Source organism: Pongo abelii, chromosome 16, assembly GCF_028885655.2.
Source record: "Pongo abelii isolate AG06213 chromosome 16, NHGRI_mPonAbe1-v2.0_pri, whole genome shotgun sequence".
Taxonomy (NCBI): Eukaryota; Metazoa; Chordata; class Mammalia; order Primates; family Hominidae; genus Pongo; species Pongo abelii.
The window spans coordinates 14422630-14566286 of record NC_072001.2 but is presented as its reverse complement, the minus strand read 5'-3'; the positions used below and the strand labels follow the sequence as shown (position 1 = coordinate 14566286).

General features: G+C 41.9%; 3 protein-coding genes, 1 long non-coding RNA gene and 1 other non-coding gene across 16 annotated transcripts; 4 read left to right on the top strand and 1 right to left on the bottom strand.

The window, feature by feature from the left end:
- Positions 1-13281: 13281 nt before the first annotated feature.
- LOC129050241 (uncharacterized) lies at positions 13282-17047 on the top strand. Its single transcript, XR_010137294.1, has 4 exons — positions 13282-13695; positions 14919-14966; positions 16476-16524; positions 16949-17047. It is a non-coding gene; the product is annotated as an uncharacterized LOC129050241 (long non-coding RNA).
- Positions 17048-25765: 8718 nt separating this feature from the next.
- LOC129050237 (golgin subfamily A member 8B-like) lies at positions 25766-34309 on the top strand. 10 transcript variants are annotated; one of them, XM_054531999.1, is made up of 16 exons: positions 25766-25924; positions 27609-27728; positions 28861-28941; positions 29787-29825; positions 30091-30138; positions 30223-30307; positions 30403-30509; positions 31507-31593; positions 31701-31808; positions 32014-32101; positions 32484-32740; positions 33000-33191; positions 33275-33375; positions 33460-33560; positions 33668-33823; positions 33910-34309. In XM_054531999.1, the coding sequence occupies exons 1-16, from the start codon at positions 25877-25879 to the stop codon at positions 34110-34112; spliced, it is 1821 nt and encodes a 606-aa protein (XP_054387974.1). In that variant the 5' UTR covers positions 25766-25876; the 3' UTR covers positions 34113-34309. The 10 variants fall into 10 exon arrangements, with proteins under 10 accessions (XP_054387974.1, XP_054387972.1, XP_063572420.1 ...); XM_054531997.1 differs by having other exon boundaries at positions 33886-34309; XM_063716350.1 differs by having other exon boundaries at positions 32997-33191; positions 33668-33820.
- Positions 34310-39913: 5604 nt separating this feature from the next.
- Positions 39914-126526, bottom strand: LOC129050240 (putative GED domain-containing protein DNM1P46). Its single transcript, XM_054532011.1, has 3 exons — positions 126437-126526; positions 40897-41101; positions 39914-40182 (listed from the first exon to the last, which is right to left on the bottom strand). The coding sequence occupies exons 1-3, from the start codon at positions 126524-126526 to the stop codon at positions 40082-40084; spliced, it is 396 nt and encodes a 131-aa protein (XP_054387986.1). The 3' UTR covers positions 39914-40081.
- On the top strand, positions 50991-51122 carry LOC129050609 (U8 small nucleolar RNA). The gene has a single exon (XR_008514288.1). It is a non-coding gene; the product is annotated as a U8 small nucleolar RNA (small nucleolar RNA).
- LOC129050238 (golgin subfamily A member 8M-like) lies at positions 108585-123208 on the top strand. Of its 3 annotated transcripts, none has more exons than XM_054532001.2 (20): positions 108585-109652; positions 111297-111416; positions 112318-112377; positions 112561-112641; positions 113496-113534; positions 113800-113847; positions 113936-114020; positions 114116-114225; positions 115263-115349; positions 115456-115563; positions 115759-115846; positions 116234-116499; positions 116755-116823; positions 118078-118153; positions 118585-118676; positions 118930-118992; positions 119243-119325; positions 119426-119526; positions 119627-119782; positions 119868-123208. In XM_054532001.2, the coding sequence occupies exons 1-20, from the start codon at positions 109605-109607 to the stop codon at positions 120041-120043; spliced, it is 1956 nt and encodes a 651-aa protein (XP_054387976.1). In that variant the 5' UTR covers positions 108585-109604; the 3' UTR covers positions 120044-123208. The 3 variants fall into 3 exon arrangements, with proteins under 3 accessions (XP_054387976.1, XP_054387975.1, XP_054387978.1); XM_054532000.2 differs by having other exon boundaries at positions 119243-119343; XM_054532003.2 differs by lacking the exon at positions 116755-116823 and having other exon boundaries at positions 109113-109652; positions 119243-119343.
- Positions 126527-143657: the final 17131 nt, after the last annotated feature.

Sequence of the window (143657 nt, the reverse complement as noted above, 5' to 3'; positions counted from 1 at the left end):
GAGGCCTTCTGTATGAGTGGCTACACTTTCTGATGACTAGCAGCCCTCTTATTGGCAACACTCACAAATTCTTGCTTAAAAGTTATCATTCTTTCAGGCAGTTATCAAGTCATTGCTTTCCTTGTTAAGGATGATTCAACGTTTCCAGGTAGGAGTTTATATCAGCCTCAGCGTCATCCCTTCGACAGACTCTCAGGAGCGTGTTCAGCTGGAGTTGAAAGACTCTATATCCCAATGATAAACAACAATTCCTATGAATAATTTCAGAAAATCATGTATATTTGTTGATTTATGGATAGATGAATGAATTATACACTTTTTACTAAACTAGTATGCCCTGTAGACCTTTTTTCCCTGCCTCAAACTATGGTCTACAGGTCACATGCAAATGAATTCTCAGAGGTACTTTCTTATCAAAGTGTGCTTGTGTTCCAAGACAAAACTGAGGGTCAGGCTGCTCATTTTCATGGCCCAATAACAAAATGCAGATGAACTGGAAGAGAAGGGAGTTTATTTCTGTAGCTGGTTACGGGGAGAAGACCTGGAAATTATCACCAGAACAACTCAAAAGTACAAAGTTTTCCAGAGATTATTTATCTGCCTTCTAAGCTATATGTCTACATGCCAGTGTGCATTCAACTAAAGATATAAGTAGTTAACTTCTTTTAATCTATAACTAAGATCTGAGTCCTGAACACCTTCCTCTGGAGCCTTTGTAAATTTACTTAATCTAAATGGGTCCACGTCCTGGGGTGACTACCCTTATCTTTTCTCCTGCTAAATCATGGAGATTTGGGGAGTTCTTTCAGACCACCAATAAACTTGTTTGTGGAGGCCTGGGGAGTTTCTTCAGACCCCCAATAAAACTTGTTTAATCCTAAACGGGTCCTGCTAAGATTTCCTTTGTTATCTTCTCATGCTTCAATGCCCAGGAAAGGCCTAGGAAAAACTCTTGCTGGGCTTTTGTTACCTCCAAGGCTTTGTATAAGAGCACTGGCTCTTTCAGCTTTTAATGTTTATCTTAACCATTTAGTCAGTGCTGAAACAGTTGTTATGGAGATCTGTATTAGTGAGACCTGGCTTGCCACACTTGGAACCTGTAGAAATTAGTCTCAGAGATGGTATTCTCATTCTTGTGAAATTCTGCCTCCCAGTCTGCCAGAGTTTGTCTATATGACTAATGGAATATGGCAGAAGTGATGGTAGGTCACTTTTGAGAATAGAATGTAAAGGACACAATAACTTCCATCTTGGTCTCTTAGCCTCTCTGTCTCTTGGATGACTCATTGGTCATACAGACTAACACTGGTAGAATGAGTCACTTTGGTGAGTCATCTAAGAGACAGAGAGGCTAAGCAACCAAGATGAGAGGCAAGTGACAGAGGAAGATCCTGACTCACTTTGGTGTGTCATCTAAGAGATAGAGAAGCTAAGTGACCAAGTTGTCCTACACAGAAACCCTACAAAAAAGTCCATGTGGCCAGGCACTAAGGTCTTCTGGCAATAATGAATGAGGTCTGAGGCCATCTGCCAACAACCAAATATGTAAGATATCTTATGTTTAAACATCTCCTCCAGCTCCATTCAATTTTTCAAATGATAAAGCTCAAGCTGACAGCTTACTTGTAACCATCTAAGAGATACTAAACCTGAAGCACCCTCCCAAGTCAAATCTAGATTTGACCTCAGAAACTGTGTGAGACAATAAATGTCTGTTGCTTTATACTATGAAGTTTTGGGATTGTTTGTTATGCAGCAATAGATAATTAATATAGGTTTCATTCTATATCTACTGAATGAGAATATCCAGAAAGTAGAGCCCAGGAATCTTCACTGTTAGCGGACACTCCAAAGGTGATGGCATCTTTGCATATTGAAATCGGAGAATCATGCTTTTAAGCTCCAAATAACAATCGACTTCTCCATTCTTCAGTAAGTCACTACTAAATATCCCTGATTCTTTAACATGTGACTAGTGTCAGTTTTTATTCAATACGTTCTGTTACAGTGCCTAAGGACTTCTTGAATTTTGTTTGTTGTAATGATATGCATTTCTTGATATAACTTTTGATAGTGGAACCATATTGAGTTGGTCAGATTGAGACATTTGTGGCCTAATGTGATTTTCAGAATGAAACCTGAAAGGATGATTACAACTGTTCACTCTGTATCTTTAAATCTAACCACCAAAATCAAAGAAAATTCACTTTATCATAATTACTTGGATGAATAGGAAATGCTCAGACTTCTTTCTCTCCAATCCATTTTCCTTTACCAAAGCATAGGACCCAACTTTCTAAGAGCAAAGAAAATATTTTCTTTTTTTTTTCAAAGCTAGCAAGCCATTAACATCCATCTCTGTAAAGTAATCCAAATGAATATTTCAAAAGTGACTTGTATAATTAGCAGAATTTCACAACAGTGTCAACATTCATCTGAGGACTGTCTGTAGGGGAGTCAGATGAGCCCGGGGTGGCAGTGGTAGGCAGAAGTGACTTGGCAGAGTCACCTTTGTTTCTCTGAATTGAGGCTGCTTTATTTCTGAATTGAACATGCCTTTTGTTCTTCATGAGACAGGAATTAATTAGAACCTATAAAGAGCTACTTTGTAAATTTGGACATTTTGAGGATAAATATTTTTATCATCACCTTGAGTTTACTCTTGAGTTACCACACCATAGAAGTTTAAAGTGTTACTTTATTACCCCATCCACTCATATCTGTCAGGGTTCACTTATGAAAGTAGAAATAATATAAGAATTAGAGAATACAGAGCTTATTACACAATCTTACACTTTTTTGAATGGCACTACAGAAGCGATTGTCCACAAAGATAAGTTGGAAGATCAGAGAAACGTCTCTTAACCAGCACTCCTGGGTGCCCTGGTATGGGTAAATAGGTAAAGCTTGCAGCCAGAATGAGACCACCAAGGGGAGCTGATGGGAAATCCCACAGAGGACTGGTAGCTCCAAGAACCTACTGCTTCTGTGAGTTCATGGCCCAGTGTCTGTGGTTGCCGTTGATCAAAAGTGTCCAAAAGTTAGAGAGAAAGCTGGATATGAAACAAGGAGAGGTAGAACAAGATGGAATCTGCCAGCATTTATCACCTGTCTGTCAACCACATCTGACCCAAATATCATCAGAGAATCATCTGCTGCCTCACTGTATCCTCCCCACAACTTCCCTTTTGACCAACTCAAACCCAGAACTACACAGGGAAAGAGATTCTTGGAAACACATTTTTCCATATAACCAAAATCACAATAGAATAATTTAATATCACCTCCTCCCCAATTAAATATGAAGTCATCCTGTTTATCACAAAATTTTTGACTTAAAATGTAAAGTAGATTTAACAACACCAACTTCAGGGTCAGGAGACTTGGACTAGAATTGTGTCTCCTTCCTAACTAACTTTATCCATTTAATTTCCTTACTTTTCTTTACTGGGCCTTGGTTTTCTCATTTTTGTAATAGCTGGTAGTGGGTAAAAGTATGGGGAACTGAGGAGTTTTAAAATAGCTTATATCCAAGATGCTTTATTATTTCTGACTAGACACTGTTTGTCATTTCTTTTAGCTCTAAAATTCTATGGTTCAAAAAGGCAATGCATATCTAATAAAGCTCTCTTTATTTTTAAATTACTTGCTTTCCATTAAGATCTGTTCTATTGCACTCAGGCAAGAGAAAAATAAAAAGCATCCAAATAAGAAGACAGAAAGTCAACCTAACTCTGTTTGCAGACTATATGATTCTATTCCTAGAAAACCCCATAGTCTCTGCCCCAAAACTCCTACATCTGATAACAACGTCAGCAAAGTTTCAGAATACAAAATCAATGTCCAAAAATCAGTAGCATTTCTATACACCAAAAATATCCAAATTTGAGAGCCAAATCAAGAATGCAATCCAGCCGGGTGCAGTGGCTCACACCTGTAATCCCAGCACTTTGGAAGGCCGAGGTGGGTGGATTGATCACGAGGTCAAGAGATCGAGACCATCCTGGCCAACATGGTGAAACTCCATCTTTACCAAAAATACAAAAATTAACTGGGCTTTGTGGCAGGTGCCTGTAGTCCCAGCTACTTGGGAGGCTGAGGCAGGAGAATCATTTGAACCCGGGAGGTAGAGGTTGCAGTGAGCCAATATTTTGCCACTGCACTCCAGCCTGGTGTCAGAGCAAGACTCAAAAAAAAAAAAATGGAATCCTATTCAAAATAGCCACAAAAATAATGAAATTTACCTAGGAATACAGCTAACCAGGGAGGTGAAAGATCCCTATAACGAGAATTGCAAAACACTACTGAAAAAAATCAGAGATGACACAAACAAATGGAAAAACATTTCATGGTCATGGATAGGAAGAATCAATATGATTCAAATGGCCATACTGCCCAAAGCAATTCATAGATTCAATGCTATACCTATCAAACAACCAATGACATTCTTCATAGAATTAGAAAAAAACTGTTTTAAAATTCATATGGAACCAAAAAAGAGACCAAATAGCCAAAGCAATACTAAGCAAAAAGAAAAAGTCTGGAGGCATTCCATTACCTGACTTCAAACTATACTACAAGGCTACAGTAAACAAAATAGCATGGTACTGGTAAAATAAATGAATAAATATAAAACAGACACATAGATCAGTGGAACAAAATAGAGAGTCCAGAAACAAAACTGCACACCTAAAACCATTTGATCTTCAACAAAGTTGACAAAAACAAGCCATGGAGAAAGGACACCCTATTCAATAAATGGTTCTGGGATAACTGGCTAACCATATGCAGAAGATCGAAGCTAGACTCCTTCCTTATACCATACACAAAAATAAACTCAAGGTGGATTAAAGCTGCAGTCCTCAAACTTTTTGTCACCAGGGCCTAGTTTTGTGGAAGAGAATTTTTCCATGGACAGCGAGAGGGGATGGTTTTGGGAAGAAAGAGTTCCACCTCAGATTATCAGGCATTAGAGTCTAATAAGGAGCATGCAATCTAGATCTCTTGCATGTGCAGTTTATAATAGGGTTCATGCTTCTGTAAGAACCCAGTGCCTCAGCTGATCTGACAGGAGGCAGAACTTAGGCGGTAATGCTTACTTGTCCTCTATTCATCTTTTGCTGTGTAGCCCGGTTCCTAACAGGTCACAGACCAGAACCAGTCCATGCCTGGGGGCTGGGACCCCTGGATTAAAGACTTAAATGCAAAACCTAAAACTATAAAAACCCTAGAAAATAACCTAGTAAATAGCATTCTGGACATAGGAGCTGGTAAAGATTTCATGACAAAGATACCAAAAGAAACTGCAGCAAAAACAAAAATTGACAAGTGGAACCTTATTAATCTAAAGAACTTCTGCACAGCAAAAGAAACAATCAACAGAGTAAACAGAGATGGGATGGGACAAACAGCCTACAGAATGGGAGTAACATTTGCAAACTATACATCCAACAAAGTTCTAATATCCAGAATCTGTAGGGAACTTAAGCAAATTAACAAGCCACCCCATTAAAAAGTGAGCAATGGATATGAACAAACATTTACCAAAAGAAAACATACAAGCATATGAAAAAACACCCATATCACTAATCGCTAGAGAAATGCAAATCAAAACCACAATGAGATATCATCTCACAGCAGTCAGAATGGCTATAATAAAAACTAAGAAAATAACACATGCTGGCAAGATTGTGGAGAAAAGGGAACACTTACATACTGCGTGTGGTAATGTAAATTAGTTTAGTCACTGTGGAAAGCAGTTTGGAGCGGCCTCAAAGAACTTAAAGCCGAACTACCATTTGACCCAGCAATCCCATTACTGGGTATATACCCAAAAGAATATAATTTGTTCTATCACAAAGGCACATGCACATGTATGTTCATTGCGCCACTATTCACAACAGCAGAGACATGGAATCAACCCACATTCCATCAATGGAAGACAGGATTAAAAAAAGTGGTACATATTCAGCATAGAATACTACACAGCCATAAAAAAGAATGAGATCATGTTCTTTGCAGCAAAATGGATGGAGCTAGATACTATGTTTATTACCTGGTGGTAATGGGTGATGAAATAATCTATACAAAAAATCCCCATGACAGGCAATGTACCTGTATAACAAATCTGCATGTGTACTCCTGAATCTAAATGTTAAAAAAAATCTGTTCTATTAAATGCTGTATAAATAACTCAATCTATCTTGAGTTATATACCTCAAGGCAAAGTTTGGTCTCTCATATTGTATCTTAAATGTACTGTTGGGTGCAGGGTCTAGAACTAGACACCTTAAAAAATTGGGTGTGACTCAGAAGTCTAGAGGAATATTCCACCAGTACACATTGTAATAAATCTGGGAACATTATTAAAATACTGATTCCTGAATTCTACCACCAGAGATGCATTTTTTGTGTAATTGATCAGCAGTGGAACTCTGGCATCATTACTTTGGTGTTTTTTTTTAAACTCCCCAGGCAATTTTAATGTACAGTCAGCATTGGGAGAAATACTAAATTAGATCATCTGACAGAAATCAAATATAAGACTAATTTTACATGTCCATAGTTATTTATAAAAAAAAACTTCTTTAGACTCAGGTTCTATGATTTCCATCTATGTAAGTGAAGGTCTAAGATTCTTGGGACAGAATATTCTTGCCAGTTTGCTTTTTCTATTTTAATTCACCAGAGTGGAATTCTTTAAAAAGAGATTTCATGCACAGAGGAATTAAGAGGACTCAGATTAATACTACGAATAAATTATGTACTTTTTTTAAACAGTAGAAATACAATTGTTTGCTACTCTTGCCTTCTATCAGTTGTGCTAATACCTTTTTTTCTTTTTCATTTATTACTATGTCATTATATTTGCACATCTATGCCTTGGATAACACTATTAAGTGGAAATCTCTTACTTTTTCTGTACCCTAAGTACATAATAATAATCTGTAGAGGATCTAGTATTAAGATGGGCATCATTTGCTACATTTTCTTTTTAGCCTCCTGTGCCCACAAAAACAGACTCCATGCCTCACAATACCTCATTTTATTTTAGCCAATTCTAGTTGCAAGGGTCTTGACCTTAATGTCTGTATCTTGTGTCTGGCCTCACTGGCCTTCTTGGTTTTAAGTAGCTGTACCATCTGTAACTAGTCTAACCTTAACACAGATTTTAATAATTCTTTAAAAATATATTTCTATTCAACCAATTAACTACACAGCAGTTTCCAAATTACTCTCCAAGGCATCTTGTAATTGAGAGTTTTAATTATAAGAAAATAATCACATATATTGCTTTTTCCATGTGTCATAACATCCTGACAACACTGAAGATGAGTATTACAAAGAAAGTGTCTCTTATGACTACTCTTTTTTGTCTCACACCTAGAAGGTTCACCTGGTTAGTACCTCTAATTCTATTTTATTCCTCTGAAAATCTGATTCTGTGTTGAGCCAATAATCCAGCCCAATAGAAGCATTTGGCAAAGTGAAATAGAGCAAGTAATTCGAATACTTATTATCTGTCAAGCTTGGGTCCAAGAATTTTATATATGTTATGCAATTTAATATTTAAAACCATCCTATAATGTAGATGCTATTATTATTATTATGTTTTTACAGATAAATAAACTGAGATTGAGGAAAAATCCAAGACAAATTAGAAAGTGGTGTAGCTACAACGTAAGCTGCATGCAATGTCCAAGTTATTAATCAGCTCATGCTACTGTTATTCCATCAATTCATCCATCCATCCATCTGTCCATCTGTCCATCCATCCATCCATCCATTCATCCATCCATCCATCCACAAAAAGATGCCCTGACCTGGAAGTAATGCTGTACATTCTACTAAAATGTTCTGTTTACCCCTTCCTAAAACTCTCTGTATGCCCTTTGCATATCCATTATTTATGCTTTTCCTGCTTTCCTCCATGCAATAAGAGGCCAAACCTGCCAGATTATCTCAAAGATTGTATTCTTGCTAGAGAGTCCTGCCGGATAGTCTTCTTAGATTTAGGCAATAAAAAGTACTGGCTGAAGATAGGACAAGGGAGGAAAGAAAGGTCCATGTATTTCTTTTCTTCTTATCTGCTCCTTTGGTGCTTTGTCTTTGGGGTAATTGTTAATTCTTCCAGAACAACTGCTTTTTCCTAGTGGCCCCCTCCTCTACAGTTCCAATTCTCAGCTGATGTCTGTTGCTTTGTGGATTTGTGTAGTTTAGACTAAACTGCATTATTTTAAAATTGGTAACATTTAAAAAATGTTTAAATTGCGTGAACTGATGCAAACATTTAGGAATCCTGGATTCTCTTGAAAAATAGCTTTGGCAATACAGAGTCCCACATTACCATATGGTGAAAAGCAACTGGTGCCATGTGGTTTGAGGCTGGGGTCTCTCCCTCTGCTCCACCTACTTTGCTGCCTGCCTGATACCTGTAATTATGTGAGATTGCTGTCTCTCCTCTTGTCTGTTGGACACTACTTGAATTATATAGTCAGAGGAACCACTGTTCTTTTCTAACATTTGGAAGCAAAATGAGAGAATGTGGTTGTTGGCATAGGAGAGTGTAGGCTAGAGACGCAAGCTCCCCAGTGAGGGAAATCTAGAAAGGTAAGAGACTGGACTTTGGAGATGTCAGATTAGGACAGGTGAAAAGCAGATTTCTAGGCTCCTAAAATAAGTTGGGAACAGGCCCAGAGCAACCTTGGACATGGTGTGTTGGGGTGCATTGGATGCTTTTGTTTTGAGAAGGAAAGTTGATGTGTTGAAGTCATGGAAAGCAAGATTGGCCAGAAAAGGCAGATGGTTAGAAGTCTTGAATTCAAGACAGGTGTGTGTTTCTATTTGGTGTGATTATTGATAGGAAGGCCTTAAGCAGGGAATAGTGTGCTCAGGATATTGCTTTAGAAATTTGTGTTGAATTCTGTTTGTGATGTGCTGATTAATACTTAGGTGGAGAAGTTTTGTGGATGGGAACATGACTGAGGTTGAACATATAGGAGGAAATACAGGCCAAAGGCATTTGTAAGCATTGTGAGGAAAACAAGCATAGGATGGAATATCAGGGCTGAAAGGTGCACACAGGGAGAAGGGAGCTCCATGAAGTATGGAGTCATGGGCAGAGTTTGAGTGAAGGTAGTCAGTAACCAGGTCTAGAAATCACTGAATTAGCTGGCTTGGAAAAAAAAAATCGAGATGAATATAAACTACTCCTTTAGAGATTTTGGCATTTAAAGTAGAAAAACAAGGTAATTGAAAAAAGTTAGGATTTTTAAAAATCTGCTTATATTTATATGTGTGTAAGAACAGATAGTATGGGAAGGGAGGGAGCAGAATGATGTGAATAAAGATGTTGTTCTGGGGGATATTATTCAAATTCTTTTTAAATTATTATTATTTTTTGAGATAGGGTCTCTGTCACCCAGGCTGGAGTGCAGTGGCATGATCATAGCTTACTGCAGCCTCAAATTCCTGGGCCCAAACGAGCCTTCTATTTCCACCTCCCGAGCACCTGAAATCAAATTCTTTTTCTAACTCATTTTTTAGTTATTAACATCAATAGATGCTTACTACATAAAACCATAAACTGAAATTAGGGAAAAGCACCAAATGTCTCCAGAGATAACAACTAAAATTAATTGAAATTAACATTTCAATATACGTTCTTCTTGTCTTTTCCTATGCATATTTCAGCATAATTGAAATTCTTTCTATTCCTTTGTGTATTCCATTTTTCATTTCAAAGTTTTTTGATACAGGAGAAATTATGCTGTGTTGGTATTTCAGTGGCCTGTTAATATTTCGTGGAATTGAGTTAACTGTTTTGCTATTTTTGCACATGCAGATTTTGTGTTTGTTTTTTTGGTTGCAAGGTTGAGATAGGTATCCTTATGCCTAAATTTGTGTTTACATCTTAGACTAGTTTCTTGGAATACAATTCTAGAAGTCAAGTTTCTGGAACAAACTATGAACAGTTAAGGTTCTTGACACCTGCTGCTAAACTGTCTCAAAGGTTCCTCTTAAGAGGAGATTTAAAAGATGGCTTGGCTGGGCATGGTGGCTCATGCCAGTAATCCCAGCACTTCGGGAGACCGAGGTGGGTGGATCACTTGAGATCAGAAGTTTGAGACCAGCCTGGCCAACATGGTGAAACCCTCTCTCTACTAAAAATATAAACAAATTAGCTGGGCGTGGTGATGTATGTCTGAAATCTCAGCTACTCAGGAGACTGAGGCACGAGAATCACTTGAACCTGGGAGGCAGAGTTTCTAGTGAGCAGAGATCACCCCTGTATACACCCACCTGGGTGACAGAGTGAGACTCTGTTTTAAAAAAGGAAATAAAAATTAAAGAAGTAAATAAATAAATGATGGCTTATTTCATAATAGTTATGACTTTGTAAAACTTTTAAGTCTGCTTTACCCAGAGTCTAGCTTTTAAATAAAATCTAGGATATAAAAGGCGGGAGCCTCTTGAATGGAATGTGGGGGCTTTTTCTCTCTCCCTGTAGGGTAGATATATTCTGTTTCTTGTCCCCCATTGAGTCAAGAATAATTTAACTTTTGGCATAAGAAACTGCTGAAGAAAAATAGGTTGAATAAGCTAATATTTTTCTTCTTTTTGCAGGATATAGAAGACTTAGATCACTACGAGATGAAAGCGGAGCCCATTAGTGGGAAAAAGTTGGAGGATGAAGGAATTGAAAAAGAAAATTTGGCAATATTAGAGAAATTAGGAAGACTGAAAGGCAAGACCATTTAAATGTGTAAGTGTGTATAAATAGCTAGAGCCTGGATTTTTGTTTAAGTAATTATAGTTAATACCAGGCAATTCATGAACATGCCAATCTCAGCTGCTCTCCTCCTCCATTCCTGCCTTAGTGGTAGATTCAGTCACATGTTTATTGGTTTTGCTACAGGGTCTTGCTCTGTCACCTGGGCTACAGTGTGGTGGCACAATCATAGTTCACTGAAGCCTTGATCTCCCAGGCTCCAGCGATCCTCCTGCCTCAGCCTCCCAAGTGTCTTGGACTATGGGCATGAGCCACCACACCAGGCTAATTTTTTAGATTTTTAGTAGAGATGGGGTCTCACTATGTTGACCATGCTGGTCTTGAACACCTGAGTTCATGCGATCCTCCTACCTCAGCCTGCCAAAGTGCTGGGATTACAGGCATGAGCCACCGTCCCTAGCCACGGTCATATGTTCTCTTGCCCAAGGTTATCTTTCGCATCTATGAATAGCCACTTTTTACCCTGTTCATCTGCTCTTCACATCCTGGAACCACCTGCTGATCCCTGTATATGCCCCTTTCCAGCCTGTTGATGCTGTTTTCTGCTTACCTTCCTTCTGTGGCATCTGTATATTCACGTTCATTCTCTCCTACAAAACACAACTCAAATTATTTCTCCTTCATGAAGCTGACTTTGGTCCATCCTGCTCTGACCAAATCAAAACTAATTCTTCTCTTTTGACTTAACATCTCTTTTATGTGAAGCGGCAGGATGTGAAAGGAACACTGAGTTTGGTGACAAACACACCTTTTTTGGTTTCATTTTGCTCAACTCTCAAATATGGATAGACAGTACATACCTTTTGGATGACTGCTGTGAAACATCAATGAGAATGATGTGTGTATATACATGAAATGCTCAGACAGAGGAGGGAAACGTCAGATGATTGTCTGAACACTTACTACTTCGTGCCTTGTATTAGAGCTATTTACCAACTCCACGAAAGCTGAGGACCAGTTACTTTGTCTTGGGCACAGGTTCTCCAAAACAGGGAATGAATTGTTAGGCAAGTAGATGCCAAGTGTTGAAACCAGATAGATTACTCTCCCTCCTTCAGTCTTAGTTATATATTAACTTAATTAGTAATTTTTCCTAGAGGAAAGAAATTTAGTCAATTTCTCATATCTTGATTATTTAAAAAACTGAATTGGTAGCATTTGAAGTAATGTTACTGTACTTGCCATGTCTTGTGATCGATTCCAGTTTGAGTTATCTTCAAAACAAGTTTAAATTATTGAACACTTTTGCATGACCGATACTATGCTAAGTACTTTATACTTTATGTATCCTCTCATTTAGTCTTCATAGCCACTGTGTGAAATAGGTGCTCTTCATATTTTAGAGATAGGAGAAACTTCTCATATTTTATAGATGGGAAATGAGGTCATGGTTACATATCTAGGAAGTAAGATCTTCGTAAACTTGATTTTTTTTCTTTTTCAAAGTATAGTGCAGTCTTTAAAACCTTTAGTTTCACATGACTAAAAAGTAGTTCCATTTCTACTTAGTCTTAGGATAAGATATCGATGTGTTTTCATCTTTAGAGAAGTCCCCACACTGAAAAACTGAAACCAGTTGCATGTAGGTACACGTGTTTCTCAGTGTGTCAATGTGTGAACTAGACCATCTGTGTAATATTCTTGCTTGTAGTCTTATGAATGGAAGTCTCTTTTAGTTAGTAATGTGTCACCTTGAGTGTCTTCTAGTATTTTCAAAAATTGCTGGGGTTTGGAATAGACTCATACTGAATTCTGTGCTATCATGGAGTCCATGGTGGTCTGAACATGTTGGCTAGAGTTTTTCAGATGATAAGAAATAGGAAATGAGCCAGACTTGTGTCTAGTTTTATATTCTCTTGAAACTTCATAATGCTTCATTTAATTGGACTTTTTTTTTTTTTTTACTTCTTGAAATGTTGAGTGTTGAAAATGTTTTTATAAGTCCATCGAAATTTTTTTGTCATTTTCTTGATAGGGTGAACTCTTGCATGATTTTTATCTTCTAGGAAAAAGTTCAAGCTTGAATAATATTGGTTGGAAAGTAAATAAGAGTAATATATTTCATTATACAGAGAATGATTGCCAAGTTGATTTTTATGACTTTTCCCCCAGTTTTGAAAGCAATATAATTAGCACTTATTGTAGCTGTAGTTATGTTATTACTTTTAAAATATGTTGGTGTAGTACACCTGTAGTATGAGCTACTATAGATGGTGGGAGGCTGAGGCAGGAAGATCTTTTGAGCTTGGAGAGGTCAAGGCTGCACATGAGCTGTGATTGCACCATTATATTCCACCCTGGGTGAGAGAGCGAGACACCCTGTCTCTTAAACAAAAAACAAAAAAGGGGGAGTGGGGGGTGGGAGTCATATTAGAAATCTATATATAGGACAATTGTGGAAAAATACCGATTTTTTAGTGATTTAACTTTTCATAGTTCCGTCCATGGCAAGTTGTTCTCCTTGAACCACTTGACTAATAATACAAGTTTAGGAAAGCATATTAAACTTCTTTTGAATTCTTGAGAAAATTATATATACATGTGACTGTTTTCCTTTAGAATGACTGCAAACTCTGAACCCCCTTATTAGATTAGACTTAGGCTATTATGATCTCTTTTGGACATTCATTCTAAAGGAGCTGGAAGCTATAGTGACCTCTATTTTTCCTGAGGATATAGAGCAGCTTCAGATATTCTCTTTCTTGAACTTACCGTAGGTGCTCTATTTTAGCTTTCAGATTGGTTCATTTTTGAGTTAGTTGAAAAAAAAATTATCTTTTTGTTTGAACTGTTTTTTGTTTTGTGATTCTTAGAGTTGACCCTGATAGTCCTTTGCACAGTGATCTTCAGATCTTAAAAGAAAAAGAAGACATGGAGATATTTTGCTTAACTTATCTTTTAAGGTAAGAAAATTGTTACAGGACTCTCTGTTTTTGTAATGGGGGTGTATATTTGTACAAGTGTTTTGGAAAACAATTTGATAAAGTGAAAGATACTCATACACTATGGTTCAGGAATCTTGTGGATATATACTCCACAAGAAATGAGTACATAGGCACCAGGAGATACCGGAATGTTCAGAGCAGCATCGTTTATCATAGCCCCAAACAGAAAATAACCGAAGTGTTCATTCCAAGAAAATGAAGAATTGTGGTATTCATAAAATGGCTTACAGCTATGTGGGAAAGACGGGCGAACCTTGAACACTGTGTTAAGCAAAAGAGACCAGACCCCCAAAACCTATTTTGTACAATTTTCTCTATATAGAGTTCAGCAACAGGGAAAACTAATGTTGGTTAGGGCATACATTCTTAGTGGAGGCAATATCGCCTGCAGTGGAGTGAAAATTGGTCCTTAGAGTGAAAGAAAATCTTACCTATTATAATGGTCTGCTGCCCTCCAAAGGGCCGTATAACATAAACCGACATAAAATATATCTGTGGTATTAAAATTCCATGGGGCATGGGGGTAGAATTAGGAATAAAATTTCTAAAAAGGCTTCTTAGGGGGACAAAAATGAAAAGAAAACGGAGAAACACTTATTTCTGGATTCATACTTGGGCAGTAAAACTATTAAGAACAAAGAGGTGATCACATAGAGGTTAGGGTAAGGAGTCCATCCAGGTGGGAGGTAGGGATGTGTGACCTGAAAGGGACATCTGTGGGGCTTCTTGGATACTGGCTGGAATATATTTCAGGAACAGGTTGGTGGTTACATGGGCAAATAATTTACAATAACTTGTTAAGGTATACCTTAAGGTATATTTTATGTAACTTTCTGAATGTATGTGTTATATTTAATAAAGTATTTTTAAGATACTAACAATAAAGGTTACAAAAGAATAACGATGGAATCTAGAAGAAATGTTAATGATCTAGAAGAAATGTTAACGGAATCTAGATAAGATGTAATGGTTTAAAATCTATGGCTATATGCGGTATTTTGATGAAAAAAACAGACATAAAAGAATACTTTCTTGTGCTTACTCTAAGGATGGTAGTAGTTTTCTAAAAGCTTCATACTTAGCTTTTTGTGTGTATGTTTTTGCTTGTGGATATATCTTATGATTGAACTTTCTTGATATGACCCGAATGTCAGTATTTTCTCTCACTTTTGTTATCATAGAAACTGTTGTGGTTGTCAACTGGGTTGTCTTCCTGAAGTATGAATCTGGTATGTATTGCCTGAATTTGCTAATGGCTACTTCTTTATGGATTCATATGGGTTAACGAATAAAGCACGCAGGCCTAAAACAAAAAAAAACACAAAAAAACTAGGAAGGTATCTTTCTTTTTTAAAACATTAAATCATACATCCATATGCCCCACACCAAACTTAAGAAATAGAACCTTTGGCTGGGTGTGGTGGCTCACGCCTGTAATCCCAGAACTTTGGGAGGCCAAGGCAGGCAGATCACCTGAGGTCAGGAGCTTGAGAGCAGCCTGGCCAACATGGTGAAACCCCGTCTCTACTAAAAATACAAAAATATTAGCCGGGCATGGTGGCAGGTGCCTGTAATGTAACCCCCGCTTCATGGGAGGCTGAGGTGGGAGAATCACTTGAACCCAGGAGGCAGGGGTTGCGGTGGGCCGAGATTGTGCCATTGCACTCCAGCCTTGGTGACGAGAGAAACTCCGTCTCAAAAAATATATATACACAAAAGAAATAAAACCTTATCAGTACCTGTAGCACCCTGTGTGCCCCTCCCTTGTCACATCCTCTTTGAGAGGTATCTTGAAGGGAATATGAAATCTTGGCCAGGCAACTGGAGGATTCGTGACTGCAGGTAGTGTTTTCATGATTTTTTCCTGCTTTAGCTAGAACGTTAGGGAAGGGACGATGTGGGAGGTAAATGGCTGAAGTTCTGTCGGATTTGTGTTTGTGGCCCACGGCTCCTGATACCAGAAAGAAGGGCCTTTTTCTGGGGTTGGAGTATTTCTTAAGAGTCCTGAGAAAAATGTGATTGCCTTGAGCTAACTGACCTTCTGAAGAGGACCTTAAACTGAATTTGCAAGTTATTAATATTGGGATTCACAGACTTTGGAGAATAGCAGGTATGACTTGGAAAGATGTACAGGAAGGAGCCGGAACAATATATATTTATAGGCTCTGATGTCCACAGTGACAACTTGAGCACCATGAATACTAAGCAAAATGGAACTGGAGATAAAGTATAACACAAAGATGGGATTGAGGGCAGGAGGGAATGCGACCTGGTCAGCAACTTGGGAAATCCAACTTGCTATGCTTTTAAGGAAGTTGTTTTCTGATGTTACAGGCAACATCGGAATTACTGAATTGAATTCTGAGGTAGTACTTTAAGGAAATGCGTTCTTCTGCCCCTATTCTTTGGAATACTTACTAAGTATACTTACTATTCCTATTCTTTGGAATACTTGGCTAAGTTCTTAGTTTTGGATATCATAAAAATTCAAAGTATTCTGTTCTAAGAGCCATTTCAAACAATTGACTAGAATTTCAGAGGAATTACATGAGAGTAATACCAATAGAGTTTTTAAGTTACACATAGTCCTATATCCCTAAAAAGTGTGTTCATGCTTGCACTTGCATGTTCTCTTCTCATGTTTACTGTGTGCTTACTTTCTTAGTAATGGCATGTAGAAATTGTTTAAGCAGGAATAATTCTCAAGATAATTTTGTGTGTTTCCTTTTTTCTTTAAGGTATGTATTGGGTGGAGGAGCATTATGTATTGAACTTCTGATGAAACAGGTGATTATTTTCTTATAATACTCAATTTTCACCTTCAATAGAGTGTTTTGATTACGTAAGTTAGGTTGTAAGTAGAAGGTTCTCTTAAAGAAATTGTAGTATTTTTTTTTCATAGCTCCTACTTTCAAGAATGAAAAAGGTAAACCAGTAAAATGAGATTGTACTTGGTGCTGAATCTATGTTAGAATAGGCATTAAGAGTGACCTTTATTTAAGGTTCTAATTTGCTCATGTAGGCCACTTGGAACATCAGTTTGTTGTTTTTGGTGAGATTCTGAAAATTGTCCAATTTTACTTTTTCCCCTTGACTCCAGACTTTTTAACACTGATGTGCTGCTGTTGAGGCATATGCCATTTTGTTAGGCCTTCCCAAGTGGGAATCAGGAATGCTGCTGTTTTCTAGAGATGTTTTCTTCTTTCTGTAGGGCTGAAGCAGTGCCTACTCGACAGAACCAGTCATCGTACAAAGAAATGCCACCTGACTCAAAGGCAAAGCCAGAGTGCAGCTTGGAGCAAAGAAGGTATTTTATTAAGAATTTTACATAAACCATAAGATATATTTTATATTACTTTGTGAGCCTTCTGCCTGTCTTGACTTAATTCTTTTTGAGAGAATTTGTTTCATTTTCCTTTGGTTTGTTTTCTTCTTGTTATACAGATGATCTATAGAAAATATAGAAGTATCATTTCTTTATTATTGCTTTTTTCTCCCCTCTGTGCCTATGATTACGAAGTCTTTTTATTTTTTGCTTTTTATTAACTCTTTCAATCCTCTTAATAACTTAAAAAGAGGGTATTACTAATATCTGCATCTTGTGGATGAGGTAACTGAAGGTAGGTAACTTGTCCAGGGTCACAGGTGGCAGAGCAAGGATTAAAACCAGACCGTCTGGCTGCCCAAGGCCTGAACAAGAGGAGCTGAGAGCCAGCCATGGGGGAGAAGGATGTTGGTCGGGCTGGTTTCCTGTTCAGTTACCATGAAACGCAGGCTTAACCTTAATTCTAGGACATTACCAAGAAAGCCTTCCAAAGCCGTAGGTTTTTTACCATGACCGTGACTTTTAGCAAGAATTTGTGGTTTAAAGGCAACATGGTGCTCTAAGAAGCTTCCGTTCACTCTTACGGAGGGACTGGTAGTTGAGCTAAATAGTGAAATCCTGGAGCACACAGCCTTTAGGGCAGCTTCTGACCTATTTCTATGGTCAGGAAAGACACCTGTCTTTCCCTGCTGCCTACAGCCTCCAGTTATTCACCTTCAGAATTCCCTAGTCTGTGATCACATTCAGATGAGAGATCTGTTTTGTTTTTTCCAGGGTAGGAGGAAGTGAGTCACCACCTATACTAAGCAGTCTAGTCTTGTGTGTATAAATGAGCAAGGTTGAGGAGCCAAATTTGAGAACCTTGTGTAATCCTGACATTCTCCAAGAGAATCCAAGAGAATGTCAGGATTACGTACGGTGGTAAAGTGGCCTCATGTTAGTTGTCTCCACAGCTCTCATCAGAAGCAGACACAGTTACTTTTTGCAGGAAAGCATCTCTAACTTAAGCCTGTAGGATTCCCAAAGACTAAAGGCAGGCAACTATGAATTCAGTGAAATCATAGCATTCAAGTATCAGAAACAATGAATAATATGTTTCCCAAAGACTGTAGGTTTTGGAATTATCAGATACAGAATACAGACTTCAAATATTAGAATTGTGAAAAAATAGTTACATGTGAAATAAATCTATTATATAAAAAAAGATGGACTCATAAAATTGAGCGAGCAGTAAGACCACCAGGAATGATGAGGAAGATCTGAAAGGAAAATGGATGAAATAGAACTTACAGAAATAAAATATATAGCTGGGTATGGTGGCTCACACCTGTAATCCCAGCACTTTTTGCAAGGCTGAGGCGGGAGGATGGCATGAGCCCAAGAGTAGCAGACAAGCCTGGGCAGCATGGTGAGAACTCATTTCTCCAAAAAATACCCCACCACCACCAAAACAAAAATAAATAAATAAAAAGAAAAAAGTTAGCTGTGTGTGGGGCACCTACCTGCCTATAGTCCCAGCTACTCAGGAGGCTGAGGTGGGAGGATCACTTGAGCCCAGGAGGCCAAGGCTGCAGGTGCGTGCCACTGCAGTCCAGCCTGGGTGACAGAGTGAGACTCTGTCTCAGAATAAAATGGAATAAGGAAATATACAATGGAATTGTTGAAATAAGAAACTGAGTGGGTGGATTAGACACCAGAAGAAAGGATTAATTGGTTAGACCATTATCTCCAAAAAGTAAGTCCGTATGTTACACAGACAGACATGAGGATAAATGATAGGGCAGAAGTTGGTGGGGTTGGTGGGGAGAGGGAGATCAGAATGAGGTCTAAAATATGTCTTAGTGGAATCCCGGGAGGAGATATTGGAAAGTGAGAGAAATGGAAGTTCTAAAGGTGACAGAAGGAAGTCCACATTAATCAGTCACAACAAATGTAAATGGACTAATGTTACCAGTTAGACAGATGGAATTAATAAAACAATATCCAGCTGTTTTAATCCATCTTATTGAAAATATGAGGATGTGAAAAGATTGAAAGTTTGTATAAAGGAGAGAGAGTGATAAAGATATGCCAGTATACATTAACCAAAAACAAGTGATGGAGCTTCAGTTTCAAACAAGATAGGATTTTGGAACACAAAGCGTTAGTAACAACTTGATGCTAAATGACTGTTAATTAGGATGTAGCAATTTTCATATTTTATTTACCTATCAAAATAGACTCAAAATACGGAGGAAAAACTGATATAACCACAGGGAGAAACTGACAGGTCTGCCATTTTATTTGGAGATTTCAACATACCCTGCTTACCATAAGTAAGTTACACAGAATGCCCATATATAGATTTGAATAACCCCTGAATGGACGTGATATAATGGACAAATATAGACCTCTGTACCCAATAATCAGATATTCTATATTCTTCTCAAGCATATGTGGACTGTGGGAGAAACATTAATTATATATTAATCCATTAAGCAAGTCAGAAGATTGAAAAATAATTCATACCATCCACACCATAAAACTTATAATTTAAATATGAAGCAATTAAGGTTAGAAGTTAATAATGAAGAGATTAACCAAAAGCTACATGAATTTGGAAGTTAAACACCCTTGTAATTCCTAGTTTAAAAAATCCAATGAAATTGTAGAATGCTTAGAATTGAACCATAGTTAAAATAGGAAACTTCTATCTACCCCTCTCTCGCCCTCTCCCTCCCTCCAAGGCCCAATTCTTATATTTCTGCTTGTTAATTTGCTATAGTTAATTCGGATATATACAAAGACTAAGAACAATTCCTTGAATATGGTGACAACCTGTACCTGGAATAGTCCAAATCCTAATTACCCTGATTCCTCCACCAACAGTTCCCAAACTGGTGTACTAGAAAGTCTTCCGAATGGTCTTTGGAAAAAAAAACAAAAAACATCGTGGCCATATAAATTCATTGTTCTGAGAGGTCCCGTTGAATTTACCAAGCATTTCCCAAATTGATTTATTCATCAATAACCCCAAGATGCTGGGATTACAGGTGTGAGCCACCATGCCCGGCCTTCCATAAGGCATGTAAAGGCACTTCCAAAGGTAGAATCAACAGACTTTCCAAAAGTCAGTGGCAAGATCTCTAGACTCAGACGTGCCTTCAAGTTCCAACCCCCAGCAACCCAAAGCCAATGAATTGTCCTCCCAGAATAGCATCAGATAGCAATTAGAACGTGGTTCTCGAATTCTCCAGATCAGCTCCAAAAACATATATACTATTAACGGGGAAATATTGTGAACTGAAGTCTTTAACAGATAACATTAATCAAAAACTTTTCTATGGGTAAACGATTATATATAAAATAGGTTTCTCACCAACAAAAGCCTCTATAAATTTCAGGCTGATGACAATTTAACTTATGTTTTAAATGCATAATTATGTCAAATAAATGCATCATCTACAAAGGCCTGAATACAATCTCTGAGTCTAAGGTGCCCCCATCTTCTCAATTTCACATTTGATTATATGTGTGTTTGAGAGAACATCACTCATTATTTGTTTTGGGAGTATTGTCAAATATTATCCAGTATTTCGGATATTATTGAAACTAGTTGATTGGAAGTCAATGGCACTGTTTCTACTAAAAGTAGGATCCTAATCAGTAGACAGAGACGTATAAGAATCGTCATTCTACATCGACAAAGTGTCAGTATCAGGCAGTGGCTTCAAAGCCAAAGTGGTGGTTGGATGTAAAGTGGAATTTTAATTGGTGAAGGAGGCAGATAGTGAGACATGCTGATTCAATAATAACGTGAAGTCCAGGAAAGCCTGTGGCTGTAAAGAATGTTGAGCCATAGAGTCCATGGGAGATAGGAAAGGGGGTCTCGAAATATTCAGGCTTGTAGAAGGGTAGAGTAAATATCTAAGGCAATTGTGATGGATACTGCTTGAAGTATTTGCTTTCGACTACCTTCTATCAGGCTGTCTACAAACTTGGAAGTTTCTTGAGGGAAAGAATGAAGTCTTTTACAGCTTCTGGCATGCCTCTGTGTACCCAACGCATCCTCAATAAATAATTGGTTACCCTACTTTGTCATACAATATAGGACATACTTAGCTGGACAGCACTATGTGATTTGATCGCACCTAACCTGTGAGTGGAGAATCACAGCGTTGAATCTGTTTAAAAACAACACTCCCTATTCCCTTTCACCTGCATAATATATTCGATTTGGTTTCTAGTAATGTTGGTTCTACCCATATGTTTTTAGGTAATAGTACCATCTGTGATGTGCCTAAGTAAAATTATACCAAGAATTCTATGGCGGCAAAGCTAATGCACTGCTCTTTGTTTTGATTAAGATTTTGGACGTTTGAAAATATAAATTCAGATATTGGACTGTGAGGGTTTTATTTTGGAGGTTGGAGGAGATTGAAATGTTGGGGTAAAACGGCTAGGCTCCTTTGGGACTTGTCTGTCGGGGTGGGGAGAATATACAAGTTAATCAAATCTTGTAAATTCTAACAGTGCTTAGCTTTGTGACTGTACAAAAACTGGCATTGTTTTTCATAGGTCTCATTGGAGAAATGTAAGCTGTGAGTTTAACATCCTGTTTACTGTGTTTTGGCCAGGATTTTGCAAGCTTTTGTGGAGAAAATTATATTGCTTTTTTTATCCTCTTTGTAACATATATGTATATCAGTATGTTTCCTTGTGTTTTACTACGGTAAAATTGTATCTTGCATATAGAGAAATAAGTCTATTAGGGTGAATTTAAAAAAATCTTTACTCTGAGGTGGCAGCCTTGTATAATGAACCATATGTTTAAGCCTTATAAATACATCACGCTAGAGCCCAGCATGGTGGCATGTGCCTGTAGTCTCAGCCACTTGGGAGGCTGAGACAGGAGGATCGCTTGAATCTAGGAGTTTTAGACCAGCCTGGGCTACATAATGAGATCCCATCTCAGTCAGTCAACCAATCAATCAGTTACACAAAAAAGATCAAGATCTTTCTTGCTCTTTTAGAATGTCTTTCCCAAACATTCTAACAAATGTCTCGGTGTCTAAAACAATGAAAAGGGTTCATGACAGAGTTACAGCAGTCATCAGAGAAAAATCCTGGGCAGATTGCAAATGTATACCAGTTGTGAATTTCTATGACTGCAATTGAAATCCAACATTATTTTTGTACGGTCTTCTTGGGTGTATCTGTGTTTAATAACTTGTTTTCAAATTTAGAGGACTGTAGCTATGGCTTCTTCTTAGAGACCTCGACCTTGAGGGGCTCACAGTTTAATGCAAGAGAGAACTGGAAACCAAGAATTAAATGCGGAGAGTGAGGTTCTGCAGTACAGGGTGTATACAGGGTGCAGAGAAGCACTGTGGCACCATGTTCTGGCCTCATCTTCTACTGCTCTAGACTTCCTGAAATGCCATTTCCTGACCCTACCTGGACCTTCCTCTGTAGGTGCCGTTCTATCTCCTTGTAAACCTTTTCTACACCTTAAGTGCCTGCGGAAGTTCTGTTTCTTCAGAAGCTTCTTGAAGCCTGCCTCTAGCTCATCCAAATAATTGTTTTGTCTACATCTCTGTTATTTCTTTATAAATAATTACAGCCAATTCTTATTATTTGCAGTAGTAATATTCTATAAAGTTGCCTGGAACACTGAGTTAACCAAATAGCAAACCCTCGTTTCCAGGGTAAATATGTACATAAATACATATGTCATGTAGGTTATCATCTTAATTCCTAAAAACAACTCATACTGGTAGATTGAATTTTCTTTATTTCTAAAAGAATAAAGGAAGTACAGAATTGCAAGCGATTTGTATGAGGCTGCTCCACTAACAGGTGCCAGTGTTATGATTCAGACCCCGTCCAACTGGCCCCAGAGCCACAGCTTCTTGCACTATCCTGCAGTGTCCTCTACTGTCGCTGTGCTCAGGTCATCTTTGTATGAGAGTTGAAACAAGCAGACCAAGGTCACTTTATTTGACCTTAGCTTGGGACATGTGCAAAGAGTGACAGAGTTTTCACTACTGTGTGTCTATCCAGGAGCCACCTTGAAAGTGCCACAAGTATTAATTTGGGGAGTACAAAGACATTTTAGCAAGTAAGCTAATTTGCAAATATGGGATACACAAATAATGAGGGTCAACTGTATTTGTAAGTGACTGCTAGGGTCTGTTTCATGATAATCCCTTCCCCCAAGAGTGTGGAATGTTTCTTTAGCTTCTTTGATCATTTACTTATTCATTCATGTATTTATTAAGTACTTACTATAAGCGAGACTCTGCTTTAATCTGTGTGAACAAGCTAGAGATTAAGGTCCTGCCCTGTGGATTTTATATTAGAGTAAGAAAGACAGATAGCTAAGTCTGGAGCTCAGGGGGCGAGGCCTAGGTTGGAATTATAGATTCACTTGGCCAGGGTGAAACCTGGTGTGCCCCCTCCTGCTTCACATGCACAGATATACTTCCAGAATATTTCTGTTCTATTCTTGTGTATAAAATCCTCCTTTTGAGCCTCTCTCCACTGATGCATGTCCACCTTTACTTTTGTTGATTTTGAGGCCACTTGCCCATGTAGCTGGCAGGATATTGAAGAAGAATCATACTGACCTGGCTCTGCTACCTACCAGCTGAGTTACTTTGGTCAAGCTCTTGGACTTCTGAGCCTGTTTCCTAATTTCAAAAGTGGTGATATGATGTGTTAGGCACTGGTGGGTTGCAAGGAAGAGGCACACATGTATTCCCTTTGTGATGAGGGCCGAATGTTAACTTGGATGGAAAGTCATCCAAGCAGCCATATTGTCTCTGGCCCTAGTACTTTCAAAACCTCACAGAACATTAATTTCACAGTATTTAGCATAGGACTTGAGCTCTGAAGACCTATAGTGTGGTTATTTGTTCATATGGCTGTTTTCCATACTAGACCATGAGCTCCATAAGGGCAGGATCTACGGTTTCATCTTTCTATCCTAGGCACTCAGTTGACTGCCTGATACATAGTAATAGAGGCATAAATGTTTCAAAAGTTGAGGAATTTTCAACACTTCCTGAAAGAATAGGAAAATATAAAGGCTTCTCAGAGAAGGTATTATTTAAGCTTTTATTTTTGAGATGATGTCTCAGTCTGTCACCCAAGATGGAGTGCAATGGCACGATCTCAGCTCACTGCAACCTCTGCCTCCCAGGTTCAAGCAATTATCCTACCTCAGCCTCCCGAGTAGCTGAGATGACAGGCCTCTGCCACCATGCCCAGCTATTTTTTGTATTTTTAGTAGAGACGGGGTTTCACCATGTTGAGCAGGCTAGTCTTGGAACTACTGACCTCAGGTGATCTGCCCACTTTCACCTCCCAAAGTGCTGGGATTATAGGCATGAGCCACCATGCCCAGCCTATTTATGCTGATTCTTTAAGGGTGAGTAGAAATTTTTTCCAAGTGACTAAAACCTTGAGACACTATTCCAAGCAGAGACCAGCAGGGTCAAAGACACAGGGATATAGAGATGTTGAAGTTTATCAAACACTGCTAGCTTTAAAAAACAGAAAAGAAATGATCAAAATCAAAAATTAAAATTAAAAATCACCTAAAAAAAATCTATTAATGGGTTTGGCCAAAGGTGACGTCACAATCAAGTTAACTATGACCATAGACACACAGTAATGGATGGAAGTTTTGGGGAAAAAACATAACATTCTCAGGTTGTTGGCAGAGTATCTGGAACAATTTAGAAATACAGACATTGAATTCTGGGAATAATTACGCTGTAGTGAAATCATTTCCTTCTCTGCATATGAAGCATGTATGTGTCGCACACTGTTCAAGGTGCTGAAAATCAGACTCTTCTCAAGGAGCCCATGAGCAATCAAGGGAGATGGATGGGTGAGCCACTGATTATCATGTGACAAGTGGGGTAATAGAGATATGACTAAAATGCTATCCAAACAAGAAGAAAGGAATTATTCATAACATATGGAGTGCTGGGGAAAGAGTTCTAAAATGAAGCTGGCCGGGTGTGATGGCTCACACTTCTACTGCCTGACCTCAGGTGATCCACCCACCTCGGGCTCCCAAAGTGCTGGGATTACAGGTGTGAGTCACCGCACCCAGCCCAAAAGCTTTGTGTTTTTACAGATATTAACCATCTTTCCTGTTTTAAAAAAAAAAGCTTAATAATAATGTAGGAGAATAAGAGAAACATTTTTCCAAAAAAGGAATCATTTTGATTATTTTATCTTATTGGAATGTTGGATAATATAGTCTGCTTCATTAATCATCAAGCATGCTATGGATTTCCCACTTTTGTAGGATCTGTATCTCAGTTCAGGTAATACTGGTAATTTTTGTACAGTATTTGAAGATGAAAGGTATAGGCCAAAATCATAGACCTTGCATAGAAGCTGGTTGATGAAGACAGCTCTGGAGGAACACATAGATACACACAGAGAGACACACACATATATATAAAGTGTACACACATATGTTTTTTAAAGTCTTAAAGGTTTTAAAGCAAAAGCCAGGCCCTCCCCTCTCTCAGAGTGGGTGGGGACAGTGGTTGCATGGGCAGCTTTCCTAATGAGCCACAGGTCCCTCTGGACACACTGCTGCCTGGCCACGCCCCCTTTCCACTTCATCTTTCTCATTGACCAATGGGCTTGGAGCATTAAGGCCACACCCCTATTCTGCATTCTACTGGGGCCCTGGTTACGCCTCCTCTGGCTCAGTTACGCAGCTGCCTGCTAGGTGACTGGAGGTGTTGATCGGTGCTCGCTGGGATTTCGCTGACGTGGCCCCAACCCCGCCTCCCTCCCCACCCCACAATGGCAGAAGAAACTCGACAGAGCAAATTAGCTGCAGCCAAGAAAAAGGTAAAGACGTACCAGGTCATGACTCCCCAACTCAGCCACAGATCCCCTCTGACGACAAGACCGCTGCCAGAGTCCATACTACTCCTGAGGCACACTGGACTTTGCCCCCCAACCCCAGCCCTTCTGGGCTCCCCTACAAAAGTCTTGTCAGTCAGCCCTGCCCCTTCAGCAAACAGCTCAGTCCCTGCCCTCGCCAATCACCCCAGGGTGACTTTGGACGGGTGACTCCTGGGGCTCCCCACTCCATTACTGGGCCCTCACCTCTTGCCACCCCAAGTTGGACCTCCCTGGGCTCTTTGGGCTCACGTCTCCAAGGACCTGGGCCCCCCAGGCCCTGCCCTCACCGCTTGTCCCTGGGTGACTTTGGGCTGGTGACTCCTGGGGCTCCCTGCTGCAGACTCTGCCCTCCCCTCCTGCTGCCTCAAGGTCGACCTCCCTGGGCTCTTTGTGCTGGCATCTCCAAGGACCTGGGTCACAACCCTGTGTTTCCCTCCCGCATCGTGGAGCGGCGACTCAGACATCGCGCTGATGTGGTCCCTCCCCCGCACTAGGAGGAGTGGAATGTAGTGATGTCACAGTCTGCCTACTAACTGTCATTACTGCAAGACTGGCCTTGGTCTTATGACCCAGTCCCCTAAACGTTGTCACACCGTTTCTGGTTCTTCTGGTCACAGCAGAAATTTCCAGCTGGAAGGGGAATGGAGACTATGGGACCCAGGAGCAAGAGGTTTCAGGCTGCCTGACTCCCTTAAAAGACATTGACAGTGGGAAAAGCCTACCTTCCCCCGTGAGCTCAAAACGTTGACAGTATCTCTGGGTGGCGATGGGAGAATGGCTTTGGTTTGGTTTTCTCCCAGGCTTCTACTTTCCAGAGAGATTTTAACATTTTTTTCTGAGTTCTCCACCTCATATTCTAATTCTCCATGGTTCTGGGACCAGACTGCCCTTCAGTCAGTGGTCTCTGAAGTGAGATTTGCTCATCTTCTGTGGAATAGATCTTGGGAAACTGAACTTGACAGCTTGAATCTTCCTCATATTATCTCAACCTTGGGTACTTTGAGTACCACAGGATAAATGTGGGACACCTTTCTGAAGCATCAGTTTCCTCTGATTCTCTTGAGATCAAGAGAAAAAACATGAATGTACTTAGGGATGGCAGTCCCATAGGTTTCTAAGAGTATACCAGACCTCTCTCTGAAATGAGGCTTGGTTTGTCCTCTTTCTGATAAATTCCCAGATTTCACTAAAAGGCTGCCTTCTGCCATGAGGACACATTGATATAAAAGTTTGGGAGGTACTGGGGCACTTCTTCCCACTAACAGACGTGTGAGGATGTACAACTCTAAACCACATGACATACAGCTCCTGCCTACTTAATGTATACTTTTCTACCTCTGCCTCTGGGTTTAGTCCCTGGCAGCTGCTGATTCTTGGCAAAACCCCAGAGCTTAGAGTCAGAAGACTGAGCTTCCAAGTTCCAGTATCACCTTTTTCTTTTTCTTTTTTCTTTTTTCTAGCCATGATATCAATCCCTCTCAGTCCCTAAATGATTGTGACACCTTATAGAGTTGTTGGTGTCATTAAATCAGATGGTATATAAGAGTCTTTTATAAAAACTATAAAGGAGGATGTGGCTGTAGGGGCTGATGTTTCTCATGAGTATTACTGCTCTTCTTTCCCACAGTTAAAAGAATATTGGCAGAGAAACAGCCCTGGTGTTCCAGCAGCAGCGAAGAGGAACAGGAAAGCAAATGGCAGTAGCCCTGAGACAGCCACTTCTGGTGGTTGCCACTCATCTGAGGCTGTGAGTCTCGCCTGGACAGGCTCCTGGGGACAGGGGGCCCAAGGGGCAGTAGAGGGCAGTTGTTAAGACTGTGGATGGACTGTTGGGTAGTGCTTAAGGATTCTGGATTTGGCCGGGCACGGTGGCTCACGCCTGTAATCCCAACACTTTGGGAGACCAAGGCAGGTGGATCCCAAGGTCAGGAGATCGAGACCATCCAGACTAACACGGTGAAAGCCCGTCTCTACTAAAAAATACCAAAAAATAAGCCAGGCGTGGTGGCGGGCGCCTGTAGTCCCAGCTTCTGCGGAGTCTGAGGGAGGAGAATGGCGTGAACCTAGGAGGCAGAGCTTGCAGTGAGCCGAGATCACGCCACTGCACTCCAGCCTGGAAGACAGAGACTCCGTTTCAAAAAAGAAAAGAATTCTGGGTTTGAATCCTGCCTCTCCGTCTGCTAGGGATATGATTTATGGCAAGTTGCTTGAGCTCTTTGGGCCTCTCTTTTCACATCTGTATAATAGAGGTGGTATTGTTGGACTTGTATTTGTGCAGTTTAAATGAGATTTATAATTGTTGATTTTATGTTAATCCCTAGTACATGGCCTGCTGTCAACACCCAGGACACCCAGGATATGGTCTTTGCTGTTTGAGTTTCCTCATCCCCAGTCTCAAGGGGAAGCCAGGACAATGAGAACAGTCACTTGCCATCAGGAGTCACTGAAAGGGCCCCAGGATGGGATGGTGGGGAGATAAGAACCATGAGAGAAGTTAGCATAAAGGAGTTATGGGACAAAGGGTCCAAGACAGGCAGAAAAGAAAATGTTGCCAGTTGATGGGGAAGAAAGAAAGTCGGAGGGCTCAGACAATGATTGGGACAGAACATCTCCGTGTGCACTCTCATGTCTTGTAGTCAGCAACAGGTATCCACGGGGAGGGCCCTACATCATCTGCTACCCTGAAGGATCTGGAGGTAGGAGGCTCTGGATGGAGGTGCAGTGACCCTGCAGGCCAGCCCTCCAACCTCCTCCCACCGCGGGGACTGGGTGCCCCTCTGCCAGCTGAGACAGCGCACACACACCCCAGCCCTAATGATTGTTCTCTCTACCTCTCCCCCAACTCCTCCTCCACCTCCTCCTCTCTGCATGCGCCTCAGAGCCCACGCCAAGAACAAGCAGCAGTCCTGGACTCGAGGTCCGTAAAAATCAGTCGACTGAATAACACCATCAAATCTTTGGTAAGAGTCCAGTGGGGTCCCCTGTTTCCACGCTGCCAATCCTAGGCTCCAGTTTCCCCTTGGGGCCCTGAAGAAGGGGGCTGGGGGCCCCTGGCACCAAGGGCAGATAGGGAGCTGGGGCACCCAGGACTCACCTGGAGGGACCCCAGGGCATGCAGCATGGCTCTTCTTTTGCTGCCCTCTTTGCCGACTCTCTCCTCTCCAGACGTCCCTACTCGAGTCCTTACTATACATGCCCTGGCATTGTTGCCTCTTGGGGAAGTGCTGGCCTGACTGGTTGTCAGGGGCCCTGTATTTCTGCCATGACTCAGTCCCTAATTTGATCTTTGATTCTGGACAAGCCACCTCTCCTTTTTGGGCTCATGTTTCCAGAGGAGGTAGTGAGTATCAAAGGTCTCTGTTAGCTCTGAGAGTCTGAGATTTAAAGGCCCCCTAGAATGGAAACCTCAGGGCCAAGGGCTCCTGTCTGTCCTTTTCATCCTATATCTGCTGTGAAGAACCGTACCTGGCCCGTATGTGCTCAGTAAATGTTTACTGAATGAACGCACTTTTCTAAATCACAAGCTGGCAGCAGGGGGAGCTTTTCTCAAACTCCATCTCTAGAGGTTTATGTTACTGTCTTCTCTAGAGATTCCTGATTCATACTTTGAGTTCTGTGGCTGTGGCTGAAAACCAACAAAGACCCAAATCCTCTGTCCTTGGGAGCTTAGGAACAGTTCCTGTTCCCATTGGGTCTGAGAACTTTGCCTTTATAATCCATTCCTGGCCCCTGCCTACCGCTTCCTGTCTGGGGAATAGAGTTGAGGGGGCCACCCTCCATCACCTTAATTTGACTCTCCCCACAGAAACAACAGAAGAAACAAGTGGAACATCAGCTGGAAGAAGTAACGTGATTTCTTTGTGTGCTCATGACGTGACTGCTGGGTTTGGGGGACACTCAGATGTAGAGGCCCCAGTCTCGTCTCGCCTACTCCCAGCCTGGGGAAGAAGGCTCACTCCTCAGATTCCACCCCATCCCCACAGGGCCCCTGATAACCTGGTCCCATGGGTGGGTCTGTCCTGGGGCATTGGTGGCATTCTGGGGGCATGTCTCTTGCTGTGCCATCTCTGCCTCTCCCTGGTAAGAGCTCTGTCTTCCTCGTCTTATAGGAAAAGGAAGCAAACAGTGAGAAACAGAAAGCCCAAAGGGAGCTAGAGGTGAGTGGAGGGTGTGAAGTTTCCTCCTGTCCTCCGGAGAGTGTTTCTTTCCATTTCAGCACTTGCTTGGCTTTTCTCCCAAAGGTTCAAATCCAGAGATTGAACATAGAGAACAAGAAACTAAATACGGACCTGCATCGCACGAAACGTTCTCTCAGATACTTTGAAGGTGAGAATCTGGGCACCCTGTCATCCTTCAACCTGGCACTTTGACAGGTCTGTAGGGGGAGTCCTTTGAGCACCATCTCAACTCTGTCATTACAGAAGAGTCCAGGGATCTGGCCGGCCGCCTGCAACGTTCATCACAGCGTACAGGAGAGTTAGAGCGGGCTCTCTGTGCTGTCGCCGCCACGCAGAAGAAGCCAGATGGGGTGAGTCCAACCACCTGCGCTGTCCCCTGGGAGCCCGGCTTCGCAGATGGAGGAGTGAGCCTAAAGGTCCCTTCTGCAGGATGGAGTGTCCTGCCCAGAAGGCAGCATGGCCATTTCTCACTGCTTTTGTGTATGGTTGTTAGAGGCAGCCTGAGGCTGAGTCAGCTGCTGTGGGTGAGTTGGGGGGCACGGTGGGGAGCGAGCACTGGATGCAGAGCTTGGAGGCCAAGTGGCTGTCCTGCCCTTACCTGGCCGTGGTCTTGGCCAAGTCCTAGGTGGGGTGTGGGGTATTGGGTACTTATACTGTGAAGGTACAGAAGGGTACCTTTAGTATGTTACCTTTTCTGTAGAGAGAGGAAACGTGTGTGTGTGTGTGTGTGTACACACTATGATAATATACATAAAACATGTCTGCAAGTGTCCATAAACAACTCAGAAGAGAGCAACGGGGTGGCTAGGAGATACTTCCCTTTTATACCTTCTGAGTTTTGGACTATGTGAATGTATCATCCTTTCAAAAAGTGAATAAAAGATTAATTTTTCCCTTCCTGACTCTGCCCCCACCCCAAGCAAGAAAAATGGGCTTAGAGAATCTGATAGACCTGGGTGTTCAAATCCTAGCTCTGCCTAAGTGATCTTAGGCAAGCACTTAACCTCAAATACTCCATGTTTTTTCATCTACCCAAGAGAGGTAATCATAGTAACTGTCTCCCATGGTGGTTGCGAGGATTCAATGGGATTGCTAGCGAGGTACCTGCTGAAGCTCTCCATAAAGGTTCCAACAGTGATAGTCATAACAATAGCAATATTATCTGACCTCTCTCCTCGTCCCTTCCAACTTCACTGAGTTTTTTTCAAAACCAGACCACGGGCTTGGAAATGCCTTGGTCTTTACTGGCCAAGCTGTATATTGGGTTTAGCCCTAGCCCTTTTAAGGGGCACTGTGTGGAATGGCCCAGGCTCCCCAGATCGAAACTTCTCACTCTTCACCATCCAGTTCTCGAGCCGCAGTAAAGCACTTATGAAGATGCAGTTAGAGCAGTCCATAAGGGAGCAGATACTGCTGAAACGACACGTGACACAGGTGAGGTTTTGCAGAGGGAGGGATGTGGAAGGAAGATGACCCCAAGTGGCCAGGAGCAGGTGAGGACCAGTGACAGCCTTTCCTAACTTCTGTGCCCATTCTTGCAGTTGAAGGAGTCACTTAAAGAAGTCCAGCTGGAGAGAGATCAATATGCACTACAAATAAAAGGAGAGAGGGCCCAGTGGCAGCAGAGGATGAGGAAAATGTCGCAGGAGGTGAGATCTGACCCTTCAGCCTCCCGCCCCCCCAACAACTTAGATAGGTCACTGGATCTTTCTGGGCATCTTTAAAATGGGAATAGTGCAGCCAGAGGTGGTCCTGGGTCTGGGCTTTGTGGAGGTGGGGGCAGAGAGGGAGATGGGAGCCTGTCCAGCCACCAGCCCCTCTCTCCAGGGCCCTTTCCCCCTGTGCTTTGGGCAGGTTTGCACATTGAAGGAGGCGAAGAAGCATGATACGCATCGGGTAGAAGAGCTGGAGAGGAGTTTGTCCAAACTCAAAAACCAGATGGGTAAGATGTGACTAGCATGACCTGGCAGCAGGACTGGCATCAGAGGGCTGTGGGGGTGGCTTAGAATGCCCCAGGAAGGTGGGTGGATGGCAGGGCTTTGAGGCAGAGGGAAAGAGGTCTGTGCCAGGAGACAAGTCTTGTCATCTCCATGAGCCTCAGTGTCCTAATGAGCAAAGAGGGCCCATTGTCAGCCACCCACAGTGCTCTCTATCTGAAAGTGGTTTGGAAGATTGGCTACCATCCGGGTGCGAGGAATCATTAGCAGTGAGGCCAAGTTTGGGGGGCCTGAGAGGAGCTGTGCGCCAAGAGGAGGGTGTTTTGTTGTTTTTTGTTTTTTTGTTTTGAGAATCCAGAGGCCCTTATGGTCTGCTTCCTTTCTCAGCTGAACCACTGCTCCCGGATCCCCCAGCAGTGCCCTCTGAGGTGGAGCTGCAAGACCTGAGGAAGGAGCTGGAGAGAGTGGCAGGAGAGCTCCAGGCTCAGGTGGAAAACAATCGGCGCATCAATCTCCTGAACCGTGGGCAAAAGGAGAGGCTTCGCGAGCAGGAGGAGAGGCTTCAGGAGCAGCAGGAGAGGCTTCGGGAACAGGAGAAGAGGCTTCAGCAGCTGGCCGAGCCACAGAGTGACTACAAGGAGCTGGTGGGTTGCCTCACCTGGGGAGCCTGCCCTCCTCCCTAGCCCTCCAGGCCTTTGTTTCCCCACCTGCAAAATGGGGCAGTGCAGCCCTCACATGAAATATTACCTTCAAAGGCACCCGTGAGCCAGAGCTTTGCTCTGGTGGCTGTGGGAGAGAGGAGAGTATTTTTCTAACCTGCCTCCACCCTTCCCGGTGCCATGGGAGGCAGACACCAAGTTCTGGGGTCTCCAGCTGCAGAACTTGCTTCTCTCTGTCCAGAAGAACGAGGACAAGAGCGCCCTGCAGTGGGAGCAGCAAGTAAAGGAGCTGCAGGAGAAGCTGGGCCAGGTGACGGAGACGGTCACCTCAGCCCAGAAGGAGCCAGAGGCAGCAGCCCCAGCCTCGGGGGCTGGGGGCGAGTCTGTGAGTGGGGAGACCCTCCGGGCCCTGCGGGAAGTCATGGAGAAGCTGGAGGTGAGTGAGTCCTAGCATGGGCCAAGAAGGGCAGGGGTGAGGCAGGTCGCTGCTGAGATGTGACCCCATAATTTTGGCTCCAGAGCGGCCTTATGGACCTCCTGGAGGAGAAGGCGGACCTGAGGGAACATGTGGAGAAACTGGAAGTTCGATTCATCCAGTACTGGAGAGAGAGATGCCATCAGTGAGTGGGAGACCAGGGCACGGCAGGGGGAGCTGCAGGGCTGTGGGAGAGGGGCCCCAGCGTCTGAGCCCTTTCCTCCCGCAGGAAAGTGCATCGCCTTCTAACAGAGCCAGGGGGCAGTGCCAAAGACGCAGCACCTGGAGGAGGACATCATCAGGCTGGCCCAGGACAAGGAGGAGGGGAAGGTAGGGTGTGCAACATCCCTGTGGGGGTAGGGGTGGGGGTGCGGGTGGGGGTGGGCATGAGGGTGAGTGCCAGCAGCGGCCTGACAGCTGAGCACCCCTCCCTTCAGGTGAAGCTGCTGGAGCTGCAGGAGATGGTGTTGCGGCTTGTGCCAACTATAACGAGGGGCACGGCAAATTCCTGGCCGCTGCCCGGAACCCTGCTGCTGAACCCGGTCCAGGAGCCCCAGCCCCCCAGGAGCTTGGGGCTGCCGACATGCATGGTGGTGAGTAGAGCCCCCAGGTGGGGTGAGCAGGCAGGAGCATGGGGGACTATCACTCCACTCAGATCCCCGCCTCCCTCTCTCCAAAGATCTTTGTGAGGTGAGCCTCACCAACAGCGTGGAGCCTGCACAAGGAGAAGCCAGGGAGGGTTCTTCCCAGGACAACCCTACTGCACAGCCAATCGTGCAGCTCCTTGGTGAGATGCAGGACCACCAAGAGCACCCAGGCTTGGGCAGAAACCCCTGTGTGCCATGCTTTTGCTGGGCTTGGCTGCCCAGAGGAAGGAGATAAATACCACCATCATCAAAGAGCTGCTCAAGACATTGTTAAAAATGAAACAAAGTTACGGGGTTAATCTCCTACACAATTCATGTACTTCATTTGAATGTTACAGCCACTCATGATTATTTGTGTTTCTAATTTATAGTTTAAGTTTATTTGTAGAAAATTAAAGGAGAGTGGGTCTCTGTGGCTCTCACTGATGTTCACTCTGGCATCCTTTAGCATTTTTCTTTTTTAATTTCATAATTGTAGGGCATTAGCATGCATATTGAGTTTGCCCTTACATGGTGGGAGTTCAAACACACAAAGACCCAGTCGTTGCACAAAACTCTTCTCGCTGGTTTGAAATAGGCTCCCATGCTTTTTTAATGTTATTGCAGTGTGCATATTCATTATAGAATTCAGATAAAATTTGCTTATGTTCTGCTATTGTGTTTGATCTCATCTTAATCACAGTGAGCTCTTCAAGAGCTCAATATGTGCTTTGCCCTCAAGTGTGCACTGTTTATTACTTTGTAATATGCCACTATGAGTACTGACATTTAGAGCTGTTTAAAGGCTGAGAACTGCAAACAGCCTTTCCTTCATTTTCTGTGTATTGGTGATGGGAGTAATAACCTTTTGGGGGAGCTTTTTAAATCTCACAGAAGAGGAAGGTGGCCTGCTCTGGCAGGTATGTGCAGGATAAAGTGTGTTTCATTTGTTCTGGTGCCAAGAATGAGCACTGTACTGTGGCAGTTCCCTTAGGATTTGTATATGCTCTGGGCTCGTGAAGATATTGCATCGTGAGCTGCAGCAGTTGTACTCTTTTCCAATGACCTAACAAGGGCTTATTTCTGAGGAATGAAAGGCTCCCATCATTGGCTGTGGATGTGGAAAACCTTTCCTAGCTTAGAGCATTTGTATCTATAATACATTTTAAAGTCAGAGTTCATGTTACCTGTTTTAATCACATGACTTCCTGTCCCAGTTCACAAAAGGGCGCTGGTTGGCATTCTTCTTAATGTATTTAGTAAAGATCATAAGAAATCCTTTAAGAGTTTAAATGTCCCTGGAACAGGCATACAGGCTCTGGTCAAGAATGAATTAGAGTGAAGGAAAGCTGTGTGACACCTGGCATTCCTCTCTGTTCATGGAGCTTCTTTGAGGCTTGAAGATTGATGTTACCATCTAGACGTCTCTGGCTAATACCTATTCTTCAACCACGTTGGTTACTCTGACATAGGAATTTACTTCTTTTCCTTGAGTGGAAAACACTTTAATAACAAACATTATTATAAACTAATAAATGTGAGAGTACTTAGTTGAAACAAAAAGGAATTTTAGTAGACAGTGTTATGTTATCTTTGAAAATCAAGGAGAAGTTTATGCAACTTAAAATGTTTACACACTGTGGTGCAATCTACCATTTGTGAATGTCAGTGTATTATCAGGAAACGTGTTTATACAATCGCAGAGTTGTAGTTCCTCACAAACTTCTTTATGAAGAGTGAAATATGTTTTTGTACCTCTCACTTTCAGTCAGGGACATATTTTGTGCAATATTTATGTGATTGTGCCTATGAGTGATGAATGAACGCATTTCAGTCATACATTGCCTAAATCATAACTTGATGATGCTTGGGAAAGAATCAACAGTTAAAACTTCATGAAGTTCTAATGTCTGTGTTCCAAAACACATCACATTATTAGGTTGTAGGGAGAGATGTATGTGTGCTCCCTGGGGTGGGGATTTTCTACTCACTAGACCATCTCCATTTTTAGCACTTGGCATCCTCATGATCCTTTTATAAATATGAGATGAACAGGAGAGCAGCAATATGATTTTGCCAATGGAATAACAGATTTGCTGGCATTCAATGAAAGAGGGCACATATTGGGTCCTTGTGACTTCAACTGACTCTTCCAAATTGTATGAATTTATCAATATATTAGATAAACCCAGTTTCAGAATGATAAAGAAAAAATATTAGACCAAATAATGTGGCTAATTAACAGTGGTATGATTTCTAGCCCGTGGGTTTAAAACTGTATCTTAAAGAGTCATTTTAAAATAATATAAATATTTAAAAATGTAACTGCTATCTTTATGTTATGAAATAAGTTAAAATATTTTAAAATATGAATACTGTAGTTTAAAAGAAAGAAATGGTGGGAAGGAAAAGTAGAGAAAGAAATGCCAATTCCAGTCCAAAGCTTTATTTGCCAAGTTTTCTTAGAAGGAATTTTACCAATGTATGAGCTCTTGTTAACAGAATGTGTAACGGAAATACTGAAAACTTTTGCCTAAAGTGGCATTATTGACTGCTGGCATGATGCTACTGTAATGTAATAAATTATTAAATTGTTGCAAAGTGCTGTTTTTGCCTTAAAATTTTATTTTGTGTGTCTTGAAAACTATAGTATTAAAGGTATTGATACTGTGCAAATACTGGGCATGCTTGGCATGAGATAATCTGTTTCATTTTCACGAAATTGTAGTATAACTATGCAAGTGTTTATTAAAAGAACACAAAATAAAAAAGGTATGGGATTTAAAAGTTATGGGGTGAAAAAGTTATCAGATAAAAATTGTAAAAATGTGGCAAAAAAGTAGAAAAAAGCTTTCTGAAAAGTTACCAAAAAAAAGTTATGAAAAAGAAGTTATGGAATTAAAAAAAAAAAAAGTCATGGGAAAAAGCAGACCACTGTCAGCAAAGCCTGGAGAAGTGGGGCTGGAGTCTCACTGCCACCATGTCCCTACCACCCCTTCCGAGTCACCCCTTTACAATTAGGGTAGCAAGACAAGACCTCTGTCTAATGGGGAAAGACAAACAGACCCTTTGCCACCTTGATCAGGGCTGAGTCCTTAAATTTCTGGATGGTGATGATTGTTATTTAAGAGCCAGAGGCTGGTGGAGGTGGTTTGTTTGGAGGAGGCCTGATGGCCCCCTTACTCTCACCATAGCAACTTTTCCCTCGGGGGGCTCCCTTCTTATTCAGAGAGGCAGGACAGTGGGGCTGTGGACCAGGCGAGGGCACCGGCTGCTGGGGTGGCCCCCCTTCCCCGGTGTACATATTGTGTCTGTGTAAGGTTTTGTATATTCCAGAGGGTAGGGCCACCCCTGTATCATACCTAGTGGAGGTTGGAGCTGGCACATGGGGAGGAGGTTCTAATAATTATTTGTGGCTGGGAAACTTATTTATTGCTAGCAAAGGACAGAGGAAGGAGGCGGGGATGGGGTCGTGGCTCCCTGGTCATGCGACTCCTGTTTATTTTGCTTTTTGTTTTGGAATAAACAGATTTAGCCATACTGCCCGGCCTGGTGTGTTCCCATTTCCCTCACTGGGTCCTGGAGTTTGTGCCACCAAATGAGGAGCCCTAGAGTGTCTTGAGTATGTCCAGCTAGGCTGTTAGGGACCTTCCAGGTGTGTTACCTGTATGCTGCCTAGTGGCACCTGGGGGATTCCATGGGGACTGCCATGTCACCTATGGGGCACAGTCCAGCCCTGACAGCCAACAGGCTCAGAAGCCTGATGTAGCGGTGGCTGGGAAGACAGGTACCAGCACCTAAGGGCACTGACTTCCACCCATCCAAGGCGTCTTCCCTTCCGTCCCCTTGCCTCCCTCCCCTGTCTGCACCTGATGGCCTGTTCTGTCTGTCCCTCCAGAGTGCTGGGCTGCCCCGCAGGCTCCCTTCAGGCTGAGTTCGTGGCCCTGCCCCCTGGTGGCCAGAGCCGGCTTCACAGGACAAGAGCCAGCTAAGTTCCAGGGGCTTTCCAGGAAGTGTCCCTTGGAAAGGCTATGGCCTTTTCACCCCTCCAAACAGCACCCTAAAAATGGCTTGGCCTTTCCCCTCCCCTGAGCTCCACAGAGAACACAGCCAGCAGAGGACACACTTCCCCATCATCCAGAAATGGGTTTGATTCTCAGCCAAGGGACAGTAGGACGGGTAGAGACTGTCAGGACACACAGCTGCCTTCACAGCACTCCCATGCTTGGTGGGGGGATGGGAGGGATGGCGGGGGCTGACTCTCCATAGGCCGGGCATGATAGGGAGGCTCACTGGAGGTGGTGCACTTCGGAGGGGCAATGTCAGGGGACAGCTTTCTCTTGTTGGGCCACAAAACTCCAAGAGGACAACACGGTGATGGATTCCCAGCACTAGAGGTGAGGCGGTTGGCCACGTGTAGGTGTAGAGGGGTGTGTGTGTGTGTGCGTGTGTGTGTATGGGTATTTACAGATATTTATAGAACAATGCAGGGGCATACCACAGAGGGGGGCACAAGTTTTCACAACGGTCACACCTGGATGTGTCAGCTCACCACTACAACAGACTAAGTCACAGATGAAGGGGGCTGGCTTTGGGGCTGGGGGAGCCACTGCCAAGTCACAGAACAGCCACCCAGGCAGGCTTGGAAAGGGAGGCCTCTGAGAAGAGGAGGGATCTGTTTAGAGGTCAAAGGGGGGCCTGGGGCTCTCAGGATGGGATGGACTTGCCTGACCTGATCGGCTGGCAGTTGGAGAGAAAGCAGAGAGAAAACAGGAGAGAGAAAAGCGAGCAGAGAGCTGGTGAGGCAAGTGCAGAGCACAGGTGTGCCACAGCAGCTGTGGGAGGGCCAGGGAGGGGAGGGCGCAGGTGCAGGTGTGGCAAGGTTCCTGGAAAAGAGGGGCTGGAAGGGAAAGGGGAGGAAGATGGAGGGAGGAGCCAGAGCTTCACAGGTAGTGCCTGGGGACTGTGGCGGCCCTCCCCACCCCACACATGCTGTCCTCTTCCATTGCACCCAGGCAGTGTACCCACAGGTCAGACCAATGCTCAGCCCCCTTGGGCTTCCCTCTTCTCTGGCCGCCAACCAACTTGTCTTCCAAGTTGTCTTCCAACCAACTGGTCCAGGGCCACCTCTCACCTTGGGGAGCCCAACGCAACAGCCACCAGGCCTGACAGAAGGAACATTGCTCGAACAAGGATGATGAAGCTAAATGGGATGGATGGTTGGAGTGATCACCAGAGCCCCCTCTGGGTGGTCAGAAAGCTCAGGACCCTCTGAAGGGACCCTGGGGGAGGCAGGGTGGTCAGGCAGCCGGGTGCCACTGGCTATAGACTTATAAGTCTAAGAGGGGAGCCTCAGCTTCTTGGGGCTTGCAGGTCCCAAAGGTGAGGCTGGGTCCTTCCTCCTAGGAAAAGAAGAGGGAGACCATGGCAAGGGAGGTGGGTGGGCTTGCTGGGCAGAGCTCAGCTGGGCCAGCAGGCACTGTGGTCCCCTTGGCTGAAGAGCAGGGCCGACCTCTAGGAGCAACAAGCCAAGGTGCGTGAGCCTGCTGGCTGGTGGTCGTGCTTCAGTGGGGCCCAGGGACCCTGCCTTCAGTGCCATGCTAGCAGCTATGATGGTACGTGGGAGGGAGGGAAGGGGGCTGTGTGCCCCTATGTGACCTGTGAGGTGTGTTTTGGGTTGACCATGTGTATGGGGCTCTCGAGGTTTTCTCCTAGATCACCACTGTTTTGCTGACAGATAGAGGAGGTGGGACCCTATCACCCCTGCTCTGCAGTGGATTTGGCTCTCAGCACTCCAAGGCATCCAGGCTGGGAGCTGGATGCCCCACCCTGGCAGCATGGCTCAGACAGCACAACAGGTACGGCATGCCCAGGATGACATTCCTGGGCCTCTGGCCACCTCAGAGTACAGCCCCACACACAACCCCCTCCAAGCTCTCAGCCCTTACACCATAAACCACGAGCTCCCTGACGGCTCCTGAGAGCACCCACAACTGCCAGCTTGGGCACGGAGCCTGTTCCAAGAGGCCCCAGGCTCAGCCATGGGGGCTGGGGAGCTTTGAGGCCATGGGGGCCAGCCCTGCTACCTGCGTCTGGCAAGGACGCTCTGCACCTGCAGCCAGGAGTTGTCCACGGGTCCCCGTGTGCATGCTGATGGTGGTTGTGCTGATGTCACCGATGATGCTGAGCACCTCCTTCAGCACGTGGTGCATGTGCAGCATCTCATCACGCCACTGTGCCTGCTCTGCCAACTCCTCCATCAGCGTGTTCTGGTTCCCATGCAGGTACAGGTTGGACAGCAACTCTGATCACATGAACTCCTTGGTCTGAGAGAGGGCAAAGAGGGAAGGAGGTTGGGACCTGATGCCTGTGCTGCCCTGATGCCTGTGCTGGACACTGTGCTGGACTTGGAGCCCTGAGTATGGCTTTTCACATGCTGCTTCTACACCGCTTAGACTCCAAGATATGCCTCCCCACCGCCCTTTTCTCACTCAGATATGGACACTGAGGTCCAGAGGAAAAGTCACCTGTCCAAGGTCACAGATCTGGGAGGGGACCCAGGACCTATCATGCCACCAGGACACCTGCCTACTCAGTGTTTTTAAAAAAAAGTTTTTGGAGATAGGATCTCGCTGTGTCGCTAGGCTGGAGTACAGTGGGTGAGATCACCACTCACTGCAGTCTCAAACTCTTGGGCTCAAAGTGACCCTCCAATGTCAGCCTGTCAAGTAGCTAGGACTATAGGCACGTGCCACCACCAAGCCCAGCTATTTTTAAAATATTTGTGTAGAGACCAGGTCTCACTATTTTGCCAAGGCTGGTCTCAAACTTCTGGGCTCAAGCTATCCTCCTGCCTTGGCCTCCCAAAGTGCTGGGATTACAGGCATGGGCCACTGTCCCCAGTCCCACGTTATATTTCTATGAGACAGCTCTGCTGTGGACCGTGCCTCCCTCCCTGGACCTGGTCCCATAGGGCTGGTCAGCATCTCCCCCAGGCCAACATGGCCACCTGCATCTCCAGTGCCACAGGAGCCGCCTGCCCCTATGAGGCGGTGCATGCACGTTGTTGATCATGACGTGCATGATGGTCTTGGGCGTGACACCAACCATGAGGTCCCACATGGTCTTGTAGACAATGGCCATGTAGGAGTCCACCAGGTTCTGGGTGGTTTCCATTTGCCGCTCCAGCTGTGGGTCCATGGAGCGCATGAAGCTGTCGGAGCCATTCTCCTCGGCCTTGTTGTCCTGTCATGGAGAACACAAGGGCATCAAAGTGGCCAGGCCATGCAGCCAGGCTCCAGGAATCCCTAGGATCTCAGCCCCTCCAAGGGTACCTGGAACATTGAGGCACAGAGAGAAGCAACTGGCCTGAACATGCACCCAGCTCCCCACACGCTCTAGACAGTTTCAGGTCTCTGCCTCTCAGGACCCCAGACTCCCCTGATTCAGTCTCATCTTAGTTCTGACTCTAGTGCCCAGAATTTGCCTCAAGTTACAAATCCAGAAATTGGAAAAGAACATCTCCAGGTCCCCTGCCTGGAGACCTGGCCAGAGCTTGTGCCAGGCTGCAGACGCCTGGCAAGGGGCAAGAAAAGGGCATACTCACTTTCCCCTTGTCCTGGGAGGCCCATGCACCAACACTGCCACCACCGCTGCCACCTGGGAACACGGCAAAGTAGACACACACAGAGACGAAAACGGGAAGGGTTGAGTGAACCTGGGACACTGCAGCCCAACTTTAATGTGTTGTGGAATTCTGTTAGCTAATATTTTATTGAGGAGTTTTGCATCAGTATTCATCAGTGATATTGGCCTGTAGTTTTCTTTTTTTGTTTGTATCTTTGATTTTGGTATCAGGATAATGTTAGCCTTGTAGAATGAGTTTGCAAGTATTCCCTCCTTCTCTATTTTTGGAATCATTTGGGTAAGGTTGGTATTAGTTCTTGTTTAAATGTTTGCTAGAATTCAGCAGTGAATCATCAGGTCCCAGGCTTTTCTTTGCTGGGAGACTTTTTATTACCACTTTGATCCCATTATTTGTTATCAGTTTGTTCAGGTTTTGGGTTTCATCATGGTTCAATCTTGGTAGGTTAGATGTGTCTGGAAATTTATCCATTTTTAGTACGTTTTCCTATTTATTTGCATATAATTGCTGACCACTAGTGATCCTTTGAGGTTTAGTTTTCTTTTTTTTTTTTTTTTTTTTTTTTTTTTGCTATGTCTTGCTCTGTCGCCCAGGCCGGAGTGCAGTGGCGCGATCTCAGCTCACTGCAAGCTCCACCTCCCGGGTTCATGCCATTCTCCTGCCTCAGCCTCCCAAGTAGCTGGGACTACAGGCGTCTGTCAGCACACCCGGCTAATTTTTTTGTATTTTTTTTGGTAGAGACGGGGTTTTACAGTGTTAGCCAGGATGGTCTTCTCTCCTGACCTCCTGATCCGCCGGCCTTAGCCTCCCAAAGTGGTGGGATTACAGGCGTGAGCCACGCCCCCTTGGGACAGGGACACACACACACACACACACAGATTTAGTGGTTGTGGCGCCCAGTCGCGAGTGTGAAGAAGGGACCAGATGGGTCGGGCAGAAAGGTGCTGGGTCAAGAGAGGAGGGGGCAGCCGGGAGCGCGCACACGCAGGGTGCGCCGGGTTGAGGGGTGAGGGGTGAGGGGTAAGAGGTGAGGGGCCACGAGGACCAGGGCGGGGTAGGGGCAGCCCTTTCCCAGGCGGTAGCGGGGGCGCTGGTGCTGTTGCCCTTTTAAGCTGCGGCTTGACGGAGCCGCGCCTCCTGTCGGTGGAGTCGGTTATAAAGGGAGCAGCCCCCCAGGCCGCCACACAGCTCCCGCCAAGTCCTCGGTGTCCCTTGCCATTTTCCAGCAGCGCTCCCACGAGGGTCACCGCCGCGGGGAGAGGTGGAGCCGCGAGAGCTCGGCCGGGGGCCCCGCCGGGTGGTCGCGGCCATGACAGCGGCTCGGGACAGGCTCCTTTTCCGCGCCCCTCCCGCCTGAGATGAGGGAAAGATGTCCCTGTCAGCGTTCAAGGCCAAACTGAAGTTGCCGGCCTCTATCTTCCACGAGAACCAGGAGCCACAGCCGCGGCTCACGCTCCACCGCAACATCAAGGTGAGTCGCCGGGTGGCGGCCTCGCGGGGCAGGGCGAGGGCGGAAAGGGGGTGCCCAGAGTCCCAGGACAAAGGGGAACCTGCCCCAGGGAGGCCCCAGTTCCCCGCCCCTTTCTCCCGCAACTAGCCCGCCGGGCACTGCTCCAGGCTTGGGTGGGAGAAGGCGGAGGGCGCGTCTCTCCAACTCCTAGCGCGGGGCTGGCTTGGGGGCTGCTGGCCCCTCTCGGCCCCTGTCGCTGCGCTTCGAGGTGGGAGCCCGCGGCTGCCGGAGCCCTCTTGGGACCCATGGTCGCCGTCAGTGAGCCCACCTGCTCTGGGGACCGCGACAGGGCGGGGCAGGGCGACTCCCGAGTTGTTGGAGCCCAGGCGGGGAAGGGGAAAGACCTTTAAGATTTTCGGTTTTTTGGCGGGGCGTAGTGGCTCACGCCTGTAATCCCAGCACTTTGGGAGGCCAACCGGGTTGATCACTTGAGGTCAGGAGCTGGAGACCAGCCTGGCCAACATGCTGAAACCCGTCTCTACTAAAAAATAGAAAAATTAGCCGGTCGTGTTGGCAGGCGACTTAATCCCAGCTATTTGGGAGGCAGAGGCAGGAGAATGGTTTGAACCCAGGAGGCGGAGGTTGCAGTGAGCTGAGATGGAGCCGTTGCACTCAAACCCGGGGGAGAAGAGCGAGACTTCTCTCTCTCTCTCAAGAAAAAGTTTTCTTTCTTTTTTTCTTTTTGTTGAGACAGAGTCTCACTCACTCTGTCGCCCAGGCTGGAGTGCAGTGGCGCGATCTCGGCTTGCTGCAGCCTACCTCTCTTGACAGTCCACTGGTTAAAGCGATTCTCCTGCCTCAGCCTCCAGAGTAGCTGAGATTACAGGCGCCCGCCACCACGCCTAGCTAACTTTTGTGTTTTTAGTAGAGACGGATTTTTTTAGTAGAGACGCGGTTTCACCATGTTAGTCAGAATGGTCTTGATCTTCTGACCTCATGATCCGCCCGCCTTAGCCTCCCAAAGTGCTGGGATTACAGGCGTGAGCCACCGCGCCCGGCCTCTGTTTTGTTTTATACATGTAATGTATTCACAAGTATCTTTACAAAGTGATTTTGATACTCTTTTGTCTTCTCCCTAGAATCTCTTTGTTCTGTAATAATTTTTTTAGTTTATTTTGATCTTATTTTCCTCTTCAAAGCCTTTCCTTAAATATCTATTCTATGTTGCTTATCATTTGTAGTCTTTTTTTTTTTTTTTTTTTGAGAGGGAGTCTTGCTCTGTCACCCAGGCTGGAGTGCAGTGGCGCAATCTGGGCTCACTGCAAGCTCCGCCTCCCAGGTTCACGGCATTCTCCTGCCTCAGCCTCGTGAGTAGCTGGGACTACAGGGGCCAGCCACCACGCCCCGACAATTTTTTGTATTTTTTTGTAGAGACGGGGTTTCACCGTGTTAGCCAGGATGGTCTCGATCTCCTGACCTCATGATCTGCCCACCTTGGCCTCCCAAAATGCTGGGATTACAGGCGTCAGCCACTGTGCCCAGCCCTGATTCTATATTATAGTGAGTTGTACAATTATTTCCTTATATGTTACAATGTAATAATAATAGAAATAAAATGCACAATAAATGCAATGTCCTTGAATCATCCCAAAATCATCTCCCACAACCTTGTCTGTGGAAAAATTGTCTTCTGCAAAACTGGTTCCTGATGCCAAAAAGTTTGGGGACTGCTGGCATAAGTGGTCTCATATAGTATTTGTCCTTTTGTGCCTGGCTTATTTCACTTAGCATAATGTCTTTAACGTTCATCCATGTTGTAGCATGTGCCAGAATTTCATTTGTTTTTAAGGCTGAATAATATTCCCTTGTATGTATTTAATACGCCTTGTTATCTTTTCATCTGTTGATGAATGCTTGGGTTGCATCCACCTGTTGGCTATTGTGAATAGTTTTGCATTGCCTGTCTTTCTCATGATCGCCATCCTATTTCACATCTAGCAGGTGTGAGATTCCATTGATTGATTGATTGATTGAGACAGGGTCTGACTGTTGCCCAGTCTGGAGTGCAGTGGCATGATCTTGGCTCACTGCAACCTCCATCTCCCAGGCTCAAGCAATTCTTCTGCCTCAGCCTCAGCCTTCCGAGTAGCTGGGATTATAGGCATGCACCACTACCAGCTGGCTAATTTTTGTATTTTTAGTAGAGACGGGGTTTCACCATGTTGGCCATGCTGGTCTCGAACTCCTGACCTCAAATGATCCACTTGTCTCCGCCTCCCAAAGTATTTGGATTACAGGTGTGAGTCACTGCGCCCAGCTAGTAGGTGTGAATTTCTATGTCTTAGTGGTTTTGATTTGCATTTACGTGATGGCTAATGTTGTTGAGTATCTTTTTATGTGTTTATTGGCCATTTGTCTATTTTCTTTGGGGAAATATTTATTCCAAAATTTAACCTATTTTTAAGTGGGTTATGTATCTCTTTATTATTTCGTTGTAAGAATTTTTTTACATATTCTAGATAGGAGTTATAACAATTTTCTCCCTTTTTCTGGATTGTCTTTTTTTCTTTCTTGATGGTGTCCTTTGAAGCACAAAGATTTTAAATTTTGATATAGTCCAATTTATCTTTCTTCATTTGTGTTTTTTTGCTCCTTGTGCTTTTGGTGTAATATCTAAAAAAACATTGCTACACCAAGGTCACAAAGGTTTCTGTCTATGTTTTTTTCTATGAGTTTTATAGTTTTGTCAATATCTCTTATATTGAGCTCTTTTATCCATTTGAGTTAATTTTTGCATGTGGCATGAAGTAGGGGGTATAGCTTCATTGTTTGCACCTAGACATCCAGTTATCTCAGAACTATCTGTTGAAAAGCTTATTCTTTCCCCATTGAATTGTCTTGGAACCCTTACTGAAGATCAATTGACTGTATATGTGAAAGTTTATTTCTGGATTCTATTCTTTCATCTCTTCATCTGTCCTTATACCAGTAGCACACTCTTGATTACTGTAGCTGTTTAGTAAGCTTTGAAATCAGAAAGTATGAATCCTCCAGAAAGTTTTTTAAGGTGGGTTTGGCTGTTCTGGGTCACTTGCATTTCCATATGAATTTTAGGATCAGCTTGTCAGTTTCTGCAAAGGAGCCAGCTGGGATTTTAATCAGAGTTGCATTGACTATGTAGATGAACTTAGGAAGTACTGCCATTTTAACAATATTAAGTTTTCCTCCATGAACACAGGATGTATTTGTACTTATTTAGGTCTTACTTTAATTTCTTTCAATCATAGTTGTGTTGAATGCAGACCTACTTTGAATTAATTCTAAGTTATTTTTATGCTACTTATTGCTTGACAAATATAATTGCTTTTAGTTTTTAACTAGTTTTGATGTAATGTGAAGTGTATTTGGACCATGTGAAGCTTATTTCTGCTTTGAACTTTAGTATAAATAGGTTATAATAAAATCTCACTGTGCTAATTTTTTGGTTATGTGAAATAGAAAATCAATGTAAATTTAAAAATTTATTCTGGGCCGGGCACGGTGGCTCACACCTGTAATCCAAGCACTGAGGGAGACTGAGGAGGGCAAATCACAAGGTCAGGAGATGGAGACCATCCTGGCTAACACAGTGAAACCCCATCTCTACTAAAGATACAAAAAATTAGCTGGGTGTGGTGGTGGGCGCCTGTAGTCCCAGCTACACAAGAGGCTGAGGCAGGAGAATGGTGTGAACCTGGGAGGTGGAGGTTGCGGTGAGGCGAGATCGCACCACTGCACTCCAGCCTGGGCGACAGAGTTAGACTCCATCTCAAAAAAAAAAAAAAAAAAAAAAAAAATTCATTCTGAAATGCCATAGATGTTGAAGCTCTTCTGGCAGATGGTTATAAAGAGGAATATATAATCATTCTATTGAGAAAATATAATCAATAATGTGAATACCTAACGTAGTTTATTTTACATATATATCTCAGTATTTATTTATTTTTGAGACAGAGCGTCACTCCTGTCACCCAGGGTGGAGTGGAGTGGCAGGATCATGGCTCATTGCAGCCTGAACTTCTTGGGCTTAGGTGAGTCTCTCATCTCAGCCTCCTGAGTAGCTGCGACTACAGGTGTGCGCCACCATGCATGGCTAATTTTTTGTATTTTTCGTAGAGGTTTCCCCATGTTGCCCAGGCTAGTCTCAGACTCCTGGACTCATGTGATCTGCCCGCCTTGGCCTCCCAAAGAGCTGGGATTACAGGTGTGAGCCACTGTGTTGGCCTTATGTTTTATAATTTTTAAATGATACTTTTTATTCTATTACAAAACATATATAATTGTAAAAAACTTGTAAAATATAAAAGAGGAAAAAGACAATAGAAAAATTGTTTACGATGAAATTCCCAGTTAAACAGCGATTACATTTTTTTTTTTAAAAGCCTGTTGCTCAGGCTGGAGTGCAGTGGCATGATCATAGTTCACTGTAACCTCATACATCTCATACATTTTGATATCATTACTTCTGTTTTTATACATAATGTGTTCACTTTGAAAGAAGAGATTATAATTTTATAATGATTATTTTCGTTTAATGATCATGATCTCATTGCAATTATTGATCATTTAGTTTATTCCTGAACATTTTGTTATATATATTTTTGCTGTTGTGAGTGGGCTATTTCTTATAACTTGGCATTTGTGCCTACATTCAATTTACCTATAGGAAATTAATTTTTGCATATAATTTTTTTAATTGGTGCAGTGGCACAATCTCAACTCACTGCAACCTCCGCTTCCTGGGTTCAAGTGATTCTCCTGTCTCAGCCTCCTGAATAGCTGGGATTACAGGTGCATGCCACCACCCCCAGCTAATTTTTGTATTTTTAGTAGAGATAGTGTTTCACCATGTTGGTCAGGCTGGTCTTGAACTCCTGACATTGTGATCTGCCCACCTCAGCCTCCCAAAGTGCTGGGATTACAAGCTTGAGCCACCGTGCCCAGCCTGTTTGTATGTTTTCTTATATCTTTCATCTGAGTTGCAAGGGGCACATTGGGTTTCCAGGAATTTTCTTAGCTAACTCTGTTCCTTTATCTTTTAAGGTTCTTAAGCATAAATCCTCTTTTTTTTTTTTTTTCTGATGGGAAATACTGGGGCATAGCCCTAGGAATACAAATTATGTTTAAATAGAGCACAAAGTACCATCTCAAAGGAATAACTGATGGTGAATGGTGATTCATTTTATTATGTATCAACTCTTACGAGGCTTAATAAATAATTGAGGTTTAACACTTAGGTAACCGTTCTGTATTTAAGTCTGAAAATTTTTTTATGTTACAGTTTCAACTTCACATTGAATATTCTGTAAAGCAGAAATAAATTGATTAGCATTCTATGAATGAAAAATAAAGCCATGGGTCGGGTGCAGTGGCTCACACCTATAATCCCAGCACTTTGGGAGGCCGAGGCAGTCGGATCACCTAAGGCCAGGAGTTTGAGACCAGCCTGGCCAACGTGGTGAAACCTCGTCCCAGCTACTCAAGAGGCAGAGCCAGGAGAATGACTTGAACCCAGGAGACGGTGGTTCTGGTGAGCCAAGATCGTGCCACTGCACTCTAGCCTGGTGACAGAGCAAGACTCTGTCTCAAAAAAAAAAAAAATTAGCTGGGCATGGTGGCGTGCACCCATAATTCCACTACTTAGGAGGCTGAGGCAGGAGAATCACTTGAACCCGGGAGACAGAGGTTGCAGTGAGCCAGGGTTGCACCACTGCCTTCCAGCCTATGTGACAGAGTGAGACTCCATCCCTAAAAAAACAAAACAAAACAAAACAAAAAAAACCCATGCTGATAATCGAAAAACCAGTTTGCCTCATCACAGTTTAGAACATTGAATTGTAAAGATCTTTTTTCTAGTCCTGGCCAGGCTTAATGGTAACATGAGCAATTCAGTTACTTTCTCAGAGTTTTATATTTCTATCTGTAAAATGGAAATGATGGTATGTACAGTTTAGGATTTTTGTGAAAATTAAGTGAGACTGCAACTGTCTTGAATAGCAGTTGAAGTACATTGATATAGGTGACATTTTACAGTGGTGTCTTCCTCAGCATCTTGTTAGTTCAGTGTTTTAAAGCTCTATATTAGTCACAGAAACAAAGTCTAATTTTTGTTCTTTTGTTCTCATTTCAGATTACAAGTGGACACCTGAGTCAGCAGGACCTGGAATCCCAGATGAGAGAGAGCTTATCTACATGGACTCAGATCTTGTTGTCACCCCCATTAATGACAATCCAAGGGTACAGAAAGCACTCTAACAACTGAGTTGTAGACTTTACTGAGATCTGAAATCTGCATGAGATTTTCATTCAGAATATTATTTACTGTCTAATCTTTCCTTTTCTCTTGTCTGCTTCTGTTTCATTTGTGCTGCATGTCTGCATTTCCAGGTCCCGCTCTGTCTGCAACGCTTTCCTCTGCCTTCACTTCCACTTCACTGGAGTTCTAAGTTTTCTCCCCTCTGTTTTGAATGAGTCAGCTCTGCCTCTCACTACTGCTTTCTTCCACATGCCCCGGAGGGGTTGCCAGCCTCTTGACCTCAGACCTTAGCTCTCAGTCCCATCGTTTCTCCATCTGCACTAATGTGAATCACTCTAAGTATTCTAGTCTCTGACGTATTTTGAAGGCAGAAGCAGTCAGAGGGCACTGCTCACCAGGCTGGGCTGGGCAGGCAGATCACACGGAAGCCCTGCCCTCTCACAGGTTGTTAAGACTGCATGGGAGATGGTGAGGAGACACTATGGGAGCTGGAGGAGTCACGGTTCACAATGTACTTCTAAACCACTGTGAGTTTTTTTGCTTCTTGCCTTTTGGAATATAATACTTTATTGCTAGGGGAAAATGAGTATTTACTTTAAAAAACAGATGCATTTCTAAGTCCCTGTGTTTTGTCTTGACTTCCAACTCCACAACATACATTCCACTACTTACTCTCTATTTTAATTTTCCTGCTTCTGTTACTTTTTTTTTTTGAGATAGAGTCTCCCTCTGTCACCCAGGCTGGAATGCAGTGGTGTGATTTTGGCTCACTGCAAGCTCCGCCTCCTGGGTTCACACCATTCTCCTGCCTCAGCCTCCAGAGTAGCTGGGACTACAAGCGCCCACCACCACACCCAGCTAATTTTTTGTATTTTTAGTAGAGACAGGGTTTCACCATGTTAGCCAGGATGGTCTTGATCTCCTGACCTCGTGATCTGCCCGCCTCCACCTCCCAAAGTGCTGGGATCACAGGTGTAAGCCACCACGCCCAGCCTTCTTTTTCTTTTTTAAATCTCTTTTTCTGTATTAATTCATGACTGTCTTTTCGTATCTCATTGGGAACAATACTGTGGTTTATACCAAAGGGTTCTTGGATTCATGTTTATTTTCTAGACAGACAGCATTTTATATAGATTATTTAGCTATTTTTCATAATGGAGCTAATCCTTTTTGTGAGTTCATATGTGTGGCAGAGTAACTTTATTATGCTAAGTTTGATGTGCATTGGTGCATTTTCAAAGTGGGTTTTCTAGAACAATTTGTGATATCTTTCCCAGGGGTGTCCAGTCTTTTGGCTTTCCTGGGCGGCACTGGAAGAAGAATTGTCTTGGGTCACACATAAAATACACTAACGATAGCTGATAAACTAAAACACAAACAAACAAAATTGCAAAAAACATCTTACAATGTTTTAAGAAAGTTTAGGAATTTGTGTTGGGCCACATTCAAAGCCGCCTTGGGCCGCATGAAGCCCATGGGCTGTGGGTTGCACAAGCTTGCCTTAGACGATATTCTTTGTTTCTTTTTTTCCTCTTATAACCATATTTGATAGTTTATGGGAAGCCTTAGTCAGTGGACATTTTTGTGTTTAACTTTTAATTTTAAACTACTTTTAGTCTTAGAGAGAAGGTTAAAAAATAGTTGAGAGTTCCTGTATACGTTTTGCCCAGCTGCTCTTAATGTTCACATCTTATAGGTCTATAGTATAGTTAACAACACCTGGGAATTAGCATTGGTATAGTGCTAGTCAGGCAGGATAATCCTTACCTGTTCCTCCTTTTGGAGGGCAGTAGAATGTGGTAGTTGGAGTTGCATCATACTTGATTCATATCTCTGTATAATGATGTCATGCAATACCCTGATTGCTCCTTTTGAATTCTTTCTGAAAAAGGAAAAATAAAACATGAGTATAGTGCTGTTAACTAAACTACCAAATTTATTTGAATTCTACCAGTTGCCTCTAATGTCCTTTTTTTGTTGTTGTTCAGGATCCCACATTACAGTTAGTTGTTATGCCTCCCTAGTCTCGTATAGTCTGCCGTAGTCTTTCATGGTTTTGTCAGAATTTCTCAGACTTTTCTTGCCTTTCATGACCTTGACAGTTTGTCTTTTTTTTTTTTTTTTTTTTTTGAGATGAAGTCTCACTCTGTCACCCAGGCTGGAGTGTCGTGGTGTGATAGCTCCCTGCAACCTCTGCCGACCGGGTTCAAGCTATTCTCCTGCCTCAGCCTCCTGAGTAGCTAGGATTACAGGTGCCTGCCACTGCGCATGGCTAAGTTTTGTAGTTTTAGTAGAGATGGGATTTTACCATGTTGGCCATGCTGGTCTTGAACTCCTGACCTCATGATTCACCTGCCTAGGCCTCCCAAAGTTCTGGGATTACAGATGTGAGCCACCGCACCTGGCCTTTGTATGTTTTTGTAATACAGGTTATAAAACGTATGACTCAAGTCCTTGACACTTTGAAGAGTAACTGGTTCAGTGTTTTGAAGAATGTCCCTTAATTTAGGCTTATCTAAGGGTTTCTCATGATTAGAATGAGATTATTAATTTGGATTATGAGATTAGAATGAGAATATGCATTTTAGTAAGAATACTACCGTAAATACGGTAATGCTGGTTACTTAATTGGTAAAGGTTTTAAAAATACTACATATAGAAATTTTGCAGGAGTTAGGTATAGAAATGATGGTTGAATTTTTAACTAAAAGTCTCAAGATGCAGTATCTGGCCATCCTAAGCTCATGGATCCAACTACATGGTTTCTTCACATTTCTCAAATAAATTGTGCACTTTCCAGTTCATGCTATTATGGCTTCCTTGAATGGTGTCTTCTCTGATATAACCATAAAGTTCTAACCATTCTTCAAGACCTCAACCCACCCCCTACCTCTTCTGTAAACCCGGTCTCAACTATATCAAGTAAAGTGCTTGCTGTATTCTCTAAACTACTATTTACAAAAAAATTCTTTCTGTCCAGGGTTTTGTCTGTAGTTATGTCCTACCTCTTTTCAATTGTGAAATATTTTGTTGTTTATCAAATGTTTGTCTCATCTTCCCAACCAGAATGTCAGCTCTCTGAAAATAGGATTGTGTGTTTTATATTTTTGTATCCCCCTTAACCCTTGACATAGAGCCTTACCTTGGCAGGTACCCAATAGATATTTGTTGAATGACTGAATTTCTAATTAGAGGTAAATTATCTAAAGAGTAAGCCAAGATAGGGGTGAATTTTTTCTTTGAGGCTGTATTTTATTACAGATATCAATTGAAATTATTTTAGAAAATAAATTATTATCTATATATGTATGTTTTAATCTGAAAAGGCATCGTTCTTATTCTTTTTGGTAACAAATTTTACACATTCTTTTTTTGTCCTCATTGATTTATTATTTGATATAAGGGACATATAAGGAGACAGATATCCATCTTAAAAATTGTCTCAAAAGTTTTTTTTTTTTAACCACAGGTAATGAAAAAACCACCATCAGTTAAATTTGATCCAAAAATATTGCATCTACCAGCATTTTCAGGTAAGATCATAAAGGAGTTATCGAACATGTAGACTCTTTGTATACAGATACAAATGTGAAATTTATTCAGAAATGGAATATTTGTATGTGAATAACTAAATTTTTTTTGTCTTGACAGTTGGTTATATTCTTGGAGCAGTGTTAATGTGAATTGTAAATAATCTGTAATTCATTTGTGCCAGCTGTGGACATTTCTCAGCTGAGTCTGGGCTGTCCTGTCCTCTTGTGTGTGGGGAGGTTCCTATAGATCTGGGCAAGTTTTCCTGTACAGTGGGTTGGGGGAGGGTCTCCTCCCTTCCCTTCATAGAGCTGGTTGAATTTCCACCATTTATGGCAGGTGTAGGTGCACAGGGTTGGGGACAACAAGGAAGGATTGGGATTCTATTGGTGGGACCAGAACATTTGAGAATGGGACTAGGTGTTTCATGACTGTGGAGATGGTGTGGTAGTGGAGATACTTAAGGGATAATTATTACATTTCTGTTGAGCTAATGAAAATCTTATTTAGGGTGAAAGTCAGAAATTTTTACATACCTTAAACTTTTTTTTTGTTTGTTTGTTTAACAAATTATATTTTAAGCTGTTGAACTCAATTTGGGGAAAATTATTCATTGTGGCTAGAGTAGAATCTATGATTTGAAGTAAATTTAAAATATATTTAGGTTTCAATAAACCAGCTAAGGGTTTATATCAGTCAACTTAATTACCGATAAAAACAACCAGAAAAACCTGTGGAGAAGGACGTTTAAAGACCAAAGTGAAGCCAAATATTAATAATAGTGCTTTCATTGCCAAGTAGGTCTATTTATGCAAACCTAGAGAATTATTACCGGGAAATACTATTTCCTTTTTCTTCTTTGAGTTATTTGGGAAATTATATTTATAATATGTTTTGTCTAAAGATTGAGATCAGCCAAAAATATGTTAATTTTAGGGGGTATCACATTTCCTAGATTTTGCCCTTTTTTTGTATACGGATTTGGAGGTAGGCATTTCAGGTGATTTTAGCTATCATGTTTTCCTCATCATTTTTTACAGTAATTTTATTGGAACTTTTTAATAACTGTGGGATTTGTGCTTTTTGCAATATTTGCGGGTTGATTTATTTATACAAAGGCTCTTTTGTCTTTTACTCCAGTTGTATTCAACTTTACATTTTGTTATAGTCTAGGTTGTGGGACAATTCTGCTTTAGACATCTGCTTGGTTTGAAAGCATAGTTTTCCATTGAAGTGGTTAAAAAGTTTCCATGGATAGATAAAGAGATGGGAAATATAGAAGGACAAATAGAAGTAGTGTCATCTTTGGAGTATTTTTGGTTTTGACAGTGTCGTGTTTTCTTTGTCCTCATCTTAGCTGTCATAATTCTGTGTTTATTTCTCATGTAGTGTTTCCAGTAGTTGTCTTTCTCATCATTCATACTTCTGTTATTTTCTTTCCTTGGCAGTGGATAAGTTATAATTTCTGAAAGACCAAGATTGGAATGACTTTTTTGCAACAAGTGTGCTCACAGATCGACTCCATTGCGAAGAGCTCGAGGACCTCCTGAGCCAAGCTTAATCTCCTTTGCTGTTTGTGCGTGGTGGCTGGTCACCAGGAGGTGGCCACCAGGCTTCTCCATTCCCCACTGGTAGGCCTCTGTGATGTGACTTATGCATTTAAATTTATGTTTTTTAGAGGCTCAAACAAGTGCTAAAATAGCAATTTGATTTAACTACCATGAAAAAACTGATTTATCATGATTTTAGGTTTATGGAAATTATCCTCTGCTTAATCCTTAGGTCTTACAGTAGATGAGAGTAGATGGTGATTTTGAACTTTCTGTTGTTGTTGTTGTTGTTGCTTGTAATACTCAGATTTCCATTTTATGTTAACTTGTAAGATTTTAAAAAAATATATAGGCTGAGGCAGGAAAATGGCGTGAACCCCGGTGGGGGGCTGAGCCTGCAGTGAGCCAAGATTGTGCCACTGCACTCCAGCCTGGGCGACAGCGAGACTCCGTCTTAAAAAAAAAAATATATATATATATATATATATGAAATTGGGCCAGGTGCAGTGGCTCATGCCTGTAATCCCAGCACTTTGGGAGGCTGAGGTGGGTGGATCACCTGAGGTCAGCAGTTTGAAACCAGCCTGGCCAACATGGTGAAACCCCGTCTCTACGAAAAATACAAAATTAGCCTGGCATGGTGGTGCACTCCTCTAATCCCAGCTACTGGGGAGGCTGAGGCAGGAGAAACACTTGAACCTGGGAGCCAGAGGTTGCAGTGAGCTGAGATCGCGCCATTGCACTCCAGCCTGGGCAAAAAGAGCAAAGCTCCATCTCAAAAAAAAAAAAAAAAACACGTGATATCATAAGACCTTTTCCCTTCTCATCAGTGACTGGAATGAACTGCCCATGTGGAATGGGTTGTGGGTGTTGGTTCCTTTACTGGGTCATCTGGTAACCTGCAAGGTTTCTGCTGTGACCTTGAAGGAAGACATCAATCCTCTAAGAAATTTTTTTCCTATCCTCTGGGAATATTACTTTTTGGACTATCTTGGTCCATTGGTAAGCTCATGGGAATTTGTCAGAGTTTTTTTTTGTTTTTTGTTTCTTTTGGCTCATGTTTAGCATCGGTTGGCAGAGTGTTTGGAGTCATCCTCAGAAAGGAATTATGGTGGTTCAGAGGTGTTTTCTGTAGTGGGCCCTCATTTGGGAATTGGCTTGAAAGAATTTAAGTTCATTTGCTTCCAGGATATTATTAAGTTTACTTTTTTCTATAGTTGGTGTGTGTCTATCAGGTAAGGGCAGTCATTTAGAGAATATAAAGTGTTAGGAGAAACTAAAAGTACTGTTCTTCGTTTTTATTTTAATCTTATTCATATACAAGTGCCTTTGTAATTTCGTAAATATCACTTTTGGTGTACAGTATAAATTTCCTTTTTATGAAGATCTGAGCTGTTAACTTTGCTGTCACTTTCTGTGTTTCGTGACTTAAATATTTTAATTTTTTCTTTTTTTACACTTACATTTTTTATTCTAGTTCCAATTGCTAATCCAGCATTCGCAGATAGCTCTAAACTGCGATATGTAAGTAACATTTATATTTTAAAATTTTTTTTCATGACTTTATTAAGTAGTTACAGCATACATACTTATCAAAAGCAGAGTCCCAAATAATTATCATAAATTTTTCTGACATAATGATGACTCTACTCATAGGCAATTTTTATGGGCATTCCAATTATAAATTCTAGAATATTTAAAAATAGCCCTTCTCCTAATATACAATGCTGGGATTATCTAAGCTACTCCTGGAAACTTTATTAAGTGTTCTTGTTTTTTTATTTTCATAGAGACAAGGTCTCTCACTATGTTGCCCAAGTTGGTTTTGAACTCCTGGGCTCAAGTGATTCTCCCATCTCTGACTCCCAAAGTGTTAGGATTACAGGTGTGAGCCACTGCGCCAGGCTGTTAACTGTTTTGAGTATTGGTTATAAAATACTTCAACCCTGATCCCTGTGTATTAATTTAGTTATACTTCCTCAAAATTTCCCTTGGCCATGCTTATCTGTCCCTCATGTAGCATGTAGCTTCCCTATGATGTTATTTATAATCTAATGAGATTATGATTTATAAACTCCCAATGGAAGGAAGTGTCCTTGCTTTTTATAGAAGTGACATACCAGGTAGAAAGCACCATAGATCAAGTGTTAGAAGGCTCTGGGTTCCGGTTGCCTATAAGACTCAGACAAATGATTATCTTTTTCTCATTCTCTGTTTCCTGGGGAGGGTAGGTGGAACAAGGAAATGGCATAGGTTTAGGATTCAGACAGACCTGGGTGTGGATCAAAGATCTGCTTTCTGGGCCAATTACTTTAATTGCTGAGCCGCAGTTTCCTCATCTATAAAATTGGGATGGGGATGAGATAACCACTTCATAGATTTTTGGTAATTATTCCACTTTGAATGAGGTAAATATATGAGATACTTTATATAGTGCCTGATTCTTAGTGGGTATTTCATTTACAGTGGGGTTGGGGTTGTAGAAGTTGCAGTTATTATCATGAAGCTTGCTTATCTCATGATTGTTAGGACAAGCACATGAAAAATCGGAGGTGAAAGGATTTTGTGAATTGTGGCAGTAGTATAATAATTATTCTTCTATGCTGGTAAAATATGGGTGAAACAATAGGAGTTTAGAAAATGCTTAATAATAAGGGTAATTCTTATTATACATCTTGTAATGTTACTGTCCCAAAGTAAAATCTGGTAATAGAAAGTAGGATTTAATACTTTGAGCATTTAATACTTTGAGAAGGCTGATGGTATGCTCATTAAAAATGAATCAATGAAATATTTATTTAAACACTTTTATTTAAAACGTGTTATATCTTTGAATGGGGTGCCCCCTGCTAACATTTTCAAACAGATATCCCAAATCATTTCCAAGTACAGTTATCCCTCTGTATCAGCCCGGAGACTGGTTCTAGTATCCCCTTGGATACCAAAATTCACACATACTATTTTTCCTCTGCTTTTAATGAAGTTTGATTGTAAAACTGTTTTAATTTGAATAAAATGATACTGAGGTAGACAATTTCTCTGGTAGGAATCTTCTTTTATTCTCCTTCATTCAAAGCCACTTCTAGTGAGGTTTTCTCTGATCTCAGGTTATATTACCTTCATAGCATATGATAAAGGGTCCTTAACTTAGTCTGGGAGATAATTATTATTGAAGTAGGTATATTTATTTCTTAGTTTTGTTTTTCCTATAAAAATTAGAATCACATGATATAATTTTATGTTTGTTTTCCCCCATAACACATATATTATGTATTTTTAATGTTATTAACATTTAAAAATAAAATACATAATAATTAAGGTAAACTTTTTATATGTTGTGAATATCTGATCATTTTGCTTACTAATTTTGGATAGTATTATAATGTTGGAAACAACATTGCGATGAACATTTTTGAGATTAAATCTTTGTGCCCGCTTTTTCTTTTTCCCTTTAGGGAAGATTCATAGAATTAGAACAAATTAGAACAAATGGGTAGAAGGCAGTAAATATCATTGTGACTTCTGAAAAATTGCTGAAGTGCTCAAATAAATTGTGTCAATATATAATCCCAGTCAATGTGTTTAAAATGCCTTTTGTTAGAACTTCCAACATTGAGTATTTATCAAATTGTATATCCTTCTATCCTTGCCAATCAACTTTGTGAGGTATAATTCATATATAGTAATAGTGTAATACTGTAATTTTTAAAATGTGTTCATTGTAAATTATGCATAATTTAAAATGTTCCATTTTAGCCATTTTTATGTGTACAGTGGCATTTAGTTCATTCCCATTGTTGTATAACCATCACCACTATTCATTTCCAGAACTTTTTCACCATCTTAAACAGAAGCTCTTTACCCATTAAACGGTAACTTTCCCTTTCCCTTCCCCAGTCCTGGTGACCTGTACTCTACTTATTCTATCTTGGTGAATTTGCTTATGGTGAGTACCTCATATTGCTACCAAAACATCAAGGAGTTTGGTCTAGGTCCTGTTGCTCACAGCACAGAAAGCCAATCACGGAGACGATGAGTGTTGCTAGGGAAGAAGGCTTCAACTGGGTGCTGCAGCTAAGGAGATGGGAGATCAATCTCAAATTTGTCACCTCAACTGACTAAAACCAGAGGTTTATTTAGCAGGGAAGAAATGTAACCATGTATGGGAAAACAGGAGTTAGGGAAGGGTGGGGAAGAGAAGTTGGTCGACAGGAAGCAGGTAGTTGGTTAGGCAATTGTGATGAGTGAGGTGGTCTGGTGTCTTATGGTCCAGATGTGGTGATCTGGTAAGTTTCAGTTCCTTGATAACTATCTGGGAGGCCTGATGGTTGGTTTCCCAACAAAGGAATTCAGATAAGACAAATGTAACTTTCTCAAGTTTTAAGACTGGGAGGCTCAATTTCTATCTTTATTTTAAAAGACTGTAAGCATCAGTTCTATAGGACAATTGGGCTGCATTCATTTACAAGTTTCATCCATGTTGCAACTAACGTGTCAGCATTTCATTCCTTTTTAAGGCTGAATCATATCCCTTTGTATGTATATACCACAGTTTGTTTATTTTTTCATCTGTTGTTGGGCACTGGCTTGTTTATATCTTTTGGCTATTGTGAACAATGCTGCTATGAACATTAGTGTTTTCTGTTTTTGTTTTTTGCTGACAGCTATCCCTATGGGTGTGAAGTAGTATCTCATGGTTTTGATTTGTATTTTGTGACTAGTGATGTTGAACATCTTTTTGTTTGATTGTTGGCTATTTGGAGAAAGGTCTAATCAAGTCATTTGCCAATTTTTATATTGAGTTTTATGTTGTTGAGTTGTAGGTATTTTTTATATATTCTAGATATTAACCCCGTGTCAGATAAGTGATTGCAAATATATTCTCTCATTACACTGGTTGCTTTTTACTGTGGCAAGTGCCTTTTTGAGATATGAATTTAGGAAGAATTTTTCTATTTTTTAAATAAGAGTTTTATACTTGAATAAGGTAAAGTAAATGCTCATCCATCATTAATTTTTTAATAAAAACACAGTTTTCCTGTTTCTTTGCTGTAGTTCTCCTCTTCGTTGATTATATTTTATCATTGGATAGGGTTTTTTTGTTGTTTGAGACGGAGTCTCGCTCTGTCGCCAAGGCTGGAGTGCAGTGGCGCAATCTCAGCTCACGGCAATCTCTGCTTCCTAGGTTCAAGCGATTCTTCTGTGTCTGCCTGCCGAGTAGCTGGGATTACAGGCACCTGCCATCATGCCTGGCAATTTTTGTATTTTTGTAGAGACGGGGTTTCACCGTGTTGACCAGATGGTCTTGAACTCCTGACCTCAGGTGATCCACCCACTTCGGCCTCCCAAAGTGCTGGGATTATAGGCCTGAGCCACCATGCCCGGCTGGTAGATTTTTTGTTTTGCTTTCTTTTGAAGAAGACCTCTCAGTGGCTTACCTCTTTGCCATGCTTTGGTGTTTGAGCTCTCTTCCCTGTACTAACTGTAGCTCTGTAGGACTTGGGGGTCAACCTTACCTTTTTTTCCCCCGCTTTTGTGTGTCTTGTTTGAGTTAGCATTTCTTTTTATTCCAGACCTGTAGATTTTACTAGATTGTCTCTAGGAATCTCTTTTACTAATTTGCTTCAGCCTGCCTTCCTGCCATCTCTTTTTACTAATTTGCTTCTGCCTGCCTGCCTTCCTGCCTCCCTCCCTCCCTCCCTCCCTCCCTCTCTCCCTTCCTCTCTCCCCTTCTTCCCCTTCCTTCCCTTCTCCCATGCCTTCCTTCCCCTCTCCCATCCCTTCCTTCCCTTCTTTTCTTTCCATTTATATTGAGATAGAGTATTGCTCTGTCACCCAGGCTGGAGTGCAGTGAGGTAATCTTGGCTCACTGCAACCTCCACCTCCCAGGTTCAAGTGATTCTCCTGCCTCAGCCTCCTGAGTAGCTGGGATTACAGGTGTGTGCCACCATGCCCAGTTAATTTTTGTGTTTTCAGTAGAGATTGGTTTTCACCATGTTGGCCAGGCTGGTCTCGAACCCCTGACCTCAAGTGATCCACTTGCCTTGGCCTCCCAAAGTGCTGAGATTATAGGTGTAAGCCACAATGCCTATCCTCTTCACTCCTCCTTTAGCTTTTATATTACTTCTTAGATTTCTTCCTCTCTTATTTCATCCTTTTTCTGTTCCTGAAACCCCTACAGGATGGGTGTGCGGGTTTGTGTCTCTTGACTCTTTTTTCAAATTTTCTTTTGCTTTCTCACTTTCTCTTGTTTATTGAGATATAATTCACATACCATAAAATTCACCATTTTAATGTGTGCAGTTCAGTAGGTGTCAGTATACTGAAAGTTGTTCAACCATTGCCACTATCTAAATTCAGAACAGTTTTCTCACCCAGTGAAACCCAGTACCCATTCTTCTCCAACCCCTGGCAACAACTAATCTGCTTCCTGTTGGCTGATTTGCCTATTCTTCATATTTCATATAAATGGAATCATACAGTATGTGGCCTTTTGTGTCTAGCTTCTGTCACTTAGCATAATGTTTTCAAGGTTCCTCCATATTGTGGAATGTGTGAGTACTTCATTCTTTTTCTACCTGAATAATCTTTGTATGGCTGTTCCACATTTTGCTTATGTGGTCTTGATGGACATTTGGGGTTGTTTCCACATTTGGCTATTATGAATAATGGCGCTCTGAACATTTGTCCACAAGGTTTTGTGTGAACATATACAATTTTATTTCTCCTGCAGTAGTGAGATTGCTGGATAAAATGGTAACTCTGTGTTCAGCTGTTTGAAGAACTGCCAAACTCTCTTTGTTAAACTTTTATTTTAGGTTCAGGGGTACATATGCAGGTTTGCTATATAGGTAAACTCATGTTATGGGGGTTTGTTGTACGGATTATTTGGTCACCCAGGCACTAAGCTTAGTAAGGAGCAATCGTTATTTTTTCTGATGCTCTCCTTCCTCCCACCGTCCACCCTAAATAGGCCCCAGTGTCGATTGTTCCCTGTTTGTATCCATGCAAACTTTCTTCTTTTATTGCTCTCCCTTGACTTTATCTTTGAGCTCTCAAGCTTGGTATTTATCCCCACTCATTTTATTATTTAGGATTTCCAGTTAATTTTTTAATTTGAACAATCATATTTGAAAGTTTTTGTTCATGTTCTTTTTCTCTGATTGGTCCTTTTTCCTAGCTGCCTATATTTGGCGTGTACTTTTGAATTTGAGGATAAATATTAGGATTATAAAAATTCTCTTCTTGGAGCAGAATTTAGAATTAAATATTGTTATTAACGTTTAAGGCTAAACGTTAGGATTATATAATATAAGCCTGGAACCTGGACTTTGATAAAAAGGGAACAAAATTTGGATTATAAACATTGTATTCTTCTCTCTTGAACTTATAGGTCACTTCTTTTTCATCATGGTCCTGCTTTTTAACGCTGTTTATTTCTCAAATGCCTGGTGATCTCTGGTTCTTCGTTTATATTATGAATAAATGATGAAATTGATTGGTATAGAAGTTGGCAATACGAGTTTGCTTTATTCTTGCCTAAGTCTCTTTCTCCAATAGCCTCTCCTGTAAAGAAAGGGCCGGTATGTGGGTAGGTGAGGCCTGTTGACTGGTAGAGTTTAATTTGGGGTTCCAGCTGGCTGAAGATCAGATAGGCAGGCTGGAGGCCTCTGCAATTGCCAGGGTGGGTTTTTCTTTGCAGTGGAGCTGGCTTTCCTCATTTAACCCCTTCCCCGCTTCAGTATGTGGAGGACCACAGTCGCTGCTTCCTGCATCCATCCATCCAGTGAGCAAGGTGGATTGCTCACTGTAGGAACAATTTTCCGCATTTACCCAGGAGGCCAGGGCTGCAGGGTTTATTCCATGTACCAGGGAAGGGAGATGGAAAAGAGACACGGTCTGATTGGCTCAACTGTTCCTTGTACAAGGACACAATTTTTCCTTGTGCAGTTGTTTAATCTGATGATTGTCTTGTGGCTCATTCTTTCTTTTTGTCTTAGTTTATTCCAAGTCCCTGAGGCTTCCTTGGGAACGTCTGTCTACCTGTGGTTCTTAGACAGGGGATTCCTTTGTTGATTCTCTGTCAGTCTTAATTTTATTTTTGCATGTCTGCATCTGAGATTTTCTCAAACTTTCTAGTCCACTTTTAGCCCTCCTTTTTGTTTCCAATTTTCCTTTAATAAAAAGAGCTTGTATTTTAGAGACTCTAGAGGGTTCGGAAAAGTGAGTGTCGAGTGTTTAGTCTGCAACCATTAAAGGGAGAGAATGTCTCATAAGTTTGGATCTGTGTTACTTACATGATTGTGATTTACAGACGCTTGCTTTCTTTCCCTTTCCCTTTTATTTTTTCTTTTCTTTCATTTATTTATTTTATTGTTATTATTTTTAGAGACTTACTCTAAAAAAAATAGGGTCTCACTGTGTGCCCCAGGCTGGAATGGGACTACAGGTACATGCCATCATGCCTGGCTAAATTACAATTTTTTTTTTTTTTTTTTTTTTTTTTTTTTTGGAGAGACAGAGTCTCACTTTGTTGGCCAGGCTGGTCTTGAACTCCTGGCCTTAGTGATCATTCCATCTTGTCCTCCTAAAGTGCTGGGGATTACAGGTGTGAGCCACTGTACCTGGCCAAAGTTTTCACTTTTTAATATGAGGTATAAGGTATATAGAAGTGCTTTATTTACTTATTTATTTATTTATTTATTTATTTATGAGAGGGAGTCTTGCTCTGTTGCCCAGGCTGGAGTGCAGTGGCATGATCTCAGCTCACTGCAACCTCCGCCTCCTGGGTTCAACAATTCTCCTGCCTCAGCCTCCCGAGTAGCTGGGATTACAGGCACCCACCATTACACCCAGCTAATTTTTGTAGTTTTTAGTAGAGATGGCATTTCACCATGTTGGCCAGGCTGGTTTTGGACTTCTGACCTCAAGTGATCCACCCGCCTCAGTCTCCCAAAGTGCTGGGATTACAGGCATGAGCCACCATGCCCGGCAGAAGTGCTTTTAATTCCACAAGTGTTTAGGCTTTTTGGGTTATATTTGCTATTTTTACTTTTCTCCTTTTACTACATCAAAATGAGTCCTTTATAATTTCTGCCCTAGGGAATTCTAAAAATTTATCTTTGTGGTCTAATATAAAATCATTTTTAATGTATGCCATGAATGTAGTCAACTATCTATAATAATGTAGTAATAGTAGCTTGCTCAGTCAGCACCAGTTGTCATGACCCAATGGTAATTTCTGCATGTGGATTATCTCCTGATTCTTAGAACAACATGAGGTACATATTATTATTGGTCCTACTTGTTGTGCCTACCAGGCCCATGAAAGATGAGTAATTATCCCAGGGTACTGTCTCCCTCACCTCCAATGGTGGGCCAGAGCTAGGTCCAAGACTTTGAATTCTAGAGTGTTAGACACCATCCTATGCAGCCTCCCACTGAATAAGGGTGGTCACTGTTTGTAGGGTGTAGAGTTTGATACGTCTGTTACTTTGACTTCATTAGTTTTTATTTAGGATACCTGAATGTGTGAATGTATTGATTAATATATTCATTATTGCCTTCTCTCTGTGCTTGGAGGAGAAGAAAATTGAAGTTTACCACTGCTATGGGTTTACATTGCATGCTTTGTTATTTGGTGTATAAAGATTCGCACCTTAGATCTTCTGTAGGTCATACAGTTTTTAGTTTAAAGGGAATCTTTTTCTGAAGAGTTTAGCCTTGAATTCTACTGAGATTTACATTGGCAATCCTGTTTGCATTTTGTTTGCCTTGTACAGCCATACTTTTATGCACTCCTTTCCTACTAATATGTTTATTTTGCTTTTGATGTTGATACGTTTGTTCAACATACATTTTCAGATGCCCGAGTGTGCTCCAAGCACTGTCTAGGTGTCACAGTGGTGATCGGGATACAGCCCTGCCTTCATGGATCTTCTGGGCTGCTGGGGAGAGAGATAATAAACAAGTCAACGAATGAAAAAGTAACAACAAAATTTTAGTTCTGCTCTAATGTGGTAGCCATTCACTTCATGGGGGCTATTTAAATGAAAAATTAATAGCTTACTCATTCAGCACGTATTGTCAGACACAATGGTACTTTCTGCACATGTATTGTATCCTTTGTTTCTTTTAACAACATGAGGTATGTATTGTTATTCGTCCTATTTGTTGTGCCTACCAGGCCCCAGGGTACTGTCTCCCTCACCCTCAACTGTGGGGGTAATTTTTAAAATAAAAGTTAAGGCCAGATGCAGTGGCTAATGCCTGTAATCCCAGCACTTTGGGAGGCCAAGGTGGGCAGATCAGTTGAGCTCAGGAGCTCAAAACCAGCCTGGACAACATGGCAAAACCCCGTTTTTACTAAAAATACAAAAATTAGCCAGGTGTGTGACACACACCTATAGTCCCGGCTACTTGGGAGGCTGAGTTTGGAGGATTACTTGAGCCCAGGAGGCATTGCAGTTAGTGGAGACTGAGCCACTGCTCTCTAGCTTGGATGATCCTGTCTCCAAAAAAAAAAAAAAAATTAATTTAAATAAATATTTTGTTCCTCACTTGCATCTGTCATATTTTATGGGCTTGATAGTCATGTGTCTAGTGGATACTGGATTGAACAGTGCAGATGTGGGACATTTGTCAGTGCATGAAGGTTTGGTAAACAGTGGTGCCTTAGACGCTGTCATGGAGATGGGTTGTTTCTGAGGTACAGTGTCAAGTCACTGGGGGCACCTGGAGTGGTGACCTGAGAAAACCTGAATTTTGAGAAGGTATCTGTACTGTGAGGGTGTTGCCTACAGGGCATGTGGTACTTGTATTTAGGATTTTGGTAAAAAGTGACTATTCATAAGCTATTTAAAGTTTCTATTTTAAAAATATAGGATTTTTAGGTAGTGCATTTTCTTTTGTTGTAATAGGAATTGTTTTGGTCATATTAGGAAAAATAACTGGCATGTTGATACATTTTTATTTTAGTTGATTAAATCTGGTAGCCGTTTTACTTTCATAGATTAAAAAATGGTTCAGTGTTTCAAAATATTTTGAGCTTGTCTTTGAAAAGAGATAGGCAGGTGCAATGGCTCAGTCCTGTAATCCCAGCAGTTTGGGAGGCTGAGATGGGAGGATTGTTTGTCAGGAGTTCAAGGCCAGCCTGGGCATCATAATAAGACCCCAATCTCTACAAAAGCTGAAAAAATTAGCTGAGCATGGTGGTGCACGCCTGTAGTCCCAGCTACTTGGGGGGTTGAGGTGGGAGGATGGCTTTTCCAATTATCCTACAGATATTTTTCAAAATGATTACTTTTAAACTATAATCTTTTTATTCGGAGGTGGGATGCTAACTCTACAATTGCCTAGAACTTCTTTAATTTGTGTACGTTAAGAAATTTTAATGGGCAATTTAATAAGTGTTGAAATTTCTAAGAATTATCTCTGTATGTTAGAGTTGTGATAACCCAGACCTTTTCCCTGTAGTGCTTCTCTGAGTCTGATTTGTTTTCCTCCATGGGTGCCACATAGGTTTATTTATTTATTTATTTATTTATTTATTTATTTTGAGACAGAATCTCGCTTTGTTGCCCAGGCTGGAGTGCAGTGCCGCGATCTCGGCTCATTGCAAGCTCCGCCTCCCAGGTTCATGCCATTCTCCTGCCTCAGCCTCCCAAGTAGCTGGGACTACAGGTGCTTGCCACCACACCCAGCTAAGTTTTTTGTATTTTTAGTAGAGACGGGATTTCACTGTGTTAGCCAGGATGGTCTCGATCTCCTGACATTGTGATCGCCCACCTCGGCTTCCCAAAGTGCTGGGATTACAGGCATGAGCCGCCACGCCTGGCCACACATAGGTTTACTTTAAGAAGGTAAAAAATAAAAGCTGACTAAAGTACATACTGATTATCCCAGACAACATGCAGACATCACTAAATGAGTGCAGTTCTCATCAACTCACCATTCATTTCAATTAGAAAAAAAGTCATCAAAACTAATTTTTCTGTATGAAATACCTTTTCAAATCACACTGAATGTGATTTATTAATAGTGATTTATCAAATTCAGTTTTCTGCTGGATACTAAAGGAACACCTCATTAAGACTAGTGTTTATGCAAATAGTACAATACTGTAAAAAGTTTGGATTGTAAAAATTTCTTTTAAACTTAATGCATACAGATATGTTATTGTTCAGATATTTAGCACTTACATAGAAACTCACTGATCTACTAATAATTAGAAAAGAGACCTTTAGCCAAATGTCTCTGTATTCAGCAATAAAATGATTAATTACTGTTTTGCTCTTTTCTCTTGTTAAGGCTTTTAAAAAATTTTATTTTTCCTTTTACTATTACACCACAACTTGTTTAAATTTTGTTGCTATTGCAGAATTGCAGCAGACATTACAGTTCGTGTCTCCCTGTGTATACGAGGGAGAGATTCTCTGGGCTGTGTAGATGCCCAGTGAATGGGGAATGTGGGCCTGACCTGTCACATTCAACTTTTGTTTCACCGTCTTATATCTAATGCTCATCGTTGCATAATGTAACTAGCTGGGGTTAGTTTCCTCAGTACCTACTCTTCAGAGCCTGTTTTCTCTCCATTTACAGACGGGCCAACGTTGCTTGGGTGATTGGTTTACTGGCTTCTCACACAACTGAGCTCCAGGAAAATACACCTGTTGTTGAGGTAATGTCTTTTATGACTGAAATGTGATGAATGACAAGAAATATTGTTGTTGATTCTGTAATTTAGAACATGCAGCTTTCCTTGACCTTCACTTGATTTTTCTTTGTGGGATTGTGGAAATTGTTCTAGAACTATCACCTCAACGGACCTTTAGGCTTAAACACAGCAGCTCATTTACAATGTAGTCCATCATGAAAATGGCACAGCAGAGTTAACAACGCTTGTGAACTCTACTCATCATTATTTCATTTGTTTTTCAATAAGACTTTTCATTTCCAGTTTTCTTATAGTCTGTCCAACATTTTGTTACAGCTAATGTATTTGCTAGTTAAATCATAGCTTATAATTCAAAATTCAAATTCTTCTGGCTTTTCACCTTGAATTTAGTGTTTTAGTATAAAAGATTACTTTCTACCTATTCTGTTAATGTATATTACACTTAATTGGTAATAGAGTTTTATCCCTTGAACTGGGAGAGGCTCAAGAGTCAGTGTAGGTGAAAAGAACCAAGACTTTTTATGGGACATAGCAAGAGGTCCTGAAGGAGGTTAAAAAGGGGTAAGGAGAGGGTATTTTGTAGAGCTGAAGCTGGTTGTGTGGTATTTGGGGCTTTAAGAGGAATTGGAAAACTTTCTGTGTCTGTGTTGTTATTGGGGGACCTGCCCCGATAATCACGTAGGTTCTTTTCTATTTTCCTAAGCGTCAGCTGGCTTGAGAAATAAAAGGACAGAGTACAAAAGAGAGAAATTTTAAAGATGGGTGTCTGGGGGAGACATCACACATTGGTGGGATCCGTGATGCCCCACAAGCCACAAAAACCAGCAATTTTTATTAGGGAGTTTCAAAAGGGGAGGGAGTAACGAATAGGTGTGGGTCACAGACATCAAGTACTTAACAGGGAAATAGAATATCACAAGGCAAGTGGAGGCAGGGTGAGATCACAGGACCACAGGACCGAGGCGACATTAAAATTGCTAATGAAGTTTTGGGCACCATTGTCATTGATAACATCTTATCAAGAGACAGGGTTTTGAGATCAACCGGTCTGACCAAAATTTATTAGGTGGGAATTTCCTCTTCCTAATAAGCCTGGGAGTGCTATGGGAGACTGGAGTTTATTTCACCCCTGCAGTCTCAACCGTAAGATACAGGTACGCCCCAGGGGGCCCATTCAGAGACCTACCCCTAGCTGTGCATTCTGTTTCTCAGGGATATCCCATGCTGAGAAAAAGAATTCAGCGATATTTCTCCCATTTGCTTTTGAAAGAAGAGAAATTGGCTCTGTTCTGCCCGGCTCACTGGCAGTCAGAGTTTAAGGTTATCTCTCTTATTCCCTGAACAATTGCTGTTATCCTGTTCTTTTTTCAGGGTGCCCACATTTCATATTGCTCAAACACACATGCTGGACAATTTTTGTAGTTAACGCAATTATTACAGGGTCCTGGAACAATATACATCCTCCTCAACTGACAGGATTAAGAGATTAAAGTAAAGACAGGCATAGGAAATCACAAGGGTATTGATTGGGGAAGTGGTAAGTGTCCATGAAATCTTTACAATTTATGTTGAGAGATTGCAGTAAAAACAGGCATAAGAAATTACAAAAGTATTAATTTGGGGAACTAATAAATGTCCATAAAATCTTCATAATCCATGTTCTTCTGTCATGGCTTCAGCCGGTTCCTCTGTTTGGGGTCCCTGACTTCCCGCAACATGTTGTCCACTATAGTAGCCAGCTGGTATTTGGAGCCTTAAGGGAAATTGGAAACTTTTCTCTCTGTGCGGTTCACTGCAGTAGCCAATTGCTGGGATAGTATCCCAGCTGTCCTTACAGTGTCTGGGTGGAGATTAATTTAATTTCATTGTATTTCCTTTGCTTACAATTCCATCTCTATTTCCTGCAAATTGTTGGATATCTGAGCTACTAGTAAAATGCCACTAAGTCTAATTTTTTCCTTTTTGGTGGGGGCTTAAAATAAATGAATTGTGACCTATATGATTACCAATGGTACCCAACTTTGTTCCCAGAGATGTGTCGAGTAGATTTTTATCTAAAAGATAAGAGCATGTACGGCAGTATTACCAGGAAGGTAAGAAGGCTTAGCATCTCAAAAATGGTTCCTTCTGATGGCTCAGAGCAAAAGGTCTCCAGTGAGATGGAGTAGCTGTAGGAGATGGGAGAGAACATAAAATCCAAGAGAAAGTCTCAAGATTTTAGAGGATATTCCTGCATTGTCAGAGCAGGCATGTGTTGCTCAGGAGCTGTGAAGAAAGAGTCTCCGAATGTGTAAAATATGACTGTTGAATTAAATGATTCAGTAGTTGCAGTAGAGTATGGATACTTCAGGAAGCTGAGTTAGTGAATTTGAAGATCAGTTGGATGAATTCTCTGAGCATTCAGAAAGAAAGAGGATAAAGATTATGAACTAAAAAGGCATGAATGGTAGTTTCAGATTTGTTGTGCTATCTACTATAGTAGCCACCAGCCACTGTAGGTATTGAGCACTTCAAGAACAGCTAGTTTGAATTGAGATGATCAACTTATAGAAAAGAATACTATGGGCACCCTGTAATTTCCAAACCCCATTGTTCTACTTGATCTTTTTCACAGCATATATCACCACCTGGCATTTTATGTATTTATTTCTCTTTCCACACTAGACTACAAGCTCCATTGGAACAGGGATTGTGAACTGTCTCATTCCACACTCCACCCCAGTGCCTAGACAGTGTCTTGTGTATATCTAGATACTGACAAATATTTCAGAATAAGTGAATGAAAGTGTATCAGTATTCTTGGGACTCCCTGTAGCAGGGCCTGGAAGATGGTATGTTTTGCTGCTGCATGAATTCTCAAGGGACTGGGCAGAGGGCACGTGAAGTAACCTGGGACCTGCTGGTCACCCTGGGTGATGTGCTGCCCTCATTCTACTGGTACTTGCTGTTGCGGCTGCTGCACTCCCACTTGGAGAGTTTGGCCCAGCAGTTCCTGAACCATATTTGTTACCTGTGCTCACTCAGGTTGAGTTCTGTGGCCAGTGTGTATTCTCAAAGTGTTTCTCCTACTCCAGTTGTTGTACTTTGTCGACGTTGTATTATTTCTGGTCCTGCCTCAACTGAAAGGAAAGTGTGGGTGTTAATTCCCGAGGTTCTTGTTATATCTTTTATTCCGGTACTGTTCTCTTCATGCGTGTTTGCTGATGCTTTATTAATTTGAAATGCAAGAACTTAGGGAAAATCATACTTATTTCATTTAAAAAAATGGTGTGTACTGAACTATCTGGTGGACTGTTTTGTATCACACACATTGTATTGTGAACTACATTTGGTTGGATAGTAGGGAGCTTATATAATAACTTGAAATTGAGCCAGGTGCTCCCTTGTGATGCCGTCTTAATTTTGTTATTTCTCAACACCTTTTAGTTCTTTAGTTCACTACTTTTAATGGCAAAAACCGTAATAACTTTTGCACCAACCTAATTCTTGCTGTGAGCAACTGGCTGTGATAATTTAAATAGCCACTAGAGGTCATTCAAGCACTAGAAAAAAGGTTGTGCAAGTTTTAAGAATTTATGTTTCAACTTCCAGAAGCAGGATCTGTGGAGGCTGAGCAGTTACATGGTACCATGTTTTATCTTTTTCCTGTTTTTTTAGAAGTTTCTGCTACAGGATGTGTGGCTCCATTCCATTGGTGATTTTTACTATTTGAGAGGAATCAGATGAATGAAAACCATTATAGCCTCTCCAGAAAAATTCAGTCAGCACCTAGCACATGATTTCAGGGGATCTGAAAACCCTGTGGAGTCCACTGGTGAATCTTTGGTTCAGAACTCCTGAGGCCAGGTTTCTGTAAAACTCAGAGTTGGGTGCTTGTAGATAATTCTTCAGTAATCAGTAACAAAATTTCAAGTGTAAGATAAATCCTGAATTCTCTATTAGGTTTACTATCAGTGAACAAGAAAAATTGTGGTTGAAGATCTCATAAGCACTTTATTTTAGTTTTTATTTTACTTATTTACTCATTTATTTTTTGAGACAGAGTCTCTCTGTGTTGCCCAGGCTGTAGTGCAGTGGTGTAATGTCAGTTCGCTGCAACCTCTGCTTCCCGGGTTCAAGAGATTCTCAGCCTCAGCCTCATGAGTAGCTGGGACTGCAGGCTTATGCCACCATGTCCCACTAATTTTTGTATTTTTACTAGAGATAGGTTTTCACCATGTTGGCCAGGCTGGTCTTGAACCCCTGGCCTCAAGTGATCCACTTGCCTCGGCCTCCCAAAGTGCTGGGATTACAGGTGTGAGCCACTGCACCTGGCCCCTATAAGCATTTTAAAGGCGTAGAACCTCATTTTGTTACTCACCTTTGTACCCCACAGTGCCGAGCCAGCAAAGTAATGTGTATTTCAGGCACTCAGTCAAAGCTGAAGGGTTTAATGAATGATTAAAAGAATGTTAGAAGAGTATGATGGTGTAATTTGTTACAAAGAGAAAGAAAAAATGAAGCAAAAATCTATTTTACTGTCCTTGTAATATAATTTAAGTCTCTTTCATCTTATTCTCTCATCAGCAGCTACAGAAAATAACTAGCCGTGATCTCCTTTATGCATTTAGAAGCCTTTATTGGCATCTGTATCTTTTTCACAGGAAAATATAACTATCTGAAGCTTATTTTCCTAGATAACACATTTACCAGTGTGTAATCATTGTGGTTTCTATATGTAATAATTTAAATAAATATTTCTCTTATTAAGCCAATATATTTAGTGTGAAGCATGCAGTGGATATATTATAGGAAATTTAATACAGACTCATCAAATGCAATAACTGAAAGGAATTTTTTTTTTTCCTTTTTTGGTGACCAAGTCTCATTCTGTCAGCCAGGCTGGAGTGCAGTGGCGCGATCTTGGCTCACTGCAATCTTCATCACCCAGGTTCATGACATTCTCCTGCCTCAGCCTCCCGAGTAGCCGGGATTACAGGCATGCACTGCCATACCCAGCTAATTTTTTTAGTATTTTTAGTAGAGACAGGGTTTCACCATGTTGGCCAGGCTGGTCTGGAACTCTTGACCTCAAATAATCCACCCATCTCAGCCTCCCAAAGTGCTGGGATTACAGGCGTGAGCCACCATGCCCGGCCAAAAGGAATATTAACAGACATTTTAGGTTAACCCATTCACTAAATTTCTTTATTATTGGTTGGGCATGGTGACTCATGGGTGTAATCTCAGTACTTTGGGAGGCTGAGGTGGCAGGATAACTTGAACCTAGGAGTTTGACACCAGCCTGGGCAACATGGTAGAGACTGTGTCTAGAGACCCTGTCTCTAGAAAAAATAGAAACAGTCTAGCGTGGTGGTGCGGATCTGTGGTCCCAGCTACTCAGGAGGCTGAGACATGACCCTGGGAGGTTGAGGCTGCAGTGGGCTATTATCATGCTACTGCACTCCAGCTGGGTAACAGAGCAAGAGCCTGTCTCAAAATCTTTTTTTATTATTATGGAAAATTTCAACATATATAGAAGTAGAGAGACTAGAATAATGAGGTAGCATCATTCACTTCCAGCAATCATCAATACTGGCTAATCTTGTTTCATCTATGTCTCCTGCTTTCATTCTCCCTCTCCCTTTTTCTCCCCCTCTCTCTCTGACTGGAGTATTTTAAATAAAATGATATCATTTCATTAGCAAATATATTTTTGTAACAGAAAAAGATTAGAAAAATATATAACCACAATTTCATTATCACTCCCAATACGTTCAACGGTAGTCCCTGAATATCATCTAATACCCAGTTAGTGTTCAGATTTTCTTGATGGTTTCATACATGTCATTTTGTAATTTTTCTTTGAGCCAGGATTGTGTTTAGGTAATGTGATCCTTAAGTCTCTTAATTCCTGGTCTCTTTTTTTAGTGTCATTTATTTGTTACAAATTATCCCTTGTCTTGGCCCAAATGGGAACATCAGAAGCTTTATTGCACCCTTTTGGTGTTATTTAACAGAGTCCTTTATCACCTGCCTCTCCTTTCTTGCACGTGGCTGCTTATACGTGGACCCTTGGTTCAGTGCTCTTTTGGGGGAATGGCTTAGGGAAATAGGAATTTTTCATAGTTGGTGCTGTATTTTTCCTATTACTTCATAGAAAGTGAGACAACTAAACATTATATGCCCCTATTAGAGGGGTTAAAGTTGATCACTGGAGTCAGATGTTGTCGGCCTTATTATAAATATTCCCATCACTCTTTTCTTTCTTCATATCTTCATCTGTGAGCCAGGAACTCATCACTCTTTTATAGTTTTAACATCAATCGATTATTGTCTACATGTAATAATCCTTTAGAGATGCAAAATGATAATTTTCTTATTCTGTAATTTCCTTTCTATTTGTAGTTGGAAGTTTTCTTACAGAAGAGCTTTCCCTGATCAACTATTTGGTTATCCTAAAATAGAATTTGTTTCTCAAGGCAGGATAAATGCTTGATTGTTTCTCTTGGTAGGTCAGTTTTCAGAATAAAGAGTTGGTACCATAGAAATCTCCGTAAATGTCCAGTGAGTTGGTACCTTAGAAATCTCCATAAATGTCCAGTGAAATTGATTTTATAGTCTTAAGAACTTATAGATGTATATATGTATATGTATGTCATCTAGTCCTTTGCAGTCATTAGTCTTTTTGATGCTTAAATTGTTTCCTCTCCATCCAGTGGGAGCCATTCAAGTTTGCTCCTTTTTCCCTTTGACATGAGCCTACTCCTGTCTCTGATAGCTTGCGGGCTTCTTGGCAGTGAGCTATCACAGGCTTGTTTTGGGAATAGTCAGCTCCTAGTTTTGAAACCACTTCCATAAGGAATCTCATTTACTTTTTTTTAGAAGATGTAGTTAGAGAATGCAGTCTGGGTTCTCTAGGATTTTTTTTTTCTTCTTGTAGAGATTTTCAGAAGTCAGGTCTGGGTACTGTTGTTTCTTAAAAAGAGAGAAATTCTGAGTTTATTGATACCTTTCCAATTCAGATTTTTTTATTGAGATGGAGTTTCACTCTTGTTGCCCAGGATGGAGTGCAATGGCACGATCTCGGCTCACCGCAATCTCTGCCTCCCTGATTCAAGTGACTCTCCTGCCTCAGCCTCCCGAGTGTCTGGGATTACAGGCATGCACCATCATGCCTGACTAATTTTGTATTTTTAGTAGGGACAGGGTTTCACCATGTTGGCCAGGCTGGTCTCAAACTCCTGAGCTCAGGTGATCTGCCCGCCTTGGCCTCCCAAGGTGCTAGGATTACAGGTGTGAGCCACTGCACCTGGCTCCAATTCAGATTTAAAATTTGTTTGTACCTCTTGATTTACAATTTTTATTTTTCTTTTCATAAGCTAAAAATCCTGGCTGGGCACAGAGGCTCATACCTGTAATTCCAGCACTTTGGGAGCCGAGGCAGGTGGATTACTTGAGTTCAGAAGTTCGAGATCAGCTGGTCAACATGGCAAAATACCATCTTTACTAAAAATATAAAAGTTAGCTGAGCATGGTGGTGCACACCTGTAATCCTGGCAACTCGGGAGGCTGGGGCATGGGAATTGCTTGAACCCAGGAGGCAGTGGCTACTGGGATCACACCACTGTATTTGAGCCTTGGTAACAGAGTGAGACTCTGTCTCAAAAAAAAAAAAAAGAAAAATCTTGACCATTAATAACATTAACATAATGATCTATTTTTTTTAGCTTAAAGTTTAGAATAGTTTAAAAACAGTAGTACATGTATTGTTACTAACAACAAAACTACAAAGTACATTGTAAGTACTTTTTTTCCCTGGTGATATATCCCACTGGATGATACATACAGTCAAAACACTGAGTTTTGAAATCAATTTAAATAATTCTTCACTTCCTACTTCTGTCACCAATATGATATATAGTTATATATGTTTCTTTTCTTTTTTTTTAGATATTTAGAGATGACTTTGTACTTTCTTTCTGGTTGAAAATTTATAATTCTTTTTTATTGAAGTGTTAGAAATATACAGAAATATGTACAAGAGGTAAATGTACTGCTTAATGAATTATTGGCAAGTGTGAAAACCTAAGAAACTGCCACTGGGTCAAGAAACAGAACATTGAGTATGACGTTGCCAGCATACCCGGGGACCCTCTTGTGCCCTCTCCCAATCGCTGTTCTCTCCGTTTGTGCCAAAGGAAGTTACCATAACTTCCAACTCTATGATGATTTTGCCTGCTTTTGAATTTTATTTAAATTGAGTCATATGATATGTATACTTTGGTATCTGGCTTCTCTTATTTCATATTATGTTTATGGAATCATCCTTGTTGCAGGTATCTGTAGTTCATTTTTAGTGCATGAGTATACTACATCACTGGCAATGGGCATTTGGATTGTTTTCTGTATTTGGCTATTATAAACCTTGCATACACATTTTCATGCATTCGCGCAAGCTCTCTGTTGGGTATGTGTAGGAATAAAATTGGTAGATTATAGGACATGTGTGTGTTCAACTTTAGGGGGTAATCTAAACTCTTTTCCAAAAAGGTTGTAGAAGTTAAAATGCTTTGACTAATGAAAGAATGCTCAGTGCTCTATATTCTCATTAATGCTTGGTGTTGGCATAAAATCATGTTAAATAAGTATTTACCAGTTTCCTCTTTGTTTTCAACATTAATGGTTATTGAGTTTGGTATGACATCTGAAGATACGAGTATAGAATTTTTCTTCCTATCTCTATTAATAGGTGGATTATATTAATGGAATTCTTAAAAATAAATCTCCTTTGCATCTTCAGAAGAAACAACTTGGTGCTCTCTATAATTCACTTTTGGAGTCTCTTTCCTAATGTTTTTTTCTAGAATGATTCCTCTATTTTTTCTTGCCACATTACATTGACTCTTGGAGAGTCCAGGCTGTTTGTCCTGTAGAATGTTCCACATTCCAGATTTGTCTGCTTGCTTTTTCTTGGTATTGCCAACTTATTCCTCTAGTCCACACATTCCATATAAAGTGTAAGTTAGGTCTGGAAGCTTCATTAGATTCATGTTAAACCTTTTTTTTTTTTTTGATAAGAACATACCATAGGTAATATTGTGTACTTCATATTTCAACTCATCAGGAAGCATGCAGTGTCAGGTTTTATTAGTTGTGCCTACTTTGACCATTTGATTAAAGTGGTGCTGCCAGAGAGCTCCATTGTAAAGGTACATCTTTTCCTTTGCAGTGCCACTTTACCATTCATGTGATGTATGCAATAAGAACATAATATTAAAAATCATGTAGATTATAACTGCTGTTTTAACATTTTTCTAATATAAAACATACAATTTTAGTTCAGGAAATGTTAATCATTATATTATCATTAATCACCATTGCATTTTCTCTTTATTTTCAACAGATTATTACTATTTTTATTTTTGAGCTGGAGTTTCATTGCGTTGTTCAGGCTGGACTACAATGGCACAATCACAGCTCACTACTTGGGCTTAAGCCATCTTCCCACCTCAGCCTCCTAAGTAGCTAGTACTACAGGTGTTTGCCACCATGCCCAGCTGTTTTTGTTTGTTCTTTTTTTTTGTAGAGATGTAGTCTTCCTATGTTGCCCAGGCTGGTCTTCTTAGTTTTAAAAATATCATTTTAGCCAAGCTTTATTGAATGCTTACTGTGTACCAGGTGCCAGGCTGGTCTTAAACTCCCAGGTTCAAGTGATCCATCCATCTGAGCCTCCCAAAGTATTGGGATTACAGGCATGAGCCATCACACCTGGCCTCAACAGATTATTAATTCACTATCACTATGATTGTTTTTGAAATTAATCTAACTTAATTTTTGTTTTTTGAGGCAGAGTGTTGCTCTGTTGCCCAGAGTGCAGTAGCATGATCATGGCTCACTGCAACTTCACACTCCTGGGCTCAACTGACCCTCCCACCTCAGCCTCCCTAGCAGCTGGGACTACAGGTCCCTGCCACCATGCGTGGCTAATCTTTTAATTTTTACTTTTAGTAGAGATGGTGTCTTGTATTATATCCCAGGCTGGGAAATAACTTCTGGTGACAAGCAATCCACCTGCCTCAGCCTTCCAAAGTGCTGGGATTACAGGCATGATCCATTGCACCTGACCTCTAATTAATTAATTAATTAATATATTTTAATGTATATTTTTTATTTCATTTTCTTTTGGAGTACAAGTGGTTTCTGATTACATGGATAAGCTGTATAACAGTGAAGTCTGAGTTTTTAGTGCACTGGTCACCCGACTAGTGTAGATTGTGCTCAATATGTAATTTTTTAATTCCCTCTCCCCTCCCTCACTTGTGAGTCTCCAGTGTCCATTATAACACTCCGTATGCCTTTGCATACCCATAGCTTAGCCCCCACTTATAATTGGGAACATAAGATATTTGGATTTCTATTCCTGAGTTACTTCCTTAGAATAATGCTGGCCTCTAATTTAATTTGAAAAATTTATTTTACATTCTATGTCGTCATTTTTTTTTGTGGGATGGTCACACTTTATGATTCAGTTCTTTAAAAGAGTGAAATATCATAAGAATTAGTGACTTAAGTATATTGGTACTGTGTTCTTTATCTTTCTACTGAGTTAGTTATAGAATTGAATTTTATGTTAAAAGTGGATATATGGTGATTGGAAGCATTATTTAACTTAGTTCTTTCTGAAAAGTGTGTGCTTTTGGAAACTCTACACATAGCATATGACGAATCCGTTTCAAAGGCTGTGAGACTGTGGGCTCCACTTTGGGCTCTTGCTCCATGTTAAGATGCACAATGGCACTACTTCCTGTTCTCTGTCTCCTAGCTTGACTAGTGTTGCTTTTCATTTCTAGAACAACTACACAGTGTCAGTTCTGTCATTCTCCTTATTTTCTATAGTCCTCATTTTCAATTTATAATCTTTTTTAAGAACAAACAGCACTTGTTGCACTTTCTGAGATGTATGAATTATATATACATATATACAGACTTATTTTTCCCTATAGTTTTTCCATGTAGCATTTATTATGATTTTGTAAATATTCTAATTATAAAAATAACATGTGGTCTTCTAATTATGGCAATTTAGCTATTGAAATAATCTTGCAAATTATGTGTGATCCTCCCACGTCAAAAGAAAAAAAACCACAAAAACAAACATAGAGGGTGGGCTCAGTGGCTCACACCTGTAATCCCAGCACTTTGGGAGGCCAAGGCAAGTAGATCAACTGAGGTCGGGAGTTTGAGACCAGCCTGACCAATATGGTGAAACCCTGTCTCTACTGAAAATACAAAAATTAACTGGGCCTGGTGGCATGTGCCTGTAGTCCCAGCTACTCAGGAGGCTGAGACAGGAGAATTGCTTGAACCTGGGAGGCAGAGGTTGCAGTGAGCCGAGATCACAACACTTCACTCCAGCCTGGGTGACAGAGTGAAACTGCATCTCAAACACAAAAAAACACAAATCAAACAAACCTAAAAATGCAAGGTAAAATGTAACAAAAAGACTTTGGAATACACATGGGAATGAACAAGAAAGTGAGGGAAATTTTCAAAAGTCAGAAATGGGGGCAACTAAAATCCTGAAATGGTAACACTTTAAGGCTGCCTGGGACAAGATGAGATGGTAGTTATTGCTGTTGTATAATAGTTTTGAGGTTTGATGCAATTTAAGAATAGAAGATGAGGTCTGAGGTTTGCCTGAAACAGTTAGGTGGAGCTGAGAGCCTTGAAGGCTATTCTTTTAATAAAATGGGGAATTTGAAAAAAAAAAAAAAAGCAACTCACTTATTACCTACACAGAGAGATAACAAAGAAGTTTGTTTGTTTATTTATTTATTTAAGACTGAGTCTCACCCTGTCACCCAGGCTGGAGTGCAGTGGTGCAGTCTTGGCTCACTGCTACCTCTGCCTCCTGGATTCAAGCAATTCTCTGCTTCGGCCTCCCGAGTAGCTGGGATTACAGGCACCTACCACCACACCCGTCTAGTTTTTGTATTTTTAGTAGATACTGGGTTTCACCATCTTGGCCAGGCTGGTCTTAAACTCCTGACCTTGTGATCCACTCGCCTTGGCCTCCCAAAGTGCTGGGATTACAGACATGAGCCATGGCACCCAGCCAGTTTGTTGATTTTTATCTTCAACTCTAGAAAGAGAGAAAAAAAGTCTTCCATATAAATTTTCAACTGCAGTTTTTTGTTTTCAATTTTCGTCATGTTTTGGGGTATGAAATTATACTTCTCCCAAACTGGGAAATTAACATAACAACCACACCTGGGCTTCTGGTTCTGGTAATGGTCGAGGAGCTGTATTGGGCTTACCCTCTTGCTAATAATAATAATAATAATAATAATAAAAGATCTGCATGGAATATAAAAACAAAAGTAGATGGAAACTGGAGGCAACACACTACTTGAAGGAAGGGAAGTGACCTGGCTGAGCTGTACATTTAACTGGTTTATCCTGCAGATGCGCTAAGTTCACACCAAGGGAATAGAGTTTAGGCAGGAAGTGACTTCTTCCTGGGGCAAGGAGCTGAGGTTGGAATTTGTCCCTGCTGGGAAAGAGTGGTGGAGAATGAGTAGGGAAAAATCATAGTGAGAGCAGAGTCACAAAATATGTGTACAAGTTCCTCTACAGTCATTGGCTAACTTTGACATTGTGCATGTGCTGAATGACACCCTGTGGAAGCCAGCAGAAAGCAGCAGCTGGGAGGTTAAAGATTTGAGCAGAAATTCCAGCAGTTGCTCGAGCTAGGGAGATAGAGTTTGGAGGTGAAGTCTCACCAAGTTAAGAGGGGCTTGGTAAACACCTTGAATTTTCCATTGAAATGTGAGAAGGGCCATGCCACACTTTAGGACTAAGAATCATGTAACGGGACTAAGGGTTACATCCTAGGGCTAAAGGAAAAACAAGAAAAGACTAGTACTAACAAAAGCGAAAAGAAGCCTTCACAGGATTGAGGTGACTGGCCAGACGCTACTTGCCAGAACACAACTCAGTGCTCTGTGGAGGAAAATAAGGTTATCGAGAGTCTTTAGTATATATTATCCTGAAGGTTCAGAGGAGAAACTCTTGGTGACTGTGACTTAGATAAAGAGATTTTAGACTTAACACCAAGAGCATCATCTATATAAGAAAAAAGTTAATAAATTTGTCTTCATCAAAATTAAAAACATTTGCTCCACCATAGACCCTGTTAAAATGATGAAAAGACAAGATAGACACATGGATAAAATCTTTAAAAGCTACATATCTGACAAAGGACTCATATCTGGAGTATGTCTCAAACCTCAACGCAAAAAACATTCAATTAGAAAATGGGCAGAAGACATGAGAAATATTTTACCAAAGAGGCTATATGAATAGCAGATGAGTACATGAGAATATATTTGTCATTGTTACCTGTTAAAGAAAAGCAAACTAATTCTGCAACTATATGCCTATTAAAACAGTATAATAGTGGCAGTACCAAGTGCTGTCAAGGATGCTGAAAAACTAGCTCTGTACATTGCTGATGGGAGTGTAAAATCGTACAACTACTCTGGAAACATTTTGGCCATTTGGTAAACTAAACATTTACTTACCATATTTTAACTCCATATTACATATCCATATGAATATACATATTACATATTCACTTTGAGCTTTTTTTCAGAGGTATGAAATCTTATGTTCATGCCAATATCTATATATGACTATTCATCCTAGCTTTATTTGTAATAAACTGAAACTGGAAACACTAGAATGTCACTCAGTTTGTGAATGATTAAACAAACTGTGTTACATCCTTGGAATGGAATACTGCTTAGTAAAGTGAAATGAACTATTGATACCCAACAACTTGGATGGCTTTCAAGGGCATTAGATGAGTGAAATGTCATATTAATATACCATTCTTGAAATGACAGTGTGAGAAAACAGATCAGTGTGTATTAGTCCATTCTTATGCTGCTATGAAGAAATACCCAAGACTGGGTAATTTATAGGGAAAAGAGATTTAATTGACTCACAGTTCCACGTGGCTGGGGAGGCCTCAGGAAACTTACAATCATGGCAGATGGCACTTCTTCACATGGCGGGAGGAGAGAATGAGTGCCGAGTGGAGGGGGAAGCCCCTTATAAAACCATCAGCTCTTGTAAGAACTTAACTATTGTGAAAACAGCATGAGGGAAACCACCCCCATGATTCAGTTATCTCCACCTGGTCCCAACCTTGACATGTGGGGATTATTATGATTCAGGGTGAGCTTTGGGTGGGGACATAGAGCCAAACTATATCACAGTTGTTGCCAGGGGTTAGGTATATTGGGGGAAGAGGGAGAGTTTGAGTGCATAAGGATTACATGAGGGAGATCTTCATCATGATTGATTGGTTCTGTACTTTGATTGCAGAGGTGGTTGTGTGAATCTACACATGTGGTAAAGTGATGTAGAATTATATATGCACATTGTACCAATGGCAGACTTTTGGCTTTGATATTGTTCTATAATTATGTAAGATGTTACCATTATGGGAAACTGGAGGAAGGGCATATGGGACTTCTTTGTACTGCTTTTTCTATTCCCTGTGAGTTTATAATTATTTCACAATAAAAGTTCAAAAACACTTATTGGATGGACATCACAGAACATAATAAAAGAAAGAATCAGTGAATTATAGGTCTGTTTAATAGAAATGACTCAAACTGACACACAAAGCAAAAAGAATGAAGAAAACAGAACACAGTGTCTGAGACTTTGTGGAATAATATGATATAAAATTATCTAACAGTCACATGATTTGATTCTCAGAAGGAGATGAAAGAATGAGATAGAAGGAATATTTGAAGGAATAATTGTTGAAAATGTTTCCAAATTGATGATAATGTCAGCTCACATTCCCAAGAATCACATTGAACCCTGACCAAGTTAAACCAAAGAGGACTACATCTAGGCTTATCATAGTCAAACTGCTTAAAATCAAAACTACAGAGAAAAATCCTAAAAGCAATTAGAGAAATCCTATATAGTCCATGTTGGGAAACAGTTGTATGAATGTGTGCTGACTTCTCATTTGAAACCATAGATGCCATTAGACAGTGGAACAATATTTTTAAAGTATTCAAAGAAAAAAATTGCTATCCCAGAATTCTATATTTTGCCAAAGTATTCTCAAAAATAAAAAGGAAATAAAGAATAAAATGGGTAAATTAGTCTCCAAACTGAGAGAATTTGACTGGAGATGTTAAAATGAATTTTTCATGTTAAAGTTAAATGAGCAAATATAAACCTGGGTTTACAAGAATAATTGAAGAGTGCTATAGTGATAAATATGTTGGACAATAAACAATTTTTCATAACTTGTTAAATCTATTGTTTAAGGCCAGAAAAATGGATTGTGTGTTTTATAACATAAGTAGAAGTAAAATATATGACAGCAATTGTATAAAGGGTTGGAGGAACATATGTGACGTGTTTAATGTGAATTTTATCGTATCTCTATATTTTATGTGTATATTGTTTTATGTATATATTGTATGTGTGAGGTTTTTTTTTTTTTTTTTTCTGTTATTTTTTGAGAGAGTCTCACTCAGTTACCCAGGCTGGAGTGCAGTGGCATGATCTTGGCTCACTGCACCTCTGTCTCCTGGATTCAAGTGATTCTTGTGCCTCAACCTCCTGAATAACTGGGATTACAGGTGTGTGCTACCATGCCTGGCTAATTTTTAATTTTATTTTTTAGTAGAGTTGGGGTTTCATCATGTTGGCCAGGCTGGTCCTGAACTCCTGGTCTCAGGTGATTCATCTGCCTTAGCCTCCCAAAGTGCTGGGATTATAGGCACCAGCCACCATGCCCTGTATAGCCCATAATACAGCTAATATTGTATATGTACTTACACGTATGTGAAATAGTATAATGTTGATTAAAGGTTACTTCTGATAATTTATGCATACTATTATAATTGGAAGACTATCCAGAAAAAAAAAACAAACTGAAAAACGAGAGTAATTACTGAATAGTGAGTAGAAGAGATAAAAAGGAATACTTGGCTAATCATAGTGTGGTGGTGTTTACAAATGATTGTAACTAGTTACAGATTTGTTTCTTCTCCACTCCCACTGCTTCACTTGACTAGCCTTAAAAAAAACAAAACTGATCTGTGGTCTGTATCCCTGGCTTTATGGGATGTATACCTCTCCAGTGTCCCCAGGACAGGAGCTTGGAAATGCCATAAAACCTGGAGGACACTACAAAACTGTCAACGTCAGGCTAGCAAATGTGATAGGATTAAATAGGTTTTTATAAAAGTTTGATAAGTTTTTTTAATAAAAGAAAAAGAAGAGCTATCTAATTATCTATGGAGAATAATATAATCTTGGTACAAAACTGGAACAAGGATGTCCAAGGAAAGTTCACGATGGAACAGTCTGAATGGCGAGTCTTTGTCACAGGAGAGGGCACAGGGCAGTGCTTAGTGCTCGGCCTCTGGAGCCAGGCAATCCGGATTTGTATTCCTGCTGCCACTACTTATCTTCCCTGTGACCTTCGGGAAAATGACTCGCCTTCACTGCACCTTCACTTCCTCATCGATAAAGGGGGAAATAACCTTTACAATAAGCCTTCTAGGATGAAATGAAATAATTCAAGGAAAGTCACTTAACAATACCCAGAACATAGAAAACCAAATAGATGTTAGCTATTATTAACTTTTAGGAACATGAATTCCAAAATTTTAAGTAAAATAATACCAAGTTGAATACAACAATGTACACACACAAATAATGCATCATGGTGAATTAGGTTTTATTACAATAATGCAAGGGCAGAGTCAACATCAGATACTGCACTATTAGCAAGCTAGCTTCCTTTTGTTTTAAGACAAGTTCTGACTGCCACTCAGGCTGGGGTGCAGTGTCAACATCTTGGCTCACTGCAACCTCCATCTCCCCAGCTCAAGCAATCCTCCCCACAGCCTTCCAAAGTGCTGAGGTTACAGGTGCGTGCCACCACACCCAGCCCTATCTTCCTTAGTGTAAAGCAATTATCATACTTAATAGTAAAATTTTAGAAGTGCTTTTCATCAAAGTTAGGCAATAGACAATGGTACCTTCTATCGATGTCTCTACTGAACATGGCACTGGAGACCCTAGATAATGTGTTAGGCTAATGCATATGAAATTGCCATTTTTTTTAGGTTATGGAGTGCAATGGAGTGCAGTGGCATAGCATCAGAAATGTATGTAATTCAACCTATAATAGAAATAAATCAGCTGGGCGAGATGGCTTATGCCTATAATCCGAGCACTTTGGGAGGCTGAGGCAGGCAGATCACCTGAGGTTAGGAGTTGGAGACCAGCCTGGCCAAAATAATGAATCCCCGTGTGTACTAAAAAAAATACAAAATTACCCAGGTGTGGTGGCGGGTGCCTGTAATCCCAGTTACTTAGGAGGCTGAGGCAGGAGAATCTCTAGAACTCAGGAGGTGGAGGTTGCAGTGAGCCAAAATCGTTCCACTGCACTCCAGCATGGGCAACAGAGCAAGGCTCTTCTCAGAAACAAACAAACAAACAAACAAAAATAAAGAAAATTTCAAGTTTTCTCTTTACACAATACAGATGTACTTCATAATGGACTTCCTCAACATGATTCATGAGTTAAGTGACATTCAAACTTGGTAGCTTTTCAGTAGAACTTCCTTTCCCAACAGTTTTTTCTGTTCCTTTAATTATGGCAATATCTCAGAGCTCTGAACATATGTCAAGGGTTTGAATATTTTTCATGTGGCTGGAAATTTTTTCCCTCTGCCAAACTTGGAACTTTTTTCCTCTGCCTGGAACTTTTTGCCCCGCATCTTCCAATCGCCCCCTGTGTCCTCTTGCCATGCCACTACCCTTTCTTGAGTGTGTCTATTTTCTGGCATACAAGACATTACACGCTCATCTTGTGTTTTCCCTACCCTGACCCACAATCAGCCATTACTTCAAGGAGCCCTGCTTCCGTTACTGGAGAATGCTGTTAGAAACCAGGATCTGGTGCTAGGCATGCTCATTTCTATTGGAGTGTCATATAAACAATTTGTCAATTTTTTGTAGGTCCTCCCAGTGAATAGGATTAGGAAATAAAACATGCATACTAACCACACATACACACACATCTACATCTGTTTCTGTATCTGTCTGTATACATATTAAAATAAACATGAGTTGATAACGAATGTTTCTGCTTTAATCCAAGCACAGATTTCATCCTAGCCTCCCCCTCTTCCTTCTTTTTAGCCTTTTCAACAGTGGGAAGTGTGGCTCTTGTTATGTACACTTTATTCACTTATTTGGTTGACCCTAGTATCATAAAGTAGTTCCGTATGCCTGTGACAGATTGACTAACTGGAGTCCATTGTTTGTGGACAGATATTTTCACCCTAAGCCTCACAGCAGGGGTGGCCAAACTTTTGGCTTCCCTGGGTCACACTGGAAAAAGAAGAATTGTCTTGGGCCACACATAAAATACACTAACACTAACAATATCTGAGGAGCTAAAAAAAAATCACAAAAAAGTTTCATAATGTTGTAAGAAAGTTTACTAATTTGTTTTGGGCCACATTCAAAGCCATCCTGGGCTGCAGGTTGGACAAGCTTGCCTTATAGTATCCAGTCAAAATGCTGTTTTCCAAAATCAGTTATTTTCTTCTTCATCCCTTTCAGTGTGGCCATTATTTATAATGCAGTTTGGTTCATTAGTGTTTCTATTCCAAAAACACCCTCAGCCTTCCTATCCTAGTTTTAATGAATTATTAGGGTGAAACATAAAAAGAGTTGGAGCTATACAGAAATGTCTACTCAGAGGTGCTTTGTTCCCTCCTATTCTGTTCCCACCACTCCTACTTTCCACTCCTTTTTCCACTGACCCTGTGAGCATCATATTTATTGTTAATGGCAGTTACATTTTTACCAAGTGCATACTATCTATAGGCACTTGGTGTGTATTGCTTCTTCTGGTGTTCACAGCAACCTCTTGAGGTAGGCACTATTATTATCCACCCCTCCCTTTTTTTTTTTTTTTTTTTTTGAGACAGAGTCTCACTCTGTTGCCCAGGGTGGAGTGCAGTGGTGCGATCTCAGCTCACTGCAACCTCTGCCTCCCAGGTTCAAGCAATTCTCCTGCCTCTGCTTCCCAAGTAGCTGCAAGTACAGGTGTGAGCCATCACATCCATCTAATTTTTGTATTTTTAGCAGGGACGGGTTTTGCCATGTTGGCCAGGCTGGTCTCAAACTCCTGACCTCAGGTGATCAACCCCTCTCCACCTTCCAAAGTGCTGGGATTACAGGCATGAGCCACCGTGCCCGACTATTATCCCCATTTTTTAGATGAGAAAGCTGAGTCCCAGAGAGCGTAAGGATCTTGTCCAGAGTGACATCTCTGATGCATAACCAGTACTCAAACCAGTATTTTTCTGACACCAAGGCCTGTGTGTAAACTGTAAAAGGGCTGTTTGGCACCTACTTTCCTAAAGTTGTCTGATCCCTTCTCAGTCCAGGTCTTCCTGAAGTGTGGCACTTCTGAAGTCACCTTTCTGAAAATATTCTGGTAACTGTTAGATCCCTTGTTCTAGCTATTTGTGTGTTCTGTGTGGTTAAACAAGGTTCACAGTGGGCCACCTGGCCTTTGGAACTTGGGTGAAGAGGCTGCCTTCAGTTCATCCTCCCCACCCCCATTTTCAAAACATGGGTTTCCACGTGTTAGTTGTAAATTAGGAAACATAACCATGTTTTGAGGCTTCATAGAAAACAAACGTCTGGGGTCACACAGGTTAAAGGAGGAACCAAATTCAACACTATCACTGTTCTATTCAGTAGGCAATTCTGGGGCCTTCCTGTGTCTCAAGTTCTGTACTAGTTGTTTCAGGTCTTTGGGATAAACACAAACTATCCCTGCCCTCGGGGGATTAAGGTCAGGTGTACAAGTGACTCTAATTTGAGGCAAGGCTGGATTCAGTGCTGGAAGAGGAGGGCACACCAAACGCTATGGGAATTCAAAGAGGAAATGATCAGAATGAAGAGGGAGAGATGGGTCATTCCGGGAGAAGCTTCAGGGAAAAGTGACATTTGAAATGAGACTTTGGAGAGTGAGGGAAGTTTGGACAGATGGATATAGAGGATGCAAGGTCAGGGGAAAGGTTTTAGCTGGAAAGTCTGCTTTGGCAAATGTATGGGTAAAAAAAGAAAATCCACTTTGGGAGACCAAGGCAGGTGGATCGCCTGAGGTCAGGAGTTTGAGACTACCCTAGCCAACATGGTGAAATGCTGTCTCTCCTAAAAATACAAAAATTAGCTGGGCGTGGTGGTAGGCACCTGTAATTCCAGCTACTGGGGAGGCTGAGGCAAGAGAATCACTTGAACCCAGGAGGCAGAGATTGCAGTGAGCCGAGATCACACCACTGCACTCTAGCCTGGGCAACAAGAGTAAAACTCCATCTCAAAGAAAGAAAGAAAGAAAGAAAGAAAGAAAGAAAGAAAGAAAGAAAGAAAGAAAGAAAATCGCAAGGCAGTGTGGGGAATGGTGAGTAATCTAATTTGGTTGTTGAAGAGAGGATGTAGAAGGAAGTGACAATAGAGAAAGCCAGACAGGTGGATTGGGGTCATCTTAAGGGCCTTTGTGCGAGTTAGGATGTTCTAGACTTCCAGTCAGGCTGCCCAGCTCAGACTGGCTTCAACAATGAGGGGGTTTATTGGCTGTGTAATTGGGAAGTCCAGAGGTTCTAGGACTACAGAAAATTATTATTTAGTATTAGTTTGACAACAACACCTTCTGTTTTCTGGGAGTAGGAGATGCTTGTCAAGCTGTAGGTCACTGAGTTGAATATTATCATGCTTTATTAAATTGCCAAGGGCACAGTAATTGTTGAGGGGAGAAGTACACATGAAATAAAACATGAACAGCTCAGAAATGTCAAATGATTATGACGTTGTTGTAAATTATTATAATTCTTTGAGCGTCTACTAAAAGCAGAGAAACTTGAGTTCCAGGTTGTGGGCTCAGTTCCACCAACAATAAGGAATGCGGTTTTGCACGAAGCCCGTCTTACTTCTATACTCCTCAGTGTCCTCACCTGCAAAATGAGGCCTTTATATATATAATATATATATAAAATATAATGTATAATATATATTATATAATGTATAATATATATTATATAATATATATAATATATATAATATATAATATTTTATTATATTATATATATTATGTATATTATATAATATGTATTATATAATATATATATTATGTATATTATATAATATGTATTATATAATATATATATATTATGTATATTATATAATATATATATATATATTTTTTTTTTGAGACGGAGTCTCGCTTTGTCGCCCAGGCTGGAGTGCCGTGGCACAATCTCTGCTCATTGCAAACCCTGCCTCCTGGGTTCACACCATTCTTCTGCCTCAGCCTCCCAAGTAGCTGGGACCACAGGCACCCACCACCACGCCCGGCTAACTTTTTGTGTTTTTAGTAGAGACAGGGTTTCACCGTGTTAGCCAGGATGGTCTCGATCCCCTGACCTCGTGATCCACCCGCCTCCACCTCCCAAAGTGCTAGGATTACAGGTGTGAGCCACCACGCCTGGCCAAGGCCTTTATTATATTAGGGTTCCCACTGTTTTTTAAAATACTTTTATTAAGTCCAACATTTTTATTAGGGTCATTGCTTTTATACATGCCTATTTATGAAAAGGTTTTTCGAGTATTTACCACTTTTTATTAGAAATAGAGACAGTAAGAATGTTTGGTTTAATTGACACAGGCGTAATTGAATGGGTATAAATGGCCATAGGAAGAGAAAATTAAGTTGATTTACTCTGTTTGTTTCACTGATGAGGGAATATATCATTCAAACACCCAGGAATGAAATCTGTCCAACTCACAAATGGGGAAACCAGCTGTGTCTGTACCCATGGCCAGCCAGATTGAACACAAATCAGGAAAGTCAGTAACTTTTCCTCAGTTCTGAGGGACTTCAATGGCTGTGGTTCATTTTCCTTTTGCTTCTGAAACAGTGCAAGTTGATGCTCACCTGGACAGAGCAGCAGTGAGTGGTGGAGTCTGAAGGCCAGGTCTGTGTTGAGATGACTACACATCATCTCCCAGTGCCCAATGCATAGAAAAGACACACTGATAAGTGTGAGATGCTCAGTGAAAAATAAAATGGGGGGTTGAATCATGATGGGGGATACTGCATACTCTGTTTCCCCCCTGCAGATTTCCAATGCTCATTAGTTTATAGAGACTCTGAGAATTCTGGCAGCAAAGGCACCTGCTGAGTTATTTATGAACTAGTTTAGCTAAACCAGACTTTCAACAATTCATTACTAAAGACCACTCAAAATCTGTCAACACTCTGTCATCTCTATGTAATGATAGAAACATAGAAATTCAGGGTAAAGGTTTAGAAATTTCTATAGAAACTTGTCATTCTCCCAGCATCTGTATGTGACATCAGGGGACTTGTCTCAATGAGCAGTTACAGACCAACTCAGGTTTTGTCAGACTCGATGGAAACATGCAGAGTCTGTGAGCTGCAAACGAGTCACATGCACAGGGACCACATTGCAAGCTGCGTTCTTTAAGGATAGTTTGTCAACTATAGTATAATCTCACACATCTGAAAAATGGGAACATCTACTCTATAAAGTCTTATTTTTGCAATAATTTTAATTTTAAATCAAGCCAGTGTTAGCATTATTAGTGAAAACAAAAGAAAGTTGTATTATTTATTATTAAACCTAATTTGAGAGTGAAACAAATTGTATTAATTTTTTTAACCAATAAAAGATGCACCTTGTAAACCAAGAGATGATTATGAAAGTGATTCTGAGGAAATGAAGACCAAAAGAGTTTGTCCTGGTTTTACTCAGAAGTACTATTTCTAATGAACAGATGATCCCTGACATACAATGGTTTGACTTACAATTTTTTGACTTTATGATGGTGTGAAAGTGATATGCATTCAGCAGAAACCATACTTCTGTATTCAATAAACTACACAAGATATTCAGCACTTTAAAATGGGTTTGTGGGAGATAATTTTTGCCCAACGGAAGGTGAATGTAAATTTTCTGAGAATGTTTAAGGTAAGCCAGGCTAAGCTATGATGTTAGCTTAGGTGTATTAAATGCATTTTAATTTAATTTAATTTAATTTAATTTTTTGAGACAGTGTTTTGCTCTTGTCACCCAGGCTGGAGTGCAATGGTGTGATCTCAGCTCACTGCAACCTCTGCCTCTTGGGTCCAAGCGATTTTCTTGCCTCAGCCTCCCCAGTAGCTGGGATTACAGGTGCGTACCAACATGCCTGGCTAATTTTTGTGTTTTTAGTAGAGACAGGATTTCACCATGTTGGCCAGGCTGGTATCAAACTCCTGACCTGAGGTAATCCACCTGCCTCAGCCTCCCAAAGAGTTGGGATTACAGGCTGAGCCACTGCACCCGGCCTTAAGTGCATTTTTGGCTTAGATTTTCAACTGATGATGAGCTATAACTCCTTTGTGAGTTGAGGATCATCTGTCTTGAATTTGGTTTTACAGGCATAACTAAAGGTGGAAGGATAGAATCACAGTGTGTTACTGGCACAGGTGCATCGGCTAGTGAAGAAAGAAGACATTCAAAATGTAAGTTGCATTCATGTGGGAAGCACAAAGAATTAAATTCAAAACAATGAAACATTAGAGAAAAGCCTGGAGTTAAAAGACAACAGAATCAGATGTTTACTATTTCTCATTTTAACACTAGTGCTTTACTGGCTTCTAATAAAGTTGTACTCCAGGAGGCTAAGACTGAAAAGTGACACTAGTGAAAAATAGCGTTGAAATACTTCCTTAGAAAAGTTGGGTGAATGTGGGGCAAAGATGCCAGTAAATTTTAATTTTCCATCGACACACAAATTCAAAGTTTTCCAGAGCTGGTAAGTGAAATGGAAGATCCACTCACAGGACACATGCAGCATGCGAGGGGAATGCTTTTCAGCACTTCTTGATGGATGCACAAATAATGCCAATGTGGTAAATGTCTTTGGTAAATGTGCAATGGAATGTAGTTGTTGTGTGAAGGAAGAATTTTGTTTTCAGCTTCATTTTTGATAAACACAAGCAGCTCTGGACTGTGTGAAACCATGGAGCATTGCATAGTTAACAGAGGTGGTTTGGAGTCTTTTAGCTTTGCATAAGAGGATGTTCTGATGCAGAATCTACAGTGACAGGGAACCATTCTGGACAAGTTACAGAATTAAGGAGCTTGTGCCATGATGGAAATAAATCAATGACTTCTTTCCTTCAGAAGGTTTTTCTCTGCCCCTCTGTGATGGTTAATTTTTTTTTTTTTTTTTTTTTTTTTTTTTTTTACATGGAGTCTTGCTCTGTGGCCCAGGCTGGAGTGCAGTGGTGCCATCTCAGCTCACTGCAAGCTCTGCCTCCCGGGTTCATGCCATTCTCCTGCCTCAGCCTCCCAAGTAGCTGGGACTACAGGCACCTGTGGCTAATTTTTTGTATTTTTAGTAGAGCTGGGGTTTCACCATGTTAGCCAGGATGGTCTCGATCTCCTGACCTCATGATCCATCCGCCTCGGCCTCCCAAAGTGCTGGGATTACAGGCATGAGCCACCGTGCCCCAGCTTTTTTTTTTTCTTTTCTTTTCTTTTTCTTTTTCTTTTTTTTTTTTTTGTTAGTCCTTCCCTCCAGTGTCATGGAGATAATCAGAAAATGTTTTAGAGCAAAAAAATTTATTTCTCCTTCTTGTTGTTAGCAAAGAAATTTATTTTTCCTTCTTGTTATTATTTATTGGCCTTGGAGACATACACCAAATAGCTCATTCTACTTCTGAAATTTTGTTTTGATTTCCCTGGCCCCTCCCCACAAAGTATTTCAGATTAGCAGGGAGTCAAGCATCGACTATCTGTGAATAAAATATTTCAGGCTGCTTTTGCATAATATACATGCTCTTGCCTTTACGAGTCACACCTACATCTTCTGGTGTTGTAAAACACCAGGTAAGGAAGAAAACAATGTTTCTGAGTTCTGCTTTATCAGCCCAGTAGAGAACTCCTTCCTTCCCTGAACTGAAGGCCACGTCTAAGGGGTTGAAACAGGGCCAGTTACATTCTATGTTCCCAACATAATTGTCCATGCACAGATCCAATCAAGTTAAATGAGAAATAGGATATTTATTCTAAAAACAAGTTATTGCTACAATAAAAACAATACTATAGTAATATTCTAATAATAAGATATTAGAATAAAAACTGGTTATTAAAGTACTAAACAGTTGAAAATCTAAATGTCTCACAAGGTCAACCGTATAGCAAGTATATAAGATTTAGTATTAGTCACACGTTAAAAATTATATCCATAAAAGTAATGACATAGGAAAACAGTTTATTGACACAGATATAACAAATATAACTAAACTATGCTAAAATGCATTTTAAAATAATATATGCCAAAATATTATTGATGACTTTGGATGATGGTATTAATACTAAGGTTTCAAATTTAATTTGCTTCTTACATTTTAGTACTTTTATAAATTTTTAAATAATAAAATTAGTGTCTTACAAATATCAAGTAATATCTAGAAATCAGAAAAAGGCATATTGCCAAAGGAGGACCGAGTTAGGAGATTTGGGGCTCCATTAAGTTTTGTTTATCATCAAAAAACAAACAAAAACCAGGCAAAAGTGGCAAAAAATATCTCACTCCCTTCCTGGAAAAGTAAATGAAACTATAAAGAATTTCCAAATTTAAAAACTATATGTCTCAAGTCTGTTCATAACTAGTGAAGTCACAGTTTCTAAAAACAATGATAAAGTTTTAATCGATATTTAATTCATATTTTTTGTTTAAAAAGCTATCAGTATTGAAAGATAAATTTCATGGGAAAAGCATTGAATCGTTAAGTTTTGCAGTCACAAAGGTAAATATAATTTGCTTAATGCTGTCCTCAGTTTACAATGAGTCTTTAGTATTTTCTAAGCTATGAGTTCACCAAAATATAGGATTGTTTTGCTACATATAATTTGCTCAGTGATAAAACACAAAGGAGTTACCTATATTAAGATGTGAATAATAAATTTATGCAAAATTTATGAAAGTGTACATTGTAAAGACAATAAAACTTTCCCTTAAATTGGTGGGAAAGGAGCTCAAAAGCTAGCCGGGTAATTCATTATTTTAATGACTTCCTGCTTTACTGCAAAACCTCTCTGTTCATTCGGTGTTGGCAGTTTGAGCCTGTGTTAAGGATTTAGGCTCACACTGAAGCTTCTATAAATTTCTGGATATCTGTCATGCTGGCATGTAGGTCATTCTCCTTTAGGAATGATGAGGAGGCTGGCAAGCGGTTGCTCCAAGGGAAGGGGTAATTTTCCAAACCTGAGCTGTCCAAGCTCAGCATGAATTGGAGTGGGCTGCTGGCTCAGGCTAGCAGAGGCAGCCATGAAACATGCAAATCTGCAATTCGTTCTGCCAGGTCGGTCCCAGCAGGTGTCACTAAAAGGCAGCCCTGTGTGCTTCTGTCACTGTGGGGCAGCCTTGACAAGGAAGGTGGAAAGGAAAAAGAGACCCAGTGCTGAACTCCAAGCAGAGATGGGGATTTTCTCTCTGCATATTTTCCCTCCCCTCCCAGCCTGCATTTCCAATAACATATTGATTTATATTTGTATTATGAAACAAAAATGGTTGTAAGCAGATGTTCTTTCCTTTTACACACGTTAGCTCCTATTTACATTCCTAACTGAACAATGTCTAAAGAGGTACTTAAACTGATGTAAAACACAGATAATCTTATGACCAAATGCTTAGCACAAGAAAAAACTTCAATTTGCAAGAGAAGTCCCTCCAAATACAGAAAGGGCCAGTATTGTACGAGGTACCTTAACTAAAATGTGGCAATGTAAGGAGCAGAGCAGGAAGAACCTTTAAGTCCAAAACTTGCAACAAGTCAATTCCATAGTCAGTTTCCCTGGCCCTTCCACAGCAACCTGGGCATCTGTTTTCTCAACAATGGAGGTAACAATAGTAGGTATTTCAGAGGAGGAAATGGCTTAGAGCAGTGCTAGAATATGGTCGTGGCTATATAAAGTTTAGCTATTTGTATATTGTAAGAAACCTACAATGTATTCTTTTATCGGTAGTCAGTAATGGATTTCTTGTGGGAAAGTAGCAGCCTCCTATGGGGGGAACACCTGCAGTTCCCACTAAGTGAACACTGGTGTCTGCTAACCTTTGCCTCTATTTATCTCAATAATACACTGTCAAGCTGTCCCTTGAGTTAGCAATTTTATTTACATTCTTTTTCTTTTTTTTTTTCCTTTCCCTTTTCCTTCCACAGAGTCCCTCTCTGTCACCCAGTCTGGAGGGCAGCAGCGCCATCATAGCTCACTGCCACCTAGACGCCTGGGTTGAAGCAATCCTCCCATATCAGCCTTCAGAGTAGCTGGGACTACCTGCACGGCCCACCACCCCCGGCTAATCTTTGTGGGCTTTGTTTTGTTTTTCCCTTCTGGGTTTCCGCCGGGCGCAGTGGCTCACCCCTGCAATCCCAGCACTTTGGAAGGCAGAGGCGGGCGGATCACCCGAGGTGGGAGACCAGCCTGACCAACCTGAAGAAACACCATCTCTACTGAAAAAAAAAAAAAAAAATTAGCTGGACATGGTGGCTCATGCCTGTAATCCCAGCTACTAGGGAGGCCTAGGCAGGAGAATCACCTAAACCCAGGAGGCGGAGGTTGCGGTGAGCGAGATCACACCATTGCACTCCAGCCTGGACAACAAGAGTGAAACTCCATCTCAAAACACAGACCAGTTTCACCATGTTGCCCAGGCGATCTGGAACTCCTAGGCTGGAGCGATCTGCCACTCTCAGCCGTCCAAAGTCCTGGGATCACAAGGGGCAGGCACTACACCAGGCCAATCTATTCCTTTGTGATTAATAAATTGGACCGGGTGTGGTGGCTCACGCCTGCAATCCCAGCACCCCAGGAGGCGAGGCGGGCGGATCACCTGAGGTCCGGAGTTCGAGACCAGCCTGACTAACAGAGAGAAACTCAGTCTCTACCAAAGAAAAAAAAAAAAAAGCCGGGCATGGTGGCTCACGCCTGCAATCCCAGCACCCAGGGAGGTCGAGGCAGGTGGATCACCCAAGATCAGGAGCTCGAGATCAGCCCGACCAACACGGAGAAACCCCGTCTGTACCAAAAAAAATAAAACCAAAATTAGCTGGCATGGTGGCTCATGCCTGCAATCCCAGCCACTCAGGAGGCTGAGGCAGGAGAACCACCTAAACCTGGGAGGCGAAGGCCACGGTGAGCTGAGACCGAGCCACTGCCCTCCAGCCTGGAAAACAAGAGCGAAACTCCACTCAAAAAAAAAAAAAAGAAAAGACCATGTTTCACCACGTTGCCCAGGCCGGTCTGGAAGTCCTAGGCTCAATCGATCTGCCGCGCTCGGCCATCCAAATTACTGGGATCACAAGCGTGAGCTACCACGCCAGGTTGATCTATTCCTTTCTGATTAGTAAATTGGACCAGGCGTGGTGGCTCATGCCTGCAACCCCAGCACCCCGGTAGGCGAGGCGGGTGGATCACCTGAGGTCCGGAGTTTGAGACCAGCCTGACCAACAGTGAGAAACCCTGTCTCTACCAAAAAAAAAAAAAGCCGGGCATGGTGGCTCACGCATGCAATCCCAGCACCCAGGGAGGTGGAGGCAGGTGGATCACCCGAGGTCAGGAGCTCGAGATCAGCCCGACCAACACGGAGAAACCCCATCTGTACCAAAAAAAAAACCAAAATTAGCTGGCATGGTGGCTCATGCCTGCAATCCCAGCCACTCAGGAGGCTGAGGCAGGAGAACCACCTAAACCTGGGAGGTGGAGGCCGCAGTGAGTCGAGACCGTGCCACTGCACTGCAGCCTGGAAAACAAGAGTGAAACTCCACTCAAAAAAAAAAAAAAGACCGTGTTCACCATGTTGCCCAGGCCGGTCTGGAACTCCTAGGTTCAAGTGATCTGCTGCGCTCGGCCGTCCAAAGTCCTAGGATCACAAGGGTGAGCCACCACGCCAGGCTGATCTATGCCTTTCTGATTAATAAATTGGGCCAGGCATGGTGGCTCATGCCTGCAATCCCAGCACCCCCGGGAGGCTGAGGTGGGTGGATAACCTGAGGTTGGGAGTTTGAGACCAGCCTGACCAATATGGAGAAACCTGTCTCCACCAAAAAAAAAAAAAAAATCAGCCAGGCATGGTGGCTCACTCCTGCAATCCCAGCCACTTGGGAGGCTGAGGTGGGAAGATCACTTAAAACTGGGAGGTGGAGGTTGTAGTGAGCCGTCATTTACTCCAGCCTGGGCAACAAGAGCGAAACTCCATCTGAAAAACAAACAAACAATAACAAAAAAACAGGTTTCACCATGTTGCCCAGGTGGGTCTGGAACTCCCAGGCTCAAGCGATCTGCCTCGCTCCTGGGATTACACTGTGAGGGTTAATTTTATGTGCCAACTTGACTGGGCCACAGGGTGCTCAGATTAAACATTGTTTCTGGGTGTGTTTGTGAGTGTTTCCAGATGACATTAGCTTTTGAGTCAGTGAATTCAGTAACATAGATGGCCCCATGGAGATGGACATCGTCCAACCTGGTGAGGGCTTGAGTAGAACAAAGGGAGGAAGGGGAAATTTGCCCCCTTTCTTTCTGCCTCTTTGCTTGTGCTGGGACATCTCATCTTCTGCCCTGGGACTGGGATGTACACCATCAGCTCTCCTGGTTCTCAGGCCTTCTGACTTGGACAGAATTAAATCACCAATTTTCCTGAGTGTTTCAGCTTCCATAATAAATCTCTTTTTAAGAAAATGTGGGACATATACAACATGGAATACTATGAAGCTATAAAAACGAACAAAACCATGTCCTTTTCAGCAACATGGATGCAGTTGGAGGCCATAATCCTCAGGAAACTAACACAGAGACAGAAAACCAAATACTGCATGTTCTCACTTATAAGTGGGAGCTAATAATTAAGTCCTAATTCCTAGAACCTGTAAATGTTACCTCATTTGGAAAAAGCATATTTTCAGGTATGATTAAGTTAAGGATCTTGAGGAGAGATTATCCTGGATTGTCTCTGTGGGCATTAAATCCTGGCACATATATCCTTATAAGAGGGAGATAAAGGAGATTTAACTTCAGACAGAAGAGAAGGAGGCCCTGTGACCAAGGAGGCAGAGCCAGGAGTGGTGCAGCTGCAAGCCAATGAATGCCAGCAGCCACCAGAAGCTGGGAAAGTCAGAGAATGGATTTTCCCCTCAGCCTCTGAGAGCACTGGCTCTGCTGATACCTAGACTTCAGCCCAGTGATACTGACTTTGGACTTCTGATATCCAAAACTGTGAGAAGATAAATTTCTGCTGTTTTGATTCACCAACTTTTTGGTAATTTGCTCTAATAGCCACAGGAAACTAATGTACATGCCTACTGGGGTCCAGTTGTGTCCGGTGACTCCTGCTTTCCTGGGACAGGCAGGCTGCTCCATGCCTCCTGGCCATCCTACTGGGTGCTGGACACTGCAAGCTGCTCCATGTGTGCTGGCCATCCTCCTGGGTGCTGGATGCTGCAGGCTGCTCCTCCATGCCTGTTGGCCATTCCCTTTGGTGCTGGACAGCACTCACATTGTGAAATCCACTGGCCCTGTGAAAAACACCTGCAAATGTTACCAGGAGAGTGGTTAGTTCTCTTTTTGGCAACTCTTGTTATTGCTTATGGCTTAACATCTGTGCCTCCAAGATCCCTTCTCTCTGCCTTCATCGATGCCAGGAAAGCAATCACCTTTTGCCTTTCTTTGCCTCTCAGCAAGTGGCATGTCCCCATGTCACTTTAAGCGTCAAGCACACGGAGCCCAATAAGATGCTGAAAAGTGTCTGCCTACAAGGTTACAAGGTGGTGGAGACATTCTGAGCTGGTAATTCCAGGGCTCAGTAAAACAGCTACAGGAAATCTGAAGTTCAAAATGCTGAAGTGAAAAATGAGTGATCACAACGAAGGGAAACACAAGCCCCTTCTTTTAAAAACATTATGATAATAACACACAACATAAAATTTACCATATTAACCATGTGTATGTATACGGTGCAGTAGTGTTAAGTATATACATGTTGTTGAGTAACAAGTTTCTAGAACTTGCTTCTCTTGGAGAACTGAAACTATAGCCACTATACAACAACTCCCCATTTCTCTATCCCCTGGCTTCTGGAAACAACCGTTCTATTTTCTGTTTCTATGAGTTTGACTAATATCGAACCTAAGGTAAGAGAAATCATACACTATTTGTCTTTGTGTGACTGGCTGATTTCTATTAGTATGATGTTTTCAAGGTTCATCTATATTGTAGCATGTGACAGGGCTTCTTTCTTTTTTAAGGCTGATAATTTTATAATATTCTGTTGCATGGATAGACCACATTTATTTATTTATTTATTTATTTATTTATTTATTTATTTATTGAGACAATCTCACTGTGTTGCCCAGGCTGGAGTGCGGTGGCATGATCATGTCTCACTGCAGTCTGAATCTCACATTCTCAAGTGCTCCTGCCACCTCAGCCTCCTGAGTAGCTGGGACCACAGGCACATGACACCATGTCTGGATAGTCATCTTTCTGTGTAACTGGTGGAGAAATGGGAGGAACAGTAAAGAAACTGTCTTAGAATAAATCTGGTGACAGCAGAAGAGAATATGAGTCACATTGTCCTCACAGAGCCTTGAAGAGTGTGACAGTGTTTGAGGGCCACACTGTCGTCTTAGAGTGAAGTGAGGAGAACCTACATTGGTTTGGTAGTCATGGGGATGGAAGGAGGAAAGAAATGTGAAAGCTCATTGGCGGCAGAATCAAAATGGCTTGGTCTTTGTAGTCAACTATTAAGTGAGAAGGAGGAATTACTGGCTGACTTAGAAGAAGTAAAAAATGTGAAATATCGATAAAACACAAAGCTCGTGATTTTAGTCAGGGTAAAGACTAAGCATTGTGTAATTCTAGATAGATTATTAAGCAGTTTTGTTCCCATATTTTATATCCCATATGTTCTAGCTATGACCCTATTTCTTTGTTTCTTGACATAGACAAACATTTTTTAAACTAAGAGCTTTATTGTGATACAGTTTTTATATAATAAGCCTCACCCTTCAAGTGTACAGTTCAGTGGTTTTTAGTATATTCAGAGTTCTGCAGACATTATCACTCCCTAATTTCAGAACATTTTCATCTCCCCAAAAAGAAACCCTGTACCCACTAGCCATCACTCCCTGTACCCATCTTCCCCACTGTTGATCCTGGCAACCTCTAATCTAATTTCTATCTCTGTAGGTTTGCCTATCCTGGGCATTTCATATAAATAGAATCATACCAAATGTGGCATTCTGTGACTGGTTTTTCTTTACAGAGATTATAAATCAAATGCCTGAAGATGCTAAGCTTAGGAGAGTGTTTGATGTACAACTTGGACAACTGAACTTTTTTAAAGTTGAAAATATGGCTGTGTCTGTATATGTGGCATATTATCCTTAGATGACCCTAACTTCAATTATTAAGAATTTTTTCCCCTAGTAATCTTCAACTGTCTCAATATTCAGCAGGAACCCCTTGGAGACAAAGATCAGTATGAATTTGGAACACATGTTGACAAAATGAATGTAATTTAATTTAGTACAGTAGTAAAGTCAACCACTTTTAGGTGTTGATGCTGCTGAAAGTGTACATTAAGGAAAAGTTTACCTACCTTACTTTTTGTGGAGGTGCTAGAACTACTTCTGTCTTGGGTTTAGATTTCAACAAACCTTTGCATGGGCATTATGTGGTTGCACAAATGTACTTTGTTTTGACCCAAAAATGCAAAAACTTCCTTTCTTCCCACTTTCTGAGACTCTGCAACCTTAAAGGAAGAGTGGGGTACTTTAAAGGAAAGGTGGTGGTGGTTGGATCATGGGTAACAATGTCTACTGTGTACTTCCTTTCCCAAAACAAGTCCCTGTCTACCGTCAGCATTTCCAAAATTTGAAGATCAGGTGTGGTGTTAACTCATTAACTAATGACTAGATTTTGAGCGGTTGTGGAAGCAAAATCTCACCGAGTGCCTGGATGTTCTAATTCTGTTAAGTCAGTGAGTGCATATTCCATACAACACTCTCTTAGCCCGGTGGCAGATTTAAGGAGTGGGTGATAGATTTCTATGTTTCAGAAATCAAATACACAAAGAATAAACATTTTTAATCCCATGATTCTTTGCCCAAGTTTAATTTTTTGGAGAGTTTTTCTTTTAGATTTTCTTTCCCTTCCATTAAACTTCTACTTTGAAAGGTCCCAGGGTTTGGGCAAAGCAAGTGAGAAAGACACTTGCTTCGATTCTCCAGGATAAGGGATTGAAGAGGACTTCTTTCCCTCATTTTATTATTGAATAATGTCACAATAACAGTTATTAAGGTGAATAGTCTACAGTAGAAGTTTTTAGATGCCTTCTCTGCAAAATAATTTGGTTTAGTCAACCCGAGGATGCCTTTGGTTAGCTGGAATGGAAGATGTGCAGGCTAGAGTGGTCTTGGTAAGTCTTCCAGGGGGAAATACAGCATTTGGAAGGGTAGGAAGCAGAAGGAATCTCAGGCAAGGGAAAGGTGTGGGCAGAGCCCCGGAGGACAGAACAGGTTGTGGTGGACTTGGTGTCCACATAGACCTAATTAGTGGTCTTAGCTTTTGTGTTTTCAAAATTACCACAGTTTGTGTTCTACAACTGTCATTCCCTTGATTTTATTTTAGACATACTATCTGTGTATTTTGAAATTTAAAATAACAGTAAAGGAGAAATGAAATTATTTTGTTTGAGAAAGAGTTAAAAAGTTAAAACATATGGATCTAAATAATTTTCTAATGGGAGATTTGGTACACCCCCAGAAGTTGTTTTTGGTTCAGAGAATAGTCTTTCAGATCTAGAAAGGACTTGAGGAGTCCCAGAGAGGTGCTGCCTGGTCTGAACCATTTGATGCTCACGACAGAATGGATAAAAACAATTTGAACCAGGAAACCATGCAGATGTTCATATTTTGGATAGGGTAAGGTCAATGCCATTGTCAGAGGAAAAACTCTTGGCCATCACAGGATGGGAGAGAAAGTTTGAGTTGTAAAGAATACTCAAATGCCATTTAAGGAAAGGGGTTCTTCTGCTCCTATTCTTTGGAATATTTAGAGCTAAGTTCTTAGTTTTTGACATCATAAAAATGTCAAAGTATTCTGTTCTAAGAGCCATTTCAAACAACTGACTAGAATTTCAGAGCAATTACATGAGAGTAATACCATGAAAATTTTTAAATTACCCATAGTCCTATATCCCTAACAAGTATGTTCATGTTTGCATGTTCTCTTCTCATCTTTACTGTGTGTCTACTTTCTTAGTAATGGCACATAGAAATTGTTTAAGCAGGAATAATTCTCGAGATAATTTTGTATGTTTCCTTTTTTCTTTTTAAGGTATGTATTGGGTGGAGGAGCATTATGTATTGAACTTCTCACAGAACAGGTGATTATTTTCTTATAATACTCAATTTTCAACCTCCATAGAGTGTTTTGATTATGTAAGTTAGATAGAAAGTAGAAGGTTCTCTTGGAGAAATTTTAGTGTTTTTTTTTTCATAGCTCCTACTTTCAAGAATGAAAAAGGTAAACCAGTAAAATGACGCTGTTCTTGGTACTGAATCTATGCTGGGATAGGCATTAAGAGTGACCTTTATTTAAGGTTCTAATTTGCTCACGTTGGGCACTTAGAACGTCAGTTTGTTGCTTTTTGTGCGATTCTGGAAATGGTCCAATTTTACTTTTTCCCCTTGACTCCAGACTTTTTAACACTGATGTGCTGCTGTTGAGGCATATGCCATTTTGTTAGGCCTTCTCAAGTGGGAATCAGGAATGCTGCTGTGTTCCAGAGATGTTTTGTTCTTCCTGTAGGGCTGAAGCAGTGCCTACTCGACAGAACCAGTCATCATGCAAAGAAAAGCCACCTGACTCAAAGGCAAAGCCAGAGTGCAGCTTGGAGGAAAGAAGGTATTTTATTAAGAATTTTACATAAACCATAAGATATATTTTATATTACTTTGTCAGCCTTCTTCGTGTCTTGACTTAATTCTTTCTGAGAGAATTCATTTCATTTTCATTTGGTTTGTTTTCTTCTTGTTACAAAGATGATCTATAGAAAATATAGAAGTATAAGAAAATTAAAGATACTAACTCATAACTGCTTAATGATTTAGTATCTGCTTGTTTAGTCTTTGTTGTATTTCCAGTAGGCAAACATGTCTACCGTTGTAAATTTATTATTGGTATGTATACCCTAGTAAGTTAAAAGTTATATGTACTTTGAAGTTTTGCAAAATTGAGTTCATATTATAGAATTAATTCCTGATGAACTTTTATGTGCTAGGCACTGGTCTTTTTATTTAATTATTTATTTTTACTTTTTTTTTCCTCTGTGCCTATGCTTACCAAGTCTTTTTATTTTTTACTTTTTATTAACTCTTTTAATCCTCTGAGTAAATTAAAAAGAGGGTATTATTAATATCTGCATCTTGTAGATGAGGTAACTGAAGGTAGGTAACTTGTCCAAGGTCACAGGTGGCAGAGCAAGGATTAAAACCAGACAGTCTGGCTGCCCAAGGCCCAACCAAGAGGAGCTGAGAGCAAGCCACTTGGCAGAAGGATGTTGGTCAGGCTGGTTTCCTGTTCAGTTACCATGAAACGTAGGCTTAACCTTAATTCTAGGACATTACCGAGAAAGCCTTCCAAAGCCATAGGTTTTTTACCATGACCATGACTTTTTTTTTTTTTTTTGAGACAGAGTCTCACTGTGTAACCCAGGCTGGAGTGCAGTGGTGCGATCTCAGTTCACTGCAGCCTACCTCTCTTGACAGTCCACTGGTTAAAGCAATTCTCCTGCCTCAGCCTCCCAAGTAGCTGAAATTACAGGTGCCCACCACCACACCTGGCTAACTTTTGTGTTTTTAGTAGAGACGGGGTTTCACCGTGTTGGCCAGACTAGTCTTGAACTCCTGACCTCAAATGACCCACCTCTGCCTCCCAAAGTGCTGGGATTCCAGGCATGAGCCACCGCACCAGGACCCAAGGCCCTTAAGTTTTAATGTCTCATTCTTCAGTCAGATTTTCCTTGTTCCCGTGTGTTCAGCCAATTGTTTTTATGTTTGTGTTGAAGGAGAAACTAACAATGAAAATGGACTTGTTGACAGAAGAAAAGTAGGAATGCAGCCTCTGGTGCTGTTTGAGTGATCCCTCTGCCCCAGGCCTGGCTGTGTGCTGCTGTGTTCTGGTAAGGTGCATTGTAACCTTTCTGCGGCAGGTAAGAGTCCTGTACAGGTGCTCTGCCCACTTTACCTTTCAGGCTTCTGTATCAGCTGTTTTTCCCTTGTAGAATGTGCCTCTGACCTGTGCCCCTGACTTCCACCCCTTAACCCTACCCAAAACATCTTTACATGTCTGACCATCAAGCCTCTTCTGGGTCATATTCAGTTCATGCTGATATTTTCCCTTCCTCCCTTCTTTAGTCCTTACTGTTTTTGCTTTGGTCATGTTATGCTATATTCCGTAAGCCTTTAAAAATTTTGTTGTATCATGGCAGGGGAGAATATTTTATAATTATGCTTTGTGCATTTTATCTTCCACTCAATGAATGCTTGGTAAATATTTGTTTTATTGAGTATATGACCCTGTTCTAGCTATACTGTGTTTGAACAAAAATGTTAACTGCCTTGTAAGTTAACTGCTAAGAATTTGTCAAAAGTGCAGAGATAACATCCAGAACTTGTCATGAACATTACAAAAAGCTATCTAAGTGCTTGATGGAAGTCTGCAAATTGACTTCATGTGAAAGAGTGTAAGAAGTGAAAATATGAAGCATGACTGGAGCACCGGAGTGATAAAGCAAGGGTCCCTTTCTCCAGATCCTTTGTAACAGTGTCATGTGACCTCTTCTAGATCATTCTGAAAGACAATGCCAGCTCGGAACCTAGGAAAGCATCCAGTTGGTTTCCGCAGGTTAGGTGGTTCAAACCCTCATTAGCACCTTTGTTTTCTCTGCCTCAGTTTGCTTACAATGATGTTCTCAGTAGCTGTAATTGCTGTCTGTCTTTGAATACTTAAGCATTTTTTTTTTAGGTCACAGGGTATATGTGCATTTTTATTTTACCAAGTGTTAGAATTTTTACTCTGCCTTTGTGGGCTCTGGGTTAGCTACTTGGTTGTTTCATTGTAAAGTGATTAGCAGGAAGAACTGTGTGTGTGTGTGTGTGTGTGCGTGTGTGTGTGGTGTGTGTACTTTAAGTTTCTTAATTGGGTTGGTACATGTAAACCATTTAGAACAGTGTGTGTGTGTGTGTGTGTGTGTGTGTGTGTGTGTGTGGTGTGTGTACTTTAAGTTTCTTAATTGGGTTGGTACATGTAAACCATTTAGAACAGTGCCTGCTGCATACCACATCCCCAGCAGTATTCACGTCTCTCATATTCTATCCTCACACTTGATTGATAGTTTGCTTGATTATGTATTTCTAGGTTGAGGATAATTTTACCTTAGAATTTCAAAGTCTGTGCTTTTGTCTTCTAACCAGTCGTGGTGGTGAAACCTCATGCCATCCTGAGTTTCACTTGTTTATGCATGACTTTCTCCCTGGAAGCTTTTAGGAATTTGTCCTTTCCTTGGTGAGCTGAAATAGCACAACAATGTACTTAGTGTGGGTCTTTTTTCATTCATTGTGCTGGGTACACCAAATGAACAGGCCTATGGATAGGCTCTTTCAAAGTTGGAGTCTTGAATCTTGTCATATTTTTGGTGTTAACTTTCTCTTTTCCATTTTATTTGTTCATTTTGAAGTGTCTATTAATTGGATTTTGGACCTCATGTCTTGAGTCTTGTATTTCAAGTTATTTCTAATTTTTTTTTAAATTTAAAGTTCTGGAATATTTTCTTATCTTTTGGCTTTCAGGAAATTTTATTTGGACTGTAATAACTTTAAGTTTTGTTTTGGTTATTTATTGTTGCTTAACCAATTTTCTCAAAACTTAATGGCATAAAACTACACATCTGTCTATCTGTCACTACTGTATGGATTAACTGGGGCTAGCTGGACAGTTTTTCTTCTGGTCTCATTTGGCAGCTCTCACTGTGCAGTTAGACAGTGTCAGGGACTGGTCATCTGGATGCTCAGCTGTAGTCGAATGTCTGAGATGGCTTCTTCACCCACAGGTCTGCTGCCTTGGTGTTTCTTGATGTGGCCTTTCTCTCTGCATAACATCTCATCGTCTCGGGTCTCTTCATGTGGCTTTTCTTTCTCCAAGAGGGTAGTCAATTCTTATGTTTGGCTTCCAGAAGCACAGAAATGAAGCTGCCAGAGGTTCTTAAGGCTTAGACCTGGAACAGCTCCAGTGTCATTTCTACGACATGCTATAGGTTAAAGTGAGTGTTGGGGCCAACCCAGATTGACTATGGATGGGCCTGTCTAAGGACATGATGACAGGAGGTATGGCTCATTGGCGACCAACTCCCAAGATGAAGCATGAGTTCTAAGAACTTTTTCTTCTCTGATTATTTCTTATTCATATTCTGTTTTGTTTTATACATGTAATATATTCACAAGTGTCCTTATGAAGTGATTTTGATACTCTGTCTTCTCCCTGGCATCTCTTTGTTCTTTAATAATTTTTTTCTTAGTTTATTCTGGTCTTATTTTTCTTTTTAAAGCCTTTCCTTAAATATCTATTCTATGTTGCTTATCATTTGTAGTCTTTTTTTTTTTTTTTTGAGACCCAGTTTTGTTCTTGTTGCCTAGGCTGGAGTACAATGATGTGATCTCGGCTCACCACAACCTCTGCCTCCCAGGTTCAAGCAGTTCTCCTGCCTCAGCCTCCCAAGTAGCTGAGATTACAGGCATGTGCTACCATGCCCAGCTAATTTGTGTATTTTTAGTAGAGATGGGATTTCTCCATGTTGGTCAGTCTGGTCTGGAACTCCCAACCTCAGGTGATCCACCCACCTCAGCCTCCCAAAGTGCTGGGATTACAGACATGAGCCACCGTGCCTGGCCTGTAGTCTTTTTTTCATTCTTTATTTGTTCATTCATATTTGAGAGAGGTACTAAAAGACTGGGAGGTGGGGTGTGGTGACTCACACCTATAATCTCAGTGCTTTGGGAGACCGAAGTGGGAGGATCTCTTGAGCCCAGGAGCTCAATACTAGTTTGGGCAACATAGTGAGACCCCATCTTTACCAAAAAAAAAAATAGCTAAGTGTGGTGACACCCATCTGCAGTCTCAGCTACTTGGGAGGCTGAGGCAGGAGGATTGCTTGAGCCCAGGAGATTGAGGCTGCAGTGAGCTGTGACCATGCCACTGCATTCCTGCATTCCAGCCTGGGTGAAAGAGCAAGACCCTGTCTCAAAAAAATAAATAAATAAAAATAAAAGTAAAAATAAATAAAAATTGATTGGGAGTTCTTTGTGGCAAAGACTTGTCAACTGATAGCTTTTAGGAGGAATGTATGCTGATTCCTAATTGTTATCCTCCATCCCTCTATCTTATCTCCTGGTGCAATCATAAATGATGGCTGGAACTACTCCATTCCTCTGGATGTAAAATCTACATTCTCTTGCCTGAGGTAGATATGTTTGCTTGGGTTCTGTTTAAGGAGATGGGGCCAGCAGTGTGTTTCAGGGCCTGGAGAACGTGTTCTCTGTCTGGGCTTTTGGTTAATCTCTGTTTTCAGTCTTGCCTATCAGTCCCACTCTCGGGGGTACCTCGTGTCTGAGTCTAGATCATTTCCAGGTTGCTGTGGGACAAATTAGCCTCGTTGTTCTCAGTATCCTCCTGACCTCCACCTTTGTTTGCTTTGCTCCATTAATTAACCATTTTCCATTTACTGTCATTGTCTAATGAAGATGAATTCTCTTCTGTTGGTAACCCCATTCCTTTTTTGTAATTGTGTGCTCATACAATGTTTATTCTTCACTGTATTTCTATTGGAGCCTCAGGACAAAGAGTAAATGGTGAAAATATGTGTTCAGTGTTAAGTTTTCCTTCTGTAAGACATCTGCAACTTGTGTTTTTCACCGAATAGATCATGGACCTAATGCATATAGAGCTACTTTGTTTGTCATGATTGTGCCTTCAATTATATGTAGAAATATAATTTGTGAATTGCCTGATGAAGTTTTCCTAATTTTGAATTATCTTTGCATTCCTATAGTAAACACTGTTAGAATGGCTATGGTAATATTTTATTTTTGCATTTTTACTTCTGTATTAAATAAGATTATAGTTTTGTTTGCTTCCTTTAAGGCTGTTATTTCATTTCAGTATCAAGGGTATGCAGGGCTGAGTTGGGAAGCTTTACATCTTTTTTCTAAGATCTAGGATGTAGATCTGGTTTACACAGTAATTTTCAATGGCAGGAGTATTTTGCCTCCTATGGGACGTTTGGAAATATCTGGAGACATTTTTGTGGTCACAACTGGTCATGGTCGGGAGGTCTTATTGGCATTCTGTGGGTAGAGGGAATGTTACTAAATGTCCGACAACATACCAGGAGAACCCTCCACAAAGAATTATCTGGCCCAATATATCAATATTGCTGAGGCTGACAAATTCTGGTTTAAATAAGTATCCAATATGGAGGATGAGTCTTTGTCTTTTTCCTTCTTCTGCGTATTGGTCCCCAGATTTTCCACTACTTCAGTTAGTTTTCATAACTGTAGATTCTTAAAAAAAAAAAAATGAACACTTTGGCCGGGTGCGATGGCTCATGCCTGTAATCCCAGCACTTTGGGAGGCCGAGGCTGGTGGATCACGAGGGCAGGAGATCGAGACCATCCTGGCTAACATGGTGATGCCCCATCTCTACTAAGCCAAAATACAAAAAATTAGCCAGGCGTGGTGGCGGGCACCTGTAGCCCCAGCTACTCGGGAGGTTGAGGCAGGAGAATGGCGTGAACCCGGGAGGTGGAGTTTGTCGTGCCACTGCACTCCAGCGTGGGTGACAGAGCGAGACTCTGTCTGAGAAAAAAAAAAAAATGAACATGTCATCCATACTTCTAAGGTGTTGTAAAGATGTGCAAAGTTTTCACTTTTTGCATCATATTCACATGTGGCTATATGCCTTTTTCTCTTCAAAGTTTTCTTTATCTTGATTACTTATCAGAGGCTTGACTGTTTTAATCTCAGTCTTTTGAAAGAATTCTCCTTTAGTTTTATTTTTTAAATCTAGTGGTTTTTCTTTTTTACTTTTTCCTTATGTCTTAATTATTTCCCCCTTTTTGTTTGTTTTGCTTTTCCTAGTTTAGTGGATCAATGTAATTTAAATTGCTTTTTAAACAAACATGTAAGGGTATACGTTTTCGTTGGGTGCTGTTTGACTTCATTGCACAAGTTTTAAAATCTACTTTTTAATAGCTTGTACTTTCTAAATTATTTCATTGCATCTTTTGTTCACATTGCTCTTACTATTAATTTTTTATTTTAATTAATTAATGAATTTATTTATTTATTTATTGAGATAGAGTCTTGCTCTGTAGCCCAGGCTGGAGTGCAGTGGCATGATCTTGGCTCACTGCAAGCTCCACCTCGGGGGTTCATGTCATTCTCCTGCCTTAGCCTCCCAAGTAGCTGAGACTACAGGTGTCTGCCACCATGTCCGGACATTTTTGTATTTTTAGTACAGATGGGGTTTCACTGCGTTAGCCAGGATGGTCTCGATCTCCTGACCTCATGATCCACCCACCTTGGGCTCTCAAAGTCCCAGAATTACAGGCATGAGCCACTGCGCCCAGCCCAAAAGCTTTGTGTTTTTACAGATATTAGACATGTTTAAGAAAAAAAATCTTAACAAAAACGTAGGAGAATAAGAGAAACATTTTTCCAAAAAAGAGAAATCATTGTGATTATTTTATCTTATTAGAATGTTGGATAATATAGTCTGCCTCATTAATCATCAAGCATGCTATGGGTTTTCCATTTTTATAGGATCTGTATCTCAGTTAAGGTAATACTGGTAATTTTTGTGCTGTAATCAAAGATGAAAACTGTAGGCCAAAATCATAGACCTTGCATAGAAGCTGGATAATGAAGACAGCTATGGAGAAAAACATAGATACACACACACGGACACACATATATATAAAGTATACACACATATATTTTTTAAAGTTTGAAAGCTTTTAAAGCAAAAGCCGGCCCCTCTTCTCTTCCAGAGTGGGAGGCCTCTCCCCTCTCTTAGAGTGGGTGGGGACAGCGGTTGCATGGGCAGCTTTCCTTGTGAGCCACAGTTCTCTCTGGACACACTGCTGTCTGGCCACACCCCCTTTCCCTTTCATCTTTCTCATTGACCAATGGGCTTGGAGCATTAAGGCCACACCCCTATTCCACATTCTACTGGGGCCCTGGTTACGCCTCCTCTGGCTCAGTCACACAGCTGCCTGGTAGGTGACTGGAGGTGTTGATTAGTGCTCACTGGGATTTCGCTGACGTGGCCCCAACCCTGCCTCCCTACCCACCCTGCGATGGCAGAAGAAACTCAACAGAACAAATTGGCGGCAGCCAAGAAAAAGGTAAAAACGCACTAGGTCATAGCCCCTCAAACCAGCCACAGATCCCCTCTGATGACAAGACCCCTGCCAGAGTCCATACAACTCCTGAAGCACACTGGACTGGGCCCCCCAACACCGGTGCCTCTGGGCTACCCCCACCAAAGTTTTGTCAGTCAGCCCCACCCCTTCAGCAAACAGCCCAGTCCTTGCCCTCACCAATCACCCCAGGGTGAATTGGGTGGGTGACTCTTGGGGCTTCCCACTCCATTACTGGGCCTTCATCTCCTGCTGCCCCAAGCTTGATCTCCCTGGGCTCTTTGGACTCTCATCTCCAAGGATCCAGGCCCCACCCCCTTTGGTCTGGTGACTGCTGGGACTCCCTGCTGCAGACTCTGCCCTCCCCTCCTGTTGCCTCAAGGTCGACCTCCCTGGGTTCTTTGTGCTGGCATCTCCAAGGAGCTGAGTCCCAACCCTGTACTTCCCTCCCCTATCATGGAGCGGCGACTTGGACATGGTGCTGACATGGTCCCTCCCCCCACCAGGAGGAGTGGAATGTAGTGATGTCACAGTCCACCTGTAACTGTCATTACTGCAAGACTGGCCTTTGATCTTATGACCCAGTCCCCTAAGCATTCTCACCCCATTTCTGGTTCCTCTGGTCACAGCACAAATTTCCAGCTGGAAGGGGAATGGAGACTGGGACCTAGGAGCAAGCGGTTTCAGGCTGCCTCACTCCCTTACAGATGTTGATGGTGGGAAAATCCTACACTTCCCCCGTGAACTCAAAACGTTGACAGTATCTCTGGGTGGCAATGAGAGAATGGGTTTGGTTTGGTTTTCTCCCAGGCTTCTACTTTCCAGAGAGATTTTAACATTTTTTTCTGAGTTCTCCACCTCATATTCTCATTCTCCATGGTTCTGGGACCAGACTGCCCTTCAGTCAGTGGTCTCTGAAGTGAGATTCGCTCATCTTCTGTGGAATAGATCTTGGGAAACTGAACTTGACACCTTGAATCTTCCTCATATTATCTCAACCTTGGGCACTTTGAGTGCCACAGGATAAATGTGGGACATCTTTCTGAAGCATCAGTTTCCCTTGATTCTCTTGAGATCAAGAGAAATAACATGAATGTACTTAGGGATGACAGTCACTTAGGTTTCTAAGAGCATACCAGACTTCTCTCTGAAATGAGGCTTGGGTTGTCCTCTTTCTGATAAATTCTGATTTAAGAGAAAGGCTGCCTTCTGCCATGAGGACACATTGATATAAAAGTTTGAGGGGTACTGGTGCACTTCTTCACACTAACAGATGTGTGAGGATGTATGACTCTAAACCACATGGCATACAGTTCCTGCCTACTTAATGTTTACTTTTCTACCTCTGCCTCTGGGTTTGGTCCCTGCCAGCTGCTGATTCTTGGCAAAACCTCAGAGCTTGGAGTCAGAAGACTGAGTTTCAAAGTTCCAGTATTGCCTTTTTCTTTTTTTTTTCTAGCCATGATATCAATCCCTCTCAGTCACTAAGTGAGTGTGACAACACCTTGTACTGTTGTTGGCATCATTAAATCAGATGGTGTGTAAGTGTATTTTGTAAAAACTGTAAAGGAGGATGTGGCTGTAGGGGCTGACAGTTCTCATGAGTATTACTGCTCTTCTTTCCAACAGTTAAAAGAATATTGGCAGAAAAACAGCCCTAGAGTTCCAGCAGGAGTGAACAGGAACAGGAAAACAAATGGCAGTATCCCTGAGACAGCCACTTCTGGTGGTTGCCAGTCACCTGGGGATGTGAGTCTTGGCTGGCCAGGCTTCTGGGGACAGGGGGGCCAAGGGGCAATAGAGGGTAATTTTTAAGATTGTAGATGGACTGCTGGGTACTGGTTAAGAATTCTGGCTTTAGCTGGGTGTGGTGGCCCATGCCTGTAATCCTAGAAATTTGGGAGGCCAAGGCAGGCAGATCATGAGGTCAGGAGATCCAGACCATCCTGGTTAACACGGTGAAACCCTGTCTCTACTAAAAATACAAAAAAATTAGCCAAGCATGGTGGCATGTGCCTGTAGTCCCAGCTACTCAGAAGGCTGAGGCAAGAGAATGGTGTGAACCTGGGAGGTGGAGCTTCCAGTAGCCAAGATTGTGCCACTGCACTCCAGCCTGGTGACAGAGCAAGACTCTGTCTCAAAAAAAAGAAAAAAAGGAATTCTGGGTTTGAATCCTGCCTCTCCATCTGCTCTGCTAGGGCTATGATTTAGGGCAAGATGCTTGACCTAATTGGGCCTCTCTTTTCACATCTGTATAACAGAGGTGATACTGTTTGACTTCCACTTGTGAAGTTTAAATGAGATTTGTTATTGTTGTTTTTATGTTAATCCCTAGTACATGGCCTGCTGTAAACACTCAGGACACCCAGGATATGGTCATTGCTGTTTGAGTTTCCTCATCCCCAGTCTCAAGGGGAAGCCAGGACAATGAGAACAGTCACTTGCCATCAGGAATCACTGAAAGGGCCCCAGGATGGGATGGTGGGGAGATAAGAACCATGAGAGAAGTTAGCATAAAGGAGTTATGGGACAAAGGATCCAAGACAGGCAGAAAAGAAAATGTTGCCAGTTGATGGGGAAGAAAGGAAGTCAGAGGACTCAGACACTGTGGGGGACAGAACATCTCCATATGCGCTCTCATCTCTTGTAGTCAGCAAGAGATTTCCACAGGGAAGGCCCTACATCATCTGCTACCCTGAAGGATCTGGAGGTAAGAGGCTCTGGGCACAGGTGCTGTGACCCTTCAGGTCAACCCTCCAACCTCCTCCTCCAGGTGGGACTGGGTGCCCCTCTGCCAGCTGAGACAGCCCACACACACCCCAGCCCTAATGATTATTCTCTCTACCTCTCCCCCAACTCCTCCTCCACCTCTTCCTCTCTGCATGTGCCTCAGAGCCCATGCCAAGAACTAGCAGTAGTCCTGGATTCAAGGTCCGTAAAAATCAGTCAACTGAAGAACACCATCAAAGCTTTGGTAAGAGTCCACTGGGGTCCCCTGATTCCACACTGCCAATCCTGGGCTCCAGTTTCCCCTTGGGGCCCTGAAGAAAGGGGCTGGGGGCCCCTGGTGCCCAGGACAAATAGGGAGCTGGGGTGCCCAGGCCTCACCTGGAGGGACCCCAGAGCATGCAGCATGGCTCTTCTTTTGCTGCCCTCTTTGCCAACTCTCTCCTCTCCAGACACCCGTGCTCGAGTCCTTGCTACACAAGCCCTGGGGTTGTTGCCTCTCGGGGAATTGGTAGCCTGACTGGTTATCAGGGGCCCTGTATTTCTGCCATGACTCAGTCCCTAATTTGCTCTTTGATTCTCAACAAGCCACCTCTCCTTTTTAGGCTCGTGTTTCCAGAGGAGGTAGTGAGTATCAAAGGTCTCTGTTAGCTCTTGAGTCTGAGATTTAAAGGCCCACTAGAAAGGAAACCTCAGGGCCAAGGGCTCCTGTCTGTCCTTTTCCATCCTATATCTGCTGTGAAGAACCATACCTGGCCTGTACGTGCTCAGTACATGTTTATTGAATGAACCCACTTTTCTAAATCACAAGCTGCCAGAAGGAGGGGCCTTTCTGAAACTCCGTCTCTAGAGGTTTATGTTGCTGTCCTCTCAAGAGATTCCAGATTCAGACTTTGAGTTCTGTGGCTGTGGGCAAAAGCCAACAAAGACCCAAATCCTCTGTCCTTGGGAGCTTGAGGAGAGTTTACCAGTTCGTGTTCCCATTATGTCTGAGAACTTTGCCTTGAAAATCCATTCCTGGCCCCTGCCTACCGCTTCCTGGTCTGGGGAATAGAGTTGAGGGGGCCACCCTCCATCACCTTAATTTGACTTTCCCCACAGAAACAACAGAAGAAACAAGTGGAACATCAGCTGGAAGAAGTAACGTGATTTCTTTGTTTGCTCACGAGATGACTGCAGGGTTTGGGGGGCACTCAGACATAGAGGCCCCAGTCTCGTCTCACCTACTCCCAGCCTGGGGAAGAAGGCTCACTCCTCAGATTCCACCCCATCCCCACAGGGCCCCTGATAACCTGGTCCCATGGGTGGGCCTGTCCTGGGGCATTGGTGGCATTCTGGGTGCATGTCTCTTGCTGTGCCATCTCTGCCTCTTCCTGGTGAGAGCTCTGTCTTCCTCTTCCTACAGGAAAAGAAAGCAAACAACAAGAAACAGAAAGCCGAAAGGGAGCTAGAGGTGAGTGGAGGGTGTGAAGTTTCCTCCTGTCCTCCGGAGAATGTTTCTTTCCTTCTCTTTCAGCACTTGCTTGGCTTTTCTCCCAAAGGTTCAAATCCAGACATTGAACATACAGAAAGGGAAGCTAAATACACACCTGTACCACATGAAACGTTCTCTCAGATACTTTGAAGGTGAGAATCTGGGCACCCTGTCATCCTTCAACCTGGCACTTTGACAGGTCTTCAGGGGGAGTCCTTTGGGACCCATCTCAACTCTCTCATTACAGAAGAGTCAAAGGATCTGGCTATCCACCTGCAACATTCATTGCAGCGTAAAAGAGAGTTAGAGCAGGCTCTCTCTGCTGTCACCACCACACAGAAGAAGAAGGCAAACCAGGTGAGTCCAACCACCTGCCCCATCCCCTGGGAGCCTGGCTTCACAGATGGAGGAGTGAGCCTAAAGGTCCCTTCTGCAGGATGGAGTGTCCTGCCCAGAAGGCAGCATGGCCATTTCTTGCTGCTTTTTTAAAAGGTTTTTAGTGGCAGCTTGGGGCTGAGTCAGCTGCTGTGTGTGAGTTGAGGGGCACTGTGTGGAGTGAGCACTGGACGCAGAGCTTGGAGGCCAAGTGCCTGCCCCGCCCTTACCTGGCTGTGGTCTTGGGCAAGTCCTAGGTGGGGTATTGGGTACTTGTACTGTGAAGGTACAGAAGAGTACTTCTAGTATTTTACCATTTCTATAGAAAGAGGAAATGTGTGCATGTGTGTGTTTGTGTACATACTATGATAATATACATAAAACATGTCTGCAAGCATTCATAAAAAATTCAGGAGAGAGCAACAAGTTGGCTGGGAGATACTTCCCTTCTGTACCTTCTGAGTTTTGGACTATGCGAATGTATCATCCTTTCAAAAAGTGAACAAAAGATTAATTTTCCCCTTCCTATCTGTGCCCCCATCCCCAGCAAGAAAAATGGGCTTAGAGAATTGGATAGACCTGGGTGTTTATATCCCAGCTCTGCCTAAGTGAACTCAGGCAAGCACTTAACCTCAAATACTCCATGTTTTTTCATCTATACAAAAGAGGTAATCATAGTAACTGTCTCCTATGGTGGTTGTGAGGATTAAACGGGATTGTTAGCATTGTACCTGGTGAAGCATTCCACAAAGGTTCAAACAGTGGTAATAATAACAGTAATAACAATAGCAATATTATCTGATCTCTCTGGGCCTCTGTTAGCCAGCTATAAATTCAATCTCATTCCCTGTCCCTTCCAACTTTACTGAGTTCTTTTAAAAACCAGACCACGGGCTTGGAAATGCCTTGATCTTTACTGAGCAAGTTGTATATTGGGCCTAGCCCTAGCCCTTTTAAGGGGCACTGTGTGGAATGGCCCGGGCTCACCAGATTGAAACTGGTCACTCTTCACCATCCAGTTTTCCAGCCACAGTAAAGCACGTATGGAGTGGAAGTTAGAGCACTCCATCCAGGAGCAGGCACTGCTGAAAGCGCAGGTGACACAGGTGAGGTTTTCTGAGGGATGGATGTGGAAGGAAGATGACCCCAGGTGGCCAGGAGCAGGAGAGGACCAGTGACGGCCCTTCCTAACTTCTGTGCCCATTCTTGCAGTTGAAGGAGTCATTTAAACAAGCCCAATTAGAAAGAGACGAGTGTGTGCAACATCTAAAAGGAGAGAGGGCCCGGTGGCAGCAGAGGATGAGAAAAATGTCGCAGGAGGTGAGATCTGACCCTTCAGCACCCCCACCTTAGATAGGTCACTGGATCTTTCTGGGCATCTTTAAAATGGCAATAGTACAGCCAGAGGTGGTCATGGGTCTGGGCTTTGTGGAGGTGGGGGCAGAGAGGGAGATGGCAGCCTGTCCAGCCACCAGCCCCTCTCTCCAGGGCCCTTTCCCCTTGTGCTTTCGGCAGGTTTGCACATTAAAGAATGAAAAGAAGAATGATATGCGTCGGATAGAGAAGCTGGAGAGGAGCTTGTCCAAACTGAAAAACCAGATGGGTAAGATGGGGCTGGCATGACCTGGGAGCAGGATTGGCATCAGAGGGCTGTGAGGGTGGCTTAGAATGCCCCAGGGAGGTAGGTGGATGCAAGGGCTTTGAGGCAGAGGGAAAGAGGTCTGTGCCAGGAGATGGCAAGTCTTGTCATCTCAATAAGTCTCAGTGTCTCAGTGTCCCCATCAGCAAGGAGGGCCCACTGTCAGTCACCCGCAGTGCTCTTTTTTTGAAACTGGTTTGGAAGACTGGCTACCATCCCGGTGCGTGGAATCATAAGCAGTGAGGCCAAGTTTGGGGAGTCTGAGAGGAGCTGTGCACCAAGAGGAGGGTTTTTGTTTTGTTTTGTTTTTTTGAGAATCCAGAGGCCCTTATTATCTGCTTCCTTTCTCAGCTGAACCCCTGCCCCCAGAGCCCCCAGAGCCCCCAGCAATGTCCTCCAAGGTGGAGCTGCAGCACCTGAGGAAGGAACTAGAGAGAGTGGCAGGAGAGCTCCAGGCCCAAGTCAAAAACAATCAGCGCATAAGCCTCCTGAACCGGGGACAAGAAGAGAGGATTCAGGTGCAGGAAGAGAGGCTTCGGAAGCAGGAGGAGAGGCTTGAGGAGCAGCAGGAGAGGCTTCAGCAGCTGGCCAAGCCACAGAGCATCTTTGAGGAGCTGGTGCGTTGCCCCACCGGGGGAGCCTGCCCTCCTCCCTAGCCCTCCGGGCCTTTGTTTCCCCACCTCTAAAATGGGGCAGTGTAGCCCTCATGTGAAATGTTACTTCTAAGGGCACCTGTGAGCCAGGTGGCTGTGGGAAAGAGGGGATGATTTTTCTAACCTGCCTCCACCCTTCCTGGTGCCATGGGAGGCAGACACCAAGTTCTGGGGTTTCCAGCTGCAGTGGGTGGCTGCTGATTGCTTCTCTATGTCCAGAACAATGAGCACAAGAGCGCACTGCAGTTGAAGCAGCAAGTAAAGGAGCTACAGGAGAAGCTTGGTGAGGTGAAGGAGAAAGAAACCTCCACCCCATCCAAGAAGGGCTGTGAGGTGGGCAGCAGCCTCTGGGGAGGGGAGGTGCCAAGCCAGGGGCAGCTCCAGCCTGGGGGCAGGTGACCCCAGCACTCTCCAGAGCAGTACTGTGACTGTTTCTTGCTTCCTGCCCTCTGACTTTTAGAGGTGGGTAGCCCTGGGCTCCTCTCAGGTCTGGACATCATCATCCCAGCTAGAGGCATGGAGCCCCCAATCACAGGGGAAGAGACGGTGGTATAACAGGCTCCTTATGCCAGGTGCAGTGGCTCATGCCTATAATCCCAGCACTTTGGGAGACTGAGGCAGGAGAATCACTTGAGGTCGGGAGTTTGAGATCAGCCTGGCCAACATGGTAAAACCTCATGTCTACTAAAATTACAAAAAAATAAAATAAATATTAGCAGGGCATTGTGGCACATGCCTGTAATTCCACCTACTCAGGAGGCTGAGGCATGAGAATCGCTTGAGCTCAGGGGGTGGAGGTTGCAGTGAGCTGAGATTGCACCACTGCACTCCAGCCTGGGCCACAGAGTGACACTCTTGTCTCAAAACAAAACAAAAAGACTCCTTAGATTAAAACTGGATTCCAGCCTGGTTCCACTGGAATGGTTCACCATTCAAGTACTTTTCATCTCAAAGTCTGTTTCTTTAACTTCAAAGGGAAGTTAGCATTTTCCTTACAGAGGTGCTGAGGATTAAATGAGAAGAGGGTATGAGATTTGAGGCTGGGGAAGGAGGCATGGGGTTCTAGGAAAGGGAGGCAGTCACTTAGGCCTGGAGCAAGGGGCCAGGGGCCTGGGCAGGTGACAGAGCCCCACAGTGCCCTCGCTACCCCACTAATGGGCCCAGAATCTGGAAACCAGCCACCACGTGCTCTCATGCCCAGGATCTTCCTGCAGGTGGAGCTGAAGAGCCAAGAGGCTCAGAGTCTGCAGCAGCAGCCAGACCATTACCTGGGTCACCTGCAGCAGTACGTGGCCACCTATCAGCAGCAGGTGGCCGCCTATCAGCAGCTGACCTCTGAGAAGGAGGCACTGCCCAGGCAGTGACTGCAGCAGACCCAGCTCATGAACCAGCTGCAGCAGCAGGAAGCTTGGGGCAAAGCGGTGGCTGAGATGGCCTGCCAAAAGTTGCAGGAGACCCAGGGGAGGGAGCTGTGGAGGACAGGGCCGTGAAGGGGATGACCTGGCAAACTCCATCCCTTCTCACTCTTTCCTGTCCCCTTAGGAGCACCTGGAAGCTACCAGCCAGCAGAACCAGCAGCTAACAACCCAGCTGAGCCTCATGGCTCTCCCTGGGGAAGGTATGGGAGACCGCTCAGAGGAAGAGGAGAGAGCCCCAGGAGGAAGGGGGGACTGTTAGCAGCATAGGATTGAGGAGTTGGAAGAGACCTTTAGAACAGCTGGTCATTATGCCGACCGGGTGCCTGCACTAAGTTCGGCATCAGTGTGTTGACCTCCTGTGAGCAGGGGGCCACCAAGTTGCCTAAGGATGGCTGAACTGGCCCAGGTCAGAAAGAGAGCAGGTCAGAACTCCCACATCGACCAGTAGTGGGAGTGTGCCTGGGTGGAATAGCAAGATTTTGATTCTTAAAAGTACAAATAAAGAAGAGCAGCTCATTCCTCTCTGGGAAGGGGCTGGCTCAGGGTTACACAGTGAGGGTGGAGGCAGAGGTGGGCCCACAGTACCTCCCTTGTTGGGTTGTCTGAAGACCCCTCTGGCCACCCCCCACAGGAGATGGAGGAGGACATCTGGACAGTGAGGAGGAGGAGGCACCTCGGCCCATGCCAAGCATCTCAGAGGACCTGGAGGGCAGGGAGGCCATGGTGAGCCTGACTCCCCCTGCACCCATTTTGCCACCTTCCTCTGTGGTCCCTCCAAGACCCCTTTATGCTCTTAGTTTCCCTGCATTCTGGTTTCTCTGGACCCTCACCCCTTCTGGGAGCCAGTGGTCAGACACCATTTCACCCGTAACAAATGTGTACTCTCTGAGGCCCCAAGGGAAGGGGCTGCACTCCACCTCTCTGCCCCATTTGCTGTGTGTATGCCCCTACAAGAATGCTCATGTCTTGCCCTCAGGTGGCGATTTTCAAGTCCGCTGGAGCCAGTGTCCAGGAGGAGCAAGCACGGTTACAAGAGCAGGTGAAAAAGCAGAGGGTGTGCTGCCAGTGCCTGGCTCACCCGGTGGCCCCTGCCCTGAAGGAGCCAGAGGCAGTGGTCCCAGCCCCAGGGACTGGGGGCAAGTCTGTGAGTGGGGAGACCCACTGGGCCCTGCAGGAAGTCATGGAGAAGCTGGCCCATGCCAGGACTCACCTCCACCTTCTCCATGACTTGAAAATGCCACCTGAGGGCAGGTCGCTGCCGAGATGTGACCGCAATATTTTGGCTCCAGAGCGGCTTTATGGACCACCTGGAGGAGAAGGCAGACCTGAGTGAGCTGGTGAACAAACAAGAACTTCGCTTCATCCACTACTGGCGAGAGAGATGCCATCAGTGAGTGGGAGGCCAGGGCACCACAGGGGGAGCTGCAGGGCTGTCAGAGGGACCCCAGCATCTGAGCCCTGTCTTCTTGCAGGAAAATCCATCACGTTTTAACAGAGCCAGGGGGCAGTGCCAAAGATGCGGCACTGGGAGGAGGACATCATCAGGCTGGCCCAGGACAGGGAGGAGATGAAGGTAGGGTGTGCAACATCTCTGTGGGGGTGGGGGTGGGGGTGGGGTGGGTGTGAGGGTGGGTGCAGGCAGCGGCATGACAGCTGAGCACCCCTCCCTCCAGGTGAAGCTGCTGGAGCTGCAGCAGATGGTATTGCGGCTTATAGCAACTACAACAATGGTCACAGAAAATTCCTGGCTGCTGCCCAGAACCCTGCTGATGAGCCCGGTCCAGGAGCCCCAGCCCCCCAGGAACTTGGGGCTGCAGACAAGCAGGGTGGTGAGTAGAGCCCTCAGGCGGGGTGGGCAGGCAGGAAGAGGGGTTCTCCCACTGTGCTCAGATCTCCGCCTCCCTCTCTCCAAAGATCTTTGTGAAGTGAGCCTCACCTCCTCTGCTCAAGGAGAGGCCAGGGAGGGTCCTCTCTATGACAACCCTACCACACAGCCAATCGTGCAGGACCACCAGGAGCACCCAGGCTTGGGCAGCAACTGCTGTGTGCCATTCTTTTGCTGGGCTTGGCTGCTGAGAAGAAGGAGATAAACACAACTGTCATCAAAGAGCTGCTCAAGAAATTTTTAAATAAGAAACCAAGTTATGGGGTTAATCTCCTACACAATTCATTTACTTCATTTGAATGTTAGAGTCACTCATGATTATTTGTGTTTCTAATTTATAGTTTAAGTTTATTTGTAAAAAGTTAAAAGAGAGTGGGTCTCTGTGGCTCTCACTGATGTTCACTCTGGCATCCTTTAGCATTTTTCTTTTTTAATTTCATAATTGTAGGTCATTAGCATGCATATCGAGTTTGCCCTTATGTGGTGGGAGTTCAAACACACAAAGACCCACTCTTTGCAGAAAATTGTTCTCGTTGGTTTGGAATAGGCTGCCATGCTTCTTTAATGTTATTGCAGCATGTATATTCACTACAGAATTGAGACAAAATTTGCCTATGTTCTACTGTTGTTTGATCTAATCTTAATCACAGTGAGCTCTTCATTAGCTCAATATGTAGTTTGCCCCCAAGTGTGCACTGTTTATTACTTTGTAATATGCCACTATGAGTACTGACATTTAGAGTTGTTTAAAGGCCGAGAACTGGAAACAGCCTTTCCTCCATTTTCTGTGTGTTGGTGATGGGAGTAATAACCTTTTGGGGAAGCTTTTTAAATCTCACAGAAGAGGAAAGTGGCCTCCTCTGGCAGGTATGTGCAGGACAGAGTGTGTTTCATCTGTTCCAGTGCCAAGAATTAGCGCTGTATTATGGTGGTTCCCTTAGGATTTGTATGTGCTCTGGGCTCATGAAGATATTGCATCAGGAGCTGCAGCAGTTGTACTCTTTTTTGATGACCTAAAAAGGGCTTATTTCTGAGGAATGAAAGGTTCCCATCGTTGACTGTGGATGTGGAAAACCTTTCCTAGCTTAGAGCATTTGTGTCTACAATACATTTTAAAGTCAGAGTTCATGTTACCTGTTTTAATCACATGACTTCCTGTCCCAGTTCACAAAAGGGCGCTGGTGGGCATTCTTCTTAATGTATTTAGTAAAGATCATAAGAAATCCTTTACGAGTTCAAATGTCCCTGGAACAGGCATACAGGCTCTAGTCAAGAATGAATTAGAGTGAAGGAAAGCTGTGTGGTGCCTGGCATTCCTCTCTGTTCATGGAGCTTCTTTGAGGCTTGAAGATTGATTTTACCATCTAGACATCTCTGGCTAATACCTATTCTTCAACCACCTTGGTTACTCTGACATAGGAATTTACTTCTTTTCCTTGAATGGAAAACACTTTAAAAAATAATAGAAACATTATTATAAACTAATATATGTGAGAGTGCTTAGTTGAAACAAAAAGGAATTTTAGTACACAGTATTATACTATGTTTGAAAATCAAGGAGAAGTTTATGAAACTTAAAATGTTTCCAAACTGCAGTGCAATCTACTGTTTGTGAATGTCAATGTATTATCAGGAAACGTGTCTATACCGTCACACAGTTATATTTTCTCACAGACTTCTTTACAAAGAGTGAAATATGTTTTTGTACCTCTCTGTTTCAGTCAGGGACATATTTAGTGCAATATTCATGTGATTGTGCCTACGCATGATGAATGAATGCATTTCAGTCATATATTGCCTAAATCATAACTTGATGCTTGGGAAAACTTCATGAAGTTTTAATGTCTGTATTCCAGAACACATCACATTATTAGGATGTAGGGAGATATGTATGTGTGCTCCCTGGTGTGGGGATTTCTAGTTACTAGACCATCTCCATATTTAGCATTTGGCATCCTCATGATACTTCTATGACATTAACAGGAGAGCAGCAATACGATTTTACCGATGGAATAACAGATTTGCCAGCATTCACTGAAAGAGGGCAAATATTCGGTCCTTGTGACTTCAACTGACTCTTCCAAATTTTATGAATGTATCAATGTATTAGATAAACCCAGTTTCAGAATGATAAAGAAAAAATGTTAGACCAAATAATGTGGCTAATTAACAGTGGTACGATTTCTAGCCCGTGGGTTTAAAATGCACTTAAAGTCCTGTTCTTGCCTTTTATTTTCTGAACTTGCTGCTTTTGCATTCTTTGTGTTCAGTTTAAAGACAGTTTCTTTAAGAGCATTTTAAACCCACGTGCTAGAAATCGGACCACTGTTAATTAGCCACATTATTTGGTCTAACATTTTTTCTTTTATCATTCTGAAACTGGGTTTATCTAATACATTGATAAATTATTTCAAAGATACTTTTATCATTGAAATCACTTCACTTTACCCTGATAAACATCAGTGACTACGAATGACCTTCAGATAGCGTTTAGCATCTGTAACCAATCTGACAATAATGTGTTCATCAGGTGCCTATGGATTAAATCACACACTGGCATATTTAAGCTGAAGGTCAGTCTGGAAAATAAATTTACTATATTGACTGAAATACCACTCTTTGTGTAGGTATTTGTCATATATTTAAGAAAAAGCTAAAAAGAATGGAAACTGTATGACAATAACTTAAGTCTTTCTTCAAAGTGCATGCCGTCTTTTGCGATACCCCATTCAGCCAAGTATTTGTGCTCTTCCTCATTCAGTATAAGGCAGCTTTCAGTTTGCTTAGAAGGCAACATTGGAATGTTAGAGTTCATCAGAAACATAGAATTTTAAAATGTGAGTCCCGCTGAATACATTTGAGTTTCTGTAGGAAGAACCAGAACACCTGAAGATTGCAGTATATAATAATCATTTTAAAAGTATTTGATTAAACCTGATAGATTTTTCCAGAAATGAAAAAATATCAGCTCTAAAACCAAAGCTGATTTTTAGAAAATTTGAAAATGTAAATCAGCCCTATCCATAATATATTTTCTGTAAAACTTTATCTTGAAGAGTCATTTTAAAATAATATAACTATTAAAAAATGTAACTGCTATCTTAATGTTCTGAAATAAGTTAAAACATTTTAAAATATGAATACTGTAGTGTAAAAGAAAGAAACGGTGGGAAGGAAAAGCAGAGAATGAAATGGCAATTCCAGTCCAAAGCTTTATTTGCCAAGTTTTCTTAGAATGAATTTTACCAATTTATGAATTCTTGTGAACAGAATGTGTCATGGAAATACTGAAAGATTTTTCCCTAGAGAGGCATTATTGACTGCTGGTGTGATGCTACTGTAATGTAATAAATCATTAAATTGTTTCAAAGTATTGTTTTTGCCTTAAAATTTTATTTTGCGTTTCTTGAAAACTATAGTATTAAAGGTATTGATACGTGCAACTGCTGGGCATGCTTCACATGAGATAATATGTTTCATTTTTTCACAAAATTGTAACATAACTATGCAAGTGTTTATTGAAAGAACACAAAATAAAAAAGTTATGGGATTAGAAAAAATTATGAGGTTAAAAAGTTATGGGATAAAAAATGTACAAAAGTTGTGGAAAAAAAGTAGAAAAAATTTTTATGAAAAGTTACAAAAAAAGTTATGAAAAAGAAGTTATGGGATTTTTTTTTTAAAGTCATGGAAAAAAAATAAAAATTATAAGCAGGCCCCTGTTAGCAAAGCCTGGAGAAGTGGGGCTGGAGTCTCCCCCGCCACCATGTCCCTACCACCCCTTCCCAGGCACCCCTTTACAATTACGGTACCAGGACAAGACCTCTGTCTAATGGGGAAAGACAAACAGACCCTTTGCCACCTTGACCAAGGCTGAGTCCCTAAATTTCTGGGTGATGATGATTGTTATTTAAGAGCCAGAGGCTGGTGGAGTTGGTTTGTTTGGAGGAGGCCTGATGGCCCCCTTACTCTCACCATAGCAACTTTTCCCTCAGGGGGGCTCCCTTCTTATTCAGAGAGGCAGGACAGTGGGGCTAACTGTGGACCAGGCGAGGGCACGGGCTGCTGGGGTGGCCCCCCTTCCCCAGTGTACATATTGTGTCTGTGTAAGGTTTTGTATATTCCAGAGGGTAGGGCCGCCCCGTATCATACCTAGCTGAGGTTGGAGCTGGCACATGGGGAGGAGGTTCTAATAATTATTTGTGGCTGGGAAACTTATTTATTGCTAGTATAGGACAGAGGAAGGGGGCGGGGATGGGGTCATGGCTCCCTGGTCATGCGACTCCTGTTTATTTTGCTTTTTATTTTGGACAAAACGGATTTAGCCATACTGCTCGGCCTGGTGTGTTCCCGTTTCCCTCACTGGGTCCTGGAGTTTGTGCCACCAAACAAGGAGCCCCAGTGTCTTGAACATGTCCAGCTAGGCTGTTGGGGACCTTCCAGGCGTGTTACCTGTATGCTGCCTGGTGGCGCCTGGGGGATTCCATGGGGACTGCCATGGAGCCTATGGGGTGCAGTCCAGCCCTGACAGCCAACAGGCCTAGAAGCCTGATGCAGCGGTGGCCGGGAAGACAGGTACCAGCACCTAAGGGCACTGACTTCCACCCACCCCAGGCATCTTCCGTTCTGTCCCCTTGCCTCCCTCTCCAGTCTGCACCTGGTGGCCTCTTCTGCAATGAGCCGAGATCGTGCCACTGCACTCTAGCCTGGGCGGACCCTGTCGAAAAAAAAAAAAAAGGAACTGCTGCCTCCTGCTGCTGAGAGCATACACTGGTATGACCAGCTTAGAAAACAGTTTGGCTCCATCTCATAAGGTTGAATATTCACACTCCTCCCAGCCCGGCAGCTCTACTCTACATCCAAGACAAATTCTTGCCTATATAAAACAGGGGATGTGGACAAGGCATGCAGCTCTGTTCAAAATAGCAAACATTTATTGCCCATCAACTGGAGGGTAGCTGACTAAATTGTGCTTTTTCTTCCCTTTGATTTCCTGTAGTCTTATGATGCAAGTGGCTTTCCCATGGCTAGCTTGGGGAGGGGGATACTCTTGGCAATCGAGTCTGGGTTGGCAGTCCTGCTTAGCCCTAGGGCAATCGGTGCCGCCCAAAACAAGAATAAACAGAACAAGTTACCAGGTGGAGCCAATGCCTTGGGTCCCTGGAGGTACAGACTTGTACCTGTAGGGAATAGCCATCATATACATCAGTCTTTTCAAATGCTTTTGTCACTGGGCTGAGTCCAAAGGACATCCTCTCCCAAAACATTACAAAGTTTATTTGGGCTACCATTTATCCAGCATTTATCATGTGCCTGAGCATGTACTAGTGTACTAATTGCATGCATTATTTTATTTATTTATTTATTTACTTACTTACTTACTTATTCATTTATTTGAGATAGGGTCCCTTTCTGTTGCCTGGGCTGGAGTGCAGTGGTGTGATCACGGCTCACTGCAGCCTCAAACTCCTGGGCTCAATTGGTCTCACCTCAGCCCCCCGAGTAGCTGGGACTACAGGCATAAGTCACCAAGTGCAGCTAATTTTTAAATAAACATCTTTAAATAAACATTTTAAATAAATGAGGTTTGACTTTGTTGCCCAGGCTAGTCTTGAACTCCCGGCTTCAAGCCAGCCTCCTCCTTCTTCCTTTTTGTTGCATTTAATCTTCACCATCACCCGATAAGAGTGCCTGGGTGTAGGTGCTCCACACGGTAACAATGGAGCAACCTCCTCTCATAGGTGACAACGAGATTCAGTTTAGTCAAACAACTTCTCAAAGGTCACACAGTTGGAGGGTGGCTGAGCCAAGATGAAGACCTAGGACTCTAAAGCTGTTGTGCCAGTAAATGACAAAAATCTCTGGGGGTTCAGGATAGCTTCCTCCCAAGAAATCTTTCTCCAAAGATTCTAAAAACAATCATAGATCCATCTTTCATAAAGCAAACAAAACTAGCAGCCCCTTCATTTTGGGGTGGGGAGTGGGGGGAGGATAAAGGTTAGCTAAGCTCCAGGGCATCCCATTTTAATCCTACGTATTTATAAGGCAACTGCCAGCACAGCACCCCGAACCTAAAGAACCCTGCACAGCTGTCTCTGTGGGGCATGGCGTGTCCATGGATGTAAAGATTTTCCAATGTGTGCTTACAGGCCAGTGGCATCATCCTCAGTCACAGGTTAAAGGGCAGCTAGGCCTGGCCTGCTAGGCACCACCATGAGAATCTGCCGAGCTTTCCAACTAGTTTACCTGTTGGTTGCAGTGACAGACGCCCTGAAAAGAAGGGGTGTGGGTGGGAAGAGTTCTGATTTGAGGTCCCCTGATCCGGGCATGATCTCTTTTCCCAGTCGCAGGAATCAGGGGACTCCATCTGTAAACACGGGCTGAAGCTATGTCCCCCAGCCCCCTCTTTCAACCAGGCGTCACCCTCTGCTTCTCTCCCATAGACAGCCTAGAGCTGCCAGCATTCCCTTAGGATCTGTGCCCTCAGGCCTGGCTTAATTTTTTCCTCTCCAAAGAGCCATCTGTAGGGCCAGAGCCCGGCAAAGCCTAACTCATTACTGGATGCCAGTTCCTTTGCCTGACTTTCAGTGATTCCTACCTTACTCTGGGGTTTTATGTTTCTTGTCTCAACGCGAACATTTCTCATTCCTCCACAAGTTGAATTGCTCACTCCAGCCAACTGAAGCATGCTTTTCTTGACAGTTAGCTTGAGGCACACGGTTGGTGCTTAAAAAAAAAAAAAGCATTATGTCAATTTCATTCATCAACAAAAGTGATGGCTCCACTGCAAAGTTGATAGTGCTTGCACCTCTGAGTTCAAGAGCCTTCTAGACAAAGGGCTCTGAGCTGAAACATGAGCATGCACACATATGCCTCTCTCTCGGTCTGATGAGATAATTTGGATACGTGGTTGTTATCCTTGAGCATTTTCCTGCCTCATTAATGCACGTGTAGCCAACACAATAATAATCATAGCTAATAACGGCTAAGGCTGAGGACTTTCCTTAGCCAGGTAGTGGCTTTACAACTTTAAAGTTTTCACTAGACTCTCATTGAATCATTTCTCTTTTTCAGATCAAGAAACTGAGACTTACTATCACATTTGGGATTAAGTTAAAACAAAAAAAGAAACTGGGGCTTAAAGTTGTCAAGTATTTCACAGCCAGCAAGTGCCTAAGTTGGAACTTGAACCCTGGCAGTCTAGCCCTGGGATCCTGTGTCCTTACCCACTCTCCAGTGTTGGCTACGCAAAACTAAAGTGTACACATTTTCAACTATAGTTTAAATGCGTGACATATTTTTCACTATATTTTATGTAGGTGACTTTCAGTTTGGGGGTATTCTACTTACACAATCTATTAAGCTGGATATTAACTGAGAACAAAAAGAAACTAATGCACTCTGAAAAACATAAAACATGCGCAACATGATGTCACTGCAAAAGACAAATCAACACATAGCCTTCTTGTGACTGTATTTTGCTGACCGTCCACGAGTTAATCATCTGCCTGAACTCAGCAGTGCTCTGTTCCCTTGGGACACACACACACACACACACACACACACACACACACACACACACACACACAGAGTGGCTGTGCCGCCCTGAGCCTCCAGTTGGCGAGTGTGAGGAAGGGACCAGATGGGTCGGGCAGAAAGGTGCTGGGTCAAGGGAGGAGGCGGCAGCCGGGAGCGCGCGCACGCTCTGGACTCGTGCACCCGCCGAAACTGGTGCGCGCAGGGCCCGCCTGGTTGAGGCCTGAGGGGTGAGGGTGACAGGGGCGGGGTAGGGGCAGCCCTTTCCCAGGCGGTAGTGGGGGCAGTGGTTATGTTGCCCTTTGAAGCTTCGGCTTGACAGGAGCCGCCCCTCCTGTGGGTGGAGTCCCTTACAAAAGGAGCAGCCCCGCAGGCCACCACACAGCTCCCGCCAAGGCTTCCGGGCACCTTGCCATTTTCCAGCCACGCTCCCACAAGGGTCCAGGCGGCAGGCAGAGGCAGAGTCGCGAAAGCTCGGCTGGGCGGCCCCGCGGGGTACTCGCCGCCGTGACAGCGGCTCCGGACAGGCTCCCCTTCGCGCCCCTCCCGCCGTAGATGAGTGGAAGATGTCTGTGTCAGGGTTCAAGGCCAAAGTGAAGTTTCTGGGTCTATCTTCCACAAGAACCAGGAGCCGCAGCCCCCGCTCACGCTCCACTGCAACATGACTGTGAGGCGCCCGGCGGCGGCCTCGCGGGGCAGGGCGAGGGCAGAGAGGGGGCCCCGGGAGTCCCAGGACAAAGGGGAGCCTTCCCCAGAGAGGCCCCACTTCCCCGCCCCTTTCTTCCGCGACTGGCCCGGCCCCGGCCGGGACTGCGGGAGGCTTGGGTGGGAGGAGACGGAGGGCGCGTCTCTCCGACTCCTCGCGTGGGGTAGGCTTGGGGGCTGTTGGCCCCTCTAGGCCCCCGTCGCCGCGCCCCGAGGTGGGAGCCCGCGACTGCCGGAGCCTTCTTGGGACCCATGGTCGCCCTCAGTCGGCCTGCCTGCTCCGGAGACCGCGACAGGGCGGTGCAGGGCGGCTCCGGCGTTTTTTGAGCCCAGGCGGAGAAGGGGAAAGACCTTTAAGATTTTCGGTGTTTTGGCTGGGCGCAGTGGCTCACGCCTGTAATCCCCTCACTTTGGGAGGCAGAGGCGCGCGGATCACCTGAGGTCAGGAGTTAAGAGACCAGCCTGGCCAACATGGTGAAACCCCGTCTCTACTAAAATGTACAAAAATTATCCGGGCGTGTTGGCAGGCGACTTAATCCCCGCTACTTGAGAGGCAGAGGCAGGAGAATCGTTTGAACCCGAGAGGCGGAGGTTGCAGTGAGCCGAGATCCAGCCGTTGCACTCAAACTTGGGGGATAAGAGGGAGACCTTCTCTCAAAAAAAAAATTATTTTTTCTTTTGAGGGAGTCTCACTCTGTCACCCAGGCTGGAGTGCAGTGGCGCGATCTGGGCTCATTGCAGCCTATGTCTCTTGACAGTCCACTGGTTAAAGCGATTCTGCTGCCTCAGCCTCCCGAGTAGCTGGGATTACAGGCGCCCGCCACCACGCCTGGCTAACGTGTTTTTAGTAGAGACGGGGTTTCCCCGTGTTGGCCAGGCTGCTGTCAAACTCCTGACCTCAAATGACCTACCTCTGCCTCCCAAAGTGCTGGGATTCCAGGCGTGAGCCACCGTGCCAGGACCCAAGGCCCTTAAGTTTTAAGGCCTCATTCTTCAGTCAGGTTTTCCTTGCTCCCGCGTGTTCAGCCAATTGGTTTTAAGTTTCTGTTGAAGGAGAAACTAACAATGAGAACGGACTCGTTGATGGAAGAAAAGTTGGAATGCAGCCTCTGGTGCTGTTTGAGTGATCACTCTCCCCCGGGTCTGGCTGCGCACTGCTGTGTTCTGGAAAGGCGCATTGTATGGTAGATGCCGCAGGTAAGAGTCCTGTACAGGTGCTCTGCCCGCTTTTCCTTTCAGGCTTCTGTATCAGCTGTTTTTCCCTTGTAGAATGTGCCTGTGACCTGTGCCCCTGACCTCCACCCCTTAACCCTACCCAACTTGTCTTTACATGTCTGACCATCAAGGCTCTTCTGGGTCGTATTGAGTTCATGCTGATATTTTCCCTTCCTCCCCCCAATTTTTGCTTTGGTCACGTTATGCTATATTCTGTAAGCCTTTAAAAAAATTCTTTTATGGTGGCAGGGGAGAATATTTTGTAATTATGCTTTGTGCTTTTTATCTTCCACTCAATAAATGCTTGGTAAATATTTGTTTTATTGAGTATATGACCCTATTCTAGCTATATTGTGCTTGAACCAAAATCTTAACTGCCCTGTAAGTTAACTGCTAAGAAGTTGTCAAAAGTGCAGAGATAACATCCAGAACTTGTCAGGGATAGTACAAAAAGGTCTCTAAGGGCTTGATGGAAGTATGTAAATTGACTTCATGTGAAAGAGTGGAAGAAGCGAAAATGTGAAGCATGACTGGAGAGCTGGAGTGATAAAGCAAGGGTCTGTTTCTCCAGATCCTTTGTAACAGTGTTATGTGTCCTCTTCTAGAAGATCATTCTGAAAGATGATGCCAACTTGGAACCTAGGAAATCACCCAGTGGGTTTCTGCATGTTAGGTGGTTCAAATCCTCATCAGCACCTTTGTTTTCTCTGCCTCAGTTTGCTTACAGCGATGTTCTCAGTACCTGTAATTGCTGTCTTTGAATACTTAAGCATTTTTTTTTTAGATCACAGGGGTGTATGTGCGTTTTTATTTTACCAAGTGTTAGAATTTTTATGCTGATTTTGTGGGCTCTGCTTTAGTCACTTGGTTGTTTAGTTGTAAAATGATCAGCAGGAAAAACTCTGTGTGTGTCTGTGTGTGTGTGTTTGTGTGTGTGTGTATTTTAAGGTTGTTTTGTTGTCAGAACACTTAGAATTTTATTTTATATGGTAATTCTGTCAGTTTACTTTATTCTCCAGCCCACATTTATTGAACAGCAAAGTATGAAAGTAGTGTGTCCCATAACCAGCCTTCAGAAGAATTACAACTGCTGTATGTCTGAACTTTATTTTCTTTTCCTTTTTTTTTTGTTTGTTTTGTTTTTGCTTTTGTTTTTGTTTTTTGAGATGGAGTCTCACTCTGTCACCCAGGCTGGAGTACAGTGATGCAATCTCATCACACTGCAAACTCCGCCACTCAGGTTCAAGAGATTCTCCTGCCTCAGCCTCCTGAGTAGCTGGGATTACAGGCACCTGCCACCCCACCCGGCTAATTTTTGCAGTTTTAGTAGAAACAGCCATCTTGGCCAGGCTGGTCTTGAACTCCTGACCTCGTGATCCACCTGCCTCAGCCTCCTAAAGTGCTGGGATTACAGGCGTGAGCCACCATGCCTGGCTGAACTTTCAAGAAGAAGTTTGTGCATCAATTTTTTAAAAATTGTGATGTCAAAAGATAGCTGTGTCCTACATTTGGAAAGATACAAAAACTGAACATTCTGGCAGGCAGTTTTGCTTACTGGTGCTTGAGATAGAGCCATACATTGGTCTCAGTGGATTTATGGAGAAAAATAGATAGAGAAAGTTATTTCTAAATAAGACCAAAAAATCCTTTTCTTAAGCAGTGACAGGTAAAGAGGTTGTCTTGGTTAACCTTGAAATGTGTTGCTCTTGATTAAGATAGTTTTATGGTGGGGATGGTAGTGGTGATAAACTTGTTTGAAATTTGTCCACTTATAATAACCTTTGTGGTAGCTGTCCCAGACAACTTCATCCTCACAGGCCTTAAAATTACTATAAAATTAATAGAATAGAGGAGAAACAAAGGACCTGAATAATTAGATGCTTAGATAATTGTAATGTGTTTTCATAACCGGTGAGAAAGAGCAGGGTTAGAAGCACTTAAACATTCTATGTAAGGAACACTGCCTGAATTTATATTGCAATTTTTGAGCACCATTCGTTGTTTAAAAACTGGTATATTGTAGGTCATATTTTAAAGACAAATAGAAAACTTTTTTCAAGATGGATATAAAGCTTAAACTTATCAAAATTACAAAATTTAAAGCATATGATTGAAAAACATTAATGCATAGGTTTACATATTGGTCATCATTTTAGATGTCTTTCAAAATTGATTGTCTCTTAAACTGAACAAACTTTGAACATGTTGTAGCATTTGTGCTGAAGGTTAGGTTTCCTGGGGTGGTGGATATTTTATAATATGGATAACAAAACCTTCTTATTTTAAGACATTTAGAAAATTTTAGGCAAAACTAGAAAATGTTGCCGAGAATTCTCCCACTCAGAAGGTACTATTATCAGAATTTTGTATTTTTCCAGTCATCTGCTCATCTTATTTCTCCTGTGCTTGTATATGTTCCCTCTCCCTTGAAAAATCAGATTTTTTTTTTGTAATCTGCTTTTTCACTCAACGATATTGTAGATCCATGTCATAACTTATTCCTCTACAGTAGCTTCAGTTATTGTGTGCTTTCTGTTGGATGACTATACCATCTAGTCAGTCATGTTTCCTGGTACTAAATACGTAGGGGTGTGTGTGTGTGTGTGTGTGTGTGTGTGTGTTGTATTTTTTCTACCTTAACTAATGCTTTAGACATCATTAGGTAGAGCTAAATCCTTGAAACCTTCCAAGTGGTGGCTTTCAGTTCTCATTGCTGAATTGGTTTCTAGAGATGGAACAAATTATATTTTATGGAAACTTTTTTTTTTTTTGAGATGAAGTCTCGCTCTTGTCGCTCAGGCTGGAGTGCAATGGCATGATCTCGGCTCACTGCAACCTCCACCTCCTGGGTTCAAGCAATTCTCCTGCCTCAGCCTCCCAAGTAGCTGGGATCACAGGTGCCTGCCACCACACCTGGCTAATTTTTGTATTTTTAGTAGAGACGGGATTTCACCATGTTGGCCAGGCTGATCTCAAACTCCGGACCTCAGGTGATCCACCCACCTCGGCCTCCTAAAGTGCTGGGATTACAGGCATGAGCCACCGCACCTGGCCTTTTTTTCTTCTAGGTACCAGCTTTTATTTATCAGTTTGGTAAAAATGTTAGAAAGTGTGCAATAAAATGGGCATTCTCACAGTTGTGGCACAAAGTATAATTATCTTTGACTTTCTAGGAAGCAGTTTGGCTTTGTAGAAACTTGCCTAACCTCTCCCCATTGAGGCAAGATGAATTCTGACTACGCCAAGGTGGCCAACCTTGTCCCTGTGATTGCAGATCTCCCAGAAAAAGAGGTCTAGTCTCAGAGAAAACCCAGATTTTCTTGGCTTAGCCCACCTTGACAGCTAATCACTGGAAATGGGGTGGGCTGGTAGAGTCCTTTGGTCAGATTTTGTGTCAAGAGAGGGAAGTGGAAAGATGGGAGGGAGGTAGTAGCAAAACTGGCCTGAATGGAACTCTGTAAGTTAAAATGGCAAAGGGATGTTTCTTCCAAGAAAGAAATTCTAGGGAAGGAAGGAAAGTGGAGGGGAAGGCAGCAGTTCTCAAAGTTTTGGAATCAGGACTCCTTTACATTCTTAAAAATATATTGAGGGCCCAAGGAGCTTTGGTTTATGTAGGTTATATCTATTGGTATTTATCATTAGAAATTAAATCAGAAATATTAAAATTATTCTTTAAAAGTTCACCACATATTGTTATAAATGTTCTTATGAAAAAATTTCTAAACCCAAAGTAGCACAATCTTATATTTTTTGCAAATTTCCTTGATGTCTGCCATGTCATTTTCATCTGCATTTAATTTATTGTGTGATATTTGCTTGAAAAAATGTGAACAATGTCCAATCTCATACAGATAGCCATTTTAGATCACTGTGGATATATATATTTATATATTTATGTATATATAAATTTTTTTTTGAGATGGGGTCTTGCTCTGTCACCCAGACTGGAATGCAGTGGTGTGATCACAGCTTACTGCAGCCTCAGTCTCTGGGGACTTAGGTGATCCTCCCACCTCAGCCTCCAGATTAGTTGGGACTACAGGTGTGTATCACCACACCTGGATAATTTTTTGTATTTTTTTTTTTTTGTAGGGACAGGGTTTTGCCATGTTGCCTAGGCTTCTTTTTTGATACTCCATCAAAACTTGGTTTTTCTTGAACTTTGGATCTTTTACCCTTGCGTGATATTATAACATCATGCATTGGTCATTTAGAAAATAATGGTTCACCGAGATCTTCTACATGTTGATACATTTGATGATACAGTATCAAAATACATTCATCAATATCACCAACAATCTCATTAGAATACATTTGGAAAGCAATGGTAGATATAAGTTTTCTAAAATTCTAATTTTCTGTTCAGAAGCTTGAATCTTATTATTAGCAGTTTTATTATTGAATTTTATTATGGCCTGTCTGTTGTTTTTCTTGAAATGACAGAATCTCATTTTTTGAGAAAGTGTCTCCCAAAAACCCCAGTTGAAATAACATTGTTTGTCAGTACTCTTTTCAAGTAAAAATGATATTCCATTAAAGTGGTTAATTCACTTCATGACTTAGTCACACAAGGGTTTTTTCTCAGGCAGTCTGTAGGAATGCTTATGTGTGCTTCCAACTTCATCACTTGAAATATTAAAAAGAGATATTCAAGGATTAAGATATAGTAAAATTTTCACTGCTTCATCACAGACATTCTTTTTATTTTTGAGGCAGGGACTTGTTCTGTCACCCAGGCCGGAGTGCAGTAGCATGGTCACAGCTCACTGTAGCCTCAACCTTCTGGGCTCAATCCTCCTGCCTCAGCCTTCCAAGTAGCTGGGACTACAGGCATGCAACCACCATGTCCAGCTAAATTTTGTATTTTTTGTGGAGATGGGGTTTCACCATGTTGGCCAGGCTGGTCTCAAACTCCTGACCTCTGGTGATCCTCCCCCCTTGGCCTCTGAAATTGCTGGGCTTACAGGCATGAGACATCATGCCCGGCCTGCCCTTCCATTTCAAACCTTTCCTGTGCATAGTGAAGAATACCATGACTACTAGTAGTTTGGTGTTACTGCCTTTATTTGTGCTAAAGTGCCAGCATTTTTACCCACTATTGTATTTGCACCTTTACAGCAAATGTCACTATGTTAGTATTCCTGTTAAAATAGTTTGAACCTGGATGTCTGAGGGCCCCACTTTGGGAACCATTGAAATAGGTACTTAAACCTACTATATATCATATCTTTTCATCTACAAGATTTTTAAAAACATAATTTCATTTAATTTTTTCTGTAATTTTAAAAATATGTTTTTGAGGAGTTTCAGTTCAGAGCAACACATATTTTATTTTGCTTAAGCTGAAGTTTATTAGACAAATACTGACCTAATAGAATGAGGTCCTAAATCTAGTTGCAGTTTCTTTAGCAAAAAAAAAAAAAAAAAAAAAAAAAAAAAAACCCAAAACTGAAAACATAAAAATGGTCCCGTATGGTGTAGTCCCAATGTATGCTGAAGAATTTGAAGAAGAAAATGCAATACTCAGTAAGTGCTGTTCTTTATGAATAGGATTAATTCTGAACAGTTTCTTTTAGCCTGTAAAGAGATTTGGGACACAGTAAGAGAGGAATGAGAATATAGTAAAATAAACCATTATTGAAGAGATATACTGTTAATGATGTCCTCTTTCAATAAAACTTGCTTTTTTCTTTTTTCTTTTCTTTTTTTTCTTTCTTTTTTTTTTTTTTTTGAGACAGAGTCTTGCTCTGTCCCAGGCTGGAGTGCAGTGGCACAATCTCAGCTCACTGCAACCTCCGCCTCCCTGGTTCAAGCGATTCCCCTGTATCACCCTCCTGAGTAGCTGGGACTACAGGCATGTGCCACCATGCCCAGCTAATTTTTTCTTATTTTAGTAGAAACAGGGTTTCACCATGTTTGCCAGGATGGTCTCAATCTCCTGACCTCGTGATCCACCCACCTCGGCCTCCCAAAGTGCTGGGATTACAGGCATGAGCCACCATTCCTGGCTAACTTGTTTTTCTTAAAAGAACCTTCAGTAAATATTTTGTTTCTGTGGCCTCGGCTATAATTCAGATTACAGTTTTCAAAGCAGTGTTTCCTAAAGTTGTTTGTGCAAAATTGTTTTCCATGACTTGAACCTAGTTGTTCTGAAGCTAATATATAATAATAATGGCTTCTCCCCAATTTATAATAGAAAACAGTACAAAGCAACAGACTATTATATGGGGGATGGAAGAAAAAGGACAAGGGTTGAAAAAGTAACCATTGCATACTATGCTCACCATCTGATTAATGGATACATATGTACTCCAAACCTGCGTATCAAGTAGTATCCCATGTAAAAAATCTGCATATGTACCCACTAAATCTAAAATAGATGTTGAAAGAAAAGTTTTTCTATGTCAGCAATAATTGAATTGAAGGTGTAAAACTGTAATAAAAATTGAGACACTACAAAGTATCTTGTAGTTAAGCTACAAAAAAAAAATTCTAAAGCCATCTATATAGAAAATTTTAGGAACTGATCTTAAAGGAAATCCAAATAAGTGGTGAATTATCATGTCAATCGATGTGATAAATTAATATTAAATTACATTATTTTTTCAATAAATCTAATATGGTCATTGATTTTAAAATGTGCATAGAATATTAATTTTTAATAAATAATGATTAATTTTTAAAAATGCAGAGGGTTGGACTTGCCTTATCAGACATGGGAACGTATTACAAATATATGGGGAAAAATGTGGTAACTGGTGAATTTTTCGTTTTCATTAAGAAATAATGGATCTGGCCAGGCGCAGTGGCTCATGCCTGTAATCCCAGCACTTTGGGAGGCTGAGGAGGGCAGATCACCTGAGGTCAGGAGTTCAAGACCAGCCCTATCAACATGGTGAAAACCCCCTCTACTAAAAAAAAAAAAAAAAAAAAAAAAAAATTAGCCAGGCGTGGTGGTGGGTGCCTGTAATCCTAGCTGCCTGGGAGGCTGAGGCAGGGAGAATCCCTTGAACCTGGGAGGTGGAGGTTGCAGTAAGATTGCACTACTGCCCTCCAGCATGGGCGACAGAGTGAGACTATGTCTCAAAAAAAAAAAAAATGCTGGATCTCACTGGCAATGGAAAGGGAAAGGAAAGTTACTGATGGCAACATATTACAAATGGTAAATAAGCAATGAAAAGATACTCAGTATCATATGTCATTAGAAAATTGCAAACCAAAACAATGAGATGCTACTACATAGCTCTTATAATGGCCAAAATCCAAAATAGTAACACTACTGAGTGCTGGTAAGAACAATGAGCAGAAATAACTCTTATTCATTGCTAGTTGGGATGCAAAATGGTACATCCACTTTGGAAGATGGTTTAGCAGTTTTTTATGGCACTAAGCACACTCTTAGCCTATGATTCCATAATTGTGCTTCTTGGTATTTGCCAAATGAGTTGAAAACTTATGCCCACACAAAACATACACACAAATGTTTATACCAGTATTATTCATAATTACCAAGACAGAAACAACCAAAGTACCTTTCAATAGGCAAATAGACTAACACTCTATGGTGTAGCCATACAATGGAATATTAATCAGTTCTATATAAAAAAAAGAGCTATCAAGCCACAAAAAGGAATGGAAGAACTTTAAATGCATATTACTGAGTGAAAGAAGCCAATATGAAAGCCTACACACTATGTGGTTTCAAGTATATGACATTTTGAAAAAGGCAAAACTGTGGAGACAGTAAAAAGATCAGTCATTTCCAGGGGTTCCTGGGGAGGAAAGAAAGGAGGAATAACTAGGTAGCACACAGGGGATTTTTAGGGCAGTGAAACTATTATTTTCTGTAACATTGTCATGGTGGGTACATCTCTGTTAAAATCCATAAAATGGACACCACAAAGAGTGAACCCTAATATAATTATGAACTTTAGATAAAAATAATTTATCAACATTTTCTCATCACCTGTAACAAATGTAAGATACTAATGTTAAAAATACCACAAGATGTTAAAAATCGGAGAAATGGGGGTGGAGTGAGAGAGTCTACAGACAGGCATTTTAACTTTCACTAATTTTTGCCTGTAAACATAAAATAGCTCAAAAAGTAATATCTATTAATTTATATATATATAAATATATATGTGGTTACTACAATGTCTTATTGAGATTAATACACAGTGAGAGATTGTGTCTAAGAACTGACATGGTCTTTAATTTGAATAACAACATTGAAATACAATATAAGTGTATTTAACTATAAATTAAGAAAATAAATTTTTCATATATGAATTGTTTATAACACTTTATTGAAATAACACCCACATCAATCCTCATCAGTTCTGAGGCCCACATAATAATTAAAGGCCTCCAGCCAGTCCAATTTCATTCATTCCTAGAACCAGTGAGTTTCACTCTTGCAGGCCATGAGTAGCAGTTCTTCAACGGACAATGAGATCTCAAAAGAGAAAGGTGTGTTCTATTTCTTTGTGACTAGTGTCCTAAGTCATGGAGACAGAATCATGGGCTTGGAAGTAGCATCATCTTCCAGGTTGCTGTGTAACTCACATTCCCAAGGAACAGACTGTTGGCAAACCCTTTGGTCTCCATCCTTGGGATTTCTTCTTCTCCTCTACATTTTGTTTCTCTTTCTCATTTTTTCTAAATCATTTTTTCTTTTTCCAACCAATGATGTTTGTCCTTTTGTCCTAGGACTGGATCTCATTTATCTTTCTGGGAATAGCGCCATCTCTAAAGACTCCAGGTCAACCCACTTCATATTTAATCATTCCAGTCTAGATACTAAATATTGCAGCGTCAGTCAACATTCCCAGGGCCAGATCTTACCTCACACCTCAGGGTCATAACTCTCTTGACTACATTGGGTTTTGTCCTAATTTCCTCATTCTTGGCCGTGTGTATTTGTCCTATCCTGGGAACAAGGAGAGGCGTGAAGAGCTTTCTCTTGCATTTCAATATTAACCCTACTCCCGTATTCTTCCAAGAAAGCCAGGAAAAACAATGCCAATGTTTTCCATTCAGTTTATATTTCATGTATAATTAACTTTTGTATTGAACATGAATAAACTGAAAATTTCTTGAAATAGAAACAATTTGATAGAATTTTGTGGGTACAGTGTATACAATCCATGTCCAATAAATTACTGATATCTAAACTTGTTATAGATTTTTTGTTCCATCATGTACTAATTCAGTAATTCGATTGGAATAAAACTAACATTTGTTTGTTAGTTATAATTCATTCTTGGTAAGCCTTTTTCTGTGTTTTGCTTATGCTTCCATTATCTTCTAGATGAGCACTTTTGTATATCTAATTTAGAAGCATTACATTAAGAACAGTAAGAGAGAATAATAAGCAAGTGTGAATATTTTTTCATAACCACTTATGAAGAAACAGAAGGACTCCTATTACATTCACTGTAACAAATTATAAAGTCATAAACACATACTCTTCAAAGTAGCAATAGGCAAATCAGGGAGAGAGAGAGAGGAGAGAGAGAGAGCAGAAAGTTGCTCCCAGAAGACAATGAATTTATTGCTACCACTGAAAAAGTTTTTGGAAGGGATGAAGCTTTTTGCTAACATATACAATAGCAACTGCAAAAGGAATAGGACCTGGAATCTTCAGCTGAATCAGTCTATTTATAATCTCATGTAAGACTGGTAGAGACAAAACATAGGTCATTGCTTTCTCATCATTCATTAATTCACTCACTCATTCAAAACACAAATAGATGCACGCTATGCTACACACTGGGGATACAAATGGTTACAACAATCCCTCAAGTTTCTCAAAGCCAGTGGGAGAAATAGGCATATAAACAACTAATATCATGCACTGTCATATTGGACACTTGAAGACTGCCTAATGGACTGTGGGACTACAATATAAGATACTGTCAGTTTGTCCTAAGAAGGTCACTCACGGGGAAGTGAAGACTGAATTGCATCACAAAGGAATAGTCAAATTTTCCAGGCCCACAGGGAAAATGCTATTCCAGATGGGAGGACCATTGTGAGCAAAGTTAAGGATCAAGGAAAAAATATAAGTCTGAAGAGATGAAAGTAGAGCCACGTTGTTCAGTACAAAGGGTGGAGTATTTGGTGAGAGAAATGAGAATCAGGAGGGAGAGACGGACAGGGTCAGATCACAAATGGTCATGGTCAACCTAAAACTAAGAGGCTGAGAATTTATCATGAGACAAGTAGGTGTCAAAGATGTTATAAGGTGCAACATGATGAGGTTTGCATTTCAGAACCGCAGCGCTGATAGTGGTGCAGAGGCTGGATTACAAGCGGGAATGGAGCAGCTGTGGTGGAGGCCGGAGTAGGAGAGAAAGGAGTATGAGGAGTGGTGGGGTGAGTGGGGTGGGGATGGATTTCCTAAAAAGATGATCAAGGAAGAGAGATTGGGTTGGGGCATTCAGAGGCAAAAACAGAAGGAAAAAGAAATCTAAAAGGAAGGAGAAGGGACAGGCCTGTGTACCAATTTGAATAATACTGCAATTGTTTATTGAGAGCTCATGATGTCCCAAACATGATATTTTAATCCTCACTACAATGAATTTTGGACTTTTTTAAAATTTTATCAATTGATATTCAGAGGAGTTAAATCGCTTACTGAAGGCCATGCCAATTTTAAGTTAAGGGATGAGGTTAAAACTAAATGCTACTAGATACAGGGCTGGTGTCCTCTCAACTATATTCTTTGGCCCTCTTAACTGGATCAGCAACAGGGGAGAAGGCAGAGACTAGAATAGCTCCTCACAGTTCTCTGGATCTGCTTGGATGCTGACCAGTTTGGAGGAAGAAGATGAATTAAATGGAGGTAGCTGAGGGATATCCAGGTGCAAAAGATAAATAAGCAGTTGGATACACCGGTCTGAAGAAGGTTCCTGGTGACACTGGTTGGTAGATAGACCGAGAGTTGAAATTCACCTGCAGTAATTGTTACTCTGTGTCTTCCTGTTGCATTTATGGGCCAGCTCAGTATATCTTTTCCTCTATCTTTTAAAGTTAGAATTTAAAATACCTACCTAATAATTACTTCCTGAAGAGTAAAAATCTTTTGTTATAGTTTTTCATTGGTCATGTTATTTATTAATGCTATCCTCAACAAATATGTATTCATTAACCATTGGGTACATTGTGCAAATTACACCGCACTATTTGATAGAAAGAATGAGGTCTCTTCTTGCTAAATAGTTCTAGTCATCTCCCTTTTATAGTTTCCTTTACTTTGTCTTAAAAGCAATTTATTTTTCTATTCATTATTCATCTTATTACATGTTCTTTTTGCTTCACTTTAATCCTTTTTTGCAGAAGAAAGATTATAAATAAAAATATCTGTATATAACTATAAAGCTTACACTCTCATAGCCGGCATAGAGTTTGTGCAAAAGCAAAAAGATGAAAACTTTAGCTCTTTTGTAGGTATGATTTTTGAGTTGTGATGGCAAGAAAATTAAGTGGGATTTTGATATAAGAGTAACAAAAAGGAGCCTGTAGGGAGAAAACAGATAATACATTGAGAATGAATAGAAATTATTTATCAGGCTGGCTCTGCCACAGCAATTCTTGTCCCTTCCCTAAAATTAATTATTTTCTGGTTTAACTGAGAAAATATGAGACAATCTCAAATTTCCTCAGAGCTAGAATATAATATTCCATTTTATTAGCCCTAGAACAACATGAACGGAAGCTTTAGTGGTAGCGTTATAGTCTATGCTGAGGTTTGTTAGCAGTGCATTATTACCTAAGAGATCGCTGCTTAGTTCAGCCAGTTAACTGGAGGTCACTAAAATGTTCTGCTCTTGAAAGAGAAAGAGGGGGAGAAAGGGCAGGGGTGGGTAGAGAGAGAGAGAGAGTGAGTGATCCTTCTTCACAGAGCAATTTGTGTAAATGCATGGTCCAGTGGCCCTGAGATCCATTAATTAAATTTCTAGACTTCATAGCATTCGCTGATGAATCATGATGAAAAAAGTTGGAAGGGAATAGGAAACACATACACTGCAGTATCTTGTTTCGCCAGAGTTGGGCCCTTGAGAATTAAGTGATACTTTGACATAATTCAGAATTAACAAAATCTGTCTGCTCTCTAAAAGTGTGTATTTTCATAATTTAAGTAAGTCATGCAAATTAGCTTAGATCAAAATGTGAGCTCCATTGTTGCCTGCAAGTCAGCATGATTTCATGATTGGTGATATAATAGTATCATCACCCCAGGGAAGGATATTTCTGTGAAATTAAGTGATATAGTTCTATCTGAGTAGGAATATTGTACCTGAAAAATCCTGCTAATAAATATAGGTCTCATTTTGATATTTTGGAATTTTATAGGGAATTAAATATAATAAAATCATGCATCCTACTGAGGTCAGACATCTGAGAAAAACAGGTCAGTCAAATCCTCATTCCTGTGAAATTTACCAAGGGGCTTTTAAAATGGCCAAACGTTAAAGTATCTAGCATGATGCTTGAAATATAATCTGTGGAAATACACTAAACTAAAATGACATTGTCCAGTCTCATGGCTTCAAATTCCAGCCCCATGCTAATGATCAAATTTTCTATGCATTCAAAGCTCCTGAACTGAGATTTAGATATGTAACATCTCTACTGGTTTCTTCACCTTACTGTTTCCCATACCAAACTTCTATTCTTTCTTTTCCTGATCCATTTCCCTCCACCTTTTCTATTATATTCAATGTAATTAAATAGGGATGTTTGGCTCCAGCTATGAAATTTGACTCACATCCCATGTCAAATTCATCACCAAATCCTGTCAACTCTACTTCAAAAATATTTTCAAAATATGACCACCTCTTACCAGTACCACTCTAGTTCAAATCATCCTGTCTCTTTCCTAGGTGATTGCAATAACATCTCACTACCTAGATCTACCCTTTGTCCTAGAGTCAATTCTTATCTCAGCAGACAGCAGACTATTAAAGCTGTGAACCATATCAGCCTCCATTTCAAGTGCCTTCAGTGGCTTCCATTTCACCTCCAGTAAAATAGAAATCTCCACAATGACATCTAAGACTCTCCATGGTTGGTCCCCTTCTTGCCTTACAACTAAAAACTCTTCTACCATTACCACTGTATTTACTCTGCTGTAGCAGGGAGACCTGTTTGCTGTCCCTTAAACAAAGCAGATGTCTTTCTCCTCTGGTCTTTGCATTTGCTGGTCCTATTACTGGGAGTGTTCTTTTTCCCATCCTCTTGATGACTTCCCTCATCTCCTTCAAGTCCTTGATGGAATGTTCTTACACAGTGAGGATTTCCCTGGCAACCATATTTAAAACAGAATCTTCAGTCCCATGTCCAGCACTCTTTATGCACCTTTCCTGTTTTAGAATAGTTTGAGAAAATGAGTAAGTGTTTTGGGGACACAGCACTTACTATCATCTGACATAATTAGGCATAAAACTGTATTTCTTAATTATTTTCTTATGTATTTGTTTGCCTGCCATCATAACTAAGCATTTAGTAGAGACTGTCTATTTTATTCACAATGGTATTCCTAATTCCTTAAAAGTGTTTGGTATAAAACAAACATACATTGAGCATTTGTTGAATAAAAGAATTATATGTAAAATTATAATCAGACATTATTCCAGGGGAAAACTCTTAGTCTCTAAACAAATTTATTTGGATACCTGGTAAATTATACCATAACTAATTTAGGAAATAAATTTGCTCCTCTTATGTCAATTGAGGGAAGCTTTGGCAAGAGCATTCTGCTTCATCTCCAAGTCTTTTTCTTCAAAGCCTATTGTTATTTTTTTCAAATCTGACAACCCTATGAGACCTACCCAGCTGAAGATTAGCTGGGATGCCCAGTTCCTGTTCTCACTGTGGGGCACCAGATTTTCTGGGCAAGCAGAGTGAGTAGATAAAGCAATGGGATGGGGTGAGGTTACAGGCATCAGCCCATTCTAGGCTTTGCTCTTCAACACACACTGTCCTCCTGAGCCAGGACGCAGACCATGGCTACTTTTGCCCCTGCATGTCTGTTCTGATTTCTTTCTTTATATGGGATGTCTCACTATTCTCCTGCTTTTAATATGGAGTTGCAGTCTCTAAGCTAAAAGGCCAAGTACAGATTCACCTGCCAATGAAGCTCTTTAAATTCTCTCTTCTTTCTCAGGACTCATTGGCTGTAAGTCCATGGAACAAAAACAGAATTTGCTACTTTTCAATGACATTGTTTTAGTTGAGTTGTGTTTAACCAACTTGTTGAATGAACTGACACTGTACATTCTCCCTGTAAAATAACAGTGTGTTTTCTATTATGCCTATGTAAGTCTGTTGCCTCAACTTGGCGTTATGTTAACTTA

Coding starts and splice junctions, on each gene's coding strand:
- LOC129050238 (XM_054532000.2), top strand. CDS start 109,605: ATGGCAGAAGAAACTCAACAGAACAAATTGGCGGCAGCCAAGAAAAAG. Junction 111,417..112,317: donor GTTGCCAGTCACCTGGGGAT/GTGAGTCTTGGC, acceptor CATCTCTTGTAG/TCAGCAAGAGATTTCCACAG. Junction 112,642..113,495: donor AGAACACCATCAAAGCTTTG/GTAAGAGTCCAC, acceptor CTTTCCCCACAG/AAACAACAGAAGAAACAAGT.
- LOC129050240 (XM_054532011.1), bottom strand. CDS start 126,526: ATGCTTCAGTTGGCTGGAGTGAGCAATTCAACTTGTGGAGGAATGAGA. Junction 41,102..126,436: donor ACATAAAACCCCAGAGTAAG/GTAGGAATCACT, acceptor TCTCCATGACAG/GACAACAAGGCCGAGGAGAA. Junction 40,183..40,896: donor GCATGCACCGCCTCATAGGG/GCAGGCGGCTCC, acceptor GCCCTCTCTCAG/ACCAAGGAGTTCATGTGATC.
- LOC129050237 (XM_054531996.1), top strand. CDS start 25,877: ATGGCAGAAGAAACTCGACAGAGCAAATTAGCTGCAGCCAAGAAAAAG. Junction 27,729..28,860: donor GTTGCCACTCATCTGAGGCT/GTGAGTCTCGCC, acceptor CATGCGCCTCAG/AGCCCACGCCAAGAACAAGC. Junction 31,594..31,700: donor TGAAACGACACGTGACACAG/GTGAGGTTTTGC, acceptor CCATTCTTGCAG/TTGAAGGAGTCACTTAAAGA.